Below are 136,114 nucleotides of genomic sequence, written 5' to 3' on the forward strand. Positions count from 1 at the left end.
CGTTTCCCTATGCCTATTGTGGATGAACTCTTGGATGAGTTGCATGGAGCGAGGTATTTTTCCAAATTGGACTTGCGCTCGGGTTACCACCAAATTCGTATGCACCCCGACGACATCCTCAAACGGCATTCCGTACTCATGAAGGCCACTACGAATATGTAGTCATGCCATTCGGTTTATCTAATGCCCCCTCCACATTTTCAAGCTCTAATGAATTCAATTTTGGGTGTTTTACTTCGCAAATGTGTATTGGTATTCTTTGATGACATCTTGGTATATAGCCGAGACATTGAGTCTCATGTGGCACATTTGAGGGCAGTTTTTGAGATTTTGCAGGTCAATGAGGTTAAACTCAAACTCTCCAAGTGTGATTTCGGTCAAACCTCAGTCAACTATTTAGGCCACACTATTTCAGAGAAAGGGGTGTATATGGATCAATCTAAGGTGCAATGCATTCTTGACTAGCCCAAACCTCGGAATATCAAAGCCTTGCGTGGATACTTGGGGTTAGCGGGCTACTACCGACGATTTATACGTCACTTTGGCACAATCACTAAACCTTTGACAGAGATGCTGAAAAAGGATAACTTTCACTGGACAACTCAAGCAGAGGAAGCTTTCCTACACCTCAAGCACGCCGTGACCTCTGCTCCAGTTTTGGCATTACCAGATTTCTCTCAACCTTTCACCATTGCTACGGACGCAAGTGGTATTGGCATTGGCGTGGTGTTGTCCCAGCAGCAACATTCAATAGTTTTTCTCAGTAAGACACTCTCTTCCTGAAATCAATTATTGTCAATTTATGAGAAGGAAATGATTGCTATTATGTTTGCAATTGAGAAAATGGAGATCATATATACTTGGCTGTCACTTTACTATCTTAACTGATCATCAAACTCTCAAGAATATGCTCACACAGAGAATTACAACTCCGGCACAAGAGAAGTAGATTACTAAATTGCTTGGATATGACTTTAGCATTGAGTATCGGCCATGGCAGATGAATACTATCCCCGATCTCTTATCCATAAGACATGAGTTGTGTGCCATTCAAAATGTCACTGCTCCCATTTTTTACTGTCTCAAGCACATTGATAAGGCTTGTCATCGTGACAACGACACCTCCACAATTATCTCAGCCCTGCAGCAAGGTATCCCAACATAGAAACATTTTACTTGGCAGCATGATCGTTTATTTTACAAGACCAAAGTGTATGTTCCTCCTACCTCCGAATAGCACTCTAAGTTACTGACTGAGTTCCATTCCTCCTTGGCTGCTGTACACTCCGGCTATCTCAGAACTTATATGCGTTTGTCTAAGAATTTTTGCTGGCCAGGTATTCGCAAAGAAGTTAAACAATTTGTGGCTCAATGTGATCATTGCCAACGCCAATCATATGAGACATCAAAACCTCCAGGCTTACTCAATCCTTTACCTATTCCAGAGCGTGTTTGGGTTGACATCTCGCTAGACTTCATCGATGGCCTGCCCCACTCTAATGGCAAGAATGCAATCATGGTAGTGGTTGACCGTTTGTCCAAGTATAGCCACTTTGTAGCCATTACTCACCCCTACACAGCTTCAGGCATTGCAGAAGTGTTCACTAAAGAGATATTTCGTCTCCATGGCATGCCTCGCACAATAGTATCCGACAGAGACCCCATCTTCATCAGCAACTTTTGGAAGTCATTCTTTAGGCTGCAGGGTACTCAACTTTGTCATACTTCGGCGTACCACCCACAGTCTGATGGGAAAACTGAGGTTGTGAACAGATCCTTAGAGCATTACCTACGCTGCTTTATTGCTAACAAGCCGGAGAATTGGAGTGAATTGTTGCACTGGGCTGAATGGTGGTTCAATACCACATACCACTCTACAATCAATATGACTCTGTTTGAGGCATTGTATGGTGCTCCTCCACCGTCAATCACTTCTTATCACCCCGATCTACCTCAATACAAGTTGTTGATGAGGCACTAAGAGACCGAGACTCTTTGCTTAAGCTACTCTGGGAGAATATGCACATGGCACAAAAGAGAATGAAGCAACAAGATGATTCACATCGCTCTGACAGAGAGTTTGAGATCGGAGATTGGGTTTACCTCAAACTCCAACCCTACCGTCAGCAATCAGTGCTCAAACGCCCAAGTCACAAACTCGCACCATGATACTATGGCCCTTTTCAGGTGGTAGACAGAATCGGCAAGGTGGCTTACAAGCTAGACCTCCCTTCTTCTTCTCGGATCCACCATGTATTCCATGTTTCTCTATTGAAGAAACGAATTGGTGACATGAGCAACATCATCTCTACTCTGCCTCCATTTGATGGCAAAGGAATACTGTTGTGGGAACCTGAATCAGTGTTGGATATACAGGTGGTGCGCCATAAGACAAAGAACATTATTCAGTGGCTTATCAAATGGAGTGGCTTACCTCTGGAAGATGCAACGTGGGAGAATACTCAAGATATCGTGTCCACTTACCCAACATTTGGCAACTGAGGACAGTCGCTACTCAAGGGGGCATGATTGATAGGATATATCCTCTTATGTTTCCTCTTTATCTAGTAACTTCAGCTATGGGCACGTGTCAGTGACCCTTTGTATAGACTTTTCTTCTAGCTATATATGGTTGTATTTCCCAGTTTGTGGTATGAATGAAATATACAACCAGTTGCTTTCTGTTTTCTATTTACATATTTTCGTCTTTCTTCATCATTTCAATTCCAGCACTTGTATTTCAATTTGCCTTTTCAATTCTTTCAGCCTTCTAAGTTTGCACCTATCAGTTTGTGTGCTCTCAATTATGTTGTCCTAAAAAAGGGCGGGTGTTCATGGTGTACTGTACATTTTCACATATATTTAAGACTATGCGTCATTGATTAAAAAAAACTATAAGGGAAAAGCAAATAAATAGATGCACAACTAACGACATATTAGAAACCTTGAAAAGATGAATATTTTGACCTAAAAGAGTTTACAAGAACAGAAACCATGCTACAATAACTTGGCAAATATGAACATATAAAGAAAGGTAGATATTCGATCGCCTATTCCTCTCAATCAAGTTTCAAGTCTTAATATAGTCTACATGACGTACTTAGTACACGTAACTATTGATTTCAGAGTATCAGGATATATGATGGTACGTATTTTTGACCGAGCTGGTGCACTTCACTACGTAATCAGCCACCCTAATTGATCAATGCTCCATTTTATATGGAAACGATGATGAACACATTGATCTATATATACGCGTACGCGTTAATAATAAACGCATGTGTTTCACACGACTTAATTAGTTCTACTCTATGCTTCGAACTTATATCGGTTTCCTGGAAACCCTTGTAAATGATATAAACTTTGTCCTGGAGCGGGTTTTAGGAAACGTGCTTAGGGTTTTATATTATATGAACAGGCTTAGATCAGTTGAATAAGTTAAACTCTTCAGATCAGTTATATTATATGATCAGTTATCTTATGTGCGTCTGCCTGCTTGTAACTTTATTCTATTTCTTCCCAAACTTATTCAACTTCTGCTTAATCGTAAACGCGTTGAGATAGAAAATGACCCAGATATGTCTTTGATGAATCAATGTCAACGAATTGAGTTCATGTGCCATAGTTTAATAAGTCTGTCCTTGGCAAACAATAAACCCACGCGAGTTTCCACCAGTTTGTGTTTGATCAGTATTGTAGGGTCTCGCAAATCTATCTATTAAAAGATCGAGTTAAGGTGCTTTCTACGTCATCAAGAACATTAAGTGGATCATCGAAAGGTGACTGGCATGAAGGTACTTTCATATACGGTCAGTCTTTTGTGCTTGGTTAATTGGTTTTGAGTCTGCTAAGTGTCGTCGTTGAGGCCATTGTAACTAGCTTTATTGTCCAAGGAATTAAGCCTGAGAGTTTTATTTCAATGTTTGAGGTTTTCTTTATGAGCTTATGTGTTAATAGTGAGACTGCTTGTCTTTGAACCTGTAGCTTTCTGCCATAGACTAGGCAGAAGCTGGTATGCTGATGTAAGATGCCCTACGGGCCGTTGTTCAAAAAAAAACGCACAAATGAACAGAAAAGCCAAACATCTAGTCGAGTAGCAGTCTCACTCACCTGCGGGACAACATTTAAAGGACAAAACGGGACAAAGGATTGTCAGTGAAATAATCTTGCAGCTATGAAAAGACATTTATAAAAGCCCCATCTCCTCCAAACCCTTTACCCAGTCTCCTCTCTCGTCTCTTAGTCCTAAGTCAGGTTAGCGCGACCCGACGGAGGCTCTCAGGTCTCTGGGACCAAGGACTCATGGCTACTCATCTCAAAGCCTCAAATCAAAGAAGAAGAATTTGATTGAATCTTTTAATTGGAAATAGAGACAGTTTGTGAGTTAAATTCTCATGTTTGTTTGATTGTTTCAATTCAAGACAACCCATCTGATTATGAACATTAGAATCCCTAGAATTCTCGTATTGTTCTTAATGAAGCATTTGATATCTCAAATATTATTGGGTATCTTTTGATTGAATATCTTTGTATCTATGAATAGTATTGAATAACATATGGAATTGATTTCGTTGCGGAGGAATTACCCAAATGGATCAATATACATATCAGTTGAGATCTTGGGTTGGTGGGGGAAATTGTTGGAGAGAGAGAGAGAGAGAGAGAGAGAGAGAGAATGCTTTGTTAATGGTGGAAGATAGAGAGAGAGAGAGAGGAATTGCAGAGTGAGGGAAAGGGAAGAGAGAAGAGATTGAATGTTTAGTGTACTGATAACTGAGTTTATTTTAGTCTTATGATCAGCTCATTAACAATCCAATGACCACAATGGGTTCGTCCCGTTTTATCCCTTAAGGGCAAGTTTACTAAACCGTAATGGGATTGAGAGGGAATGGGAGAGAGAAGGAATGGGAAAGAAGAGGAATGGGAGAGATGAGGTGTCATTCCTGGAACACATGTTTACTTGTTATCAAGAATCGGAATCAATCCCTGCCCCTTGTATGTGTTTACTAACATGTAGGAATGAGATTCATTATAAGTTGATTACGAAAATGCCCTTATGAGAATCATTATAACAGTGTTGATGCAGTTTAGCTATGTGCCCATAAGGGAATATCACAGAAAATAAGCTTCCTATTGAGAACGCAAGCACATACTTGAGGCACATATCAAGAATTATATTAATCAATATTTGTAGTTTAAAGGCTTCAAAAGGACTGAAATTATAAAATCATATGAGAAAATAATTACACAGACAAACATTTGCACAAATTGAGAAAAGATATACAATAGCAATTGTACTGCAACTATATTTATGCATAACTATATTTTACCTACAAGACAGTAAAAATACACATGAATAACTGCATTAATGCATTATGCATGTGAATATGAATACTAATGAGAACTACATAGGCTAGTTGAGACAGGAGGGAACACAAAATACCTAAGAGAACTAAGCTAGATTGCTCAAGTTGTTCCATTACAAGTACATATGAACATCAAAATTGAAGCACACGAGTTTCTGTCAAACCTTTGGCACAATGGTCTCCTCCAAATTAGCACATAAAAAGATTGGTTTAATAGTAAGCATCCTCCTCATACCCTCTCGGGTGATACCAAGGTAATACAAGTACTTAACTAGGGGCTTCCATCTTTCTTACACAAACCATCAACTGGGGCCTAAATGCTAGCAATTTCCCAACATCCTCAGTACTAAGGCCACATTCCTTCAAATAGTTCACCTAGAAAAAGAGTAGCAGCATCTCAATTGATATTATGTACAAATCAATATGCACTCAACTGAACATTCTCCTAAATCAATTGTAGAACACATATACACTCATCATTCTTTCAAAAAGCAGATATACGTCCATAGAACACAAATCCCAATTCACAATATACGTCTAGGATTATAAACCCAGAACCTCAAGAGACATTTTCTTGAAGTCATCAACTATATAAGAATTTGCAAAATGAGATGGCCACTCTTCTAGAAAATAAACAGAAGCACCTTCCATATATATGGAAAGAGAACTATTCCTCATATACGACCTAAATAACTTAGTGTGCATTATAGATCATAATCTGAATATGAGTTCATCAAGTAAAATCAACTTTGAATAATTGGACATGAGTTTATCAATCATAATCTGACAATGATAAGAGCAACCATAAAACACCAAACCACCCCATAATTCACAAATTTTGCAATCGCATTTGATAAAATTAGAAGTCTCCAGTCTAAATCAGATTGAATACAAATTGATCCGCAACCACAGCCCAACAAATCAATAAAGGGTCACTCAATTGCATCAATACCATAACGAAAAACAAAAACCAGAACTAGAAATCTCAGCCATTATCTGACAAATAATAAACCTTGTACCAGAAAAAAAAAACAAACGAACACGAAGAGAAGAAGAGAAATATCATGAAAGAGGAAGAAAAATTACTAAAAAGAGAACTTACGGAGAAGAAGAGGAGGAGGCAGACGAAGAAGAGAGGCGAAGATGATGGTCTTCATTTTAGGTTTTTAATTGAGGGTATTTTAGGATTATCGATAAATTGTGAGGATATTTTAGGGATGAAAGCTTGATTCAGCCTTTGTCCGGAATGAATACCTAGTCCGGAGGGCGGAATCCGATTGGAGGATTGATTACTGAATTTGCTGGTGGGACCCACGGCCTTTCCATTCCATACGGGTTAGTAAACACATTTTTGAAATGGAAACGGAATGATTTAGCAAGGAATCATTCCCTTTACGGGAAAGTAAACGCGCCCTAAATGTTGTCCCGCATGTGAGCGGGACTGAGTCGAGTAGTACTCCTAAAAGATCACAAGCAATATTCTTATAATCACGATTACTTATCAAGATACAATAATCCAGACAATCGCTTCTATGTAGCTGGTATAGTACATATACACAATAAGGCAGTGTACGAGAGAAAGGGCTCATGAAAGTGCTACTCGAAGTTGTAATGATGCTTTTCTACAACTACTTTTCAAGACCAGATTTTGGAAAGCTCCGTTGCAGTCCCCTTAGAGTCAACATTTTCCAGTACTACTAATTCAGCAATGTATCCCTCCTCCTAGCTCCTCCTCCTCCTCCTCCTCCTCAACATCCCTTTTTCATGAAGCAGAACGTTCTACACTGAACATACCTTGCCGATCAAGATATTGTCAAGGTTTATGCATTAACAATGATACTATTAGATCAAGAATATGGTGCCTGTATTTTTTGGACCAAACTGTTGATACAGGACAATATATATATATGCATCAAAAGTGATCTTATATCATCCCCATCAACACGCTTGCTGTCCTATATATGGCGAAGGCGTGGTTTTCTTCTACCCATTCATGCCAACACCGGCCGCGAGAGGATAGATGAGGATGCAATATTCATATATACATATGCTTCAATGCTGAGTGCCTGAGTAATACTTAGCTAATCATGCATAATATTGTAGTTGATCTGTAATGTGCGTTTATACATGATCTTGATTGGTGGTAGTGTGACATGAATTTATACTTCAGTGATCATGAAATCGATCAGTTGCATCACTTGCATGTTATCTTGCCACGGTTAGAGATTGATTTAGGCATCTGGATATAGATATATATATATATCGATATACAGTCCCTATCCAGAGTGAAGTTTCAATTTTAGCGCATTTTTCGGTCAAAGGTTTTCACCATAAGTGATTCAATATTTAGATATAGTATTCAAGATCATTTCTACAAAGTTTCATCCAATTTGACAATGGTTTGAGCTTTTAAAATTGAGATTTACACGAACAATTCATGTTGAACAGTTTTAATTCATTTATTGATTTAATCTAATTTCAATACTTTAACGATGTCTGAATAGATGAAATTTTGTAGATATGATCTTGAATAGCATATCTCAATATTGAATCATTTATGGTGAAAAAATTTGACTAAAAAGTGTATCAAAATTGGAACTTCACTCTATAATTTCAGAGTGAAACTTCACTCTGGATAGAAATTTTATATATATAAGGTTCTTCTAGTGAGACATAATTTTTTGGATTTAACAAAGAATAGGTCACTTGACCAACTTCTCTATTATATTTTCACATCTCCACCGTTCAACTTCTAGAGGCTAATGTATAGATCACCTCTGTAAAATTTCAGCCAACATGGTGATCGTTAAGGTATCAAACTTGGTGAAAACAATTGACGCACCAAATCTGTCAAACCGGAACCGTTCATGTTTATAAGTTTAAATTCCAGTTTTGAATGCCTTAAACACCTCTATTTTGGCTGAAATTTTACAGATGTGATCTATACATTAGACTCTAGAAGTTGAACGGTGGAGATGTGAAAATATAATCGAGAAGTTGGTCAAGTGACCTATCTCTTTTTTAAACTCAAAAATAGATCCCTCACTAAAAGTGCTATATATATATATATATGTATATATATACAGTCTCTATCCACAGTAAACTTTCACTCTGAAATTACAGAGTTAAGTTTCAATTTTAGCACACTTTTCGGTCAAATCTTCTCATCAGAAGTGATTCAATATTTAGGTATGTTATTCAAGATCATCTCTGTAAAATTTCATTCAATTTGACAATGACTTGAGCTTTTAAAATTGAGATTTACACGAACGGTTCACGTTGAACAGTTTTAATTCATTCATTGATTTAATCTAATTTCAATACATTAACTATGTCCGAATTAGATGAAATTTTGTAGAGATGATCTTGAATAGCTTACCTAAATATTGAATCGTTTATGTTGAAAAAAATTGACCGAAAAGTGTGCCAAAATTGGAACTTCACTCTGTAATTTTAGAATGAAGTTTCACTCTGGATAGAGACTATATATATATATATATATATATATATACATATATATAACACGGTTGGGTCAGTTTAGGAAATGTAAGTGCAACATTCTCTAATGTCTTTAGCTCCATGTAGAATTGAATTGGTAAACTTATAACTGCTCCCACTGATTGGATACGTACAGGCCACTTTTATACCGAAATGAACTAAATCCCACTTGATCCATCAGTGTACGTCAGATTTTATGCCGGTCCAAAACTGCTCATCTCGGTCAGGCAAAAGAACCAACACCCAGTAGTATTGCTCGTGGCCTTTCATATACGGCATCACCACACCCAGATATGCGAAATGGCAATAACCTAATATAACTTTAAAGTTAATATATATATATAGGTACAGTATATAATTGTGCGTTTAACTTCATCCTAATATAACTTCCGTACGTTTTTTATACATAACAAATTAGTGTGACTTAAGGGTCTTCTTAGGTTGTTTTGCAGGATTCTATTTCTAAATAGCCCAAGAAGTGGTCCGTGTCCATGTTGTAACTCCTACATTTGTTGATCGATCAATAATACTATGACTTAACGGCTAGATTAAAAATAAAAATAAAAATTAGTGTGAAAAGTGTGATCACCAACAACTTAAATATCCAGCCTAGACACATATGCAATCGTGATAAATATATACAAGAAGAAGAAATAAGGCAAATTCAAGAATACGCCTGGTATTAAACAATGCCAAAAACAGTCGTTAACAAAAAGGTATAAGAGTACTTCTGTGAACACAGTGACTTGGTGTTTTTACTGTGACTTCATTTTGGGATTACATCATGGTTGTGGGACCACATCACATGACTCCATCAAAATTTTCATCCAATTCTCTTCTGAAGGTACTAGTATCTTTACACACCCTACGTGTGCGTGCTAATTGCTTATAAAAATCTAAGAATAGATGGAAAAAGAGATAGTGGAATTATGGTTAGAGCCCATTATCTATAATTCCTCCCACACCAAAATATTTAGTATTTTTCTATTTTTTATTTTTTTATTTACTATTTTAACCATTATCTAATACATTTTATAACTTTAGAGTTTAATTGATGAAAGGTAATTTTGGTATATTTTAGTTAGGCAATTCCGTATGAAGAATTGTTTTAATTAATAAAGACGAGGGCAAATTATATATATATATATATCTATCTATATTACTTGGAGGTATCATTTAATTTTTGTACGTATGTTTTCTAAGTAAAGTTGGCCGCGTCATGTACAAAAAGGCCATGCAGATTCATTTGCCGAACAAAAGTACATAGTAATTATTCTATGCACCCACCACACCATGTGACATTGTCATGTGGTGTACCCAGCCAATCATATTACGTCATGATATAATTAACATGCACGCGGTGAAAATGATAAAAGTTTATTTACATATAAGAACCAATCAGAAACAATCAAAGTAAAAAATGAACCAATAATATTAAGGAGTCCACGTGAAATATGTGGCGGGTCTCCAAAATAACTATCGGCTATTAGAAAATGGCCAATGGGGTATGATAAGAGCGGAGACACGCCACATTCACAGTCACGTCTGGCTAGATAGCAAAACCCAAGTTGACAAGGAGATGCATGACTAGTTTCTTCTTCTCGTTCTGATCATGTTATTTGCTAGGCTCATTACCAGTCAGAAGAGGCAGCGAGTCATACAGTATTCACATGAATAAAATTTCTGAAGCGTATCATTGCGATAGCCTAAATCACTAATTATGAGAACACAAGTCTCCCTTTCTCTTCTGTTATCCATGTGAATTTCATCGGCAGGGAACTAGCTCACACTTCAAAGACTTACCCGGATAAGTGAATGAACAAGAAGATCAACAAGCTTCTCTCATCTAAACGCTTCTGCAAGTGATCATGATACGTCGAAGTACATCTCTGATTTAATTTCATGTGTGCGCTTGGTCGACCAAAGGAACAACTGGTGAACCGGATTATTTTTAATTCTTTGGTCCTACAAGAATACGATCTTTCACAGTTCTCAGCAAACCTTGTAAACCTCTGACCAAAAAAAAAGAAACTTGTAAAACCAGGCTAGCTATTTTACGTGTTTTGCCTGTTTCTTGGTTTGGGTTATAAATCATTAATATATATTTAACTGATCGAGGCCCATCTTACCTGAATCTATTGTAGTAACTCGAGTACTCGACTGATGAATGAAATCATAGATCCCAGAATATTTTTATAGCGCGATCGGTCGTGTGCCTACTTTCTGATCCTAGTTAATTTGTATTTTCTAACCTGAAAACGAGCTTGATCTTACTTGTTATAACATACAATTAAGATTGCATGCACAGATGCACTTCTAAATCGATCTATTCGTGTCTCTGTGTGTTTTTATATGTAGGGATTTCTTAGCAGAATTCATCATACTATCTCGATCTGTAATAAGCAGTCAAGTTGTTGATATGTAATTTCCTTCAAGGATTTGTGGATGCATTATGAACAGTAAGGGAGTATATTACAAAGGCGTAGGTGAATTTGAAGCAATCTGCCAACAGAAAAACAACATGCCAACATCATTATTATAATGGAAGGCACAGCACTCACTCACTCCAGCAGCTAACTAGCTACATAATATGTAATTCAAATCACAACAAACCTCCCACTGAGACCAAACAACTAAAGGTCTAGAGTCCAAACACAATCTAATCTTGTGTATATACAGTAAATATTCCTATCGTCCCATATAAAAAATTGAGATTCGACGTTTTACTTGACAAATCGCTTCTATATTCCACCTACCAAATACTTTATTCGTAAATAATTCAGTTCCCAAATTTCATCGTCAAATACTGAAATGTCTGCTCTTGTGTAATGCTAGATAGCCCGCATTTTGGGGAACCACCTAGAGCCTACTTAAATGGCAGCTAATGTGACAGTGTCAAATTATTGAGGCTAAATTACTTATTCTTTTATAATTTTTAATTTTTAGTTTTCTTCCTTTTTTTAATACGGTTTTTTTTTTCTTTTCTTTATCGTTTTGAGTTCTTTTACCTCATTTTCAATTGATGAACTTCTTCTCCATCTGATTCTCCGTGATTGGAGTTCACTCCTTATATAATCTTTTAGGTCATTGTTTCACCTTTGGCTCATGACCCATGTGAGGACGAGGAGGCAGAGGAGAGGAGATGATGAAGCTTATAAAGTAGAGGAATTACACCAGGATCATAATGCTTTCTTATTTGCCATTCAAGAGATCCAAAACAAATTCACACTGATTGGAGGTACATTCATTGACTCAATTTTCACCATAAACTGTATGCTTTCTTAATCTATATCCACGTACTGATCTTTTCTTCCTCCCTCTTCCTATGTAGGAAAAGGTGGTGATGAATTATCCTTTTAATCCTTTGCTTTCACACAAAGACTCATATAACACGAGATGAATAGGAAGAGTTATAGAGAATTTGGGATGTGGTTGTGCGATCCAAGATGGGACTAGCATATATACCATCTGCATATAGGAGTTGATTGATCAATTGATGATCATATGTTAGGGTTAAGGAGAGATCGATTGGAGAGGAGGGAGGAGAGAAAGTTGAGTGGAGGCTAGGAGAAAAAAGTTAGATTAGGTTAAGAGAAAAACCCTAATCTTGATTATAAAACAGTAAATAATTTTATTATTTATAAAAGGCAAAATTTTAAAAACAATAAATGAGTTATTGTTCATTGAGAATTAAGGTTATTCAACTTTCAGAACTATCACATTAGTACACGATCTTATGAATCTAACATAATTTTAGGACATGTCGTTATTAACACAATTAGTTAGCTATTTCTTTCCAATTTCTAAAGGGTAAATTAGTATTTATTTTTCTCTCTAGTGCTTCATTCCCAGTGTCACAACATGCGACTCATTTCCTCAAACTCTTTGCTTCACCTTCACCAACTCATGTCCACATCTGCAAATTACTCGAGCACCACGTACCTTTCCTTTCAATCCCAACCCCACAACCGAGTTGGACACTATCAATTCAAATTCTTTGTTTTTAGATGCCATATTGGGTTTTCTTGTTCTTTCTTCCTTCCATTGTAATTTGGTTTGATTCTAGAGATACATAGAGAGAGAATCAATTTCAACATGTTTCTTCTCTATTTGAGCACCACTAACTCTATTTAATCCCAAATTGGTCATCTTGATGCCGGAGAGTAGTGGATTGAGTGGGTTGATACTGGGCTAAACATCACTTGGAAAACATACTCGAGAGATCCGAGAGATAGCAAATCGGCGTCATCGATAATTGGGGCCTTACCCTGAGCCAGTGCCCCCAGGCCTTCACAACCTTCATTTGTGTCCTTGGTGGCTTCTGCGCCTCCTCCTCCTCCTCCTCCTCCTCTTGTTTTTTCATTGACGATCTCCCATCGCAGTTTTTGGAGAACCAGATTGTTAAATTCAATCACAACTCATGAATTGGTTGTGCAGTTGAAGATGCGATCGTCTGGGATTCATGGTTGGTCGGGTTGGGGTTTTATCATGTTGCAATTTTAGAATGTTGGGAGAGATTTTAGTTCATCTTGGGAAAGACGAATTTGCCCACAAGTGTCTAACAGAAGTCATACATATTAACGGGCATAAGACGGAATGTACTTAAGTTAGGTAAGATTTTGAAGTTCATGTACTAATGTAATAGTTTTGAAAATATATTCACCTTAAGTCTAAGTGGGTTATAATTCATGGGAAAATTATATGGTGCAGCGCTACATGCGTGCAGCGTCCCTAATTCACCGTCCATACACTCCACACACCCCACGTGCATGTCAAGACACCCTCTATCTACCGTCTGATTCGGTATGTATGGTATGCAGCGCTGCACCATAGACGAATCCATAATTCATGTAACATTCTTAAAATTTTCCTTCTAGAAAATAAAATTATAAAATAATCAGTAATTAAGTCTAGATGGTTCCAAAAAAATGTAGCCTACCAGCTGGCATTACTATTTTTTTGTTTTGAGATCGAGAAATGTCTTTTTTTAAGCTTCGAATCATAATCAAGCTAATTTGACTAATTGGCCAAGTATAGAGTTAGGTTTGTTTGTGAGATTGATTATTGGCAACCACATGCATGCGTAGCACGTAGAGTTTTATTTTCTTGGTCAGGTCATGTCTGAATATCTAGATGGGACTAGATTCATTCTAAAAAATAAAAATAAAAATAAGAGAATATGTAGTTAAAATTACGAACATATACATGTAGTTAACTTTGGTTTGTTAGCTATGAAACTGATCGATCAGTGCCATATGAAGCTATAAATTACGAATGATCACAATAAGAGAAGCAGGTCACAAATCGATAACCAACTACCACAATGTCAGAATTCAGCTGTATATGACTATTTCATTAATCATATACACCGCGCAGCAACTCTACGTTGTTCACAATTCCACATTAGACCTCCCATTCATATATATTGCTTCGCTAATTAATCATATCATCATATCTTTAATTTTAAGGACCAACGCAAAATGGCAATTCAACATTTCAAAATTAGACGGATGACGCTTTCATAATTTAGGCTTACAACGACGTTACTGTTGGCAATTAGTTACGTGCATGAGTGAAGCGAAACTTATGTGGGGGCTAATTTTGGTGAAATCCTAAAACCTACGCCACCAATTAACTTGAGTATAATTATTTGTAACTGATAGAAGTTTATAATTAAGTCATGAGTCATGATAATTATGTCGAAGACTCTATTGGTGAATGAGTACGTTTATAAGTTTCTTTTCACTCATGGTACGGTTGATTAGTTTAAAGTCTTCAACACTTGATGCCGAATGTAATTAATTAACTATTTTACTCACTAATTGAATAAGAACTTTGGTGTGGGGGGGGGGGGTTAATCATGTAAACCTGATTTGTAAAGGTTTAGATCGCTCAAAACTAGATCTAATTACATTTTGCCCTTCCATGATCTAAACAAGTGTTCAATTAATGAACTTCGTATACAGCATCCAAATTTTTGGTTTATCCACATTTGATTGAATGTAAAGTACGAAAATTTATGTTCTTTTCCTCTTCAAAAAGACCAAGAAAGAGTCCTTTGTTTTCCACTTTTATTCTTCATTTGGGTCTAATGCAGAATCAAGCTCGCAATTTTCGACTTTAATCACTGTATCTTACTCTAGAAAAATATTTATATATCTCTCACAGTACATACAGCTGCCCAGAAACATAAAATCCCATTGGTACAAAAATGGCATTTACCTAATGGAAACTTTTGTCTGAGACGTGAAACGAAAATTCTTCCAGTGAAGGTTCACTGTATGACGTGGCTACACAACCACCAAGTGTTTTAGGAGAACTTGGGCCAAACCAAGAAATTCTGCTGGGGACGAGCATACCACGTGGCCGTGGGGCTGTTCAATATAAACACAACATGGGGTATTTTGGGTTTAAGGATTATTAAAATGAGGGTAAAATGGAAACTGAACAATAAAATGGTAGATTTTGATTGGGTTGCCCATGATCACGTGGTGCGGAAGTACCCGTCTAAGAATTTTTCGGCCAGAAAACATGACGTGTTAGTTAAAATTTTAAGAAATGGAGAAAAATGGTTGTCAGTCAAAGGGATCAAATTTGGTTAAATTTTCTTTCACCGTGATCGTGGCGAACTCATGTGGACATTCTAAGACTGTAGAAATATGGGAACCTCCCTCCTCCGACACTGAAATCCCTTTCTACCTCCTTAAATTTCTTTCCTCTAAGCCTAATGGCCTATGTGGCTCTGCCATGGTCGAATTCCCTTGTTTTGTCGGAGGGCTCGCCTGGAGGATTAGTACAGATTTGTTACCTTTGGCGAGATCATCAAAAACCGCGAAGAACTGGGCATCTCATTGAGGGTGAGGACAAGATGAGGAGGAGATCGATCAATGAGTAGGACGAAAATTGAACATTCAGTTGGTGGCGGAGGGTGGTGTCAGTGAAATACGATATCTTTCCGGTCTTCTTCTCCGATTTGAGTCTGTGAAATACAATTGCTTCTGATGCATATATAAAATTGATTTCTTTTTAACTCTGCCTGGGTTTGGTGAAATCTCAATGGGTCTTTACTGAGAGACCGTGAAGACCGGCTCTCCGACGTCAATACGTCTGTGTGTTTTGAGCTAATATTTTCCTTCTCCCCACCCTCTGGTTGTTGGGTTTGCAAAATAGATTTGTTTGAGGGGAAAATAGATTACAAAATTAGATTTGAGAATTTGAGAATTGTTGCTTTGCCAATTTTTATACAGTAATGTTTTTAGACTTTTGGGGTTATTATAGGGTTTTAGTTAATTTAGTTGTTTTTTTTTCATCACACATGAATTAGGGCTTTTATTTTAAAAGTTGTAAAAAGAATGCGAACATGCAAAAAACTGTAACAAGAATATGTATCCAAAAAAAATTGTAATAAGAATAAAATATTGAATTTCATTTGATAAACAGAGGACTAGAGTTGCACCATATTTATATCTTTGAATTTATAAAGAAAATTTGTATAACAATATCTCAATGCATGAATAGTTATATAAAATTACTAAGTGCTCCTATTGATATGCTCTATCCACTAATATAAATTCTTTAACTATAATTATATTCGGATAACACAACCACGTTTAGGAATACTAGAAAGTGCTTACACCATATTGGGTGTGGAAGAGGTGGGTAGTTATTTATCTGATAGAGTGGGTGGTTAATTTCTGAAGAAACAAGTTCATTAATTTATTAAATTGAGGGAAATGGACTATTAGACTCCTATATATTTATTTGTCATTTAGCAAATAGATAGGCAATTTCGGCAGTTCATATTTTGGTGAAGTTTTTGACTGCCCGCTTTATAGTAGTAGAGATATGAGACAAAAAGATATAACTGTTTAGATCAAAACTCAAACATTACAAAAAATTAGTGAATTTTCTACGATGGCTATCATACACTATAGCGATTATATCCTACGGTCAGTTTCTCTGAATTTTATTCTATAAGTATAGTTAGTTTATAAACGAATGCATGTATATATAACTAATACAAAAGTTATACCATTTTACTCAGCACGTTATGATTTATGTGACTATAATTCACAAAATGAAATTACAACCATTGAATGTAATCGTCTTCTTAAAATATGGTTATAATACGAAATTCACCAATTTTCCTCTTTATTCGGGTCTCAATTTACGCAATCAACCCTAATTAACACTATACCTCTGTATAGACAACTATGTGTGCGGATAAAATAATATCAATTTTTTTAAATGAGTGGGTGGAGCGGATTATTCTTAGACGGTGGTAATTTTTAGAGATTTGTTCGAGCAACGAAGCTATATTTTTTTTTACAAGATTTCATATCGTTTGAAATTAACAAAAAGTCAAAAAAAAAAAAACATGTGGTTCATTTTTGGCCACTTATTTGTCTTTTGAATTATTTTGCAACTTCAAAAATTAGTTAAAAATAGATACAATGCCCGAAAATTTATGCAAAAATTACTACACTCACGTTATTGTGTGCTATCCAGTTGAATTAACACTTTAAGACAATCATATCATGTAACACGGTCACCCTTTAGAAAGGTATAAGATATAAAAAGATAACAGTGTGGAACGAGATCCAAACCTTACCGAAACTTAGCGAATTTTCTACCATGGCTATAGTACACTACACTGATGACATCCAATGGTCGGTTTCTCCAAGTATTATTCTCTTAGTATAGTTAGTTTATAAAATAATACATTTACATATAACTAAGTACAAAGGTTATAACACTTTACTAGAAAATGTTCTGATTTATGTAACTAAAACTCACAAAAACAAAATTTTGACCGTTTGATGTGATTGTCTCACAAAAATATGGTTATGATACGAAACTCACCAATTTTCTTCTTCATTCGAGTCTCAATCTAAGCAATAAACTACAATCAACACAATACCTTTTTAAAGCCAGCCGTGTGTGCGTATGAAATAATTTTAAAATTTATATATGAGTGGATACAACGGATTATTTTGGAATTGTGGTAATTTTTAGAGATTTTTTCGAGCAACGGAGCTATTTTTACGATTTTTACATATTTTAGAAAATTTGAAATTAATAAAAAGTAAAAAAGTGAACGTTGATCATTTTCTGCCGCTATTTGTCTTTTAAATTATTTGGCAACTTAAAAAATTCGTTAAAAATAGCTACAATGCCTGAAAATTTCCCCAAAAATTACTACTCTCATGTTGATCTACATTATCTACTTGAGTTAATACTTTTACATAATCATATCCCGGAAAACATAGCCGTCTTTTAGAAGAGTATGAGGCATAAAGAGATGACAATATGGATCAAGCACCAAACATTATCAAAACTTAGTGAATTTTCTACCACGGCCAAAGTACACTACACTGACGACATCCTAAGGTTGGTTTCTCCAAATTTTATTCTCTCAGTATAGTTGGTTTATAAAATAATACATTTACATATAACCTAATGTAAATGTTATACCACTTTATTAGACACGTTGTGATTTACGTGACTAAAACTTACAAAATAAAATTCTGACGGTTGGATGTGATCACCTCCCTAAAATATGGTTATGGTACAAAATTTAACAATTTTCTTCTTCATCCTTGATTAACACATATAATAATTTAACAATCTATAAGATCAACCTTGATTAACACAAGGTGGGGGCTCTAGTAATTTTGATGTTTCTCTTACCGCCCCTCATGGTTCCCAACATGGTCAAAAACTTAAAATAATTTGTTATAGACCACATTTTGTTTACGTGACTTAGGTTTATTAGGGTGTAAAACACACAAGTTGTTAAGTGTGGTATCTGGAACCTCCAACTAGGTGGAGGAAATAACCTCCACTCATTTTTCGTAACATATACCTATAGATGTAACACATCTTAAAATATCACAAAATTTAGTAATTAAGACAATATTTAAATAGTAATATATATATATAATCTTATAACAAGATATACATACTTATCAATAACTCAATGTATGCATGAAATAAACAAGATAATAAACTTGAAAGTAAATGTACTTTAAATTAAAAATAATTAGATAATATTAGTTAGTAATCAGAGGATTAGTAGTCATTTCTCCCATAATAAGGAAAGTCCTTGTCCAAAGTAGCAATTGTCATTCAAATAATAGTGTCAAAATCTGTCAATTTTGCGTATCGATAACTCAATAAATAAACATCCAAATTAGGCAAGTGAGAAGTCTATTTTTAAGGATTTTTTGTAATTAATCCAATATGATAAGTCATAAAGTCTAGTTCAAAGTCATTGAGTCCAAAAACGTTCAAACACAGTAGCAGTGCAAAAACCGATCATCAAGTTATCATCTTAGATGTCTACATATTCTACTTGTAACAAACATTTTATCATTTCTTTTGAAACTTTCCAGATTAAAAGTAGAGGTCTTATACTTTAATTTGATATAAAGTTTGTGGAAAATAGTTAATAAATGAGTGAAATATGAGTTTTTTAAGTTGTGAGTGTTACAAAAAAATTTCAATGAGTTTATTAACTCTAACTTTAATTAGCCATAACTTCTTCATTTCTAAACATTTTTGAGTGATTCAAAAGCCTAAATTGAAACATTTTTCATGAGGAATTTAATGCTATTGTTACCTTGGACAAACTCACATGTTATAGAATACGAAAAATATAACTCTTACCAAAACATGGTCTTTTCCATTTTATCCTTAGTTATGCACTTTGATAAATCTTAAATGATTATAAGGATGTAAGATGTACTTAACTTAAAGTTTCAGGGGTGAAACAAAGATTCTGATGTGGATCCAAAGTTGGAGTACTTTAGTAAAGAAAGAATTTGTTTAAGAGAAAAATAGTGAATGCTAGAATTTTAACTTGAGAAACATTGGATGATTGAGTTTTCTATCAATTAAGAGAATTCTAGACTTGCATGATTTTTTATTTTGAAGTGCGACGAAAACTTGAGGCAGCTCACAATTATAAATGGACCAAGAATGAACACAAAAGTTCAATTCTCACCTACCATTCTCAATAATTAATATTGAGTGATGATCTAGCTAGTTAGTGTGGTTGTTGGCAAAAAAAAATGTGATGGGGTAAAACATAAAAATATATCAGCTAGGTTTAAAACATATTGACATAAGGATTATATATATGTAGATATAACATACACATTTATATGTGTTATTCTAAAAAGTAAAGGAATTTAGTATATTTCTTTCATAAGGTTTTCAATATATTTGCACTATCTAATACTAATATAATGTATAAAAGACAATACTATTAGTATTAGTGTTAAACTCGATTACAAAGTATCGAGTACACGCAAATATATTTGCACTATCTAATACTAATATAATGTATAAAAGACAATACTATTAGTATTAGTGTTAAACTCGATTACAAAGTATCGAGTACACGCAAGAAATATGAGCTAAAGTACTCAAATTGTGGTCGAATATTTACAAAAAGAAATTTTCTATCTTTAAAAGTATGAACCTTAGGATCATTGGTTTCTAAAAAGAAATATTATAAGAAAAATTGAATTAATTCTAAGTTAATATAACCTTAGAGTACTAAATAGTAAATACTAAATTTCGGGGTATTACACTTCTAGTAATCACATCCTACGATAGGTTTTCCCAATATCATTTCAAATATACATCTGCCCTTAGGGAGATACTGTTTTATGTAGAGTTTACCGTGTCAATCAAGACTATTATTGAAAGTATGTGAATTTTTAGCAATAGTCATATTTCACTATAACAATGACATCCAAATGTTTGTTTTTCAAATTAATATTTCCTCAATACAGTTGGTGTTAAAACTTGAAACGAATACATTTGCATATAACATGAGACACAATTTATAATACATTAACTATGATAAATTAATTGTTGGAAAAATGGTTGGAAAAACCATTTAAAACCAAATTTTAATTGATTAATTAAATTAAGTTAAACTTATAATTAATCAAAGATGAACATAGATTTGAGTTCTCCATAATGAGGGCTACAAGATCATATGTTTGTTTGTGTAATTTGGTTTGTGGGTGAATAAGAAATTGTCACTCAAAGATGGCTACTTAGAATGAGGGAAAGGTATTTGTCCCACATTGGAAAAGAGAAGTGTTGAAAAGACTTTATATAGAATCCATTGTGTATGGATTGTAAAGTGTGTAAGCCCCCTTATACCCTCTCGCGCACGCGCAGGGGGGGGGTGCAAATCCTAGGTCGCAACGGAAACTCGTGTATGTCCGTGCGACCTGCGGACACAAATGCAACACCGAATTGAGGGTCGGAACGCAGATTCTTTTTGCATTTCCGAAAATTCGGTTTTGACTTTTCAAATTCTCTTGACTGTTCAAATTCTTCTTGTAACAACTGAGTTATTGTGTGTTATGGAGAATTATAACAGAATTGAAATCAATGTTTGTAACATATGTAACTCATATATGTTATGATCTTTTGATTTTTATAACCGCCATCTTATTTATTGCTGATTGCAAATCCTCACAGTATAAATAGCCACCATCCTTTCATTGTAAAATCATCCCATTCGAAACACATTTCTCTCCCACTCTCAAAGTTCTTAGTTCTTCTCTGGTGATAGATAGAGGTACCTTTTCGAGTTCGTTGAGGGTTCTAGTTAGTAGTGCAACTTTCTAGAATTGTTTAGTCGTTATATCCTGGGAGACAAGCGCCAAGCATCCTTGCACCGGTAGAGGAGGCGTAAACGTCTTAAGGACAGTGTGGTATCACACACGTCTCGACTAGTTCTTCCATCACAAATCGTTCGGTATTTTTGTTGAATTTCTTTCGTGTTCTTCATTTCTGATTTATAATTATTTATAATTCAGCTTATTAAATTATATATGCAATATATCACTGTTTTTTACAACATTAATGTGACTGATACTTCACGAATGAAAATGCGACCGTGAGATGTAATCGGGACACTAAACACTTGGCCATGGTTAAAAAAAAACTCATTTATTTTCATCATCTGTTGGGTTTCGATCCACGCGATCAAATATGTGTAACCAACTATGTCCATAAGGTTTCAGTCTTTTTGTTTTTTTTAGTTGAGGGTTTAAGCTTAGGTTTGACTAGGGGTGGGCATAAAAAACGGAAATCCCGATCCCGTCCCGATTCCGTCCCGAAATTCGTAGGGACGGGACGGGACGGAGGTCTAAAAACGTTCGTCCCGTCCCGATCCCGTCCCGTTTCATAATAGTGGGACGGGACATGGGACGAATAATTTTTATCCCACTTCGTCCCGTCCCGTCCCACCTTGAATGAAAACTTAAATATTCTTATATATTTGTATCAAAATAAAACTAATTTATGTTCTTAATAACTCCAAAATTATATCAACTCAAAATAATAATGGTAAATTATAATATTTTGAACATAATATGTATTTTTTGTTAAAATTTCATTATTAAATGTTATTTTGTTAATGAAAAAGTAAAAAAATAGGTTTTTATTTAACTTCATATGAAGGTGGGATTTGTCCCGTCCCGTCCCAACCGGGATTAATCCCGAGTGAGATGCATTCTTAAAAACCCTCGTCCCGTCCCGATCCCGTCCCGATTCAAAAGAGTGGGACGGGACGTGGGATGTGTCCCGTCCCGTCCCGTCCCATCCCGTGCCCACCCCTAGGTTTGACCGTTTGAATCTTACTTATTTTCATCAATATTTGCATCTTGATCACGAGGTAAAATTTATATATATTCCTACTTCAAAAAGGACAACTATAACTTGATGTGATAAATATCTTATAATTTGTACATGGGTGAATAAAATACTTTATTTTGAGAACGTTAATACTTTGGATAAATTTTTCTAATACGTAGACTATTACTAATTTTTACAAAATTCTAGAACTTGAAAAAAATTTACCAAATTAGAACATTTTTACGGTAATTTACTTTATTCGCACATATATTAATTTTAAGATAATGTTAATCGTGCAACACCGCGGTCTTAGGAAAATAAAAAAATCCAAGGGCCCAAGTCAAGAAATTAACAGATAAAAAGAAACAAGGAATTTGCAGTCTGCCCCTTGTGAGGTAGGAAAATAAGGAATTTTCCCTTTCTTCAACCTCAGTTGACGAACTAAAGCCATACAACACATATTCATCCATGGCTGCGTAGAAAAACTTTCCTGGGTTTTATAAGAATGCTAATGCTCCATACATTAAAGATCGATTATTCTAAATCAATAAATGGGAACAAATAGGATAATTTGGATTGCCATTTATCCTGGCATATGCTTTGATAATTCAATTACTTTAATCATGTACCAGTTAAAATTGAAATCGGCTGGGGAGGAAGGGAAGGAAAGGGCAGAGCGAGCTAGAGAGGAGACGAAGGGAAGAATGAGTTTGGTCTGGATTGTAAAAGACCATGATAAGTTTTTGACTTTTTCTTTTACTGCTCTCATGTTTTCCAATAAAATTAGTTTGTCACCGTATTTTTTTACTATGACGACTGTTGGTGCGTAAGGCACACGCGCTGTTAACAAACGCTCAGGTCCTCCACTTGGGTGGGTGGAAGAACCTCCGTACATGAAAGGCAGGAAGATCTGCAACTCCACGTCTCCACTGCACATACAGTACTGCCATATATATATAATTGAACTTTTATGAGTTTATCCTTTTTCCCGAGTCTCTTTCATATGATGCCGGCCACGATACGAGTCTGAAAGATTTGTATAGGTTTGCAATATCATAATTTCACTTAAACAGACTGAGAGATGAGTTGGAGTTGAATTAAAATCGATGTCTTTTGAGTGAATATAGAACCATAGGAAACTCGCAAGTCTCTATGTCTTTTGGTCGACTCTGTTAGTGAAAAAATTTTCCACCGGCCGAGTCTACGGTTTGTTCTTCTAATCCCTACATTTGGCTTCATTCCATGCATGTTGGAATTACTTCTAGCTTAACGTCTTATGACTCAATTTCTCATATGTATTTGGTCTAATTACCGGTAAATTGTCAAATACGGAGATTGCGTTTTACTGTTTTACATGTACTATCAAAGTATCCTCAACCAGGGATGGATCCAGCCCAGGTGAGATTTCAGTCTAGAAAAAAAATATCTAACCCTCTATTAAAAAAAATTAAACCAATCGATTGTACGAAGTCTCTCTCACACTCTCTCTCAGACGTCTTTCTTATGTTCTTCAGCTCTTCACTCTACTCGACTACTTTTCTTTTAAATCATTGAATCTCGTCACCACCACGATTCTATTAGAAAAAAGAATTAAACCAATCGATTGGACGAAGTCTCTCTCACTCTCTCTCAGACGTCTTTCTTCTGTTCTTCAGCTCTTCCCTCTACTCGACTACTTTTCTTTTAAATCATTGAAGCCCGTCACCACCACTCCCTACCGCCGCGTTGCCGAAGGCCCGACCGTCCGAAGTTCTCTCTGCTTTCATCTACACTTCTACCGTTTTACTGTAGAACGACATGTTTAGTTCTTTTCCAATTCTCCTCTAAGTTTTTTTAAAATTGAATCGGATACTGATTTAAATAATTAGATATTGATTATTAAATGATTAGATACTGAAATTTAGTGGGTATATGGGTTTTTTTCACTTTGTTGGTTAAAAACAGATTTTATTGGAAATTTGGAATATGATTATATGAAATTGGGTGTTAGTATATTAGTCTTGTTACTGTCTTACTGAATGGATGAATGATATTATGATCAGAGATTGAGTATTTTATTTGGTTATTTGGGTTTGTTAAGATTGTAAGGAATTAGTGTAGGTATATGAGTGTGTTAGTTAAACTATCGATTTAGAATTATTGGAAATTTGGTGGTATGTTAGAGAATGGTCGAATGAGAGATTGAGTATCTGCCTATTTATGTTAGTTAGTTAGTTAAAAACTTAAGATTATAGGGAATTGTAAGAATATTTAGGTTTAATTGATCTTTAATTATATGAACTTCATACACTCTATGTTGTAAACATGAAAAAAAAAAATTTTGGCCTTCGCCCAAAGTTGTAGTTCGCTTCATAAAATCCTATGTCCACCATTGAAATTAGCCCAGGTGACATTTTAATCCTGAATCCGCCACTGCCCTCAACAAACTGAAATCACACGATATATATGGACCTGATGAATAATTGAATATATACTTTTGCTGTTTCACATCCGTGAGTGTTTCAACTTTAATGTCTAAAATCATTGATTTCTCCTATTTACCCTTACGTTACTGAACATTGGTCGTGCAGTTTGGTATATGAGATCATATTTGTAATAGTCGCCAAGATTGTTTTTTTTTTAAACAAGTGAAACGAATTCATTTGGCGAAAAAACCGCTTTGAGCATGAGACTCATTGACGACTACAAGGGGCAGGCATAAATGGTGACAAGCCACCTCATGCAGGTACTAATACTAGGCACTGAATCGAAATAAACGATATACAGGGTCAAGAGCCGCTACACTCACCCAAAGAGATGAGCATTATTAGAGAAAATAAATAAAATAGGGGTTAGCTTAATACATGAAGTCCACAAAACCCTAAGTCCAAAAGTTGATTCAATCATGTCTCCATCTCCACTTCACCGAGCACATACCATCGCCACACTGGTCCACGTTTCCGACCTTCAAGAAGATGCCGCCCATTCCAGCAAACAAGACACATGCCTCCCCACCTGAATGAGAAGACGAGAGTCGAAGAGCAACAAAATCACTCCACATAGAGAGATCTTGTGCCCCAAGAGCAACACCACTACCCCGATGAAGAGACAAACACTTCCATTGCCGGCAAGAGACACAACACCCTCTTGTACCATGCCCGAAACTCATTCCATTACCGTAGAACTCGAAGAAGTAGCGAACCGAGACAAAGTCGAAACCAACACTCAAACCCTCGGACATCATATATCTGCAAAACCAAAGGACTTCAAACTAACAACACCCATTCGGCGGCCTCATGGTGACGACGAGGCAAGCCTTACCGGCACGGAGCACCACTGGACGAGAGGACTATGACAAGGTTGTTGTTGTACGGCGCTTTGGGGAAGGAGGGAGCGTTTATGGTTTTTTTTTTTAATGAGGCTATAGGTTACAATCATGGTTAAAGTTTGTCACATGATTATAGTGCTATATTGTACGACACTATTGTTAGTCGCCAAGATTGTATTGTTTGCAATTATTTTAATTTAGTAATTACAATTATTTATTGGGTGGTTGACTGATTGTGAATTATCGTATTTATATTCTCTTCGAGTCCCTGGTATATTGGCTTATATCTTCTTCCCACTGGTCCCATTTTGCTCTCTGTGAAGTTGCCATCATCTTCCAGGGTACAGAAGTACAGAGATCTCCCAAACTAGGTCCAGATATCTTGGATTAGGAAATGTCAACAGTACGGGACCATCAATCGCCTTATCGCCCTCAGTCGTTAATATATATTAACACTTGATTAAGTACATGGCGCTCTTAATGAAACACCATTTCAAAATTTCGAAGCAGAACTTCAAAGTCGACTGGAATAGAAACTGCAGAATTCCTGTAGCTATTCCAAAATTAGGTACTGTTTTAAGCAAGAGCACCCATCAAGTTCCTAATGCACTGCCCCAATCCCAGAAGGCGCAATGGACACATGGGCATAACAGTAATTTCCCAAATTTTCCCGCGCTGACTACATCGACAGTGTTCTAGAATTATGGAGAAGTATACGCAAAACGCTCCTATAGCTATTGAGAATATTATTGCCTCTTCCTTTTGTGCTATTGAAGCTAGAGACATAAATCCAACTCACACTCATACAAGATATCAATTCAAAGCTAGTTTTTATTATGTCTCGTCTTTGTTTGGTACCTAAAGAAAATACAAAAGGCAAATAGCTTCAACTAATAATAATTGGAAGAAAACAAGAGAAACGGGAAAAACCCACCATTTCTTTTCATCTCTTCGATCTGCTCACCACTAGAGAAAATGAAAGCAGCACTGGCAGGTTTTGGTTTCATCCAAGCATGTCCGAAGAGAGCCAATATTGTTGTAGATGCATTCTCTTTATTAGGGGTGTCTGGACTTTTAACTTTAAACTTGTGTAGGATCAAGGTTGCGGGTTGCAACAGTTGAGCAAGGACAAGCTTCTGTAATTTTTCTGTTTAGCGAAACTTCTTCGCTCCCCTCTTGTTTTCTTTCCCATTACTTGTTTTTCTATTTTTTTCTTCTCCTCCATTTCCTGTCATTGGAGCAGAGCTTATTAGCTAGTGTCACTCTCATAAACAGAAGGAGAGACCATTAATTGTTGAGCTCTGTCATTAGCTCTAACTAGGCCTCAGCTTTGCTGGATCTGATGAGAAATTTATTTGGACAACCCTGTGGTGATGCTTGTTACAACAGTCACTAACTTTCCTCCTCTTGATGTCCCTCTCCAATTTTAAAGTGGTAATGCTAGTCACTGTGGTTGTTCCAGTGTCTGCAGAGCTTGAAAAAGTATGATCCAACACATTGGCCGGTGTCACTGAGCTAGACACCATCTCCAATACTGAATCATACTCATCTACCACTCTGTCCTGCATACAATAGTAGCATTGCAGTAAATTTACCTGCCACCAAGAAACAATTAAGTTAATTTCTAGTTTACTACTAAAATATAATCAGTATACTTATATAGAAAGGTACGTACTTAGTTATTTACCTTATTTACATATGAACAGTTGGACAGTGCTTTTTTGAAGCAGGGGCATTGCATGGGGAATAACTCATGAGAAGCGGAGAGGAGAGCAGAGGCTGCAATTATTGATGGCTTGAACACCAAAAGCTTCACATCTGCAACAACCAAATATACAAGGAAAGTCACAAACATTTTCATGGTGGAGAAATGTATAGTTAAAATGTGCAAATATGATTTTCTCAAGGTCATAAGGGTTCTAGACCATTTTGAGCTTTGAGGATGATCTGGGTGGCTCTGTCTTTGAGAGCTAGCCTCAATGGAGGATCGTCAAGTTTGAACAAAGAAATGAAGAAAAGAATGAAAGAGAAGGGAGTTATGGACCGCATTCTCCATTTTAGAGCTCCCAAAATCAGAAACTCCATTCTCTCTATAGTTCGAGTATCGAAAATGATACCCCCATCTCCCTGTATGCACCAAATTTCTCATCAAAGTTTATATACTTCAATGAATGAAACACTATTGACATTATTGATTAATTTGAAGAAAGCTCTCCTGTACCTGAAAATCGAGGACAGAAAAGTCAGTTTTCTTCATCTTGGCTGCTAGAGAAACGCAGGAGACTGCAAGGAGCTTTGTGATCCAAGGCTTTGGTTGCTGAAAATGTCCCAGGCATCAGTTAGACTAGATCTCATCAAGAGACTTAAACCTCATAAACCATTGTGTAATTGACGTTTAAGGAAGAACCCAATCAGTACTAAATGCAAATTTCGTTAACAAATGCAAGCGAAAAGTGTTTCCAAGTATCAATCTTTACCAGCTTTCCTTGGAAGGACAAGAACCGATCAAGATAATTGACAGCAAGGTAGGATAAGAAGTTATCAGAGTTACAACAGAGCTGCAGCAAAGATAAAATTTCTGGGTCACTGAATAGGCAAATTGGACCAATTTTAAGAAATCATATCTCTGTTCTTAAGAGAATTGTACCTGTGAGATTGAAGCAATGGCTTCTCTTCTAATAGAGATGTCACAGTCTCCAGCTTGAAGAGTTTGGAAGTAATTCTCGGATGGAATGTGATCGGATTCGATGGAGAACAGAGAAGTGACCGAGTCAGAGTGGATTTCATGGGAAATTGTTAGTGGATTTTCAAGGTCGTACTCCATGGATGTTTAGTCACTCAAGTTTTTCAAGACATATTTGGGAAGGAAGAGCAGAGTAGTGAGGTAACAATTTGGTGTTTTTTCTTTTCTTTGTGAAAAGAAAAGGAGTGTGTAGTGAAGTGAGTGTGGGTGAAGACTTGGACTTCGGTCCTTTACAGCTCTGTCTCTCTCTTATAGTGTTTTGCAACATGCATTGACATAATGGGAAAGAAAATTCCTTTGAGGGCTATGATCAGATACTTATGAGCACAATGTGAAGCTTGGGTGCCTCAAACAAGATTGGTTGCAGTGAAGGTTGCCTTTGACATTTGTTACTCCATCCAATGATTCAAAACCTTCCACCTCATCCACCCAAGTCTACAAAAACTGTGTATTTTGAAAGGATGACAAATTTTGATGAATTATTGAACATATGATATTCCAACTGGAAAGACAACTGCAAAAACAAAATAACAAGGTTTTTGAAGTGTTGTCGCATGCGTAGATATGTGTATAACTTGGTCGATTTTCTTACTTTCATTTTGTGTTTGAGAATGAGATAGATATAATAAAGTGATTGTATGTAACATGTATGAGATAAATGGTTCGTTCAATTTTCTGGTGATGTTGTAGCCAATTTCAAATCCTAATTTGTTCTCGATTGCCCTCGCGAACTCCAAATGGGCTTCGTAATTGGCAAAGTTTGTGTTGATGAAATTATTGAGTTAGGAAAAAAGGAAAAAAGGAAAAAATTGAAGTTAATTTCGATTTATTTATCTTGTGAATTCTTAACCTCAAAAGAGACCGGAATAATTTACACTAGTGTTTTCTTTTTTCAGGAGATTATATATAGCTTCAATTCCGTAAATATACCAACCTCATGTTGATTATTGGATAGACAGAGAGGCAACTTGGGAGAATGAAGAATATGTATTAAATTTTGCATCAACCTCATCCAAGTAGTAGGAGTCCTAGAAGTTCTTCACAACGCAGACTAGTCAAGTGGGGGCTCTAGGTTTTTGCACTCAAATTCAAACAGCACACCTCTCGATCACTACACTCGTAAAAACTCGGAAAATTATATATTCGGCAACTGTGTAACGACAAGCTTGAAACGTTGCTGCTTCACACTAAACTAAGTAACCACTCCCAGTGAAAGTAAACTAGGAAGTATTTTTCTGTTATTCATTTCGTTCCATAGTTCCATGTAAGAAAAGAAGAAATGGCCCCAACAGAAAAACTACAATTCAGTCTTTTCATGTCCATGGCAGGGCGACAGCTTGAGCATATGTCCCATAGTGAATGAGTCTACCTCCTTTCTAACAAACAGAAGTGACTAATGAAACGACAAGTCGATCTTTATGTGAGACGCTCCGTAGTCCACACTGGTAAAAATATATCAATATGAGAGTGTAATACAGCAATACAATGTGATCATCACAATGTGGTGTTATGATATAGAAGTCAATGCATGAGATTAATATAAGTGGATTTCGAAAACTGAAGTTTCATACCATATATTGGTATATAGAATGTATAAGACTGACTAATCAAACAGATGAAGACGAAGATTACATATTAATTCTATATGTATGGACTAGGCGCTCAAGTTTCACAATGGAGTTTGGGTTTTCTTTTTGGAGTTATCGTTAAAACTTAAAACATTAAGGTGCATGGCACTATATATTCGGGTGTTGATTTTTCTTAGATGCATTGGAGTAATATATAATCTCCTCACATGTTGTAACACTCCTTGAGCGGGAGATTTGCAGCTAGCTAGCTAGCTAGCTTAACTACACAGAAAAACATTAGGAATAAAAAAAGTGTATATAGTCCAATTTATACTGTATTAGCCAAAGTAAGTATGATCACTTGATTAGGCCAGCCTTAATTAGGGTAACTAAAACTGCGGGTGAAATAATCGCTGTACGTACACTTGCATGCATACGATAATGATATGATCGATATGATCAATCGTATATCTGTATGCATGACAAAGATAGAAGACCCCTCATATGATCATATTTCCATCATTAAGAACTTTCTAAACCAAAGCCTGCTGGTTTTATAAACGAATTTATGTCCCCTGTACCAGTAGGAATCGTGGTCCCTTCTATAATGTAATACTCTTGTTCTTCAACGCCATTGATCAAAGTCACCAAACCGAAACCCAAATCAGAACGCAGCTGTCATAATATTCAAGGGAGGAATATCAGTCTCGCTAGAAAAGCCAAACATTCATATCAAAGTGAAAAAAAGGCCCCAAATGCACCAACCCTTTTGAAATCATTCTCCAGTCCCATTAACTCTTTGAGATTTTGACCTAATTAAATATCGTTACCTAAACTTCCAGCCTTTCACTATCCTCCCGGCCCGTCGATCGATCAACTCAGTATGACTCGAAGTCATTAATAGAAGAAATGCCAGTTGATCCGTTGATTAACCCCAATATACACCAAACAGTACATTACTGTATATTTTCATATACAGAGCTGTTATTCGATCATGGACTTTTTAGATGACTTAGCTTCGTGTTAAAGCTATATACATTGATGAAGAAAAGAATGCTGCATCACCCTGCATGCCTGTGATCTGAGTTTTTGCACAGAAACAATGTTAGATTGAAGAAATTAGGTCTGCACTAGCAGCTGGATGATATATCATAAGTAGACCGTAATGCAAAATATTAATTTGTTATCATGCATGCCTATGATCAATTAATTATAAATGTAGTTTTATCTTAATTTCATGTCCCTCCGTTCCTCTCTTTTTGTTCCTTTTTTAATTACTTCACTTTATTAACTTTCTAAGATCTGAAGTTCTAGACTAAGCTGCATCGATCATTACTAAATCCTAACCTACAAGGTAGCATTAGTTCATCGATCAGCTGTAAAGGTTCGACGTTAAATACTGTGCGAACTTGATGTAAACTTCCCAATTAGCAGTCTTTTTCATCCTCTCAGTAACATTCACGTACATTCGAATTCTACAAAAGATATTTTCCGTATAAAGGAAATGCAAAATCTGATGGAAATCGATTCTCTCAAGTTATAAAACTGTTTACAACACCATTAGTTAGTTGATTTAAATTAAGGATCTCAATCTCACCTCCATAGGATTCTACTTGTGATCGAGTTGTGAGTCAGTTCACTTGGACACATTCACAATGAATAGTAAACTAAAAATTGAAAAACACAAGAAGCCAAAAAAGTATATTTCAAATAACACTTGGCTGTTTAAATACACGATCCCTTTGATCGAAATGCCCTAAAAACAGTAAAAAGCTTAGAAGAGCGTTCCATTTATCTCAATGGGTTGCTTCAAGCTTGCTCCATCTCGATCCTCTACTTTTAATCATTGATATGGGTTTCATTTTTTTTTTAAATTTTTTGGTTCTTTAACCTTCATCCTTGGGTGTCTTCATCTTTGACGAAAACACAGAGAATTCCTTGTCGATCTTTATTTTTATTTTCTTTCAAGCTAGCTACATTGGTGCAAGAGAAAGCAAAAGAAAACCAAAGAACCATTCTTTTTTCTTCATCTATATATTCTCTATTTACCTTTAGCTTTTTTAAGCATGTAAATGTGCTTGAGATGGAAAATAAAAGCTTAAGAAGTTGTAATGGAAGTATCAATGAGCTTTTTTAGTTTATCTGGAAATTAAAATATGAGACTGGCAGAGAGTAATTTGCACGCCTGGGATGCTATGCTTGAGAAGGAGAGAGTGACAAAAGAAAGAGATGCGGAAGCAGCACATGATGAGTGAGTGTATCACGCCATACCTCCCCATGAAGATAACAACATCATTGTCCAGATTGATTCGACCGATTAAGTTCAAAATGTTCATATAGTTTTTCGTGTTTTGCAAATTCATGGTGGAGACAAGGATGAAGTGGGCCTTGTTCTACTTTAGGTCAAAAGAACTGAAAACGTAGCTAGCTTAGTATTTTCTCAATTATTATGTGTTGTTTCTTTGCGAGTCCTTGGCGGCATGTTGCATGCGAACCTACCACTGCAACAGTCAACAGCTTGGGCGGGGAGGACTACTGTAGTAATTATTTGAGATACAGGAATCGCTGACTTATTTTATCATCACACATACAACTAGTTCTGATCTACTAATAACATTTTACCACATAACATCTCGTTCTACACTTCTACGTACTCATAATCAAAAGACCTATAAGTTAATGTTTGATGCGTGCTATCTTACATAATTCTAACCATCACCATAAGTATAGATGCATTCTGTAAAAGCTACAAGTTCTGAAGTTCATATATGATTGCAAGCCTGATCATGGGATCATGAGGCTAGGATGTAGAGTTGGGGAAAAAAATATGATAATGCAGTGAGGCACCGTATATAGGGATGTGGTAAAAAGGCCAACAGTTTGTCAAAAAGAGTAAAGGAGAAAAGTACATGACCAAACGAAATTGAGGGAGGAATATATGTATAAGAACTGATGAGAGTTGCAAACTTGTATAAGATAGAAAAAATGAATGTCAAATTTTGGTTGCAAACAGCTTGGCATAATCGAAAATTGAGAGTGGAACTGTGCAAGTGCAAATCATTGATTATTGCACTTATCAAATTACAGTCAAAGGTTGGTTGTTTAACAAAAAGAAAAAGATTGGTCTGCAAACTGAGAAAAAAAGTGGGATGCTGGATTTGTCAATTGGTAATTACAGAATAAGTCAATGAGAAATCATGAAACAGTGACCCAACATTGTCACTTTCCAACAAACACACATTTTTTCCATCAATGACACACATTCATAGTTTCATACACTCATGGATAGTTCATAGATGGATGATAGTATTCTTCCTGGCTATTAATTGACTAATAGATTCCTGCTCAATCATCCTTACATTTACATCTAATTATTGAAAGAAAATACAATGTACTCTACTTAATGTAATGTTCTCCAATATTACATTCAGATCCAACTGTGAGTGAGAGAATGAGTCTATTGGTCATTTAGTGAACAACTGAACATGAAGGCTCATAGTCTGTCTTTTTACCAAAATCATTAAAACATTATTGTCATCAAATGGAATTTCAGTGTCCAGCCCACCAGTTTGTGTTTGTCTTCCTATCAAACCATATCCATTAAATTTCCAGTAGCCTATGAGTGGCTCTGTTCTGTAATGGCAAAATCCTAGCCCAATTTACACATCAAAAATTCAAAGATAACCAAATCATCTATTCTTGGCCCAAACCAATGTTTGTAGTATTTAAAGTTTTTGTACACTGTGGAGAGAAAAATCTTGATCATGGATATGTGGTAGTGTGGCACCCCCTTTTGGCTAATGCCTCTTATCCACTAGATGCTGTGGTAGTCATTATCAATCATCAAATATACGCCAGACCACCTAAAACCCCAATATCATTTCCAGAAAATCCACACACAATGGCTGCCTCTACTCTATCTTCTGCTACCACTTCACAGGTAAAACCAACCAAACTCACTCTGATATGATCAATAAATATTCAGTGTTGGTTTAGAGAGTGGATCTAGAATTATGGATGCTGTGTGTTTGGTTTGTTGCAGCTATGCTCCAGCAAGAGTGCTATGTTCTCTTCAGCACAGGCCCTGTCTGTGATGCCTGGGAGGACACAGATGATGGGAAAGGGAAAGGGAAAGGGAATGAGAATTACATGCCAGGCAGCTATTCCAGCTGATAATGTCCCTGACATGGGTAAGAGGAAGCTATTGAATCTGCTTCTTCTTGGTGCTATCTCACTTCCCTCTGGCTTCATGTTGGTTCCCTATGCCACTTTCTTTGCTCCACCTGGGTGAGTTTCTGTCATTGCTTCCATTGTGTTATATGTACCCCTTTTTGTTCAAGTTCTTTGCTTTTTTTTTGTTGAAATCTATATGTATGCTTGATTAGCATGTTCTTCTCTGGTTAACTTGTTGAATCCTCGATTGCTCAATCCCATAAAGATTAGAAAAGTTCCAAAAAGAACTAGTTTTTTTTTCTTTCAAATTTTGAGCTTAGTCCTAGACACAAGTTGGAGGGATTATGATCAAAATTTAATCTTTATGGTTGTAATTTCTAAACATTATCATGCTCCCACAGTCTCACTGGTAATTTGCCATATATTGTAATCTTTATCATTAGCTCTATGACACACAAAAATCCTTTTACTTGGAGACGATTGTAGCTCTGGTGGCGGTAGTGGTGGTCAAACTGCCAAGGATGCTCTCGGAAACGATGTGGTTGCAGCAGAATGGCTCAAGACCCATGGCCCTGGGGACAAGACTCTTACACAAGGATTGAAGGTAAAGATACATCTTAGGTTCTAGTGTTCTACTGCTATTTCAATTTACTTGAAAATTTCAAGTTTCACTTTGCAATTAAATTGCAATTTTTACACAGCATCAGGTTGAGAATTGAAGAAGTATGTAGTTCTAGAATGTAACAGTTGGATATCTTGTTTGCTTTTTAGGGTGATCCCACTTACCTTGTTGTGGAGAAAGACAGAACTCTTGCCACATATGGTATCAATGCTGTGTGCACTCACCTTGGTTGTGTCGTGCCATTCAACAGTGCGGAGAACAAGTTCATCTGCCCATGCCATGGATCCCAGTACAATGACCAAGGAAGAGTTGTCAGAGGACCTGCTCCTTTGGTAAGTACACTTGTGTTTTTCATCATACAAATTAACCACCAATGCTCTAGCATTGCATCAATTTCATACATTATATATGCACCTCTTCTTTCTGTTACAACTACTAACCAATTTATAATTTGAATTGTCGTGACAGTCTTTGGCTCTGGCTCATGCTGATATTGATGATGGGAAGGTAATCTTTGTTCCTTGGGTTGAAACTGATTTCAGAACCGGTGATGCTCCATGGTGGTCTTAAATTGATCATCACAATCCACTTCCCTCGCATCAGATCTGTAATTTGTATGGTTTCACTATATTCTGCTATCTCACAAACTTAAATCTGTATCATATAAGGTTCACCCTTTGTTCATTCGATAGCATATAATATGCAAGGAGAGGACCTAATTTTTTGAATGTAGCATATTTCCAAATTGCCTCCTTCCGAGTAATACCACACATACCAACTATTACCTCAAGTTTTCAGTTCCCTTGTCGGATAATCCTAGGTACGGCCAGGGTGTTGAGCAGGTTGCTTATGGTAACCTTCTAGTCTAATCCATTGCTAATTGTAACGATCCAACCTCAGCAAATCACACGAGACAGATTACCATGCATATTCAAACCAATGCATCAGATCCTTCCATACTAAACTCTGATGGCGGGAGCTTGCGACAACATGCCAATCTGTCGTAAGGCTCCAACCGCAAAACCTCAACAGATACGCCCCTACTGACCTACTGTGGTTCATGTGTCCACTTGAATTATTCCACTGTAGCCAGCAACTTACCGTCAATAACTCGGTGTAACTCGTCTCCACCAATGAGCTAGGCTTAAGTAAAAACCACAGCAACTCGATCGATCCTGATCAGAATTTGCAAACCCCTTTACCATTGTGATTGTGCTCATCTGAACTTCTGAACATCAAACCTAAGCTGAAGATTGCGGTGTATCAATAGTTCAATACCCATAAAATTTGGGTCCCTTGAGCCATAAGCAACAACGGCCCATATATAAATAGAGCATGATGTCCAATTTATGTGTCCAAAACTCCAAATCAAAGTGGATTAAGGATGGATTAGTGTCCTAATGTGAAACTGATGAGTGAGAAACACGCGCCGGTAGAGTCAACGCCTCTAAAATGTGAAGGAAGAGTCGTCGTATTTCCTCCTTGTCTTCTTATATGGAAAGCCAACTGGTTGGCTACCATATACGTCGTATATAATGCGCCACATATATCACATTTTTAATTTTATTGATCCATTTTTTACTATAATTATTTTTAATTGATTCTTATATGTAAATAAACTTTTGTCATTTTCACAACGTGCATGTTAATTATACTATGACGTAATATGATTGGCTAAATACACCACATGACAATGCCACATGGTGTGGCTGGTACACAGAATAATTACTCTCAAACAAAAATCAATGTCATTTCTTTCCTCCTTAATTTCGAGATTTTCCCGGGAAAGAAAATAGTCCCAGATTTAGAATCCACATTCCTCAATCCTCACGGCTCTGCCAATTCATTGCATTTATGTAATTACCGAACAAGTTTGAATCAACTGCAAACTTGCAAAGACGTAGAAGTAGATCTCAATCACAGTTAGGATTCTCCAACAGTGCCACTACATACATAACTGGCGGCTCCAAACCAAAGCTTTTCGTATTCTTTAAAGTTAATATTATAAAGAAAAGCATGGTTTACTATTGGGCCATTTAGGATACACCAGCATATTCAGATTCTCTTAAAAGCTTGAAGAATCAACCCAGAAGTCTCTTCTCAATCCACACATATCCGATCCAATCAACCTACGCTGTTCTTACTTCTGTTAAGTAATATCTCTCTGACCCTTCCTTCCTTCATTCATAGAGCAAGTTTCAATCTGTCATGTCTATCTGTTTGATTACGTTGTATCCACATGTGTTGTCTCTCTTGTTTGTGCATATGTCACAGAGGTGAGGAAAAGTCGTATCAATCATGGGGTGTTAGCTTTTATTAGTTTTATTGCTTCCTGCATGAAAAAGATTGAGCCTTGCAAGATTGGATTTGAAGAGCATATTACTTTTATCATAATCGTTGATAAACTTGAAGCTGAGTTGACTATGTATAGTTTTTATATGTTAGGCTCACTGGAGTTTAATGTCAGAATCGTGTTTCAATACTAATGGAACTCCACAGAGACTTTAATGTCACATAATCACATATAACAAAAGCATTGCTGAGGTATCTTAGAAGAGAAACTATTAAATTCAATGATTTCCACATGTCTTCGTTTTTATAAGTGATTGTGTGCTAACTTGCCTGAAGTTGTAGGGAGCTGGTTGAAATTTGAGGGAAGAGTTCATGGCTGACCTTAATAATGGACAGCCACAGCAGGTTTGTAATTTGTATCCGCCTAAGTTGCAATTAGAGTAGCTCACAAGATCTGTTTGTGTCTCAAGAAGTTTCTGATGTGCGTTTGTTATGATTATCAAAGGGGAAGTTTGCTGCAATGGTGGTCTGTTGGCTTCTCGGAAATGGGTGTCTCTTCTCATGGAACAGTATGCTTACCATTGAAGATTACTATGTTGCCTTGTTCCCGGTAACTTTTGTGTAGTATTATCGAATTGGTATTCTCATCACTTCTGTAGTGATATGTCTTTGATGAGTTTTAGTTTCTTGTTTCCTGCGGTGCAGAGGTATCATCCGTCAAGGGTCCTCACTCTAGTGTATCAGCCGTTTGCGCTCTTTACACTCATAGCATTGTCATACAATGAAGCAAACATCAATACCAGGAAGCGAAATTTGTTTGGATATACCCTGTTTTTCCTAAGCACTCTTCTGGTGCTAGTGGTAAGTACCATGTTATCAGCTGACATTAATATCTGATGTTTTTGGACTACTGGAGTTAAATTACCAGCCATCTAAACCTCCATATTCAGTTGGATTTAGCTACATCAGGAAAAGGAGGGCTTGGAACATACATAGGAATCTGTGCCCTTAGTGGTGCTTTTGGAGTTGCAGATGCTCATGTGCAAGGAGGAATGATAGGAGACCTCTCCTTCATGAAACCAGAATTCATTCAAGTCAGTACTGTTTTGTGGCAAATTTGCATTCTCTTATGTGCAGTTTCTGTTTTGCTTCATGTTTTCAAAAGTCTTTGTACCTGGCTGTAAATGTATGACATTTCTTGTTTTGAACTGTCCAGTCTTTCCTTGCTGGTTTGGCTGCATCAGGAGCCATAACCTCTGGACTTAGGCTACTTACAAAGGCAATGTTTGAGAATTCCCAGAATGGCCTTCGCAAGGGAGCCAGTAAGTTCTTAATCCTTGTACTTTCATATATATGTTGTTATTGTTGTGCGCATATTTTTGTTCTTTTGGGACAGTTAATGCAAGGTTATGTATTTTTTGTTTCACTGACTTGAATTGATGTCAATTCTTTTCAACATTGGATTTCTATGTCTAAATAGCATTAAGTAAAATAGACTCCGTTGCTGCTTTGTTACTCCTTACTGTTTATGTTCTGGCCACTGCAGTTATGTTCTTTTCCATCTCTACGCTCTTTGAGCTGCTATGTGTTTTCCTGTATGCTCTTGTGTTTCCAAAACTACCAATTGTAAAGTTCTACCGCTCCAAGGCAGCATCAGAAGGATCAAAAACTGTTTCGGCTGACCTTGCTGCTGGTGGCATCCAGACGTTGCCGGAAGGGGTATGTTTTATTGATCAGTATGCTAGAAACAAATGTGCCAAGTACTACTCATGATAGTGATTAGTGAAAACGCTGCAATTTGATGCAGGATATTGAAGATCCAAGTAAAATGCAGCGTCTGGGGAACAAACAATTGCTATTTCAAAACATTGATTATGCAATTGGTATGTTTCTCATCTATGCCCTGACCTTGTCAATATTCCCTGGATTCTTATCAGAAGATACTGGATCTCACAATTTGGGTACATGGTATGTTTTCACTTCTCAAACATAGATACCTGATCATTTTTGCGCCTTGGTTGTTAAAACCAACTGATATCTTGTGACTTATCAGGTATGCACTGGTTTTGATTGCAATGTACAATGTGTGGGATCTGATCGGAAGATACGTTCCATGCTTAGATTGCCTCAAGTTAGAATCACGTAAATGGCTAGTGGTTGCAATTCTTGCTCGTTTCTTACTTGTTCCTGCATTCTATTTCACTGCCAAGTATGGAGACCAAGGCTGGATGATCATGCTTACATCCTTTTTGGGTTTAACTAATGGTTACTTAACTGTTTGTGTGCTCACTTCAGCACCTAAAGGCTACAAGGTTTGTGCTCTTTAGTCTTTTATACATGATAATACATGTCTTGTTCTGTCAAAGATAGAAGTGGAAACTTATAACTTGGGTTTTGCAGGGACCGGAGCAAAATGCTTTGGGAAATCTACTGGTAGTGTTCCTGGTCTTAGGTATATTTGCAGGAGTAACACTCGACTGGTTGTGGCTTATAGGCAAGGGATGGTGATCACTTCTTACATCCGATTTCATAGATTGTTCATAGTTTACTTATCAAGTTTACCGGAAAACATATTGGAATCCTAATTTGTAAGACTACGTGATTCATTAATGAATTTCAACATAGAACTACTGGAGCTTTGGGAAATGTCCCACTAAATACCATGGTCAAATACTAGCATTTGCCTGATGTATTGTATGTATCTATTTCTGTAACCTATGTATATTTTGGGAGAACAATGATCAGTTTCGCACATTCTGTAGAATCTGTACCACCCTCATTGTGCATTATTGAACTCAATAATGAGCATCATAAGGAAAAAAAAACATAGAACTAACTTCCAGTCAAAATATGTAATCCCAAACAGACAATTAAAATACGCTAATAATGGATTAGAAAAGCATCGAAATAGCCTAATTTGATTCAAGAATGGGTTTTCCTGCTTAGAAGACCCTCTTGATCCATTCTACGATAAGTAATCGCAATTGGGACTGATTAAGCTATTCATGAATCACACTCCTACAAAATTAAAAGAGCTTCCAAATTTGAAGCGCATTCCTTAAACAATTCATGGACTTCTTGGACGCATTACCCAATTCCATTTGCCTAAATGGTGTTTAATTTAATTCCTCATGACAAACATTCATCCGCAATTCACTCTATACTCCCTAATACATATGAAGCTACTCAAACCAAAAATTACATAAATCCATCTTGCTTCATAGATAAACACAACATCTTTGGTTATTTATACTCCCAAATTTTGAGCATCTTCTTAGTGCTAGAATTTGCATTTACTACGCGACCAATATACTCCATTTCCCTTATTCCTGGGAATGAGTTACCTCCCAACCTGTCTTAAATGCTATTGGGGTTCTTAATTGATCATTCTTAATTTCCAATGATTTATCATAAATGAAACTCCACAAAATCTAAACTACCATGACTGGAGTAAATGAACCTTCTAGGTTTCAGCAAGAGATTCAGCCAAAAGACGAAAAGCTTCAATTGGGTAATAAAAAGGATCTTCTTCCCTGTTGTAGTCATACTAAGCTAAGACCGAGCTGAAAATTTACAGTGGGGGGGGCAAAATGACAAAAACAACCCAATCGCGCTCGTTTTGTCTTCTAGCATCACGTGAACACCTGACAGGGACTACCCAGAAAACGGTGGGAAAAACCAGACTAAGCTCTGCTCTGATTCCCCTAAACAAACAGAGACACCAAAACTATGATTAGGGGCACAACCGGAAATAAAAACACCGACGCCGGAGATATTGACAACGCCGACGATGACGACTTCTCAAACTGCAGGGAGTCCACGGCCAAAGGCATGTTCTCCTGGTCCGGGCTACACGTCGACTCGTGCGGCGGGTGTGCGCTGTACATTATGGCGCGCAGCACGGCGGAGACGGTCGGAATGTAGGCCGTCTTGTTCTTCGCCAGCAGCCACGTCAGCCCCATCAGCTGGCAGTCCCGGTTGAACATCTTGCTCGCCCTACTCGTCTCCCTCGACGATGTTCCGTTCTTCCCCGACGTCGTTGTCCCGCCCTTGAGCTGTAATTACCAACCAAAATAAAGGCCAATTGCGTCAAAACAAATTACGAAACATGAACGAGTTGTGTCGTTGTGTCTTCTAGTTTTCAGTCCCACAATCGCTTTCGTTTCTATTCTTATGCTTTGGCTACGTGAGTATGTGATATTAATACCAGGTGGTGACCTAGAATTAAACTGGTTAAAAAGACGAAACTGACCTTCTGTAAGGCGCCGAGGCATTTGGTGCAGCCAGTGTAGGAAGAGTTACGGCAGTTCTTTTCTAAGTTCTTGACCGCCGCGGTCGGAGTGGCGTTGTGGGACCCGGAGACGTTGAACGCCGCCGTACAGCTGAGGGAGCTGATCTGGTGGAGCCTGATCCCACAGAAGCAGAGAATGGCGTCACACGTGGCGTTCGGCTGGGGGATCCGGATGTTTCGGCTGAGGAGAGAAGTCTGGAGAGAGTTGACGCACTTCTGCGAGTCGTCCGGCATCATGGGGAGGTCGCCGGCGGCGGAGGAGGGAGCCGGGGCGGAGGAGATTTCCAGAGCTGACCTGGCGTGAGCGGCGAAGAGCCAGGCGGCTAAAACGGGGCAGCATCTGCTTCGGTCTAGGTTTCGGCCGCAGGCTTCGTTGACGCCGCCGAAAAGCTCGGCGGAGAGGTCGAGACGGCAGGTCTGGGCCTGGGTTTGCACCGGGAAGGCCGGGACTGTGTTTGGGCTGGAGTAGTCGCCTGGCTTGAGAGGCTGGCCGTGACCGGTTACCGGCTCAGCGAGTAAACCGGCTAGGGAGATGTCCGGAGTTGACAGAAGCAGCATAATCAGGAGCGTGAAAGTGGTCGGAAATGATGGCATTGTTGACATACAGAGAGAAAAGGAGAGATAGAGTTTGGGGTTTCACGAGAAAGACAGAAGTGGGTTCGTGCGGCGAGGTTAAAGTTTGTAACTTTATCCGAGGAAGATGAAGATTTTAGGGTTAAAAAAGAGGAAGGTAAAGGCTCAAGCTTTGAATCTTCTGCTTTTTGGAAGCATTGTTGTTTCAAGGAGACAACGTTTTTTAAAGCTTCTCTGGAATTATGAATGGTGAAAAGTTGAAAAGCAAGTGAGAGAGAGAGAGAGAGAGAGAGATATGCAAAGCAGAGATTTGATGCTGGGTAGCAGTGCTTGCGTTAATTTGTTTAGGTTTGAGTGCTAAGCTAAGCTTCTGCAGCTCTGAACTGTCTCTTCCTCCTCCTGGAAAACCCAAAACAGAGCAAGAGTTCACAAGTTGAAGGAAAGTAGGAAACTGTGGGTGGGAGATGAAAATGGAAGAGAGCCCAGATGGAAAAACCCTATCTTTTTGTCTTTCTTACTGTAAATGAAATGATGGGGTTGAGTTTTGGTTATGTTTTTGGCTTTGGCTTTGGGTGGATTTATAATCCAGATGAAAAGGAAAGGTTAGGCCATTGCCTTGAGCTGACTCAGAGATCTCTCTGGGATTTATGCACACTAATTTACACTCTCTCTTCTCTTCTAGTGCCTAAAAGAGTAAAAGTCTAAAACAAAAACAAAAACAAAAGCAAAGCACCCACTATAATTGAAAATTATTTGCCAAAAAGATTAGTACTTTTGGATCCAATTATTCAAATGAAAAGGGTAATTGGGTTCTTGAAGGGGTCCATGAGAAATGCATATGATATTGGTTTGGTAGAACTGGGTTTTTTGCATGATAAGAAAAGGCTGTATAAAAAATTGTCAGCTTATGGTGTCCCTTTCCATTTCATTCTCCATAATCCTCCTCAAGCTCAAGTCACTCTCTCCCTCTTCTCCGGTATCAAATTTGCCTTATTTATTTTGTTCTTCCATTTTTTGAGTGAAAAGAATTGTAACGGGTTATTGAAAGTTCGAAACTTGGGAATGGAAAACTGGAAAAGGGTAACGTTGGGTGCAGCTTTGGCATGGGAAACGAGGGCATCCTAGGGATTTGACATCTTCTGTGTTGAACTGATATAAGCAAGCACCATATGCATGACTTGAGCGTTGGCCCTTTACTGGCTATATTTAGAGGCTTCGTTCTCCAGTCTGAGACAAAGGTCCAGCGTGCGTGACAGCCATAGCACCCAGCTTTACACAAATTGGTTTTCAATTTCGTAAGATAACATAAACTATTAGACACAATCGGAGAGAAATAAAAAAGGGGGAAGGCCTCACCCTTGCAATTAAGGTTCACATGAAACGGTCACCCTCCAAATTATCGAAGAGTCTACTACCAGAGTACCAGATCCCTCAAGTTATTGAGATTGGAAGATGTCCAAAATGGTGTCAATTACCTTCAAGATTCCAAAATTGGTAGGTCTTTAAAACATTTTAGTGCCCCCATTGGTTAACTGTTAGAAATGAGACTAACTTAAGATTGTCAATTTGCTATCCTAGATTTTATTTCTGCTAATTTACTATCATAACTTTATATAACTTGCTAATTTGATATCCTAAGTATTAATTTTGTCAATTTGCTAACCTTAAACAAAATTTACTTCTCTTGCCTTTTCAAGATTACCCAATTTGTTTATTTGGATTTTCAAATTAAGTCACTTGGTAGGCAGTATTGAAAATTTGAAATGAAAAGATAATAGCAAAATAGTTAATTTTAGAAACATGGAGTAGGAAAATTGGCAAAATTAATACTTTGAGTAGCAAATTAGCATAAATAAAAACTAGGGTGGCAAATTGACAGAATCCTAAGATAACAAATTGGCTATTAAGCCATTTTTTATATTAAAAGTAAATATTACAACGAGTTCCCTATGGACTATGGACTATGGAGCACCTAGTTTTGAAGAGGCCAAAGTTAATAGCTGACCTCACCCTAGAAGAAAACTTAGAGGACCAACAGCAAACATGGTCAAGGGAATTACCATACATAACAAGAGCATCCACAGTGAAATTAGCTTCAAGATATGTATGGGAGAAAGAATTATCTTCCAAATCTGCATCAACAATGAATTAAATTACTCTCGCCTTTAATACTTCGTAACATAAAACGCCACTGTTTGTTTATTCCTGCATCTATATATTCCTTGGTAACCAAAGGACAAATTAGCACAAACTGCCCAAACAGCTAGGTTCCATATGCATCACAGAAACAACAATGTGGGAATTGTCAAATTATAGGAGTTATATACGTTTGGAGTTGGATTATAGAGACGAGACAAACATACAGCGTCAATCAAGAACAAATTATTCCAAACAAAAGTTCCTTTGGGAAAAGCTTTACACTCTTTTCTTTATCTTCATTTTTTAACACTCTTGTTTGGTTTCTGGTATTACGATGGGCTCTCACTCCTTTCAGGGTCCCCTCCACTTGAAAAATGTAGAGAAAAGCAACTGCTCCTACGACTACATAAGCTGTAAACAACAACCACCCAATTTGGTCCTTCAGAAATGTCATGCATAGATGCATGCAATGGACTTTGTATATCATGCTACTTTGTTAGGATTTTCAACCAGATGTCTTATTATATAGAAGACGATTAGGTTGGAAGGAAGAAGATAGGATCGTTGCAAAAGTGCTTAGGGTAAATGATCATCGACTTGGAAAGTAGGAAATGAAAAGCATCAATGGTGTAATCATGGCGTTACGTTGCAAAATCCAGATTATTGGATCAAGTTTTGTATGCTGCCCGTACAACTGTCGGGGTATTGGTATCTCACGTTAGTCATGTACATAGTTTATTGCAAATCGGTAGGGAAATTGGACTGTGAGTGATACGTTCATCATCTCATTAGATGGATTCAATATGCACTTCACTTCACGAGTGTCATACAATATGTTGGAACGGTTGTGTTAGAAGATGATGGAGATAACCGTTCCAAAACTTTTCAGACACTCATGAATTATTGAATGGTGACGACTGACGTATATCCTGATTTGAATGACTCAATTATGTTCATAGAGTCTGTTGATTGATTACTTACTCAGTATCCAATTGTTTTTGGATTGATATTTACGGAGATAGAACAATTGGAGACTTATTGGATCTCCACATGACCACATTGATATAAGAGCAGTTTAGCACAACAACATCAATTGATTATGGAATCCGGTTTTTAGTGCATTTACAGTGGTTGTAAGCATAACCATGCAACCAAATGTCCAAATGTGACATCAGGATTCATGATTTGGAGTTTTGGACTTGGCCAGAGGCACTATATACCAGTGTCTCTAAGCCTCCAAAGGCATCTTCCCTACTCGATCATTTCTATACCACCATTGCCGTGTTCTCTATTATTGGCCAATGTTGACATTCTCATCTCTTGCGGTCTCTTGGTCAATGAGTTAAAGTGAGAGTTTACATACAAAAGTATAATAAATGCGAGAAAATTATGTGCGTTAAAATTTTCTTTTAATACTTCCATCGTTCTAATTACACCGTGTACACAAGAAATTCTAACAATTACGAAGTGAACAATTGATGAATTAATATTTAATATATAGGCTTATAATGTGGTCTTAGCTACGATTGGGTACATCATACATGAATGGGCTTCACGCCATGCTTGATCTAGAACCAAATTTTCGTAAGAGACAGAAACCGTCGACCCAATGTTAGGCACAATAAGGTCTTTCGCAAAATCACATCTCTCGGTCTTTCACCATTTCATAAAGTTGACGTGTATGTCACCTAGTGTCATTGTCGTCCAAAACTAGTAAATGTGATTTTTGACCTAGAATGTGTATTTGCTCGTAGGATAAGAATGTAACATGTGCAAAAGTCAATCAGTCAAATCCGTGAGTAGTCTTTTTACTAGGATTCTCACTCGGACATATATCACTTTGTCTTCAAGACAAATTAAATATAGCACAATAATTATGTCATTCTTTGGTTCATCGATCCTTGAATGAATCATTTACAATGTGAATACAACTAAATTGAAGAACAAGTTTAGGTTCCTCTATCTCTCTTTCAAATGAGTTCGTCGAGCTTCAAGTGTGAAATCGCAAGAACAGCTATATTGAAATGCATTTGATTGGAACAAATTAAAATGCAACTTTTCAAGAATGTCTTGTCTTTCAAAAAACTAAGGAAGTCAAAAGGCTCATCTTAGCAAATTTGTCTCACTGGATAAAATAGTAAGAAAAAAAGTGGAAAGTAATCATTAGATTCTTAGTTTCTAATAGCTAGATTTAATTTTTCCGATTAATTTGCTATAGCATGCTTCGGCATCCATACAACAATTCAACACTTGAACAAAGATTTATATTTGTATAAGGTTCTGTTTTGAGTATAATGATCACGGAAAGATAAAAAGCGAGGCATTTAAAGACAATAACGCGCTTTTAAGCGTTAGAATTATCAAACTAGAACACGTTTTGAATTGAATAAGTGCGTTTTGGATATTGGGCGGCAAAGACAAAGCTAACTAGTGTTTGTATTGGATACGATTCGATACGTAGCACAACGACACGAGTGTTTGTATTGGATACGATTCGATACGTAGACATGGTAAATAGAAATTTTTTTGGACACAGACACGTAATTGACACGTTAATTAAATATTATTTTTAATATATATATTTATTAAAATAATAATTTATAAATTTGAAAGTATTTAGATGTATATATATGTGTCAAAGTGTGCATTAAAATGAAAAAAAAAACATAATTTGTTGGAACGGTTAAGGACTTAATTAGTACTTTGGATAACCAAGGTTTGAATCCCACCATAAATATTCTTATTTTTATCACGAGTTTCTCTCCATATATATATATATATATCTATATTAAAGTGTGCATAAATATAACAAACACTGAATATGTTGGAATAGTTGAGAAGTTGTTAGGTGTTTTAGATGACCAAGGTTTGAATCTCACCATAAACACTTTTACTTTTATCATGAGTTGGTGCGTATCCGCGTGTCCGGACCGAGTTCAGGCGTGTCCGATTCAGATACTCACGTGTCCATTACATATTGCAGTGTGTCCGAGGCGTATCCAAAGTCAGTTCGCGTGTCCGTGTCTGTGTCGGACACGTGACACGCGACCCAAATGTCGTGTCCGTGCTTCATAGAGACAAAGTAATACTGAAACAACTATAGCTGTAGCTATATAGACTGAAGACGAACATGCTTAGTTGCTTGACCAAAATCCGCCTATCTCATTATTTGCAGAACATGATCAATTAATCACTTCGAATCTTCGATCATACTAGTCCAATTAACAAAGCATGCAAAACGAGTTAAATGAGTTACGGTCGAGCCTCTTGGTTAACTACTATATTATGAAACTTAAAACAACAATCAGCATTTTTTTCATATATACGGACAAAAATCGGTTTGAGAGAAGAGTCAGCGGACATTGTGAATTCTGCAGGTGAAAATTAAAATGACACCGCATCCGTAATTTGCAAGTCCGCCATATACGTCTAATCGCAACTGAACCAACTACTTCTCATCGCATCGTTCTCAATATATATCATACGCAATGGTGGATCTAAAATTAAAATGTCACTTAGCTAATTTAGACAGATAAAAAAATTTGTTCGACAATATTAAATTCACTGAATCACTAGCCAGAAGCAATCAAACAAACAATTTCTATCATTTAAACCTAAATATTCTTATCATTCTCTAATTTCCAATAATCTTAAGTTCTTAGCTAACAAGCAAACCCAAATAGGCATTCCTCGTGAAGGTATGTGATCCCCCTTACGGTGCCAAGGGCAATCTTGAACCGGTTCTCCCAACTTAGGGTGCTACTAATTGTCGCAACCTCCATCCTAAACTTGTTTTCTCCTTGCTCAATCCCATTCAGTTGCTTTACTGCAACAACAATTCTATTAGCAAGAATTCCCTTATAAACATTTCTAATACCAGCGTCATCCACCACATAGAGTGAATTTAGAACCATCCTCAATCTCCATCTTCCTCTTACACATTTTCCTGCTATCCTTGGGATCCACCGCCTCAAAATTGAGAGAAGGGCAGCCACATATGGGATTGGAATCACAAGGAACAAAATCTCCGCGATATTTTCGATATATCCTCTGATATCTCACTTTTTCAAAAAAACGATATATCTTAGGGGTAAATATCTTATTTTTTTCCGTATCTGCGATATTTCTCCGATAACATAAAATATCTCCAATATTTCTCCGATATTTACGATATATCCGATATATCTTCGATATTTTAGAGAAATATTTGAAAATTTTCACTTAAAAAAATTTAACTCAATTTAAGGATGTCTCAGACTCTCCTTGACCTGGATTTTTTGATTAATTAATCACCTCGAGCCTCGAGGGATATAAAAAATAAGACTAGAAGAGTAGTCCTTCAATCAGCTAATTTTTAATTTTTCGTAAAAGATATCGAGAAGATGAGTGAAAGTTCAGGTCTTAACTCTTAAAAGTCAAGCCATATCAGTGACCAGTGCTCTCATTGACCTTGAGATAATCCAAAATAAAGGGTCACAACATAGTATCACACTTTCATGACGATCATAAGAGAATATCCAAAATTTTAGTAACAAATGTTCTCCTCGAGAAATATAGAAAGAGTAGTAATCTTTATCTCCTTGACGTCCTCTCAAAGGATATCTAGATAATGAGTGTTCGCCTTTAGCACTATTGGGGAAAGTAAGAAAACATGAGTCACATTGTAGTCTTTGTCTCCTAGAAGTTCTCTCATACCTTCATAGATTGCTAGCAACCTGTGAACCCATCATGGAATGATAATAATACTGAAATTTGACGTGCGTATTTTAGCACAAACGGCTTCATCTTCTGCTTGTGAAAGAAAATGGAGTACTTTTTCTCTTATTCATACAAAGAAAATGAACCGTCGTGCATATCAGAAGTTGGAAAAACTCGTATACTACTACTATAACACGAAGTTACGCCTACGTGATAAACGAGCAAAGGATAATGTGATCAATGAAAATAACTATATCGATCTACTTCATGTTGCTATGAACCACTTCAGAATGACATTGATCCTCTTCATGATTGGATTATGCATGCACACCTCAATGATGAAAATGGCAACCCTCCTCCACATGTCGTAGAAAAGACAACTGATTTTGGAATTGATGTAAACAAGGTATTATCTGATGAAGTTGGAGACCCGGGAGATGGTTCTGATAATGCTAGTGTGTGGGGCGGTGTAGCAACACCAGATAGTTCAGATAGTGATGATGATGATGGTGGTGGTGGTGGTGGTGGTGGTGGTGGTGGTAATGGTAGTGGTGGAAGTCGACAAGGTGGTGGAGATATAAGGTTTGAATATGGACAATTTTATGTAGGTGAATAATTTGAGCAGTTTACTTGTGAAAGTAATTTTGATCATGCTACCCAAGATGAAAATCATGGATCTAGAGCAGGCGGTCATGGTGCGCAACAGAAAAATAGGTGCAGAAGGAGGACAAGAGGAGCCATTGATGATCAAAATATTTCATCTGATGTTAGTTCAGTTGCCTTAAGTTTTGATTCTATCAATTTAGGCACATAGCACAGTGGGATGTCAAACGAATCACATGAAGTCAACTATCAATCTGGTCATCCTATTTACAATTATGGTCATTTTGGAGACGTTTATGATCAATTATCGAGTTGGGTTCATCCTTACTATCACATTCTCGGAGAAACTATTAGTAGCTTAAAAGAGATATATGACTATCATGTTAAAAATTACAATTCGTACTATATGGCTCGTATTTCTTGGGCAAAATATTGTAGTTTTGTTGACCAACGTGCATCTTTTTAAGCACCTAGAGATTCTTTCTAGTACTAGATAAAATTAATAATTGTATTTGTTTGTATGTAATTCAATAATAAATAAATAAATAATTTCGGAAGAGGAACGATATTTTTTTTCAATATCCCCGATATATCTCCGATATATCTGATATCTCAATTTAAAAAAAAAACGATATATATAAGTGCAAATTCCTATGTTCCCACAGTAGCCAAACACTTGACATTAATCGGTAACAACTGCCCATCCCTCAGTTTTTGTCCCACTACCTTTAGCAGAGTTATAAATCCTCACATTCCCATCACTCTCAAGCTTCAAGAACCTAAGAATATCACCGGCCTCGGCATAATCATTACTATAAGCAACAATAGCAGTTGTGGCCAGCATGGGATCAGAAATCGTCAGAATCCCAAGAGGCTGCCTCTCTAAGCTAGGAGAAGTCAAATTAGAAGTATTGCTAGTAACATAAGAGTTCAACCCTTAATCCCGGCCCAATACACGATAATATCATTCCACAACAGTCAAATTCCCATTTTTTATGAGATTGAAGGAATACATACCCGATCGCAGAATCTTACCCACAATGAAATTCTACGACAACACGATCGTATATGTCAGGTAGGCCGTCGGAGTAGGTGACGGTGGTGGAGAAGGAAGGGGAGAGGTGGGTGGGTCGGAGATTTGTACTCTTAATCCTAATGTCTGAGATTTCAAGACAACGAATCAAAGTACGATTCTTTAGATTCCAAATATCCAATAATTCCTAATTGATAGTTTAACTAATAAACTCATATACTCAGTTTATATAACCTCCAATTCTCTAACATATCCACTAAATTTCAGATTTTAATCATTCCATAATCCATAATTTGACTTAAATTTTTTTTTTAAAAAGCTTAGAGCTAAACCGAATGGGAGCTATAGTGGCGTGGCAGAGCGGGGGAGTGGCAAACTCAAACTGGCAATGGCAAGTGGCCGGAGTGGTGATGGCCAACGAGCTTAAACTGAAGAACATGAGAAGAAAGAGTGAAATACAGAAGTGAGAAACTAAGAAAGGGTTCCGTGGGAATCAGTGTTTCTCAGTTAGTATGTTTCATTGCCTACTCTTTTTCTCTTTTTTTAATATGGAAGTTGTTTTTTTTAGGCTTCAAGTTCACCTGGCTCCATCCCAGTTAAGCTTGGGTTGGATGACTTGGATCTGCCCCTGAAGAATGTACGTGAACTTGTGAAGCGCTATAGAAATTACTGTACTTAATTAGAAAAACTATTGATGGTAAAGAATCTCATACTTATCAACATCAACTACATACTACAGTACTGGTACATGATCAAACAAGAAACATAATGTACGTAGTAGCTACATCGAGTTGACTAAGATCTACAATAATTGAAAAAAGACAAATTATTAATTCAGTATAACATTAATTAGATGTAATCATTGATATCCAACGTATTGTCCGGGATCTCAAACTTCAACAGGTTGCTGCAATAACTTTCGAGGTCTCTCTCATCCTCTGTGCCGCTTCTGTTTATGTTGTTGTATGTGCCCGACCAATTTAAGGGAGTAGGGCTCGAATGAAGCGTCGACAGAACAGAATCAAGTCCGAACTCGTGATTAGCATTAGTGTTGTTTGAAGGTAATTGGAAAAATGATTGTCCTGCCTGTTCTGGAGCAGTAGGATTAGAAGTACTGCTAGGCACATAGCTTGGCAAATTGGAAACCGCTTTTGCAGGAGCGAAATTCGAATTAGGGACTATATTTTCCTGGGAATAAGAAGCTGGACTGCTAAAGTTGGACATGTTGGGTAAGTTCCCTTCAGTATTAATCATTTGCATGAGCTGTTTTATGTTTGCCATGTCTGGAGAAAAGTCATCTTGGAAAAGATTTTGGAACTGAGGATTAGACTGTAACGATGGGACTAAGTGGTTCTGCAAATCCTGGGAAAAATCGCAGACATGGTTTTGGTTTTGTGAAAACATCTGAGGGTTTCCTTGTTTGAGTGATGAGAGAGTGGTTACTAGCCGCAACAGCTCCGGATTGACATTAAGGGCTTGTTGTGTGCCTAACAAGTTTGACAGGTTGAGAAGTACTGCAGCTGGGTTGATATTGGACACATAGGAACCGAGGATGGAGGATAGGTCAAGGAGATCGATACGTGGAGCGTGCGTGACTGGATCGATCCCCATTCGGAGAAGCCTTTTCCGGATATGTGTGTTCCAGTAGTTCTTGATTTCATTATCAGTTCTTCCTGGCAGGCGAGCTGCAATAGCTGACCACCTAACAAATTATTGAAAAGCAGATAGTGAGTTACTTTCAGCATATAAATTCTGCGTAAAGGAAATATGCAAGTAATATGATCGCTTATAATCAAGCATATACAAGTTTTATACGTACTTGTTGCCGAGGATGCTATGAAGTTGGATTATAGTCTCTTCTTCTTCGAAGGAAAATCTTCCTCTCTTTATATCAGGTCTCAGGTAGTTAGTCCATCTAAGCCGGCAACTCTTGCCACATCTTTGGAGTCCTATATAATGCATGTGTATCAAGAATCGTCAGTTATATGTGAAGAAGCGGAATCCTAAATAATTAGAGTAAAAGCAAACAAATTATCTGGAAAACGAAGAGAATATCAACATTATATGTATGTATATATACCTGCATTCTTTGGGAGGTTGCGCCAATTTCCTGGTCCGTGTTCCTGGATATAGTTGACGAGAATAACATCTTCTTCAGAAGTCCATGGACCTTTCTTCAGTCCATTCTTGTCACAGCAAGGAGCTCTTCCCATATTGGTGAATGTTGTCGAAACCTGAAGCTCGTTTGATGAGGAGGAGAAGGTGATTGCTAAGTAAAAGTGTCCTGTGACTAATAAGGTTCAAGTTGAAGAGCTTGATGGTGTGATGGGAAAGATGTCGCGTTTATATATATAGTAGTGCAGGGATGAGCCTTCGGAAACATTTTCAAGTCAAAGGGATTTGGCGCCGTCCCCATGCCACCTGTCTTATTTATGTGGAGTATCACTACAAATGAAATTATGACCGGACTGTATGATACCGAAAAAACAGAAACCGGCCATAACCGAACCACACCGAAACTAAAAAACCGAAATCGGACAGAATCATTGCGTCGGTGTCGGAAACCGAACCGAACTGAGTAGTTAGTGTGGGTTATCGGTTATATGCTTTCAAAAAACCGATGAAAACCAAACCGAACCGAGAATTGGGAGTTAACGTTATAACTTGTATTTGGTGAACATATATAATCGGGTGCTTATGCAAAGAATATATTTAGTAATAAATATATGCATGCAGAGATATGTGATTTTGATTTTTGTATGTGTACAATCATGCATGCATAGATCTAATGTAATGCTTGAGGGTTTTGTCAACTAGCCCTCATGTTAAGACAAGTCTAGACGTCTAATGATGAAGCTAAGAAGGTTTAATGTGTATTTTGGTTAACTTGTGTTTCAACGAAGTACATTGTTTTTGTTTAGTTAATATTTGAGTTCTTGATTATTCATTTGGTGAATGTAACTTAATTGAAGTATCAAACTTGTAGCTTATTCCTTCACTTTTAATCTTTTAATTTTCATTAGTCAAGTACAAAAGGTCAATAAGGATATTATGTTTTGTAACCGAAATGAAACCGAATTATAGGTTAACCGAAACCGCAGTTTATATATATATTTTTCGGTTTCGGTTTTGAAAAATATGAAACAGAGAATTCGGAGTCGGTTTTCAATTAGTGCTCATAAACCAAACCGTTGACACCGAGTCCAGCCCTATATGAAATCATTCATATATGAATGTTTCCCTGTAGGCATATGAGTATATGCATGTTAAGAGTATGTATGCAAATGTACATATTGTATGCAACCTAGTAATACGTACTAATTTACACTAATTCATGCAGATGTATTTCCTTGTTTGTTAATGTATATATAATATGAATCGGTATATTATACATTTTAGTCCTATCAATTAAGATCGATTATGCATCTACTTAAATATTTGGATGGGCATGTGCCACCACAACACTAAGCCTACTAAAACTAGCTAGAAGTGAAAATAGGGTTTTAGTATGTAAAGGGCTGACCTTAATATATATTTCTATGCGTATACGTAGTGAAAGAGATTGGACGGTAAGGTTGTTATATCTCCTATCAACAAGAGAAGAAATTGTTCTCCCTCTAGCTAGCTAGCTTCTTTCGATCGCTCATTTACTGTTGGTTCCATGCATGCACGTCAATCTTAATCCCTACATCAACCTTCTCTTTCATAGATTACTTGTACAGTAAGAGATTATTAATTCATTAATTTTACGACGGCTTTCATAGTTTCATCCAAGGAATAAAATATCGGTGATTACGGAAATATCAAGGGTCTAAAAAATGGAAATTTGACGGAAATTTCGGGAAGATATCGATCTTGAAAAATAATTGAGAAAATTGATGTAAATTTAAATAAAAGCGTGGAAATTTTGAATGGAATTTTGAGAGATATTTCTTTGATCAATTATCTACTATATTCCATAAGAAAATATCGTATAACTATTAGTCTATAATGAGTTATAGTAATTTGAGATGAAACAGTAGTTGAGAATTCTGAAAAATTGACAATTTAAAGTTTAAACATCTAATTTTTTATGACTGAGAACCCAAAGAAATGCTAGGTCATTACACCTTATTTACATATGAATATGATACATTGAGTATGAAATTGCATGGGTGATTTATAACAACGTAGAGAATCCATGAGATATAAAATTTTAAATTATTAAGAATTTGTACAAAATTTTAATTATTAGAACCTTATACCACATATAGAATCTAGTATAAATATTAATTTATAGTTGTATTATAATTTAACATGATACGGTGCATACTTAACCATTGAGAATTAACAATAATTTACTTTAGTTATTTAATTCATGACCCAATAAGACATGAAAAATAGGATAATGATCATGAAATGTGTATTTAAGAATGTAGTGAAATTGAATTTAATTATATAGAAAACTAAATCAAAAGGTACAAAAAAATTTAAATTTATTAAAAATATCAAAAAATATTAAGAAATATTAGAAAATATCGAAAATATTGGTAGTAAAATTGAATTTAATTATATAAAAATATATATTAAAAGGTACACAAAATTTAAATTTATTGAAAATATCTGAAATATCAGAAAATATCAAAAATTTCAGACGAAATTAATTTAATATGGTAAAAATATATCCTTACCGAAAAAATCAAAATTATAATCGAAATATCGACAATAATTTCGATTTTGTAGTCGTTAGTTTCATCAACGAGTCAAAGCCCCCACATCCTTATATTCAATCAGACATAAATTAACTATTAAACATAATGAATTCATGAAAAGGTATCAACACTAATGCCGTCAAGTATTAGACTGAAAGTGAAACAACGATGTACGTCTAATAATAAGACAATTCAAGCTATAGACAACATTGAGTGAACTGTATCATCAAACGAACGTTATTCCTTAAAACTAAAGTTCGATCAATCGGGTGTTAAATTATGTATTATTTGAAGGGAAAAAAAAAGATGCTGGAGATCGAATTTAATATCTCAAAATCAACTTTGGAAGAGCTTCCATGATTAACGTATGCTGTCGTCTAGAAGATATCCATTCTTGTTATTAATCTCCTGTGAACCTTAAGGCTCGACTTAATTTCTTGATTGGTTAGAATCTAAATTAAAAGGCTTTGAAAAACAGTTCCATGCTTGGTCCTACTCTTATTGAAAAACCTTATGTTTTATGTTGACAATTTAACACCGCAGAAATGTTTTCTTTCAAAACACTGGTGACAGGATCCTAATCCTTTTGTGTGTCTTGTAAGAAAAACAAAAGGAAATCATGTCAAAATGAGCGATCTAGTTTACTCATAACCAACCCTCGTCATGAACAAAGAATGAAGCTTGAGATGGTTTGTCATCTTGTTAACAAAATTTAACCCCGGTGATCGAAGCTCACATTCCAAGCTGGAATGTATAACCAAATCCACCAGTGCAATCTATCCACCATTCCACGTAATGATCAATCACAGGTGTAGTTCCTACTCTCCAACAACAAAGTCAACCATCTCCTTGAATTAACACTTGTCCTTCATCTGTTGCTTCTATCATAATCCAGGAGCAAATGAAAAGGCAAACCCAACACTCAATCTGCAGCTGCAGGATCAAACGTTTCGTGGAGTAATAGAAATTCAGATACTACAGTCCATCCACTTTTATCTAACATTTACCGAAACTGATCAAATACTATTAAAATTTAATCATACTTCTTCTTCCTTTTCTTCCCACATAGACCACATCTAGAAGAACGACGAACTCGACGACGATCCCTTAACAACTGCTAGCTGCTTTTCTGCGTACGTCTTATAATATTCATCTGATTCTATCTTCAATTTGCATGGATGATATCAGCCGTTGAAATTATAGAACAAATGTGGAAATGTTACGAGCCACGTACATAGTTTTCAGGAGTATAAACCAATTTCTGAGCCCTGCAAACCGTAATATTTTATTTGTTGTCTCCCTGTTGGTGTTCATAGAAAATTAGAAATGTATATGTATATATAATTTCTAAGCCCGGGATAAATACAATGCTTTTAAAATTTACAGGCAGTGACAGATGCCCCTATTTGATTTTCTTTGTAAATTAGGCTAGGTCATGCAAATCTTCGTTCTGTGGTCGTGTATAGTAAAACACCTTGTTAATTACGGGTCGTTTTGCTTATTGACGAATTTTAAGCATGCTTTGTTCCTAGGCTAGCTACGTACATATCGATTACTAGTACAGGTAATACCTTGTCATGCACAAATCTAGGGTTGGTAGAGGATATATTATATTAAAAGGGGTTAGCTGATAGTTAAATAACGTCCCTAATTTCTCGTGAAAATGAGGTGAGGTAAGTTTCCGAAAAATTCTCAACAAACTTTGAATATGATATCGGAAGCATTGGGCCGGGGTTAGCTTTGTCGATACATTATCTCGTTCATGTCATGTGTATGTATATATATTAAGGTTCTAAAAAACGCTAGGCGTTAATCGGGCGGACAGCTAAAAACCAGCGCCCAGAGGATTAATCGGGGATTAATCGGATTAATTGGGGATTAATCGGCCTAAAATCGAGGCGGCCAAGGGTCTCCAGGCGCCTAGGCGGTCCTAGGCGGGGATTTTTAGAACATTGATATATATATATACACACAAATATATGGATACTGTGGAATGAGGACTTTAAGTTTAGACTGATTTTCATGGATGGAATACATCGAGCCCTTAAATTATTGGAGCATATGGATGTGTTTGTAAATCGAAAGAAGAACTTCGCTACTTTGGTTGATATGTTGGCCTCTTTGGTTTACGTTTATGGCTGTCACTGTCTTTCTCTTGATGCATATTGAGTTGTGGTTATTGCTCAGTGATATTTGACATTAATTTCAGCATTAATTGTTGATTGAAGACTTCACATTCTGTATTAATTGGTGATTGAAGACTTCACATTCTGCATTTATTTCAGCATTAATTACTGATTGAAGACTTCACATTATGCATTAATTACTGATTAAAGACTTCACAGTATGCATTAATTTCAGTATTAATTGTTAATTGAAGACTTAACATTCGGTATTAATTACTGATTGAAGACTTCACATTCTGCATTAATTTCAGCATTAATTGTTGATTAAGGACTTCTCATTCGTTTAGCTTGTTAAATAGACAGAAATGTTACTCTTCGATATTAAGAAAAAATAATTTTTTTCGAACTAGTCTCATTCTCTTTATTCTTCTGGATTCATTTTTCAACGTAATTAACTCACGTATTTGGTACATTATAGTGATTATACACCCCTCATCCATGCATATTGTTTATTCTACGTCGTTGTTATCAGTGAGATCTGCGCTGTTTGTTCTAGTTTGATGATTTACATTTCTGCAGATTCTGTTTGACCTAATAACAATATATATAAGATTGGTCCGTACAATCAGAGCTCGTCGATCAGGCATGAGGCCTAATCAGGAGTTTGCTTTTGTCATTGGGGAACACGTGGATTAGGATTGTGGTACCAAACTTGCATGCAAATGATGCAATGCATAGTGAAATTACACGTAAATGATGGGTGATGTTAGTTATATGATATGAAATATGCATGTGGTGATCGTAGGTGATTGGACAGTGACACCAGAATAAACGGGTTTTATTAGAACATATGCTATAGCAGAAAAAAAAAATAACATTGCCGGGAAACATCTGAGCATCACCTGAGAATTCCTCGATTATACTAGCGTGAGACAAGGGGTTTTCTTTGGAGGCCTTGACTAAGCCCAATCGCTATGATTATCTTGGCCCTAATCTCTGTCAGCCGCATAGAAACATCCAGCAATTATATATTGGCCGGGCAGGTGCACACAACTTAATTTTAGATTAATATTTAGCCGAGTGCCCCTGTCCAGATTACGTGTTGATATTTAAAGAAATTATCCTCGAATCCCTTTACCAAGAATCAACCAAAGGTTTAATTTGAACTATGCTAGGGTCCTTTCACCATATGATTATGCAAAACTTAGCTTAAGACAAAGGTAGCTATGGATGAATGTTGGGCGATGAGAACCCCAGGCCATGCCATGACAGTGATGACGCCGGAATCAAAAAGTAGTGTACGCCCTTATTACCCTCGTAAATCATTCATCTCGGTGTGGAGCGAGGAGGATGATTTCCATAAATTATGAGTATATATACACACGCACACACTGACACAAATAACAAACAATACGTACCATATTGGTCGGGTGTTTACCTCGTACTTTCATCAGAAATCTATTGTAGTATATACGTGTTCGATAGGGATCTCAAAAACTAATCTTTTGCTTCCTAAAATATTTTTAAAAAAAGTTTAAGCAAAGTTATTGGATTAGTGGTGCTGTAACTTGTAACTGTTGTTGTTCATCGGTAATAGTAGTAGATGAAGAATCTATTAAATCAGTGATAGTTTTTCTAAGGTGATTACTCTATCAGGACAATTTTTTTCTTGCGAGTTTTTCTAAGGTAACCCAGGTCCAGCAACATGTGGGGTGTTTTTCGGGATTCTTCAAGTGGTTTTTTAGGGAGTTTTTGTCAATTGCTTGGTTAGAACTCTTCATTTTATTATGAGCTTTATGATGTAATTTTGACAATTGAAATTGCTATTACTAGAGGTTGGTTCTACTTATGGTTGGAAAGTGACTATAAGTGTGGTGACATATTATTCTTCCAAATATTTCTCTCCCCCGTGGAACTTAAGAGTTTGTTGGCACAACTGTCTATCTAAAGTCTGCTTGATGTCTTTTCGATGCAGTCATATATTCAGATAAAGAAATGCGGTAGCTGACAGAATGACTAATTTAGGCCTCACCAATGACTTTTACTTGATATGATAGTCCCCCTAGTGTGCTCATTGAGTTCTTACAAGCTAATTACTTGGGATTTCCGAATTATCGGTTTTCATAATAGGATTATTTACTCTTTTTTTCTTTGGGTTTTTTTTCTCTCTCGGCACTGTTTTAGTCTAGTCCCATTGCTATGTATTTTTTTTTTATCAATTGAAATCGAGCGTGGGGCTAAACCTCCCAACTTGACTGTGTTCCAAACCCCTTAAAGAAAATATGCATGGTCCCTGGTACAAGGTCCAACTGGACAACAACATCGTTGTATATACTTAGCAATCCTACTGTGCCAAATGCCCAAATAGTTCGGCTAGTTAAGTTTACACTTCATACAAAACAACAAAACAACAAAACAACTACTAATTAAGCTTCATTTTGATATGTCAAATTAGTGAAATCACGATGGTTATGGACTTATGGTTAGGCGCATAAGAAACTCCAGAGTATAGAATAAACTGTCAAATCATATCGAGAATGAGCTAAATGGATAGATGAGATATAGAGAGAGTAATGTGTTATGAAGGACCGACTGGACAATATGTGATATGAGGATACGATAAATTAAAATATTTTTGAACATAGACACGTGATGGACAAGTTAATTAATTATAATATATATATATATATTTAATGTGTTATTCAATAGTTATTTTTTTTAAAGTCATTGATAATAATTATTACTGATACTTTATGTTTGTTCTCCTCTCCGCCCTTTTTTTTTTGGGTTAAGCGTAATGGAACAAAACTTGCACCCAACTTTAATAACATCATCATTTCATCTTTGTTCAAACTTTCTCTACTACAGTGCTAATCGATTTTCATCTCTCTCACACAACCACAACATAATGATAGAGCGTTAATTAAAACGTCTATAATAAATCTTGTAAAACATCATCGTTGGTATAAAATAAGCAGAGATCGTTCAGTCCAGGGAATCGAATGGAACTCTAAACTTTTAGTGTTAACAAATAATGAGGGGTTTGAGATTGAATATTAACTACTAAAATAAAACCTAAATTACTATTTACATGATCGATTTCTCTTGAGCAAATGTAAACCAAATTTACCATTACACCACATAATTACAAGTTCGAACCTATCATGCATTCTAATTTGACCAATTACATATTTTTTTAGACACCAATACAATTAGAGCCTTAGAGGATCATCTAATCATGCAAGATTTCATTTAACATTTAGATTGACTTAGGGCCTAATCTAAATTTGCATGCAATCGAATTCAATAACACTTAGAGTAGAAATCAAACAAGATTACATTTAAGCACCAAATCTTTGTTGGAGACATGTTTCATGTGTGCCGTCACCCACCATGGTTTCACATGCAAATTTCCAGAATTTCTACAACTTTTAATCAACACAATCTGAACCTACTTAGGGCATGATTCGATTTATGTCAATATGGTTGATGAATCTAGCACTCAAACTTGTTTTGTCGAGATTCCGGCTGGGGAATTTTGGTGAACCGATGAAACTCTCCGTCACCTGTAAACCACAAGCACACGGCGTTACGGGATGAATATTGGGTTGGCCGGCCTCCAACACTCTGATGTCGAAGTCAGCTACAAAGATGAACATGTAGAGTTAGATAGAAGAAGATGTGTGAGTGGAGGCTTAGAGGCTTACCTTTATGTGAAGAGGAGATACCTATTTATAGAGACAAATAGTGTATGCCCTTAGAAATTACCGAATGACCCTTGTGGGGCTAATGACGTATGTAATGGGTTTTCTAGCCAATTGGACCCTAAAATGGTGAGCAATCACGATGTTTAGCCATTTACATGGCGTATCGTTAACAATGTTAATTGTTGATCATTGGGTAACTGTATAAGAGAGGTTATTGACGTTATGTATTTGCATTTTGAAGTTGGTATTTTATATGATTATTGTTTAAAGCTTGGAGGTAAATATATTACATTGAACTTTTGAATCGTAAAAACCCAAAATCGACATGATATTTGCAGTTCTGATTTCTTTCGGTTCTGGAAACAAATTGTGCTAAATCCGGATCATTTTTTCTTTTTCGATTCTAGTTTCGATTTTAGAAAAAAAACCATTATTTTAAAACCGGTCTCATACCTATTTCCATTTGTTTCTTTTTTTAATCGCATGTCGTCAACGGACATAGCCGTGCCCAATTTGTACCCAAATAAAGTACGTGTATCCACACGTATTGGAAGGTATTTTAAGCGTGTTTGTATCGTGTCCGACACAGACATGTAATATGTGAGCAACATAACGTGTCCCTGCTTCTTAGGTAATGCAACTCCATTCTAAAGGTCTTAAATTAAAAATTAATTTCCAAATGGAAAGTCTTTAACAATATTGCCGGTACAGTTTATTCGATGAAAGTAAACAATCAACTCATCCGAAGATTTCTTTCACGTTTGAATTGATCGAGCCTCCCTCACCAAGATTGCATATCGAAGGTCTCCCCAGAAAAAAAAAACACAATGCAGAATATCCTTCTTAGTCCAAGAATAAACCTGAGCAGGACGAAGTCGGAGGATCAGCTCAGGGGTTCAAAGAAAGCATAGAAACAAAGTTTGGAGCGAAAGCGGTGGTTTTTGATAGTTCTAAGATAGTTACAATGAGGATGGTTCATCTAGTTCTCAATCTACGGAAACTTTCTCTACTTTTTAGGGTGGGTTCTGGAGACATTATTAATAAGTAGGTTTGTTCCGACAGTTCCTGATTACTCTTGAGTTCTTATTTTTATGGTTTTTTTATCATAGAAATTGTGTAGAGTTTTTTAGGTAGTTTTGCAAGATTCAATTCTCACTCAAACATTTGCAGGCAGATCATATTCATATTGTACATTTCTAGTTACTTTTGTTGGAAAAAATGGTTTGAAAAACCATTTAAAACCAAATTTTAATTGATTAATTAAATTAAGTTAAATTTATAAGTAATCAAAGATGAACATAGATTTGAGTTCTCCATAATGAGGGCTACAAGATCATATGTTTGTTTGTGTAATTTGGTTTGTGGGTGAATAAGAAATTGTCACTCAAAGATGGCTACTTAGAATGAGGGAAAGGTATTTGTCCCACATTGGAAAAGAGAAGTGTTGAAAAGACTTTATATAGAATCCATTGTGTATGGATTGTAAAGTGTGTAAGCCCCCTTATACCCTCTCGCGCACGCGCAGGGGGGGTGCAAATCCTAGGTGGCAAGGGAAACTCTTGTATGGCCGTGCGACCTGCAGACACGAATGCAACACCGAATTGAGGGTCGGAACGCAAATTCGGTTTTGACTGTTCAAATTCTTCTTTTGTAACAACTGAGTTATTGTGTGTTATGGAGAATTATAACAGAATTGAAATCAATTTTTGTAACATATGTAACTCATATATGTTATGATCTTTTGATTTCTATAACCGCCATCTTATTTATTGCTGATTGCAAATCCTCACAGTATAAATAGCCACCATCCTTTCATTGTAAGATAATCCCATTCGAAACACATTTCTCTCCCACTCTCAAAGTTCTTAGTTCTTCTCTGGTGATAGATAGAGGTACCTTTCGAGTTCGTTGAGGGTTCTAGTTAGTAGTGCAACTTTCTAGAATTGTTTAGTCGTTATATCCTGGGAGACAAGCGCCAAACATCCTTGCACCGGTAGAGGAGGCGTAAACGTCTTAAGGACAGTGTGGTATCACACACGTCTCGACTAGTTCTTCCATAACAAATCATTCGGTATTTTGGTTGAATTTCTTTTCATGTTCTTCATTTTTGATTTATAATTATTAATAATTCAGCTTATTAAATTATATATGCAATATATCACTGTTTCTTACAACAATCTTAAGACGTTTAATTTTGATATTGCTTATATAATTTGTATTCGATATTTATCTGAATTTTTTCAAGTAAACTTACACCTTGTGTGTGTGTTTCAGTTTCTAAAAATGACTAACGGAGAAAATTCTGGAAATGGCAAGGGACCTTTGGTGCCAACTGTGCCTACTGCTCCCGTTGTACCTGTCTCAGTATCCCATGGGGAAAAACCTGAGAAGTTTAACGGTTTGCATTTCAAGAGGTGGCAACAAAAGATGATGTTTTATCTGACAACTCTGAATCTTGCAAGATTTTTGACGGAGAATGCTCCTGAGTTAAAGGAAGATGACCATGGCGATCAAGCAAAGATTGCTGCTGTGAATGCATGGAATAATTCTGACTACTTATGTAGGAATTATATCATGAATCATGAATGGTCTAGCCGACTCATTGTACAATGTGTACATTAGCATAGGAACGGCAAATGAGCTATGGGAATCCTTGGAGAAAAAATATAAAACCGAGGATGCCGGCGCCAAGAAGTTTATCGTGGGCCGTTTCCTTGATTATAAAATGGTGGATTCCAAAACTGTGATGAGTCAATTCTCTGAGATTCAGCTAATCCTGCATGAGATTCACGCTGAAGGAATGCAACTAGGTGAAAGTTTTCAAGTGGCATGTGCTATTCAAAAGTTACCACCTGCTTGGAAGGACTTCAAGAATTATTTGAAGCACAAGCGAAAGGAAATGACCATGGAGGATCTAGAGGTTAGACTTCGCATTGAGGAAGACAACCGAGGATCCGAAAAGAAAGCATGGATCAATGATGTCTCTGCCAAGGCAAACATGATGGAACATGGTCAAGGTTCCAAAAACAAGAAAGGCAAGTATCATGGGTCCAAACTGGGGCCGAAAGGAGGCATCTCCAAGAAGCCAAGGTTTGAAGGCAAGTGCTACAACTATGACAAGACTGGTCACAAGTCTGTGGACTGCAACAAACCAAAGAGGAACAAAAAGAGAGAGGCAAACCTGATTGAAGCCGTCACTCAGGAGGTTGCAGACATGAACCTCTGTTGTATGATATCATATGATAGCATGGAAAAAGTCAGTGATTATGACTGGGGACTAAATGACTTAGAGCTATGGTATGACCAAGCCAAGTTTTTGGATTGATCTGTAGAACAGAACTGAAATTATCGAATAAATTGATGTATGTTCTTAAGGATTTTATGAGTATAAAACTCCGTGTTGACAAATGTGTTTTGTCTGAAATTGACATAGAGCCATGGGTGGTGGATTGTTTATTGTCAAAAACTAGTTATTACACCTATATAAGTCTTCCTAATTTATGGTAGCGAAGAATATAATATATGTCAATTAACATGCACAAGTGTGAACTTGTGTAGAGACAAAACTGATTAGATCATCTTCCAAAGTATTGAAAGAAACAATGAACCCCTTGATCTGATTCATACAGATGTGTGTGATTTAAAATCAACGGTATCTAGAGGGAATAATAAATACTTTATTACCTTCATAGATGATAGCATGAAATATTGCTATGTGTATTTGCTAAAATACAAAAGTGAGGCCATAGAGAAGTTCATTCTCTATAAAAAGGTTGAGAACCAACTCAACAAGAAAATTAAGGCACTAAGAAGTGACCGAGGGGGTGAGTATAAATCGCCATTTGCTGAGACTTGTGCTCAGAATGGGATTATACATCAAAGGACTGTTTCATACTCACCACAATCAAATGGTGTAGCAAAACACAAAAATCATACTCTAAAGGATATGATGAATGTTATGCTACTCAGTTTTGAGATGCCACCCAACATGTGGGGAGACGCGATTCTCATGGCAAATTACCTTTTAAATAAGGTGCCCAAAAGGAAAAAAGAGAAAAACTCCATATGAGTTATGGAAAGGGAGAAAACCATCATACAAATACTTAAAAGTATGGGAATGTTTGGCAAAAGTGAAAATTCCTAAACCTAAATAGGTGAAGAATTGGCCTAAAACAGTGATTGCATCTTTATTGGATATGCACATAACAGTTCGGCTTATCGATTCCTAGCCCACGATTCGAATATTCCTGAAATTCATAAGGATACGATAATGGAATTGAGAAATGCATCTTTCTTTGAAAATGTATTTCCACGGAAGTCTAGAGAGGAATTTAATTCTTCTAAATGGGCACGTGAAGACAACCGAGCCGAAACTGATGATGCTCAGGATCAAGAATCTGAGTCGAAGTCCGAATCTGAGTCTGAGGTTGAACCTAGACGAAGTAAAAGGGCAAGGACCGCAAAGTCCTATGGACCTGACTTCTTGTCATATATGGTTGAAGGTGATCCCCGTACCTTCAAAGAGGCAGTTAGCTCTATTGATGGTCCTCTATGGAAAGAAGCAATCAAAAGTGAGGTTGACTCCATCATGCAAAATCACACTTGGGAATTAGTGGATTTGCCACCTGGATGTAAGCCTTTGACTTCCAAGTGGATTTTCAAAACGAAATTAAAAGTTGATGGGTCAATAGACAAGTACAAGACTAGACTTGTTATTAAAGGCTATAGGCAAAATGAGGGTTTGGTTTATTTTGACACTTATTCTCCTGTGACGAGAATAACATCCATACGGATGGTACTTGCAAGTGCAGCGTTGCACAAACTTGAAGTACACCAAATGGATGTAAAGACGGCTTTCCTAAATGGAGATGTAGAAGAAGAAATCTACATGGAACAACAAGAAGGTTTTTCTGCTCCTTCTCAGAGTAAGAAGGTGTGCAGATTGGTTAAGTCATTATATAGCTTAAAACAAGCACCAAAACAATGACATGAGAAATTTGATAATACCATGATCACCAGTGGATTTAGAATAAATGAAGGTGATAAGTGTGTATATATCAAAGACACTGAAAATGGATATATCATTTTATGTCTGTATGTGGATGATATGCTTATCGGTGGGAGCAACGATAAGATGATCAAGTCTACTAAAGACATGTTGAATTCTAAGTTTGACATGAAAGACTTGGGACTTGGTGATGTCATTTTAGGAATTAAAATTACGAGAACATCAAAAGGGCTAGTGTTGAGTCAAACACACTATGTGGACAATATTCTTGGGAAATTTGACAATGAAGGTTCTGGAATTGTCAGAACTCCTGTAGATTTGAATCTACATTTGTCCAAGAATAAAGGTGAAAGTGTTTCTCAATTAGAGTATTCAAGAATAATTGGGAGTCTAATGTACTTAACAAGTTGTACAAGATCTAGCTTATGCGGTTCATAAGCTAAGTAGGTACACGAGTAATCCTGGAGCTATGCATTGGCAAGCGATTGGAAGAGTACTCAAATACCTAAGGTATACTCGTACCTACGGGTTGCACTACACATCATACCCAGCTGTTATAGAAGGGTTCACTGATGCGAACTGGATATCTGACATGAAAGACTCAAAGTCTACTAGCGGATATGTATTTACGCTAGGGGGTGGAGTCGTGTCCTGGAAGTCCTCAAAACAAACAGTTATAACTAGATCCACAATGGAGTCTGAGTTTGTAGCACTAGACAAATGTGGGGAGGAAGCAGAATGGCTACGCCAGTTCATAGAGGACATTCCTAGATGGACAAAACCTGTGCCTGCGATCGGTATACATTGTGATAGTCAATCTGCAATTAGCAGGGCACAGAGTAAGATGTATAATGGTAAGTCTAGACACATTCGTCGAAGACATAATACCATTAGGCAACTACTCTCAACTGGAGTTATCTCTATAGACTATGTAAAGTCTAAGGATAATATTGCTGCTCCTTTAACTAAAGGGTTAAACAGAGAGTTAGTTGAAAAATCATCGAAGGGAATGGGACTAAAGCCCATTGGAAATTAAAAATCACTACAGTGGATACCCAACCTAGCTGACTGAAGATCCCAAGATCTAGGTTCAAAAGGGAAAACCAAACTGTAGAGATTAGTTCGGATCACTGTGGGGAGTTCCCCAAGTCCATTCCTATGATAAAAACCAGTGATACCCGTAAAGGATGAAGTTAAGTTAAAACTTTTAATGATTCTTATGCGTCGAGAAATCGAGCAGAGTAATGCGGGTTACTCTTAATTAAGAGATCACCTATGCAAGAGAGAAGTGGGGCCGCTTATAGGGGAGTTAATGAGGGCATAACTCTTATCAAACTACTTGCAGAACCAGGCGTGTGTTCCATGGCCAAAATGGGCACAAAAATGAGAACCGAAGTGTACCAGGGAGACTCCTGTGTAAAGTATGTTATCATTTACACAAATGACGAATAGTTCAAAGACATCGCGTATACTATTTAGTTAGTAAAGTAAGCATACTTTTATAAGGGAAGGTTCAAAGGGTCAAACCTACCTATCCTATGCAGGTTTCAACCGTAGAAATCTATCACCAAATTCTATCGAGTCTTTGGTGGCCAATTTCATTCATGTGGGGAATTGTTGGAAAAACCATTTAAAACCAAATTTTAATTGATTAATTAAATTAAGTTAAATTTATAATTAATCAAAGATGAACATAGATTTGAGTTCTCCATAATGAGGGCTACAAGATCATATGTTTGTTTGTGTAATTTGGTTTGTGGGTGAATAAGAAATTGTCACTCAAAGATGGCTACTTAGAATGAGGGAAAGGTATTTGTCCCACATTGGAAAAGAGAAGTGTTGAAAAGACTTTATATAGAATCCATTGTGTATGGATTGTAAAGTGTGTAAGCCCCCTTATACCCTCTCGCGCACGCGCAGGGGGGGTGCAAATCCTAGGTGGCAAGGGAAACTCGTGTATGGCCGTGCGACCTGCGGACACGAATGCAACACCGAATTGAGGGTCGGAACGCAAATTCGGTTTTGACTGTTCAAATTCTTCTTTTGTAACAACTGAGTTATTGTGTGTTATGGAGAATTATAACAGAATTGAAATCAATTTTTGTAACATATGTAACTCATATATGTTATGATCTTTTGATTTCTATAACCGCCATCTTATTTATTGGTGATTGCAAATCCTCATAGTATAAATAGCCACCATCATTTCATTGTAAGATAATCCCATTCGAAACACATTTCTTTCCCACTCTCAAAGTTCTTAGTTCTTCTCTGGTGATAGATAGAGGTACCTTTCGAGTTCGTTGAGGGTTCTAGTTAGTAGTGCAACTTTCTAGAATTGTTTAGTCGTTATATCCTCGGAGACAAGCGCCAAGCATCCTTGCACCGGTAGAGGAGGCGTAAACGTCTTAAGGACAGTGTGGTATCACACACGTCTCGACTAGTTCTTCCATAACAAATCATTCGGTATTTTGGTTGAATTTCTTTTCGTGTTCTTCATTTCTGATTTATAATTATTGATAATTCAACTTATTAAATTATATATGCAATATATCACTGTTTCTTACAACAACTTTCTATCAATTTATGGCTGATGTCCATTTCAATCTTTTGCAAAACTTAGAAGACTACACTTCTTCGTGTTAGGAATTTATGGTTTATTGAAACTAAGAACATAAAACTTAAAGAAAACACATAAGAAGATTTGGATTACATTGTGACTATTCTCCTTGATTATAAAATTAGACTACAACAATTAAATATAGGACTCAAGATATAAAATAAAGATTATGTCATTGCTATATAATTGTTATAAACCTAATATATTTCTAACACCATTCCTCAGCCATATGCTTGGGGACAAGTATAGTGGTTGGATTAAAATACACAACATAAAAAGCTAATTACATCCCAATTCAAAATCCAACATCCTAGCTAGAAGCAAAATAGCATAGTTCCTTGAGCAAGATGACTTGATTGTAGTAGTTGCAGCAGGACATTGAGGGGGTAGCTGAATTTCCACAAAAGGTAGCAAAATGAATAAAACTCTAATATTTGATGTATTTGCTAAACAATTGAACTTTGAAGGTGAAACTAACTCCACACTGCTGAGAATATATCAAGTTGCCTCAAACTTCAAGCATTAACACATCTAATTTATGAACATCAACTAGCAACCCAACAACACCATATGATAGTAGAAGAAGCAAATACATGCATCCCCTCTCTATTGATATTAGAGATCAGACTGAAATCTTCGCATCTCTTCATTACCAAAGCAACATAACAAATGAAATGTGGACAATATCTCACAAATAGGCAAAACTAGCATATGGGTATACATTCTAACCATAATTCAACTTACCATGCGAATTCACCAGTTTGAAAACAAAATTATAAAATTCTTCGTCATTCTTGACTTCAAAACATTTTGATAAAAAGAGAAAACCGGAAAACTGATGATATCATAAACAACAACCAAAGGCTCCATGAATTTAAGCAAGTGAATCTCTAAATCTGAGGAATATCAACAAAATCTTGTTGTACATATTGCTTAGTATAAAAGATCCATGAGGAGCAGATATATAATGAAATAATTCTCGTAGCTTCTAGTTAAAAACGTCAATAGCACCTAAGTGCCAACATAAACTAATATTAACTTTGAATGCTTCTATGCTCAATTGCCCATGCTTCATTAATCAATGCAGAAGTTGCAATATAAAGCCACACATGGGCATCAACAACATACAGATCCTTCAAACGAGCAGTAGAGCCTATTTCTCAATTCTAGAAACCAATTAATCATCTCCCAAAAATGTACTCGTCTAACACAAGAGCCACACAAACCAATCTGAAATCCAACTCATTCAGCCCGAATCACTAGTCCAAAACAATCATTAAAATTCTTCTTCAAACTTCAACTTACACTTCAATTAAGATGTCAAAAATAGACAAATGATGGCCATAGGCAAAACATCTGAGACTTCAATTTGAATAATGTGCTCCCAGTGCTAGAGAGCTCAAAAAAGAAGAGATTACCAAATTCTTTGAATAGAGAAATCGATTGTGTTTGCTCAATCCCCACCCTCGACGTCACGCGTGGACGGAATCTACAATGGAAGTCTGACGCTTCGGTGACGAGATCGAGAGAGATAGTATGACCAGAGATCGATGAGCTTTGATAATCCGGCGTCAGTGTGAATGGCATAAAAGAGAACTACCACAATGTGGACAAAGAGGATTGAGATGAGGGCAAAAACTGGATAGGATTTTGAATTTGGGGAAATTGAAAGTGAAAGCAAATCTACCGAAATCAAAGGCGCGAAAGCTAAAATTAGAAGCCATAAGGTCACAGATCGTGGCCATGGGCTCATATACCATGTTAGAAATTCATGATTTATTGAAATTAAGAGTATAAAACTTAAAGAAAACGGAGAAGAAGTTTTAGATTACATTGTGACTATTCTCCTTGATTACAAAATGAGGCTACAACAGTTACATATAAGGCTCAAGATATAAACTGATGATTATACCCTTGCGATATAATTATTATAAAGAGAGAGGTTCTATTCAGTGTTCTAAATATCGGATATATCGGTAATATTTAGAAAACGATACGATATCGTCCATATCGGTTGAATATATCGGTCAAACTTTGATTTTTTTTTTCAATTTTTTTTCAATTTTGTAATATTTATTCCCTTTCTTTTTTTTGAAAAGCTTATATTTTTTTCTTTTTTCCATATATATTTTTAATTTTTATATATATTTTAAATATATATGATTAACTTCAAGCCTAAATAATTATTCTTAAATACTTATTTTTATTATTAGTATCGTTCGTTCGTGTACTTTAATTGTCACAAAATCAAGTATTTATTTTGTTTAGTTTACTTAGTACCATTTTTTAGTTTAGTTGGTACATATTGAAGTATAATTATATAAATTTTATTGAAAATAAGCAAATCCGATGAAACCAATATAAATCGATGTATCCCCGATATATCGTTTTACCCCTCGACCGATACGATACTGATAAGCGATATTTAGACCATTAGTTCTATTGCACTTCCCAAATTACTTTTTGTACCGCTATAATTTTTTTGTTTGACTTTTTCAACTTCCATGAAAATACCAGTTTGTCTTCAAACTTCATCACATGCACATGTCCCTCTCGATTCATCTCTGTAATATTGTAAGTAAAAACATTTTCTTGTGTTAGCACACTACAAAAAAATTGTGGAAATGACACTGTCACATCCCGGGACCCGCTCCGCCATAACATGATATTGTCCTCTTTAGACCTACCTCTCATGGTTTTATTTTTGGGATCTCACGAGCAACTTCCCAGTACGTCACTCATCCTTTGAATGCCCTAGCCCGAGCAAGTTTAACTTCTGAGTTCTCATCCATTCCGAAGCCATTGAGCCCCCAAAAGGTCTCGTGTTAGATGGAGGTTGACATGTATATATAAGGCGCATCACCCCCTCTCCGTTGGCCGATGTGGAATATTACAATCCACCCCCATTTGAGGAACAAGGTCCCAAAACCAAGCACAAGTTCAAAGTAATCAATAATCAAATGAGTGTATTTTTGTGGAATTCCTGTTTCAAACAAATTATATATGAACATATATACCAAGAATATATCATTTGAACATACAGTGTCCAATTGTTCAATTCAAAAACATGTAACTCATTATATGGAACAACAATAGACCAAAACCTTGTAGCATGAGGACAAAAGTGAACTCATACCACTATTGATTATGAAAAGCGTTTAACCAACAATGAGGAGCTTCGATTCCTCATTGCACTACTCCTTCATTGACGTATATATGTAGAATACCGTAATCAGAACCCAGTTTGAAACGATTATACCATATATAGAGATAGGTGGAGGGTATTAAGGTAAACATGAGGAGGTATGTTTATGTTTTGAGGTTTTTTCACCAACAGTCCCTCAATTCTGGTGTATCTACCAATGTGATACCTCAACTCTTAATCGTACCAATGTGATACCCAGACTCTAGTATTGCTATCATTGAAATACTTCCGTAAGTTTTTTTCAACTTCTCTGTCATCTTGGTGACGTGGCAAGTACGTGAGGCCCACAAAAAGGGTTAAAAGACAAAATTAACCCCATCTGAGAGGAGCAATGTTTTTCCCGCCCTTTATCTTGAGAAAGACACCCAACAATTCCAATTTTGGCGCCAATTTTCCCTCCCTACTCCTTAATTTGTGTCTCTTATCTAAACTAAAGAACTACCGCCAACCAGTCGACCACAATCTAATAAAACCTAGATCAATCTCATTTTCTATTTTTACCCTAGCACTTGTTAAACTAACAGAATAAATATAGAATTTTATATGGAACATCTTATTTCCACAATCTCATAAGAATATAAAAACACATAACTTAACGAAATTCAACTACATGTTTAAGTACCATTAGTTCTTACAAGCAAAAATCATGGCAGATCAACATAAAAAGTGACAACTAATGGTACTTAACACATGTATTTGAATTTCGTTAAGTTATGTGTTTCTATATTCTTATGAGATTGTGGAAATGAGATGTTCCATATAAATTTCTATATTTATTCTGTTAGTTTAACAAGTGTTAGGGTAAAAATAGAAAATGAGATTGATCTAGGTTTTATCAGATTGTGGTCGATTGGTTGGCGGTAGTTCTTTAGTTTAGATAAGAGACACAAATTAAGGAGTAGGGAGGGAAAATTGGCGCCAAAATTGGAATTGTTGGGTGTATTTCTCAAGGTAAAGGGCGGGAAAAACATTGCTTCTCTCAGATGTGGTTAATTTTGTCTTTTAACCCTCTTTGTGGGCCTCACGGACTTGCCACGTCACCAAGATAACGGATAAGTTGAAAAAAACTGACAGAAGTACTTCAATGATAGCAATACTAGAGTCTGGGTATCACATTGGTACGATTAAGAGTTGAGGTATCACATTAGTAAGTACACCAGAATTGAGGGACTGTTGGTGAAAAAAAACTCTTATGTTTTTGTAAAAGTTAAAAATAAAAAGGAGATGTATTGACCAGTAGAAGTGTAAACAATAGTTTGGAGGTGCAAATAAATCTAACCATTAGATTTTTTATTTTTCTAATGGTGAAATCTAACCGCATGTAGAAGAGGCATATGGTAATATGGTATGTCTTTAATGGAACACCGTGATAACATGCCTAACTTAATAATTTCGATTCCAAAACTTTAAATATTATACTAACTGAAAAACCAGTACCGAGCTTTTGGTTTTATGGGATATCGTTTTTATTAATGAATTATAAATTGAGGATTACAAAGTATGTAAACTCATAACCAAAAAAACTAGCCTTCAACCTGATTAAAATGAGAGAGGGCTAGCGAATCACTAATCTATGGACCAAAGACTGTATAACCAAATACGATTAGTCAAAAATACCACCTAATCTACACACACACCATCTAGGCTAGCTAATTAACATTGTCGTTGCTATCGCCAACATCTGCCATTAAATAGTGAGGAGCGCAAAATCCGAGCATTGATGTCAGAGTAACAGATGCTAGACTACTCTCATTTCACAAATATGATGGAAACCCGCAACCTAAACAACACTAAAGACTATCGAAACCAAAGTCAGGAAGGAGTTTTCGGCTATCATGGTTGGAGTGCAAAATGGCTCTGAAACTTGTTATGCGTTATTTTCGAAACAGTTTAGTCTTAAATACATCTTTTATTATTTATAAACTCGGACAATTTTAATGGTCCGACCGCTTGGTTGAAAGAGCCGAGCCGGGTTTGGGCCGGCTCCCCAATGAAAATCCGATTGTAAGTTGAACCAAGCAGATGGAGGACCTTTTTAAACAAACAAAAAAAAGAAAAAGAAAAGATCAAGGACCCCGCTTACCAATTATCGTCAATGTGGGATCTGACGTCTGATCCCGGTTGTTTTGATCTTGTTACGAACTTCTAAACTTCCAGGAACCAACGAAAGCGCGCAGAACGACAGAAACAGAACAGAAACAGAAACAGAAACAGAAACAGAAACAGGAAGGAACGTCAGGAGTCCCCACTCGGCCACCAATACTATTCAATACAATACTTAAACATTCCACATTCGCTTCCTTGATGATTCGGATCACGTTTTCAATAACTTAGCCTTCAATCTTCTCCTATATACTCTTTAAAATCTCTGGCCGTCGGAGGCTTGTGAGAGCAAGTCAACCGTAATCTCCGCCTTCCGCGTTTTCTCTGTACTTTTTGAATCACAAAAAGCCCTTCTGAATCTTTTATTTGCATAAATCTCATATTTCAGATTCTCTTCTTCTTCCTGATCACAACATAGCTGCCCAGATTGGTTAATGCGACAACCTCAAACCTCCCACAGGTCCTGCTCCAACTAAATTTCTAGCCTTTCATATATTATTTATATTCATGATGAAGCTTAAGATTCTGACTTTGCATATATATTTTGTCGCTGTTTATATTTGAATTCATAACGTTTTGTTTTTGACATGTGGAAATCATGCATTGACTGAATTTGGATAACACAGTTATACAGAAAAAAGGGGTTTCTTTTGAAGTTGTCTATATATGGAGTCTCCCTAATAAGGATTTTAAATAATTGCAGTGTTTGTTTCAAATGGCGAAGTCTAGTTCTGGGTCTGAGTTCTTGAAGAGTTTCAAGATTCCCATGTATGTACTTGATTCCAATTCGAAGAGTGATGGGGAGAAAGTTCCTGATGTACCTGAGTGTCCAGTTTTGGTGTTCATCAACTCCAAAAGTGGTGGTCAGCTCGGTGGCAATCTTCTGGTGACTTATCGTCAGCTGCTCAATGACTGTCAGGTAGATTGTTAGGGATTAAATGTTGATATATTTTTCGGTTTGAAGTTTCAGGTTTGATTAGTATTTTGGTTGCTGTTAGCTAATGTTGTAGCTGAATTTCAGGTTTTCGATGTGGGGGAAGAGGCTCCTGATAAGGTGCTGCGCCAAATTTATGTCAATCTAGAAACGCTCAAGCGCAATGGGGATGAATTTGCTACCAAGATTCAAGAGAAACTGAGGATCATTGTGAGTCAAGATGTCTAATGGACATCAGTGGTGTCTGTGTGTGTTTGGGGGGTTTTTTCTTGACATTGAGGTGTTATCCTTGATGTTTCTGAAATGTGAAGGAAACTCTTATAGGTTGCAGGTGGTGATGGCACAGCTGGCTGGCTTCTTGGAGTTGTTTCTGATATGAAATTAGCTCATTCGCCGCCTATAGCAACTGTACCCTTGGGAACTGGAAACAATCTTCCATTTGCATTTGGCTGGGTATGTATTTCTCATCCCGACTCCTGCGTGCTTTGTGTTCTTGATTCACTAGTAGAATGGCATTCTTTACTCGTCGAGATTCATATACATAATTGTGGAGCAATTGCTTGTAAAAGATTCAGAAGACAGACATGCATGCTTAATTACTTTCTAGATTCTCTTAGTTAGTCTAATTACTAGAAGATGTGCAGTCAACAGATTTTTCCATTCATTGATTTGACACTTATGTTGCAGCAACCCTCAAGTAGACTGCAGTATTTTTATCTGCTCTGCCTTTTAAATGTTTTGACTAATAGTAACATATAAATCAGTAGTAAGTTTATTGCACCATATATCTATCGGCTGAAAGCTAAGTAGCACATCAATTGATTCCGTGACTTGTACATGCATTAAATTCTGTTTGTTAATTTCAGGGAAAGAAAAATCCTGGAACAGATACTCATGCTGTGGAGTCCTTTTTGCGTCAAGTAAAGGGAGCCAAGGAAATGAAGATAGACAGGTTCACCAATGAAAAATAATTTTTCTTACATGTTGTTAATGTTTGAGCTATAGCACACGGAAGTGCTGCGTAAAAGTCATAGAAATTTTCTTTTAAAGCATCCCCTAGGCAATATATTCTTGTAGATATCTGTAGTTGATGAAGTTTTGAGTACTAATTCTTGACACCAATCTTATTCATCTGCTCTTTGTTTAGGGAATTTATACATTTGTGTTGCAACTCTAACAATTAATCTATTCTCAGTAAATAGAAGTTTAAAATTTTCTTTTCCTTTTACTGATCTAGCTGGCACCTTCTCATGAGGATGAAGATTCCAAAAGGTGGTCCATTGGATCCTATTGCACCTCTCGAGCTACCCCATTCTCTGCATGCTTTTGGCCGCGTCCCCGAAACAAATGAGCTGAACATGGTAACTATCTTCATTCTCTATCACATTTAAATTTTTCTAAACCAAAAGAAACAGTTCCATTGCTCCAAGGAGTAGCAGGAAGATAAGCTTTGTTCATTTGGTAACTAAATTGAGATCTAATGTTGATGGACATAGATTTATTAGATTTAGTGCTACAAACTTGCTGTTTTAAGTTGTAACGGAATTATGATATGATTCCCATCTGCGGTGTTCGAAGGTGTACCAGGCATAGAAAAAGGGGCACCAGTTGCTCATTTTTCATTTATGACTAATCAAGAAAATGGAATCGAGTCACACAAATTGTAGAAGAAGTTTCATGTCAAGATATTACTCTGAAAAGCTTGATGGTGATTGCTCTGCATTATAGGCATGTAGCAATCTTGGTCTGTTTTCTTACACATCTAATGTTGGAATGCTTTTGCAGGAAGGCTTCCATACATTTCGTGGGGGATTTTGGAACTACTTCAGTATGGGTAAGAGTGCTTTCCCTTGGATTCTTTCACAAAGTTTGAAGTTTAATATGCAAACTTACCTGATTCTTTCTAGTGCCCATCTCCTTTTCTGAGTCCATTTAATTCAATCTCTCTCGTCTTTCACATATATGCTGGCTAATTGCTGGCAGTATCCTCTTTCCCTAAACTGTGTCCCTTTGAACTTAACCCTACTTCTTCATGGTTTTCTTAGGAATGGATGCTGAAGTATCATATGCGTTTCATTCAGAGAGGAAATTGCATCCTGAAAAGTTCAAAAACCAGCTAGTTAATCAGGTACACTTCCTGCAAATTCATTATGATTCATGGACATAATGTAGCAACTTGATTATAAATATTTAAAATGGGAAATTTATAATAAAAGTTCAAAATTTGGAGTAAAATGCAGCATTCACCATGGATGTTAATTGGAGCAGGTTTGAACATACAAACAGTATTGGCAATCTTAATATATTCATTTCAACTAATACAGGATTGTTTAGAGAGAAACTTTCTGGCATAGAATTGCTTGAAGAAATTCTTTAAAGCATTCTTGTCCTCCAGTTCAACTGCATACTTCGACCTGGTCTTATTTCTCTACTAATCATATATGCAGTCTACTTATGCAAAGCTTGGGTGTTCACAAGGCTGGTTTTCTCCTTCCCTTGCTCAGAATTCTGCCCGGTGAGCATTTATGTTTTCTGAAGTTTACGGTTAGCATTCAAAATTCAACAAGTCCATATATCTAGGATCACTATTGATTCACACATTTGGATTTGGGATTTTGTCTCTTATTTACTTCTGCATTCTATTTATGTATTTATGTTGCACCTTATCCCTGATGACCGTGTTGATTAAATTGTATCTTTAAAATAGGAATATAGCTCAATTTGCGAAGGTGATGATTATGAAAAACCATGGGGATGACTGGGACGAGCTCATCCTTCCTCCCAGGTAAATTGTTGTCTATTATAAGATAGTTGAACCTGGTGGTTCTTGATTCATGCCAACTGGTGTATGACCTCCATGCAAATTACTTCTCTGATTAAAAATTAGAAAAGTGATTCGTGCTGATTATGTCCATCGCTTAGTTATCAGGTCTCTTGATTACTTGTAGTACTCCTTGTACTATTTATTCTTTGTTTTCTTGGGTGGTGGTGAACTGCTGACAAATATTCTTCCCACCACTCAATTTTGCTGGTTCTGCTTGTATAGATGTTGTTGCTTCTGCTTATTTGTTTCTTGTAGTTGATAAATTAAGGGGTTCACTGCTTCTTCCACTAATTCCAACACTGATTCATTTAGCACGCAAGAGAGCAATATCTCTTGCTTGCGCAAGTTTTAAATTGAATCTGTGTTTGTTATTCTCCTCATTGGTACTTGAAGTAGTTTCGTAATTTCCTCTGATATTTCTGTCAACTTTATCCTGTTATTCTTTCTCTCAACAGCATCAAGTCAATTGTCTGCCTCAATTTGCCTAGCTTTTCTGGTGGATTTAATCCTTGGGGAACACCGAGTAGATGGAAGCGTAATGTGGGTCCAATTATATTACTTTTCCCTCTTTAGTCTTTCCAAAATTCGCTTAAAGTTATGATAGTTCCCAAATTCTGTATATCTTATATCTAACAGACATTTGTCCCATGATGACTTTACAGCAGTTCACCCCACCATTCGTAGATGATGGCCATATAGAGGTTGTAGGTTTTACTTCTGCTTGGCACGGACTTGTATTGCTTGCGCCAAAGGGACATGGGACTCGTCTTGCTCAGGTAAGAACTATATGATCGTTTTGTGGTCATGCAAATTGAAGATTAATCTGAAGAAGTGAATCAGAAGCTGGAACTCTGTTCTGGAATGACTTACACTATCCAGTGTTATACCTTGTATGATTCTGTTGTTCTTGTTAATTATAGGTCCGCCGAATCAAATTTCTGTTTCACAAAGGTGCAATTGATCAGACGTATATGAGAATTGATGGAGAACCCTGGAAGCAACCCCTTCCATCTGATGATGATACTGTGATGGTGGAAATATCTCACCTTGCCCAGGTCAACATTCTTGCTACCAATGGGTGCAGGTCTAAAAGCATACACAGTCCCTTAACTCCTCGGGCAGATGAAGGAGTTAATTCAGATGAAGAAACTCTTGAAGAAGAGTTCAGGAAGTTTGGTGCAGCAGACACATTCAAGCTTCCGGAAGAAATTGATATTTCTCGTCTTAGTTAACCCAACTCTAATCACGTCATACACTTGTTTGAAATTGATTACTCTCTCGCTATCTTCTTAGCGAGTTGCCGAGTTAGCTTAGTATCAATCAGTGAAGATCTATTCATCTTATTCTTTGGTGAAAAAATGTTTTTAGCTGTAAATGATTGGATATGCTGTGTATTGAAAATACTTGTCACCTTCATACAAGAATTATTTCCATTTGGCCATCAACCATTTCGGTGTCTACCGACCGTATTCATCAATTTTCGCAATGATCACTACAGGTCATATATCCATCAGTTTCAGTGATTATGCATGCTAGATGTCATTCTCCCCTGGGTGTATTGTATAAGCAAAGCGGCACTGGAGCAGACTATACCAAGACGAGTGATGGAGAAACAAATAGAACAAATGAAAATTAGATTTACATCATTTGATATGATATCGAGTTGAAGTTGTAACCTATAATACATTTTGTAATTCAAAGGAATAGATATGTGGATATGTAGAAACAAACAATGTTGCCGGCTCACCATTGCAGACGATACACCAAACCTACAAGCTGATGAAAGGTACATGCCTAAAGTGTAAAAAAACTCCAACTCTCCCTCATGACCATTAAAGACGGGGTTGTGCAGCTAGAATGGGGCTATAGAGAGCAATCAGCCTTTCCAGAGCCACCACCCCAACTACAGGCCCATGTACTGGGGCTCCCCCAATCATGTCGCAATGGCTTCATTGGCCTTCTGTGTTCCTGTCCTCTCTTCTCTTTTCTTCTTCTCCCTGAAAACCAAAATCGTTGCAACAAAATACTGTCACCCACAGGAAACAATGAAAGTATCTTTTCATTCTTTGCAAAGTATAAACAAGAAAACATCATAAAAAGCAAATCTGATTTCTATAAAGCCTAGGGGATAACACTGAGTTGGTAGAGGTATTTTCACACCAAAAAAGTTATAAAGCATCAACTTGTGGTTGCCAATTTTTTTTAGATTGCGTTATCTTGTGATTGCCATTTGCAGTGGCTTGTGAGTAAGCACACTTGTATACTTGACCAAAATCCATGAACCTTCCGAATTAAAATTCATGTATCACGAATTTATGCAATCTAATATTTGCAAATTTTCAACCTCACAGAAGGTTCATCTGAAAACAAATTTTAGCCGAACTACAGGATTACAGATGATATATTATGTATTATTGCTATAGATTGAAAAGAGGGATCTGTTACCTGGCCACATATTCCTTTAGCAGTTCTTTTGCCTGAACCAGCTTAGAAAGTAGATTGCGGTATACATCAAGGTCTCGGTCCACACTTCTTTTCTCTATGTTTAAGGCTGCACATAACTGTTTGAAAGCAGGCAAAGTTTAAGTGCTGAAACATTGTTCAGACACAACCACACAGACAACTAAACTCAATTGAAATACATATGCGCCTCTAACTGTAGCTCAAATTATTATATCCTCTACATAGATCGGACAAAAATCGAAAGCTCAGGTTCATGTGTATAACTTTCAAAAAAAATTTCAGCTGTCTTTGTTCGATACTTCGATATTGATATAGTTTATGTTAGTCTACACATAATGTCAATTTGATAGTTAAGGGAAAGCTACATCAGATGTTGTCTACCATATAACTTTTTTTTTTTTTTACTGATGATAGGATGCATGTCTAACCTTTTCCAATACTGTTGGTTCAGTTGCATTTGCCAACTCAAGAAGACGAAAGAGTCCAACGGCAAAGAAACGACTGTAGCTAAAACTTCCTTGTCCTGCTCTTTCTGCAATGTCCTTCAATATTCCCTCAACTTCCCCTTCTTTAGAAGGAAATTCAACTAATGAACTAGAAGTCTGAGTCCGAGCCCACTCTTCCAACTTTATCGCATCAGTTCTGTAGTGATTAACACAAACTTATCCAGTAAATATGGAGACTTTCTCAACTCTATAAAAAGATAATGATCATAGTTAACAGTTTCACATGCTCATGAAATTCTTATTGGAGACGCACAATTTTAGTGCAAGAAAGCTAACCTTTTTAGACTTTTGCATTTTGGATGAAGTGGAGATCATTTGCAAGTTACAAACAAAACCTAAAAATTTGCAACTATTTGCAAAAGGGCAAAGAAAACACAATTTTTCTTCTCAGCCCCTATCAAAAATCATGGAAAAAGTGTAACAATGCTTAACAATCTTCATTCAATTTTTGAATCTGGCTGTAAGCCAGAAGCTTGCCATTCCAAATTTCTATGGACAAAACAGAGACTTCTATGCATGTGTCTCAGACTATTATAGCAAGTTTCTTCACTTTGTATTTATCTTCTCTCTTCAATCATTAAACTCTAATTTTGTACTATGCAACTTGTATAGTTCAGATATCTTCATACTGAAAATTATGATTACTTACAGAAAAAAGTCTACTTAAGTAGGCATGTCACGTATTCACAATCGCTAGTCGTCCAATTACTCAACTCTGCATACTCTCACAACATTGCATACCACACTCATGCATTTCAAACTACAAAAAATGAGTTCTACAAAAGTCAATAACTAGACCTGTATTGCTCCGGGTCCTCCTTAAGTGCATTTACGTACGCTTTGAAGATTGCATCTTTATCCTCCTCACTAGGATACCCATCCATCAGCTGATCATAAACAGTAACGAAACCAAGAGCAAACACAGGATCATATCGGTAGGTCCTCTTGTACCTCATCAAATGTTGCTGCACAATCAACTCCTGTAACACAGTGTTGTACACACTCGGAATCGGCCGCTTATACGCCCTTAGAAAATTCAACTTGGTATCAGCTACAGTTGCCGACTCTGCATTTCAATTCCCCAAGCACATAAGTAACCAAAAAAACAAAAAAAAGTCCTACTCTTGCATACCAAGCTTAAACTAAAACAAAACCCAACAAGAACCAAAGCATAAATAATCCACAAACCAAAAATAGGTCCTCAGTAAAACCATAAAGCTCCAATCTTTCACACCCAGAAACAATAAAGCTTCAATCTTTCACACCCAAGTATCAAAACCAGACATGTACATTAACAAAGTTGTCACTTTTAAAAACGAAAAGGAGTGAGAAAACCCACCTGAAGACGAAGACATGCAATGAACAACCAAACGAGGGCTGGAGCTGGATGACCGGAAACCACCATAATGCAGCGAGAAGTTTGTACGGAATCTCAGACCGTCGGAGTTCGAACCCAAGTTTCTGGCGGATGCGAAAGACGATTGAGAGAGTGCAGAGAAGGAGAGAGAAGTGACGGCGGCCATTTGAGGTTTTCTAAGTGACGGAGTGTATTTAGAGTTGGGAATCTCCCGGGAAAAAATTGAGCATAGTGTTTAGAGTAGAGAGGGAGGAGAGAAAAATCTGAATCAAATTTTTGATGATATAAAATATTTAGGAAGAGAAAGAGTGAAAGAGAGAGGTCCACGAAAAACAGGCTTATCCAGTGAGTGAAAGAAACAGGGAGCCAGTGAGGTTGTGACACGTTTGGGGTTTTGGATATCCGAGAGGGAGTGATGTTATGGGTCGGGTTAGGTGAAGTCGTTAAGTTAAAAGAGTGTTTTGCTTGTACGCTATTTCAAATGGAGGAGGCCCAAGATTGTGAAAGCAATATAGTGAATGGAAGCCCAAATTGACCTGGTCTTATAGCTACATGGTCTCTGTCCTTGGTGGTCTTTTAGTGGTGTTTTGTTTGTTTTGTTGGAAGGCAAAACTTTCTTGCACTACTGACTGTACATCACAGCATCTTACGGTGAATAGGGATCTATTCATGAAAGTCTTAAATCATAAGCATCAACGTCTTATATGAGGTTGAGTGGCTCGATTTGAATTTGATGCGAGTTGTAATGGTGTTTTACATTTGACGTGATCACGTTTTATCTCGGAAATTCATACTTTGAACTAGTCAAGTAGTCCATGGACTCATCATCCTTGTTTGGAAATGGGTGCATATATCTTACATATACTTGGAAGTTTACTTGGAGGTTTTGAAACAAGAACATTGCAAGCTTAAAACAATAGTTTTGGGAGCCAAAATGTTCTAACTTTCAAGTTAGTTCCTGATGCATGCATGTTACACTCCAGAAAACTAAAGTGCAAGTGGAAGGAGAGTTGGTGTGGCAGAGTTGAACGTGTATCGACTCATCATGTGACAATATGCCTTCTTCTCTGATGTCGATGGAGGCAACGTGCTCCCCTTTCGTTTTATATTGTTCAGCCTATCCACGTACGTACATCTATCTTAAGAAACAAATTTGGATCGACGAAGATTTACATGAAATTCGATTCGGAAATGAAGCCTTCGGAGCCCTCAAAATAAACAAGTTTCTGTAATTAGTCGAGTATCAGATGGATCACATTAATAAAAATTTGATGGATTTGGATAGTACCAAGTGGAGCAACAAGATTTCATGCACATGAAATGAATAATTAGTATATGAATGATTCAAGCTTAGCTTGACTAGGTAGCCACAGCCCCTGTCGATCAGGACAACTTTCCACTTCAGTAGTAATTAACTAGTGCAACCTGATCTTTAAGTGCAAAACCAGCAAGCTAGGAATATGTTATATATATCACCCAATTAAACTCACAGAGAATGCTAGCTCCATTATAGTATTTCCAGCTTGTGTTCTTGTCGAACCCTATATTTATACGCCTATGCAAGTATAAAACTTCAACAGGATCAAGTTCTTGAACCCATCTATTACTACTACACTTTCTTCTTTGAATCCGACATCTTTCTTAAAGAAGAGCCTAATACATACATTTAGCTCATTTGAGTTGACACAGAATGCAAGGAGGCAAGGACCAGGCTCAAAAAGCCAAGCATTCCATCCTCGCATCTCGTAAGCCAATTATAGAAAAGTTCTCTGCAGGTTTTAGCACTCCGAACAGTGAAGGCGCCGTTGCTGCTGTCAACAACAATACTACTAATACTACTACTACTACTACAGATCACAGCAGGCTTAAACAAGCTGAGGACTCGTTCCGCACTGTCATGTACTTGAGCTGCTGGGGTCCTAACTGATCATTCAGCAAGATCATACATACGTATAAACCCTATGTACATATTTTCTGAGAGGTCCTTGTTGTTTATTGTCTTGTACATATCTTTAATTTTTATTTGAATGTCTGTATCTGAGTTAAGCTCCTTAGTGTTTACCTATATTTTTGTTTTCATATTATATGAACACGTATATATACATCCCAATTCTCCATCGTATCTTAAGTTTCTTAACTGGAAGGCTAGCTGGAGACGTTCATATGGAGAAGAACAGAAAAGTTATGTCTTTAGCACCTATCAGTCCTTGGTTTCAGTTGTTTCAATCTTTTAAAATTCTAGGGGTTGTTCCCCGCGGGCTTTGATTATTAATGAGAAGCTGGACGACTCAGTGAGGCTTGAGGCACCCTTATATGGAGCTTTGTTCATAATTTATAATCTAAAGGGCACAACGTACATGGAAGTTATCTGATATGGTCATATCAGTTTGTTAGTGTTGGAACCTACCTATCCAAATGCATGCATTATGCCAGTATATACATTGCGCAGAATTGATTATGAAGATAAAACTTTATTGCATATAGTGATATATGTATTGGGGGAAAAGGAGCAGCTAGGGCGTCTTTTGTTCCCTTGCAAGAATCCCAATCTCTGGGGTTGAATCCATGATTTTATTAGAGGAAGAAAGCTGCATGCAATAAGCTACGCATGTATCATATATGGTATAGCAAATTATAAGCAGATAATTACATGCACAATATATATCCATATCCATCATATAAATGGCATGATGAGACTAACTAATTAATTAGCAGTTAATTAGGTCCCCAGCAAACCAGATGCATGACTTTCTCGACCTTCTCAGCCTTCCTCATCCTAATTCTTCTTTCTTGGACTTCTTTCTTGATCATAGTAATGGTATCAAAACTGGTACCAGGAAAGCTTCTTTCAGATTCAGAGGGCTTGCCATGGTCAGGTTCTGGTGCCGCGACACCTTCTTGAAAAGGCATGATTATTCTTAACAAACTTATCATGCCTTTCAAGTTTGTATTTCTCACACACAGTTAGACTGGTGTGCTTACACTCTCTTCAAACTCCCCTCATTGGTCATATTTATATACACAGATCTTGGAGCAATTCAAAAATTGACAGCATATTTTATGAGTCGATCTTATATATGATCGATCAAATCTTTAGAAAATGAATTTTCGCTCTTGGGTTTAACGTTAAACGTCTTGTTTTCCAGAGTGTGTGACACCTTAATTAACTGGAGTTTGATGGGTACTTGCTAGCTTTTGGAGTCAATACTCTGTTTTGTAGTGGAATGATTGATCAGTTTATGTAGAAAATCAGCAGGCGGGGTACGCGGGATAGTGATTGATTCTAACTTGTATTTTCTAATTACATGAAGTCATGAACCAATAGCTTGAACTTGCGTAGTCGACTACAACAAAAAATCAATTAATGGAAGTTTTTTTTTTTGGAGAATGCAATTGGTTGAAAGTTTGAAACAGCGTATCTGGGATAGAAAATTAAAAGAGTGACTTCCTACCGTTCGTAACATCATACACATATCGTATTGTATAAGATTTTAGAAAGCCGTAATTATTTGACGAACACGAATATTACAAAAATCCTTACAATATCAAAGTATCCAACACAATGCATGTGTGGTGATATAGCTATTTGTGTCAATTAGCACAACACGTTGGATGTAAGGGAAGACCTTAGTTAAATTGGTTGGAGACGGATTCTTCATGTCCCTTCTTCATCAATCCTTAATCTTAAATAAGTGTTACATTCTAAACGACTTCAGTTCTTCCATAAATCATATCACGAGTTACGTGTTAAATGAAGTTTAAAGTTTGAATTTCGTAAAAACTCAACAAACACATGGAAAATGAATTGATGGATCTAAGCCCATAACCAACAAGAGACAAAAATAGAAGCCTTTTCATCCTAGTGAAGCAATCAAGCAAAATTCGATCATCAAATTGCAAAACAGGATGCACACGCATGCATGTATATGGTACGTACGAGACTGAACGATCGAATTAGCTAGCTGCTCAAGTAGTATAGTTGTCACGCACAATTATTAACCACTTGTTTGTTGCCCTAGCTCTATCAGTCTGTCGACTTATCTTCCAAAACAAGATGCCAAGCGCCCAAGCCTCTAGATTTCTCTTAAAAACCACGGCAAAATTATGATGTTACCGCAAACAAGGACATGGCCAGCGTCCTTTGTTCTCTTCCTTTCATTGCTCTCATTATTCAGTTGGGATCGGATAAGTATATGTTGAACCCATGCATGCAAGAATTTTGTATATCTAGCTAGCCTCACCATTGTCCTATATATATTGTCACTCACCGTAGGATTCCATAGCACAGTCATCACTCCTCAAAATACAAAATCGGATAAGATATAGATCAATTAGAGAAGCACTGAAAATGTGTGCAACAAGAGAAGCTTGGATTGTGGTCGTGAGTGTTGGAGCTGTTCAGGTCATGAAAGAACAAGGCTTTTGCAGGTGGGGTTACACCATGAGGAGTATTAACCAGCATGTCAAGACCAATATGAGATCCTTCATCCTACAAGCCCAGAAGCTCTCTTCTGCTGTGGTTTCTGACAAATTGAATTCGGAAAAGAAGAATCAATCCGAGGAATCCCTAAGAAAAGTCATGTACCTGAGCTGTTGGGGTCCTTATTAGATCGCTGATCGTCCCATGCCTTGCTCTATTGGGCAATTTGGCTAGCTAACTACTTGTTAATTTAGTATTGCAAAAAGTTGGATAGTGTTGGAGTACTAATGGATAGTTCAATGGGGAAGATGGTTCTGAAGAAAGCACTGAAGATGTTACAAACTTAATTGATCCATCTAGCTACTTGATTCATTCGAATGTAATTTTCCCAATGGCGAAATACACGTAAATTAATTTATCAATGGACATGAGCATATGCTTTTCCTACTATATATATATATATTTACGTACACTTTTTTTTTGTATATCATACACCCCTCTACAGTCAATCTGTAATATTTACTGTGTGTTTATATACTCTTAAACAAAGTGAATTATGTAATTAAGAATGACAATTAAGATCATGATGGAATCTTCATCAAATGATATATCTTCTATTAATAAATCAATAAGGAAACTTAGATGGTTAAATTTTTGTACTACCTAAATTGTCCAAGATTTATTAAACTTTAAAATCTAACTAACTTGCTTTGAACTATATGATTATAATTTGTAATATATAAATGTGAAAAGAAAAAATAAAATCAGAAAAAGAAAGAAAAAGTCTCAATGATTATATATGATTGTAAAAATAGATGATAACTACCATATGATAACTGCCCACTATCAGTTTTTTTTTCCATGATTTCTATTAGAAAAAACAAACGCAAAATTCCACCTACAGAGTGTGTATCATGATGCTAGTTTAGATAATTAGATATCTACATCAGAATGCTAAGCACGTTGTCCTCATAATGCAATTAACTTTTTTTTAATACGAAAAAACTTTAACTACAATGAGGCGCACCTCTGCCCCAACCCGATCCAAAGAGGTCAAACTTTAACAGCAACCGAAATTGAACTAGGTGTTGGAGTTAGTGGAAATTAGTGGAATAGTTGGTGGAAATTAGTGGAAATTAGTAGGTAGAATAGTGCTAGAATTAGCCTATATAATGAAGTGTAATCTGTAAATGAATCATCAAGCAATACAATCATACCATTTCAAGTTGGTATCAGAACCTCTTTGTGCTCTGTTTTTCTCCTGGGTTTTTTTTTTCCCGTTTTTATCTTTTTTTTCCGGCCGGTTATCACCTCCGCTGCGTCACTGCCTCACCGCTGCCCTCCGGCCCTCTCTGACATCGCCGCTGCCTTCCCGACGTCGCCGCCTGCTGCTCCGGAACCGCTGCTTCCTCTCCGACCGCTCCTGCCCCGGAGCTGCCGCTGCTGCTGTCTCGCTCCTGCCGCTGCTGCTGTCTCACTCCTACTGCCCTGCCGGACGTCGCCGCTCCACGCCAAACATCGCCGCTCCACGCCAGACGTCGCCGCTCCACGCCAGACGTCGTAGCTCCACGCCCGACGTCACAGCTCGCCGATCACAACCTCACTGATCCTCCCCGAGGATTCTTCTGGTTCTTCCCGACGTCACATGGGTATCCGACCCGTTTTTTAGCCCAGCCCAGTTAAGTGTGACCCGGCCCAGCCCAGCTCACTCCGACCCGGTTCGCCTGACCCGACCCATCAGTGCATCTTCACCGACAGTTCCAGTGCACCGGCGGCAGATTCTTCTCTATTTTTTGCCTCCTCTACACTTTTTCCTTTTCCATGGGTTCTGGACACGAAGCTGATGGTTCTCAGACCTCTGATATTCCGACATTTGAAGTATCTGTGAAGGGTTCTGACAGTGGTTCATTTGGGGGCGCCAAACTAAACGGCACCAATTTCCGTAAATGGAAACGACTCATGATTGCTCATCTTCGAGGCATGCATAAAATGGGACATGTCACCGGCGTCACTAAGGCTCCTAGTCCTACGGATATTGTTGCCTACACTAAATGGGACGATGACGATGGTCTTATCATGTCTGTCTTGTGGAAAGCTATGAATGATGATATAATTGATCTGGTGGAGGCCTGTCCCACTGCACAGGCAATATGGGAGACACTAGCCGGCTTATATACTAATGACTCTGATTTCATACAGGTTCATGAGTTAATGTGCACAGCTTTAGCCATTCACCAGGATGGGCAACCGGTGGCGCACTATTTCACCAAACTGAAGAATATTTGGGCTGAGATTGATGTGAAACGACCTTGCATGATTACAAATCAAGAGGATATTGTTTGGTACCAAAAGGAGAAGGAGCTTGAACGAGTGCACCATTTCCTAAAAGGTCTTGATGCCAAACATACCAGTGCGAAAGGCGAACTGCTCCGAATGACCGAACCACCTAGCCTACTCACAGCTTTCACCTATATCCGAAGGGATGAGTCTCAGCAGGAGAGTATTCTTCAGGCTCCGGCTGTAGTTTCCAGTCTCACTGTTCATGCTCGTTTTCCAGCACCACCCCTTCTGCAAGCCACCTCTGCTCCCTTTCATCGACAAGGACCACCACCAGGCTTCGGGAATCAGCCCCGCCCTCCTTGCTCCTTTTGTCATGATACCAACCATGCTCGTGCGACCTGTTGGAAATTGTATCCACACCTTAGGCCTAAACGGCCTAATCATCGTCCACAGCCAAATGCCGCTCTTCAATTAGTTCCAGAACCAGATATCTATGGTGTGGTTGGGCATGATCATCATACTACTGGAGGAGCACCTACGGCCTCCATCGTTGGTCATGGTCAAATTGGTATGACATTCAATATTTCTCACTCTGTTAGTTTTGATACATGGATTATTGATTCTGGTGCATCTGATCATATGACTTATGAAAAATCTTATTTTACCGTATTGTCCCCTCCACCTGTACCCTATGTTACTAATGCTAATGGTGAGGCATTCCCGGTGTTAGGGACAGGGTCCGTTCGTATTACTCCCACCATAGAACTTCATAATGTACTCTATGTCCCCGCTTTATCACATCATTTGATGTCTGTTCCCCAATTGAACGCTGACGCCCAGTGCTCTGTGACCTTTTTTCCTATGTATGTGATATTTCAGGATCTTCTCACCGGACGGGTAATTGGTCGGGGGTATTTGAGGGGCCGGTTGTTTCATCTGGATCTGACATACGCTGGGGAAAAACCAGGGGAACAGTCTCAGACCGCTTTACTCTCCACTTCTGACAAGCTAAGTGAAGTTTGGTTATGGCATCGTCGCTTAGGGCATCCATCTTTTAGTGTTATGAAAACATCCATGCCTTCTTTGTTTATTAGTGTGGACGAGTCTTTGTTATGTTGTGAGACCTGTGTTTTGGGCAAGAGTCATCGATCTACTTATTCCCCTAGTACTTCTCCTAAAAGTTTTCTTCCTTTTGAATTAATTCATTCTGATGTTTGGGGACCCTCTAAAGAGTCAACTGTATCAGGAATGCGTTATTTTGTGTCTTTTATTGATGAGTGCACACGTCTTTCATGGATTATTCTTCTTAAAAATAAAGATAAAGTTTTTCCAGCTTTTCGTACCTTCCATGCCTCTGTCCAAACCCAATATAATGCCACCATTCGAGTTCTTCGTTCTGATAATGGGGGGGGGAATATGTGAATCATGTCTTTCAAGAGTTCTTTAACACACACGGAATTGTTCATCAAACAACGTGTCCTTACACACCTGAGCAAAATGGGGTTTCTGAAAGAAAAAATCGTCACTTACTTGATATGGCTCGATGTATTCTTTTTAGTGCCCACATGCCTAAATACCTTTCGGGTGATGCTGTCATTACTTCCGCCCACCTCATTAATCGTCTTCCATCTCGTGTTCTTCAAGGGAAAGTTCCCTATGAGGTGCTTGCATCTCATGTCTCATTACCTTCTTTTCATAATCTTCCTGCCCGTGTTTTCGGTTGTGTCGCTTTTGTTCATCTTCCACAACATCAGCGTTCTAAGTTGGATGCCCGGGCAGTTAAATGTGTGTTTGTTGGGTACGGAGGCCATCAGAAAGGGTACCGGTGCTATCATCCTCCTACTCGGAAGTACTATGTCACTATGGATGTTACCTTTTTTGAGGACATGAGTTACTTTTCCTCTTCTGATACTGCTCTTCAGGGGGGAAATTCCTATTTTGAAGAGTTGTATCATGGAGAGGGGGAGACAAATGAGCCAGTCGATATGGTAACAAGTTCCGTTGAGATTACCAAGATGTCAGCCACACAGGCACCACCAGAGGTCGTCACTCAAGAGATTCAGGCACTAGAAGCTGACAGCACAACTGCCCCACATGTATCCCGTACTACTGTTTATACCCCTGACCAAAGCTCTCCTGGTAAAGAAGATCACTCATCTGAGGTTAGTCATTCTATTGAGGCTAATAGTAGACAATATATTTTGCCAAATAGGTCTACTCGAGGTGAACCCACAAAAAAATATGAACCTACCCTTCAGACTAAAGCCAAGTATCCGGTGGCCAATTTTATATCTACCAAAAGATTATCTAAGTCATATGAGTCATTCGTGAATCAAATATCTACTGTATCAGTACCTAACAAAGTGCAGGATGCATTGGGAGATCCAAAATGGAGGAAAGCAATGGAGGAAGAGATGCAAGCATTACAAAAGAACAATACTTGGGAGCTTGTACCTCCACCATATGGCAAGAAGACTGTAGGATGTCGATGGGTGTTTACAGTGAAGCACAATCCAGATGGGTCAATAAGCCGGTATAAAGCACGTCTAGTAGCAAAATGGTTCACCCAGACATATGGCATAGACTATGATGAGACATTTGCACCTGTTGGAAAGATAAACACTATCCGGGTATTGCTCTCTATCGCTGCTAACTTGAACTGGCCACTTAGGCAGTTTGATGTTAAGAATGCATTCATTCATGGAGAACTAACAGAGGAAGTATACATGGATCTTCCACCTGGATATATGGTCACTTCTCCAAGTAACTCTGTATGCAGATTAAGAAAGTCTTTGTATGGTCTTAAACAGTCACATCGTGCTTGGTTTGGAAGATTCTCACAATTCATGAAGAAAATTGGTTACATGCAGAGTAATTCAGACCACACATTGTTTCTCAAACACCAACAAGAGAAGGTAACAGCTCTAATCATATATGTTGACGATATGGTAGTTACTGGTAATGATACTATTGAGGTGGACAGATTACAAAAACAGCTTGCCACAGAGTTTGAAATGAAGGACCTAGGTACACTCAAGTACTTCTTAGGAATTGAGGTAGCCCGGGGAAGTGATGGTATCTATCTGTATCAGAGGAAGTACATCCTTGATCTACTAACGGAGACATGTATGTTAGATTGCACTCCAATTGATACTCCTATTGAGCATAACCATCGGTTAGCAGAGTACCCAGATCAAGTGCCCACTGACAAAACTCGTTATCAGAGGCTAGTTGGACGCCTGATTTATTTGTCACATACCAGACCAGATGTTGCGTATGCAGTAAGTATAGTGAGTCAGTTTATGCATAATCCGAGTGTGGATCACATGGATGCTGTTGTGAGGATTTTAAGGTACTTGAAGTCAGCTCCAGGGAGAGGAGTAATGTTTTCTAATCACAACAATATCCTCGAGATTTGTGGCTTCACAGATGCAGACTGGGCTGGAAATATTACAGATCGAAGATCCACATCAGGGTATTTTACCTTTGTTGGAGGTAATCTTGTTACATGGAAGAGTAAGAAACAAAATGTGGTAGCACGATCTAGTGTTGAAGCAGAATACAGAGGTATGGCTCAGGGAGTGTGCGAATTGTTATGGCTTAGAAGTTTGCTACAAGATTTGGGTATTAAACCTGAATGTGCTATGCAGCTGTACTGTGACAACAAGGCAGCCATTGATATCTCCCATAATCCGGTGCAACATGATCGTACGAAACATGTGGAGGTTGATCGTCATTTTATAAAGGAGAAGCTAGACGCGAAGATCATCAGTTTTCCTTTTGTTTCTACAGAAGAGCAACTTGCCGATATGCTCACAAAAGGAGTGTCTAAAAAGGCCTTTTATGATTCACTTAGCAAGTTGGGCATGGTTGATATGTATTCACCAACTTGAGGGGGAGTGTTGGAGTTAGTGGAAATTAGTGGTTGGAGTTAGTGGAAATTAGTGGAATAGTTGGTGAAAATTAGTGGAAATTAGTAGGTAGAATAGTGCTAGAATTAGCCTATATAATGAAGTGTAATCTGTAAATGAATCATCAAGCAATACAATTATACCATTTCAAGTCTAGGCATCTAAAAAGAAAGGGCCTTGCCAAACTCTTACCATACGTTGCAAGGACATTAGCAGCAAAGTTTGTTTCTCGGTATACATACTTGAAGGTAGTCTCATCAAGGTTGTCGGCAATCTTTTCGTACACGAGAAGTGTACAAAAAGTTTGAAGAAGTCTCCAAGAAGGAGTGTCTTGATAATGCAATTCTCTTCAAAAAAAAATTTGATAATGCAATTAACTATGTTGTATAATATTGTACATGAGGAATGCTCGGGGTATCAGAAATGATTTCGGCTCCCATCCCACAGCCCACCTTTCCTAGAAAACCAGCCGTTTTTACTCCTAGACCGCGGGCCTAAAATACATAATTTAAAAAGCAAAATCATCAATCATTTCACTCTGAAACAAAGACATCCATCACCCACAGACTTCACTAATCTTACCCAAACGAAACAAACAAAACAAATACCACTAGTCTCCATCTGTTCTCAACCTGTATATAACGAAGGCCTCGTGCTCGTCTAATTCATCAACGTACCACAAACAGGTTTCTAAGATTTCTAGTAAGAGAAAACATTTCTTCTTCTGTTCTTCATCATCATCATGAGTACTGCTTCAAGAGCAAGCAAGGCCATTGTGGCAGCCAGTGTTGGGGTTGTGGAGGCTCTGAAAGACCAAGGCATTTGCAGGTGGAACACACCCACCATAAGAGCCGTGCATCAACAAGCCAAGAAACATTTCAGGTCAGTCTCTCAGACCAACAAGAACAAGCTCTTTCCTTCTTCAACCTCTGCTTTGAGCAAAATCAGAGAGGAGAAGCTGAAGAAGTCGGAGGAGTCTCTGAGGACAGTCATGTACTTGAGCTGCTGGGGTCCCAACAACTAGGTCGACGAGTTTCTAGCAAGCACACAAAATCAAGTGCATGATTATTTCCGCTTGGGCTGAACGAGCATCAAACTTGTCGATCAGAGCTTGTACTTAGCAAACTGATCGATGAATTTGTTATTGAGAGTGTCCTTAATACTTTCTTCTACTTATAATGTTTTGTTATGCAAAATTGACGATTGCAATCTGAGAATTGATGTACCTTGATCGATCAGTTTTAATTTTTTTTTCTTTTAATGATTCTTGGAATAACGCTGATCAGACTGGATCGCTTCTCACAAGGTGCCATCAGCTGTACTTGTACAACTTCAGTCTGATGATACCTTGTCCTCCTCCGATGAACCGTTCGGCCTTTTTAGCATCACTCTGTGATGGAAAAATTTATCCTCCATAATCGTACGTTGCAAATCTGCATCCCTAAAGATCGAAGCTTATATATATAGTCATTATCCAGAGTGAAGCTTCATTCTGAAATGAAATTACAGAGTGAAGCTCCAATTTTGACACATTTTTTCGGTCAATTTTTTTCACCATAAGCGATTCAATATTTATGTATGTTATTCAAGATCATCTCTATAAAATTTCACCCAATTTGACAATGGTTTGAGTTTTTAAAATTGAGATTTACACGAAAAGTTCACGTTGAACAGTTTTAATTCACTCATTGATTTAATCTAATTTCAATACTTTAACGATGTCCGAATTAGATGAAATTTTGTAAAGATGATCTTGAATAGCATACCTAAATATTGAATCGTTTATGGTGAAAAATTTTGACAAAAAAGTGTGCCAAATTAAAACTTCACTCTGAAATTTCAGAGTGAAGTTCTAATTTTGGACATTTTTCGGTCAAATTTTTTCACCATAAGCAATTCAATATTTAGGTATGCTATTCAAGATCATCTCTACAAAATTTCACCTAATTCGGACATCATTAAGGTATTGAAATTAGATTAAATCAATGAATGAATTTAAACTGTTCAACGTGAACCGTTCGTGTAAATATCAATTTTGAAAGTTCAAACCATTGTTAAATTGGATGAAACTTTGTAGAGATGATCTTGAATAACACCTAAATATTGAATCGTTTATGGTGAAAAATTTTGACCGAAAAATGTGCCAAAATTGGAACTTCACTCTGAAATTTCAGAGTGAAACTTCACTCTAGATAGGGACTATATATATATATATATAATTGAGGAAGAACCCTAACTCTCCCTCATAGGACATGGATTTGGTAATAGCATTCTAACTTAATAACAAGATGGGAAGACGAAATTCGATTGGGATTAGGAAAGCTTAGAGATGGTAAAAATACACAGCGGCAAGGTACCCACTGGTATTCGACCCTAATGAGAAAGTGTTTTCGGGTATAATCGGGTAACATGATATTTCAATCCATATCTCATACCCACCTAATAATGTATTAAATATTTAATATTATTAATTCATATATATTCACTCGAATAAATTAATAGAAATATTAAATAAATAGAAAAATATTAAAAGATATTTTATGATTATTTGCACGTACAATAATTTTAGACTTAAAAAGATAATTTTATCATGATATTTGATTTTTATCTTATTCTTTTATATTTTGTGTACTTTAATTGAATTTTTTTATATTTAAATAAATTATTATTAACGGGTATTTGAATGGGTATGGAAACTTAATCCCCTAAGGGTATGGGTACGGGAAATATCTAGTATCATATTACAGGGATTGTGGCGGGTACGGGGATGTAAACGGACTTGGATATAGGTATGGTTTTTCAATCTCTTGACCCTATCCTCCCCATTGCCATCCTTAAGAAAGCTTAGGAGGAACCTTAAATTCTAGGGCATCTTATAAAAAAAATCACATTTGATATATGAAATTAAAAAAAAAGTCTAGTAAGATTTTTTTTTTAAAAGTCAATTTTATAATTCTCTTATAGCGTTGCTCATAAAAATAAAAAATATTACGGTATACCACTAACTCTAAAATGGGAAAAATCAAAACCTCTTTCTTCTCGTTGTCGAAACCAATAACTCCGCTTTTCTCTGTGAGCCCCATCGGCGGCTCTTTCTGGTGAAGACATCAAGTACGCCATAAAGGTCATGAAACAAAGCTGGCGGGGATCACGTGACCCTCAATAAAAACCGAATCGAATTTGGCCTACCATTTTTGTACGATCCTCTGAGAATGCGATAACTTGAGATCGGAGATGGAACCACCACTGGAAGCTATCGACGTCGGAGGGGCATAACCGCAGTCGGAGGAGTCGGTCGAATCGAGAGTGGGATCGAGTCAACATACTGAGGACATATGGAACTGAGAATGGAGGAGTGAAGACCGTCATGAATCAAAGAAAATGCTTGTCGCAATGGCCAGTGCTATCCTTGGCTTAAGGAGATATGGTTTCGACCGACAAGAGGTTGGAACTGAAGAGAGGATGATACTAAGGACAACTTAGGTGGCTAATGCAGGGCCGAGACTAGATCGGGGAAGATGATGTGGGTGCCCACATCAAAATTCTTTTTCTTTGTCATAATGTAGTAAAAACATAACAATTACAGGTGCAGCTATCCATCACACTACCAGTCACATCACCCGTCACAAAACAATGTTAGTGTGGTTAATAGTGTGACTATCAGTTTACCCGTCACATTACTCATCACAGTACCTGTCACATAACAATGTTAGTGTGAGTGTGTGACTGATAGTGTAGTTGACAAAATTTTGTGTGACTGGTAGTGTAACTAGTGGTGTGGTGTTCTATACGATAATATCCTTGTCGATATTTGAATCGTATGATTGATTTGAGAAGTTCAAGATCACATGAAAGTAGACAAAAGTTCGTTATTTCTAGTAATTATTCTTCTTCATTTTATAACATAGTCACATCAAACAGTGTGACAGTTAGTGTGATAGGTAGTTTGACAAGAGGTGTGACCAATTAGTGTGATAGGTAATGTGACATGAGGTGTGATATGTAGTGTGATAGGGAGTGTGACAAGTAATGTGACATGGGGTGTAATAGATAGTGTGACAGGAGGTGTGACATGTAATGTGACATGTAGTTTGACGTAAACCCTAAACTCTAAATCCTAAACATAGTTACTATAAAACAGTGTGATAGTTGGTGTGATAGGTAGTGTGATAATTAATGTGATAGGTAGTGTGACAGAGGGTGTGACATGTAGTTTGACGATAAACCCTAAATCATAAACGCTAAACATTATTTTACGTCAGGTAATGTGATAGATAGTGTGATAAAGGGTGTGACATGCCGAGAGAAATATCTAAATAAATGAAATTATGTTAAAATGGAAAGGATATAGGTATGAGTATGCTCAGAATGAAAAGAATAACTAGAATTAGGGGTTTCGCCAGAATAGTTTAGAGCACCACCATGGACGGCGACAACCTCTTGCGAGGGTTGATGTGCCTTGTACGATGGTTGATTGTGAATGTGTATGATATCAAATGAAAGAGGGAAGAGAGATCTTTTCAACGATACCAACCACGTTCAAATCTTTCATCGGACGGCAAAGTTAGGGGAATGAAAATAAAGAAGAAAAAAGTGTAAAAAATAACAAAACAGTCCGGAAAATATAAAAGAATTGACTAGTTTGTAATTTTGTTTAAACCTTGTTGAATATTTTATAATTTCAATTAAAATGAAATGACATTTTTCTAATGAGGAAATAAGTGGTGATCTTTTTTTTAATTTATGATGTGAGATTGTACTCTTTTTCTAATTTTGCCCTAAATTCTAATCCATCCGACATATATGAGTATCGACAAAACCCTAAACTCAGGAATTAAAATAACAAGTTAGGTGATATTAGTTCCTCGGAAGTAGACAATGTAGGTCACGAAGTTCACCATCGATTACGAAGAAAAAGGGTGTGAAAGTTATTCAATGCACGAGCCGTGCATATGGACGGGTCATCTTGGCCGTTCATATCAACACGTGGATGTATTTTTAGGTCGTATAAGATCAGACATCAATTCAATGTAAGAGTCGCGCGTGAGGGTGAGGCAGTAAACCATCCATAGCTTTTTTGGGGTTGAGATGCATTAATAGTCTCTGAGATTAGAATCAAATGAGAAAAGGAGATACAAAGAGGTGATCGAAGTCTTACAATCAAGTCGTCGTCGTAAGTTTGCAATCGCCGAGCTCCTAGACCTTCAACATATAACTTTCTAATCTTCCCATTTCAATTATAATTATGATTCTGTCTCTATAATTTTGCTAGGTATTTTTTGATTCCGAATTGAATTCTTGTGGATAAAATTAGAATTGGGATTTGAGAGTGAGAATTCTTAGCCGAAGAAAAAGAATTGGGATAGTGAGGCAGAGCTCGGGCGATGAATTGTCGTCAGCGGCTTCAATTTCAAGGACGAATTCGATGGGACGATGAGGAGGCCGCGGCGGGACAATAACTAAAACAATTCAAACAAATCAAATAAGGGTCGAGTAAAGGAAAGAGTGTGCTGTGGGGTGAAGCACTAGTCACTGTCTCACTGATGTGTGTGCAGGTTTTATATTAACACAAACAACATCCTCAAACACCAGTGATACTAATAGCGCGTGGCGTGCAAAGAAACCCGTGTATATACACGAACCATGTATGGAATAAACTATGTTTTATGATAATCTAAATCTTATTACAAATATACTCTGACTTTCACATCGTTTAAATACTCTCGGATTGCTTGAAGAATCTTTAAAATGCACAGGGACTGTGAACTCGATTTACAAAATGTCACACTGGCACCAAAAATGATGGCTCGCAATTGGGATGCTAACACTACCCAACGCATTATTCTTTGGGGTAATTAAATTCACACCCAATTTTGAAGACACATTTTAAATAAAATCTACTAAATTTACCTTTTTAATAGACACCTAAAATATGCTGACCATGATACATTTTAAGTATTAACATTTTTAATATTTACAATTGCCACTATTTAATTATAACATTAACATTATAAAATACTTAATTAACACAATGTCATAAATACCTTAATTATTAGTTTATTATAATATTAATTATTTTTCTATTTTCAATTAATTATTATGGCTAGAATCATGCATTGTTTCTATAAATTTATAACAAAAGTTTTAGGTAAGTGAAAGAGAATTCATTATTTATAGTTCTATACATAATATATATGTAATCCTAAAATATGATACTATATATATAACCTTTAGTTGTTTAAATAAAACTTCTGATTATTAGAGTACTTATCAAGTGACTTGAGTTTCACATTTATACCTATATATTAGGCTCTTATTTTTATTGTACCAATTAGCTAGGTTTTATTCAAAATGATACATATGGTTGTGGTATCGATATATACTATTGTGATCATTTTCTTTAGGTTGAACATTAAGTTACTCAAACCTTAATAACATGATATAATTTTGAGAGTAAAAAGTTATCTCGATCAAGTTTAGACATGATATAATAACATACCTACCATATAGAGAATAATTTGCCAAAGAATAAAATTGTGTACCTTGTAGTACGCATAGACATCAATGTAACAACTCTTTTCCCAAATCTTCATATGCTTCAATCTCCTTCTTTTGTTTCAAAATATTTCTAGAATCAGTTCATAGAGACCCATGCAAGAAGTACTATGAATTGAAGGCAACAAGAAGAACATAGCATACTTTTTGAAGATTCTAATCAAAATATTTTTTCATCTTTTGAAATAAATGAAACTTTTGCTTGGAAATATGTAGCTGCTATCAATCTATTACAAATGGAATACTTATATATAGAGTATATATACAATCAAGTGAGTAATGAAAATATAAATAAGGTAAGAAATTAAGAAGGTAATATTAATGATATATAAAGTTAAATTCAACTAAATTTCAACTTACTATTTGAAATTTAAATTGATGCTAATTTTGAGAAATAATCATATAGTTTTATCAAATCTGAAGGGCAAATTAGTGACACGGAAAATGAAAAACACTATTAATTATAAACATATGCTAAATATGATAAGTTTACTCAAGTGAAGTGTGTAAAATGAAAGAAAAATATATATGGGCTTATTTTAGCATTATTGAATTTATAACTAATTTTCTCTTATTCTTTTTTGGTTTTTTATTTTCGGTGTCTTCATAAGAAAATGACAATTTTCACTGAAAACAAACCAAGTATTAGAGCAAAACCATGTGCTACGTGCTGTCTAGATACATTTTTCACAACTTAATCTCTACGTGTCGATGGGATGGGTTATCAGAAAAGCCACTGAGCTAAAACCAGCAGAAGCTACTTAGCCCAGCGCACGGTTTCTTCTATATTTTATCTACTCCATAGTCCATACTACAACTTGTCCCCCCTCACTCCCTCCTATATAAAAGCAAAGCCATCCCTCTCGTTCGCTCAAAACAACCTTCAAAGCTTTTTCTGGATTAGCATCAAACAAATAAAGAGCATCACACTTGTGATTCAAGGTAGAAGATCAAGATCATTAACAATATGAGTTCTTCATCATCAGTAGCAAACAGGGCATGGATTGTAGCAGCGAGTGTGGGAGCAGTGGAGGCCTTAAAAAGAGACCAAGGGATGTGCAAGTTGAGTCAAACAATGAGATCGGCGCAACAACATGCCAGGACACACCTCAGATCGATTTCTCAGGCGAACCAGAGACTCTCTTCCTCATACTCTGCTTTGTTTTCCAAGAAACTTAGAGACGAGGAGCCGAAGCAATCTGAGGAGTCCATGAGAAATGTCATGTACCTCAACTCTTGGGGTCCCAACTGAAACAATTTTGCTTGTTTACAGAGAATGATTGTAAATTGTTGATATCTGGTTCTCTGTAATACATGGAAGAAATTAATTTGAGAAATTGGTCTTGTTATATTATCATCAGCCTTGCATTCTTTCTCTCGTTTCGTTCTTTAAATTGTGTTCCGAATTCCCAACAATTCGAGCAACCCTTGCAGAGTCCGAGATGAGAAGAACAAGTCGGAGGAGTCTTTGAGGACTGTTATGTACTTGAGCTGCTGGGGTCCCAAGTAAGAGTACAAGCGTGCAACCAAGAACAAGAGTGCATCTTTATGGAAAGATTGTTGGTTTCATAGAGCTTGGGCCGATCAAGAATTAGACTTTTAGATGGATCCCCTTGCTGTAATTAGATGGAAGAAAATTGTCTATTGTCTCTGTAACTGGAGCAAATTGATGTCGACAGTGTTATATATCCCCCATTTACATATCTGAGAATTGATGCCTTGATCAGTACTATTTGATGTTTCTTCTGACTTCTGAGTGATCTCAAGTTTACTTCTACTGGAAAGTTACAAACCCGAAGCACTAATTTGGCTAACTAAGTTAAGGACTAATCTTCATAAAAGAAATACAGAAGAATTTGGATCAAATGCTAGGGACTTGTAAAACATACTTTTTTTTTTGACATGAGACTCGTAAAACATACTTGAACGAAGCCTCCCTCTCAAACTTTCACCATGTACTTTTGAGTTTCTGGGGTGAGGCCTCGGAGTGTGCAGTTTCTTCCCCGAGTGAAAAACAGGACGGAACTACACAAAAGACCTCCCCTAAAAGTTGATGCCTTACAGTGAATGGCCATTGAAACTTGAATATTGGAAACAGTGCCTACTGTAATGCAATTAGTACCACACAAGATATATCATCGAGTACAAAGTAAATTTACTCCAAAAACAAAAACGAAATGGGACAATTTCCACTAAAAACAAACATACTGATAGCCCAACTGGGTTCTCATGGCATGGCATGGCATACATCTGATATTATAAGGGAAACCATGTGCTCCTCTGCATTGGTGAATTGAGACGTGTTGGGTATATAGGCAGAGCTTGTCATGAGACAACTCTAGCTATGTGTGCACTTGAAACTAAACCACACTGAAAACCAATCCTCACTCACCACTAGGCAAAAAAACAAGCAGAACTTCCATGGCTTTGTCAATATATCATGAGCCTCCTCCTCCTCTATAAAACCAACACTATCTCACACCATTTGCTCAAAGTTGATCAGTACTTTCTTGCCATCAAATTTAAGTATCAAAATTTTCAGTGTTCCATTACAAGACTATAGGAACTATTGAGTTCTTCGTCATCAATAGCCAACAGGGCTTGGATAGCAGCAGCCAGTGTGGGAGTTGTGGAGGCCTTAAAGGACCAAGTAGGCATATGCCGGTGGAATCACACGATGAGATTGATGCAGCAACATGCCAAGAACAACCTCCGGTCTTATTCTCAGGCGCGGCACAAACTCTCTTCCTCATGCTCTGCTTTGTTTTCAAGGAAACTTAGAGATGACAAGCCAAAGCAGCCTGAGGAGTCTATGAAGAATGTCATGTACCTCAACTCTTGGGGTCCCAACTAGCTAGAGGAATTTGTTAAACTACAGAGAGATATTGTAAATCGTAGATAAGTGATCTCTGTAATACACAGAAGAAACTAATGTGAGAAATGATTTACCATGGCAATGATGATATCCTCTTCATTGCTTTTGGGTTTGCAAGTCTTTCCCAATTTATAAAGAGTAGTTGCACCATTTTAATCCTATTTGTTCGGGGAAACCATTTGATCAAACAGGTTGAGCAAATTAAGCTTTCAATATGGAAGTGTTTGAACAGTAACAAATCCTTACTAAGAATATGACTCATGCAGGTTTGGTTTCTATGACTTCCATAACAATGGTTGATCTCAGTTGCTGTTACTACTGCCTTCATTTCGATTGTAGAAGTGAAGGAAAAAAAATTGAAGACTTGAGTCCCATACTTCTATTTGAAATATGTTCAACTGGCTCTATATTGGTTTTTCATTTGTTTCATTCATATAGAGTTTAGAAAGATAGTATTACTACACAAAACTAGCTAGTAACTGCAATACACTATATCGCTTCCTTCTTGCAATTAAGATCAGAGTCATCAGACAGTATGGACAAGTTTCTATCAGATCAACCTTCTGAATTGTACTATGCAATTAAAACAAACTAATAATTAAGATGATGATAGCAACTTGTTCATGATGCTCTATCAGAAAACAAGCTTTTTTCATGATCTGAATGCAGTAAGATAATGATAAAAGATAATTTGAATTGACATGAAGACCAATGAATCTTACAGATTAATTAATAGACAACTAGAGAGTGAGCAACAAAAAAGCAAATAATCCCACTATAGTGATGGCAACTAGACAATTTAAGTAAAAATCTTGCTGCAGCTATTAATGATAAAGATAAGTAATGTAATGTGAATTGAGATCTGGTCATGATATTAGTTTATAGTTCATTAATATACTACTAAGCACATTTCAATCAAACTTATTTATAAATTGACCTGACTATAATTAGTGAGAGGAGTCTGATTTAGATTTTGATTACATAAATTTGTCTCAGATCTGATCTTCAACTTTCAAATTAGTACTTGTTTACAGTTTCTATCACATCAAGAGAGATTTAGCTTCGAGATTGAAGATTATGTGCACTAAAACCTCAATTAGAATATAATTAGTTTGTTTTGTGGAGAATAAAGGCATTTCTTATCTTCTAAACTACTTTTTTTTTTCAATGAATTGGTGTAAGCCAATAAACCTTAAAGTATTTTTGCATTTGATTATATTGGTCCTTATCCACCCACCTTCCTGGAAGACACACACGAGTGGTTTAAACTCCCAGACTGCCGACCTAAGAGCATTTGTTTAAGGCCAAATCCAACCCACAGACTTTTACCAAACCAAACAAACAAAACAAATACCACTGGCTCCTCTTAGCTTCATCACTCTTCTATATATTCAGCACCTCCCTTCTACCTAATCACAAATACAATTCCAAAGCTGAAATAGAGGATTACTAGCTATTTTCATCAGAAAGAGAAGATCATCAATTCATCATCACCATCATGAGTACTACTTCAAGAGCAAGCAAGGCCATAGTGGCTGCAAGTGTTGGAGTGGTTGAGGCAATGAAGGACCAAGGCATTTGCAGGTGGAACTCACCCACCATAAGATCAGCGCATCAACAAGCCAAGAAGCAGTTTATGTCAGTTTCTCAGGCCAACAACACAAAGCTCTCTTCTTCTTCTTCAACCTCAGCTTTGAGCAAAGTCAGGGATGCGAAGCTCAAGAAGTCAGAGGAATCTTTGAGAACAGTCATGTACTTGAGCTGCTGGGGTCCCAACTAACTCAAAATCAAGATCAAGATCACTCTGGTTGTAATTAGATGTAGGAGATTGACTAATGTCCCTGCAATTGGGGCAAATTGTTGTAGATTTTGTATACTATTGACAAGCTTTTGTACTTTTTACTTTCCTAATCAAGAAATACCATTGACAAAAGCGTATGGCAGATGAAATGCCAATTTGGCAACACCATTCTAATTTCTAAGTCATAACATCCTGTTCCTGAATCCTGATCGTGAATGATTGATTAGTGATCCAGATACTGAAATTCAGATTGCTTTAAAAACATATGATAGATATCCAGAAGGGTTTAAGGCCTCTTCAAAATTCACTTGAACTAATTCTTTGGGAGTAGAAGGCTGCCGCTCCGAGTTGCACCATTCATTTCAAATTTGCTAGTTTTACCCGCAACTGTTGTAGCTTTTTCATCAGGTTGAAACTTGAAACATCAAATTTGTAGCCTATGAGGCTTCTCATAGCAATCGAGTTGTATCAAAAGCAACTACTATTCGTTCTGCAAATTAAGAATTTGCATATGAAAGTTGGCCTTAATGCAGATTATGCAGTAACTTCATGACCAAGAACTTTCCTAATCCTAACCAGAAAGACAACAAACAAGAACCACTGGGGGGCCATGAGGAAGAGTCCCATAATAGGTTCTCCCGACGAAGAAGGCGGAAGACCCGGATCCGGATTTCCATTTCTTACCCATACTTGAGGCTCAATTTGGATTTTGTAAGGGATACCATGTGCTCCTCTGCAGCATTATACAGACGTGTGAAGTATTTAGGCAAGGTTGTCACAAGTGAGAGTACGTGTGTACTTGAAAATAGCATGACTCACCACTAACCAAAAAACCAGCAGAAGTTACAGAGCCTCTAGCGCATGGTTTCTCCAATATCTTATTCTACAACTTGCTTTCACGCTCCTCTATAAAAGCTCGACCAAGTTATCATGTTTGCTCGAACCATACTTCATAGCTTTGATTAGCATCGAGCATAAGAGAACTTCACATCTCTGATTCCAGTAAAAGATCAAGATCATCAACAATATGAGTTCTTCATCGTCAGTCGCCAACAGGGCTTGGATAGTGGCAGCAAGCGTAGGAGTAGTTGAGGCCTTGCAAAAAGACCAATTAGGGATGTGTAAGTGGAGCCAAACTATGAGATTGATGCGGCAACATGCCAAGACCCACCTCAGGTCTTATTCTCAGGCTCACTCCAAACTCTCTTCCTCATACTCAGCTTTGTTTTCAAGGAAGCTCAGAGACGACGAGCCAAAGCAGTCCGATGAGTCTATTAGGAAAGTCATGTACCTCAACTCTTGGGGTCCCAACTAAGTGATCGACTAACCAAATCAGCTCGTTTACAGAAAATTCATGGTTGTAATTAGATTCTAGTTTTCCTGATTCTCTGTAATGCATGGGAGAAAATTAATACGAGACTCGATCTGTTTTGGCTTGATTATCATTAGCCCTCTTACGACACGGTACCCTCTTTGGGGCGGGGACTTGCAGATCGTAAATGAGAAAACGCACAGGGGTAAATTGTCTCTTCAAAATCTGCTTATCTTCTCCGGGAGATTTTCTGAGTATATTAGGCACTTATACGACGAGTCTTGAAGCGTGTCAACTGTCTGCGACGATGGAAACGTGGGAATCGCGCCAAAAATGGCCGAATTCGAGGTGAGTACGGTCGAATACGCTCTAATCTTTACATGAAAAGACAACTATACACCTCAATAAAACACAAAATACATACAGTAGACGCCTCACAAAAGAACGGCTCGTCGTTTAATGACATGTCGAAGACAGTTATACCCGCTCATATCAAACTGTTGGCCCGTTTACACGTGCGGCATAATTACCTTGATGTACCCATGTAAAAAAAATGTTATAGCCTTACCTTTGTACTTACAATGCTTTAAACAAATTGAAGGTAATCATACATCGATTTATAATTGGGATGATATTCCTGATGATCTGCTCATTCAAATCCCAGATGAGTTGTTCAACCAAGTGTTTAGTCAAGACCAATATATTAGAGTGTCAAACTCCCAGACTTCTCGTGAAATAGACTATAGAATGAATGAAGAAAAGAATTGTGCGGCTGAAAATCAGGGAGACGTTTATGATAATTATGTGCAGCATGAAGGGTTAGATGATCAATTGCAATAGAACCCTCGATATGGACATGGAAGTGAGTGAAGATACCTCAACAAAATATTGGAGCTTCAACTACTAAGTTTGGCACTTCCACAACTACAACGCAAAAAAATCTTCCCAAACAAGTACCTCACCTTCAAAGTTTGGGCTAGCTTCAGTGCATCCTTAAATCCTGGACAAGGTTCTGCCCCATTATGGACACTACCTGGAAATGGAATGACTGCTCGGCATAAAAATTGAATAGTGTTTGGTGCCATCCATGAATTTCTTAGATAATTTTGTTGGTTTTGTTAGCCACAATTTCTTTTACTATTCAATCGCATATTTTGATATTCAAGAACGTATTTACAACATGTCTGCCATAATAAAAGTGTGACACTATTACAGATGATTAGAATGATTTTAAATTATGCAACCTTTACACAGATGCATTGTCCAATTTATAAGTAAGGGCCCTCCTCATTGAATTTTTTTTTATAAGGAAGCTATTTTCCCAATTATTGTTAGAGATTTGTGAAATGCGTGGGAAAAAATGTAATTGAAACTAAGTTTAAAGGCAAAAGACAAAAAGATCCAAACATGTGACGGGCACATAACGGTTTCACTAACAGTATTAAACGGAATGTTAAAATAGGACTAAGAATAATTGATTTCTAAAACACAAGGACTAAAATTAGACATTTTGAAATCACGAATGCAAACATGGCCATGATCCGAAACCACGGGACCATTTATAACATTTTCCCAAAAAAAAAATGAAATGATTGAGCTTCATGGGGTCAATGACAACAATGGAAGACTCGCATTGATGGAAACCGTGTGCTTATCTATTACTTGAAGAGTTGTAGCCTTGTAGGTAGCTGAGTAAGTGAGTAGTGACGAAACTTGCCCTCAAGTAGAAAACCATCGCTTGCAGCCAATTGTCTAAATATCGTTTATCGGTATCGTATCGGTCGAGAGGTAAAATGATATATCGGTTTTATCGGAGATATATCGGTGTTATCAGATTTGCTTATTTTCAATAAAATTTATAAAATTATACTTCAATATGTACAAATAAACTATAAAAACGATACTAAGTAAACTAAAGAAAATAAATATTTGATTTTGTGACAATTAAAGTACACGAACGACATTTAATAATACAAAATAGGTATTTAAGAATGATTATTTAGACTTGAAATTCATCATATATTTTTAAAATATATATAAATTAAAAATATATATGAAAAAATGAAAAAAATATATATAAGTTTTTCAAAAAAAAAGAGAGAAAATAAATATTAAAAAATTAAATAAAAATTGAAAAAAAAATATCAAAGTTTGACCAACATTTGACCGTTGACCATCATTTTTGCGTTGACCGCTAAATTTTGACCGATATGTCCTTATCGTATCGGATTCAAAATGTCGGCGATATATCAGCCGATATATCCGATATTTCGAACACTGCTTGCAGCTCATAGTTTTTCCATATTTTATGGGCTCATGAACCAGAGGTTCTTCCCTCCACCCAATGAACCCTCACCTTTTCTTCAACTAACCGCGCGTAATAACTCTATTAGTGCGTGTTTGGGTTGAAATTATTATAAATTTGCATAGAAACTGTGTGGTGAAATTGGGACTGTGTGCTATAGCAATGGATTCACTGGCTGCTATTTGGCGCCTGAGGGAGGCAAGACCGGGACTCCTAGTCCCTCTGAGCCTCATTCTCCAAAGCAATTGAGGAGTGAAGTGGCTTTATCAACGTCTAGTGTGGCTGCTCATGCTTATGAAGTGAAGACAACAGTAGGCTATTCAAATGGTTATGTGACTAATCCCAACAAGGCACCTAACCACGGTGCGCAGCAGAAGGATTTACTCAGTAGGGGGAAACGGTACCAAGGTTCAAGTAAAGGTAAGATTGAACATGAAGGCCCAAATGATGTTCTTGATAAATCGGCCGAAACTTCTTTATCAGCGTAAAGTTTCTATGGTGGAGGCGAAACCTTTATCCACCATTCAACTCTGTTAGCCTTGAACAGTAACATATTAAAGATATTATGGTAAATTAGAAAATGATAATTGAAAAATAAAAAATCAGAAAATGAAAAAAAAATTATTAGATAACTCACATTCTACTTTCAACCACACGGTAACTTCTCATTTCAATACACTTTCAACTTTTTCTATCTCTACTACTATAAAACCAGCACCCCAAGTACTATCAAATTACGAAGTTTCAAAAATACAATTTCACATCTCACATTAGCATATAAACAAACATGGGTTTTATAGTCCAAACATCAATATTTTCATAAAATCACATCTTCACAATAATAACCGCCAATTTTTCCATACCCCTATGAGTGCATGCAATTTCTAGTATAAATAAAAGTGAAAAAAGAAAATAAACTGCTTTGCATAAGCATGTGTAATACACAAGACTAGTAATTACCAATTGATACACATTTGGACCCATAATCACGTATCAATACACTTTTGAATATGCAAAATCACATAATATATATTCTTGTATGTGAGCGTGTGCGATTGAACCGCATAAATTCATTTTATAAAGTCTCGGTCAATGAGGTTTTATTATATAAAAACAATTCTTTGACCAAATGTCTTAATGACCAAACGATATCCTAATCAGATGAAATTTCGATGAGGTCTATATATATATATATATATATATATATATATATATATATATATATACACGTCACATTGGTTGGCATTGATCGAACATACTTTGAACTTAGGTTTTCAATAGTTGAAGTGTCTACTAATATATACTAACCTCTATATTAGATTTAAGATAAAGTTGTCTCATTATGACACGACTACATGGAGGAAACTTCTCAAGATTAATCGACACATGCCGATGTGATAAGTACTTATATTTAGGGACCTAGTAAAGTTTACATCTAATTCAGACCTCGTTTGACCGTCTGATTTTCCGGTCAATCAAAATTGCAATTAATATGTCTTGAGGGAGGACCCATAATGGGGACTTGAATGGGGAAATCCGTTTACATATGCAAAACCACATAATTTTTATATGCAAGTGTGTGTGGTCAAATTTCGGAAACCTATTATGCAAAGCCCCGGTCAGTGAGGTTTAAATATGTAAAAAAAAATATCTTTTTGGATTTTCCGGATGTCCCAATGGCCAAACGATGTCCTAATTAGATGAAATTTTGAAGAGATCTCTAAATATATATATAGGTCACATCTGTTGATGTCGATCGAACATACTTTAAACTTAGATTTTCTATTGACAAAGTGTTCACTAATGTATAATTACTTTTACATTAGGTTTAAGATTTTATGAAGCGACTAAATGGATAAAACTTATTGGGATTAATCAAGACCTGGAAATATGATTAGTACTTATATTTAGGGAGGTAATAAAAATTTCATCCAATTCGGACTTCATTTAACCCTCCGATTCTCCGATCAACTGAAAACACAACTTATGTATTAAGGAATGACCCATAACAGGGACGCGAATGAGTAAATCCATGTACATATGCAAAACCATAATTTTTACATACAAGCATGTGTGGTCAAATTGCAGAAACCTATTTCACAAAACTCCGGTAAATAAAGATTTAATATGTAAAAATCGCTTATTTTTAGATTGATCGGAGGTTTTAATGGCTAAATGATGTCTTAATCAGACAAAATTTTAATAGGATCCGTAAATTAATTTATAGTTATATAATATAGACACACGTGGACAAAAGTGTGCTACATTGTGAAATTATCTATACGACGCAATTAGGACCGTAAATATTATCCAATTATTTGATGAAAAAAATATAGTACGATGATATTAAAATTTCGTAACTATTCAAAACTCTGGAAACTCTAAACTTAAACAAAAAATAATAATTAGTAAGGCTAATCTAGCCTAACCCAAACCCAATTATTTTTGGGATTCTCCACAGTGTGGTGCAGCATCCTTATTCTTGAGGGTTTATCAATTGTCTTTCAGATAATTATGATAGAAGATGAGAGGGGGGACCAAAAGAAAAGAGACGAGGGGACCATTAACTGTATAGTATTTTTGAAACAACGACCACATATCCAGTCACAAATAGCGCGTGGCGATCACTTTCGGTCCATAACACAATGACAAGACGACGTTAGTCAAATAAAAGTTTTGACACTAATTTGTGGCTGTGATTCTAGAGCGTCAGTCTGATTAGCAGAATGTGAACCTTCACTCAGTGAAGTGAAGAATTTTCGCTCATGAACTTACAAAAACAAAACCATCTGAGGAGTTCAGATGACAAGGCCAAGCAATCTGAGGAGTCTCTCAGAAAAGTCATGTACCTCAGCTGCTGGGGTCCCAATTGAGTTGGTTCATCAGGCCACTTACATTTCTAGTTCTCAACAAAGTTTGCTAATGACTAGTTGTAACTTGTAGATCTTTGTATCTGTGATATAAACATGAATGTAAAAGTTTAGGTAAGACATTATTTTCATTAGCCCATTCTCCTTTTGTTTTTCTTCATTTTCTTTGATAATGTGGTTACATAGCAGATTGACAAATTGTTTGATTGCTTCATTCACCAAATTATTCCAATTATGGCCTAAATTCCCATCCCCTATCGAAACTCGGAAGATAATTTGAGAGATCAGGTAAGATATGCTGTACAAGGAGACTCGGGGGATGATGGCATATGAATCTCATGGTGACACTCAAAAAGATCAAATCTGATAGTTGATACCATCCAAAGGACCAAAACCCAAACTTGTTCTGAATGTAGCAAGGCCTTTGTGAATTTCAGGGCATCAATAAAATTCTCTACTCTAACCAATACTTCATTGAAGTGATGATCTTACTGCGGTAACAAGAAACAGGAAAAGTTAGGGAAAGAGATGAACAGGAGGAAATCACGGGAATGGGGGGATCCGGGAAGAACTTGCTACTTTCCAGAACACTTGGTTGGTTTGCGTTCTTCCCGATCCCCTCAAACCCATAACTCCCTACCACTCCGACTCTTTCCCTCTTACTCCTTCTCCCTCAATCAGAAATTTAATGGTTTGTATGGATAGAGTACTAGATCAGTAACAAACAAGTGAAAGAGAAAGAGAGTAAGTCGAGGAAATTGTTGGAATGGGTGGAATCGGTAAGAAGTTATCTGTATTCAGGTTATATTTCTTACCAACCCTCCCATCCCAAGAACTTGCTCTGAGCTTTTCTGCCTTTCTCGCCCAAGCAGGCAGCTTGGATTTCTTTCAACCATGGTATGCGAGTGGGACTCGACTGTTGCTTATATAAGGGACTGGAGTGCCAGTCAATACTGCTTTCACCTAAAATTGGACCCTTTCTAATGCAAAATAAACACAGTACAATATGTGTGGTTCACTCACACGATGCAATTTTGCTTTCCCATTGTCCCTTTCTCCATTCTACGAGTTTTATTAAAGCTCCTAAATTATAGCGCACTCAAGTAAATAAATATACCAAATTTCTAATATTATATAATTTTTTAGGACTAATACAATAAAGTGTTATTTTCTAACACAAATATTTCTCAAATGATAATTGACACTCTAAATCAAAGCTCAACGGAATTATCTTTAAAAAAAAAACTCAAAGTTATTACAAAGATCATCTTGCTCTAATGTTTGTTATAACATTAGGAAGAAAGTTATGTCTCGTAAATATAATAATCATACAAAAGAAAGTAACTATACCAACCCAAGAGATATACATCTCTGGCTACAATAAAAAAATTTACAAAATTTACAAAACTTGCAAACTAGCAATTAGTTTAAAACTAAAAGTTCTTAAAGTTGATGCATTACTTCTTTGGTAATCTAGAAAATTAAATTGATCTAAAACCAAAATATGATATCAGATATCTTTAATCTGCCCATCTTGTTATCGTTATTCACTTGTTCCGCCCCATGGTGTATTTTAAATTTTAAATTAATTGCTTCCAAAATCTCAAATGCTGTATGTAAATGGCTGATTTATGATCATATGTTTAACATCATTGAAGTTATGAGAGAGGAGTGAATTATTATAGGTTGGTATCACATGAAAACAAAGGCAGCAATATAATGCTCAGATACACAGCTAATAACTGATAGTCATGCAATTCAAGTGTCTGTCATACAATATATCGAACAAATTAAACGCATGAATAGCAAACCACTTGATTCAGGTGGCTGGAAGCATGGTATACAGGTTCACAATACCATTTAATTAATATGACTGGAATTCAATGGGTTTACAGAATTCTCCTCTTGTTTATGATCCTATGTTGCTACCATGTTTTGCACAAAAATGGTCGCTGAAGATTTAAAACGCATAAGCTAATAGCCCCCCTCCTTCATCACCCTTCCATTCCGCTCTCTATACATTACAGGTTTCTTCTTGTTGCTTTTTACTTGTAGTAATTATTATTATTTTTCACAAATGATGTTAAAAGAAGGGAAAAAATGCGAATGCATGAAATTCACTTGGACTAATAATGTACTCGAGTTGTTGAGGATCCAATTGAGCAAGAGGTCGACGATCTTGCCAGTACCCTTTCCATCATGTCTACTCTAATAAAGAAATTGATCATGATTGTTAAGCTCATTTTATTTATCGGAAGCTGATTGTAATGGTGGCAATATCAGTATATCACTACTGTGATCTAATCTCTAAGCCACAGAATCCCTTGTCTACATAATCAAACTTGTATACTCAATCTCGACGATCTCAAACAAACAATGATCCACAGCACAGGGGGAACAGAAAATAACTGCAGGCGAAAGCTGTTTGAGTAAACCATAGCGTACCGCAGTTTCAGCAATTTACCAATATAGCTTTGTTAACATTGCCCCAAATGAAAATGTTGGTAGGCCAAAATCATTTTTGAACCCTATCAAACATGAGGGATCTCACTCACTCATTCATTGAGAAGATGCCTTCTTTCTTCTAGTTAGGGATCACAAGAGGGCCACATGGGGAAGCATCAGTAATGGCACCACTGGCTCAGCTAGAACTACATGTTGCATATAATGCTACTAACTGGCTTGATGAAATGGAGGATATGCATCCCTCTCTTTAACCCTTTCTCTGTCAATTTATACCATTTTATACAACCATTCTTCTTAAAGCAAAAGTGGAATGTCGCACCAAAGAATAGTTCGAAAGAAATCATAACAAAATTTGAAAGCTGTGGAGATATTTGGTGCAACTAAAGCTCTAATTCGTCCACAAATAGGCATAGCTTTGCCAGAGGCCAAGAGCTTATTGTGCTATCAACTGTTGCATCATCTACACAAGTATTAGGGTATCAATCTATTCTTGTAAGTTTCAACGTTAATTGAGATGCGATACCCAAAAAGTCACGAAATCAAAATAGCAAAGTAGCACATAACATCCATCTTAGGTAAAAATGTTCAGACTCGAACTACACTCGAACAATAGCAGTAACTCAGCGGCTAGTGGTTTGGCAAGAATCGAGATCAAGATGGTAAAACTTAAGGCTAGTAAAATGAAGAATGTACACAGCTCTTGCATCTTAAAGGAGAAACTAGAGAGATTGAGGCCCCAAAAGTCACAACTCACATCAAAAACCAAAAAATAAAACGTTACACACCCCTAAAGTTCTCGTAAACTTAAGACTAACTCCCTGCGCCAAAGTGACAACCAAGAATAGCAGGTAGGGTGACCACCGCCAGTTTCCGACAATCCAGAAAGTCCACCGTGTGAAAGCTCACACTCAATCACATTCCCCATTTGCGACCATACACAACCCTTTCACATAACAAAGACACACACAAAGCTAAACCCACTTCACATCAAATTCAGTCTTTTACAAAGTCTTCATCTCTCTGTCTTCCAAATATCTCCGGCGAAACCCATTTGCCGGTAGGCTCATTTCCGGTGACTGTGTTGAGAATAATGGCTGTGGAGGCTGAGAAGTTTGGGTCTGATGGGAAGCTGTGGAGTCTGTGCAAAAGGCCATTCTGGCAGTCAAGAAATGCTGCTCCTCCTTATTCTTCAGCATCTTCTTCGTCTTCCAATTTGTCTTCTATGCATAATGCTCATCAGCTTACTCGGATTCACGAGTCTGTGGAGCGCCCGGCGCTTTATTCTGGCAGTACGGTGTCGTATGTGGCCAAGTCTTTGCTTCCCGCTAGGAGAAGGCTCCGTCTTGATCCTCCTAATAAGCTCTTCTTCCCATGTACGCCCCCTTATCTTCAGTTATGTTTGGTTTTACATGAGTTTCTTTTATCTGAGATTCCTTTTGTTGCTAAAGTTATGATTTTGATTAAGAATCTAGAAGAATGAAACAATTTTTGTTTGCTTTGGTGTGTTTAGTTTAAAACTTCAAATGCATGATGTGTAAGACAGGCGGGTTTTGTTTCTAAATGCTCTTCTGGGTCTTAAGCATGTTATTAGTACATAACTACATGTAACTTAATTGTATCTTTGGAGTGCTCTGTGATTCACTTAAGGTGCATGTTTGAGTTGAGTTTTGATTTGTATTTGTGTTAATGTAACATAAGCTATGATCACAGTATCTCAAATTCTCAATCCTAGATTAGGATCTTGGGATTCTTTTGTCTTCTCTATGCACATACATTGCATTACTTGTTCACAATCTATGAAAGGTGTCAGGTGTCTTATTTGTGTAATTCTAGTTTGTTTTGGATTACAAAGCCAGGACCTTCTTTATAGAATCAACATTATGTACATATAGTTTTGTTGAAAGTTAGAGTTGTTCCGAATCTGGTACTTGTTGGGTGTGGTTGAGTAAAGATAGTTTTGCTGTGAAGTTAGATCAAATATTTGGTTTCTATGCACAACAGCATTACTTACTGTCAGTAATTTGTTTCTGTATTTGTGTTCCTCTCCAATTTCATGATTTCTTGCAACAGGTTCAATTTAGAAGTATTTGCTTCGTTTGTAGTTGAGTTCCTTTTCTGGTAATGATTTCATGGCAGATATGTTCGTCCTCACTGTGTGATTGTTACCAATGTTACATATGCAGATGAACCTGGAAAGCAGGTTAAGAGTGCTGTTGGGATTAAAAACACTTCCAAGTCTCATGTAGCTTTCAAGGTATCAACTGCAATTGTTTTTAAACCAATTTTAGGTTCTCTCTTTTACGCTTTTTCCCTTTCAATCATTTTAATTATTACTATGCATGGCAACTTGTCATAACTAGTTGCACAACTTGACAATTGATCCTGCACATTGTATTGCATAGGACTATAGTTTTAGAAGCTTATCTACTGTTAATATAATGTATTATGCTTATCCACCCAGCAGAATCATCCAAGTGCTTACTGTTTTTGTGGTTTTTCAGTTCCAAACGACTGCACCAAAGAGTTGTTACATGCGTCCTCCAGGAGGTATACTTGCTCCTGGTGAAAGTCTTGTTGCAACTGGTAATGCATTGCTCTTGTTATTTCCTTGCCACCTGCCCCTTTCATTCTTGAGCACTTTGGCATTTCCATTCAGTGAATATAATACCAGCTACTATATATTTTAGTGTGTATAATCTGAAATTGTAATTTGATTAACAGTATTCAAGTTCGTAGAACCTCCAGAGAACAATGAAAAACTGGTAGACCAGAAAAGCAGGGTTAAGTTCAAGATCATGAGCTTAAAGGTGAAAGGAGAAATGGACTATGTTCCAGAACTGGTATGGTTGAAGCCATTTTTCAGACTCTTACTGATGTCGAACTTTGTTTTTTCTTTCTGCAATACAGTTGTCAATTTTTTTTATGAAAACTGAACCAATTATCTAATTTAAATTAGTTCTTTGATTTTGAAATCTATTACGCATCTACATTCCTCCAAAACAATATCAGTGAGTGTAGGTAGACTCCAAAATCAGATTGTCTTTGTTTGTAATCAAATTCAGTGTTCAGATATAACAAGTCAGGTTCAGATTGTTGATTGTAGTCATTGTTTGTAATCCTCATATACTGTCTCATGCCTGCTACACTACATCATTAATAGGCAAACTGATTGAGAATTTGTGATGGGAACTTCTATATAATTGGAAGTTTAATCTTCTGCTTCTACAGCATGTTGTATCTTAGTGTCAACTAAATCATTTTTCGGATGTACTGTATGTTCTAGAACATATACAAACAAGCGTGCTTCACAATCTCTGATGCTAAAAATCTTCTTTTCAATCTTTTGCATGTACTCATGCAGTTTGAGGAGCAGAAGGAACAAGTTGTTGTTGAGCAGGTTTTACGTGTTGTTTTCCTTGACCCAGAACGCCCTACCCTTGTAAGTTGGATGGAGATATCTTCAAATTGTCATTGCCCTAACCTTTGTTTATCTTTTTCCTTGCCCTAATTTGGCCAGAGTAATGAACATTGTCACTTTGCATTTCATTATGTTTAGGCAATGGAAAAACTCAAGCGGCAACTGGCTGAGGCCGAGGCTGCTCTTGAGTCACGGAAGAAGCCTCCAGAAGAAGTGGGGCCTCGAATTGTAGGAGAAGGATTGGTCATAGATGAATGGGTGAGACACTCATCATGTTTGTTGGTTCTTGTAGAATGATGTTTGTTGGTCATAGTCTTATTTGTGGCATGTGCATTTTCCATTGTAGAAAGAACGGAGGGAAAGATACCTAGCTCAGCAGCAGGTTGAAGGAGTTGTCGATTCAATGTAGAGTTAGTTCATTTCTTTCTCTCGTGTGGAAGTTCCTGTATGTGAATTTGTATTGGTTGTGCCCTCTTCATGTTTGAAACAAAGTTGAGCATGTTCTAGTATCAGCACAGGCAGGCAAGGGGTAAATGGAAGCATGTTTTGTTGTGGATAGATGTATAAGTAGATAGTCATAATGACAATCCTAAGCTTAGCTCATTTTAAGAGATCTGAATGAAGTTCCATAAACTGTGTTTTAGAACTTTTGAAGGAACCCTACACCTTAATTGTGTCCCTGATCTTATATTTGGTCCAATTGGCTTATGGGTGGGTTTAGCTTAGCAGGTGCAATATAAATGTGCTGTCATACACTATTGGCATCATGAACAAAAAGAAACCTAATAAAAAGCTGTGGTTTGTACCCTCCTGCAACTATTGTTTGATATGATTCAGATTTTGACAACTTGAAACTTGAGAGTGAACAACAATGAGGCAAATGATCCAATTATTCCACTATAGGGATTGCCAGAAGCAGAATCTTGCTGCATCTAGTGATTATATAAATTAATAGTGTAAAGTGCACTGAGATCTGGTGAAGTCTTAGTTTAATGTCCACCTAGTAGTATGTTTAACTTGCATATTAATCAAAGTAATCTATTAATTGACCAGACTTAATCTTTTACATACTGAGAGGAGTATCTGGTTTAGCTTTTGGATACATGGAAATGTCTAAAATATTTCAGTCTCATATTATGTGTTATTTATTAAGAGAGATTTAGTTTTGATATTGAAGATTATATGTGCACTAACCCCAAATTGAAAAAGAATTAGTGATCTTTGTGGAGAATAAAGGTAGGTAAAGATCTTATCTTGTTAAAGGTGCTTTATCAATGAATTAGAAATTTAGAATGTAAGCCAGTAGAGAGACAGACAGGTACTACATTGTTGTAATATTAATCACAAATTAATCCAGAACTTAATGTACTTGCTTTCATAATTTAATTAACAAGTGGGTAGGCCTGAATGAAAATATATTAAATCATCAATATCCACAGTTTTCTCTGTTCTTGAAGGATCTGAAGCTTTTTATCATTAACAGTTCACTGTTGTCACATTAGCTCACAAAGTTCTTTAATATTTGGTCTAAACCCACTTTGAACTAAAAAAACATGGATATGTATCATATGGTTCTTTTTGTAAGCATTAGTGGGTAGTTTATCACCATCAGTGCCTTGTAGGAATATAATTTATAAATCAGTTTCTAGGTTCATAACTTAATGCAGAAAACAACAGAGCTTCTCTCTTTTTCTTTGTTCTGTTTAGCTGGGAACAGGTCTAAAAGGGAGTGCTTAAGTATTTATGCAATAATTCAGATTCCGTATGAATTAATGAAGACTAAATATCTTTGTTCCAATTCCAGCTCCCTTCTGAAGGACCTGAAGATACTAAGAGCAAGATCATATAAACATATGTTTAGAGGTCATTAAACCAACTTTGAAGTAAGAAAGATCAATAATCAATAGCCAGAGGAAACTTTGGTTTTGAAAAATATGATAGTAGGTAGTATATCACCATCAGTGGCAAGTCTATGATAGGTAGGATTCAAGAAAAGAAATTAAGGATTTTGACAACTTCATGCAGAAAATGATATTTCTTTTTTATTATTTATATTTTTCTTTAGTTGGCAGAAGGTGCTAAAGCGAGTGATTCGAGAGTATTCTGATCAATTATTAGTGTCACTTTGGAGTCTTGTATGCACAAATGCACTTATATTAGAGGAGGCCAGTTCTCTTCCCTGTGAGTTGTGATAGTGACCTGATTGATGAAGATGTTGAGTGTGATTATAGAAGTAATAGGTAATGGATGTTACTGTTTAAGATGGTGATTAAAGATGATAAGTGGACCTGGGATGAAAGCTGAGTATGAAAGCGACACCATTGATAAGAATAAACAGCATGGCCTCTCTCTCCAGTTCAAGATAAAGATAAGTTGCAATGCAAAGTTCCACATTCACTGTATGGGACGAGTGTGACAACCATCTCATGGTGTTGAAATTTCAACAATGCCCCATTTCTAGAGAGTGAGGCCGAGGGAGGGTTTTGCTAGAGGCATCCGCCTGATATTGGGATCCAATTGGGAAAATAGTTTGGGTCTGTCACAGTTGAAGTAATACGTGTGGAGCCGAAGACTTAAATGAGGAAATAAACAATCCACAGTGCATATTATCAGCGAAGTTAAAAGTCATTTGATCTAATGATATAGTCTCTTTTTGTTAAGTCTGGCGTGAGTTCGCCCGACTCATTTCAGTTATTAAACCGATAAAAAAAAATTAAACATTCCAACACCATTAGAACTCAAGTAGATAAATTTTGAAATAGAGCGGTTGTGTCACTTATAATTCATATCACCGGTTGGATTTGTGTTCAAGAAAGAGAACATGTAGAGTATATTTCATGGCGTCAATCAAACTAGGAGAACATGTTGTAGACTTTTGCTCATACATAGTTTATAATTGTATTATATGCAAGAACTGTAACATAGTTTTCTATATGAATTGTCAATAATTATATAATATTTTAAAGTGATGAAATCATACGCTATTATTAGATAACGCCTGTGTTATCATACGAATGTGAGACTAAACTTACCCCCGAACTCGTATTCATCCGGTCGACTCAGTTTGACACTAGAACGCAATGACATGTACACATTAGGGGCGATGCTGATTGATCGGAAACTTTGTGTCACATTGCGGTGAGTCAATTTCCGACAAACATCGGAATACGAAAGGACCCGAACAAAGAAGGGTATTTGCGTCAATAACGCAGAGAGGCACGTGAAGCCCATGCCTGGGCATCAAGACACTATCCAACTCCACACCCTCCCACATGTCCCTCTCCCTCCATATCACACGACATCCATTATCCTACAAAGACCATTGTACCCCTGGGAGTGAAAGAAACAAACGAAATGTAAGGGTGATTGCTTATTGTTTTATGCAGAGGTTGATTAATAATCATATGCATACAATGGGGTAGGGGCCCGTGAGAGAGGTAGAGACACTGAACCCAAATTGGTGAGTCACCATGATTTCTGATTTCCGTGGGGAATCCGGATAACATCGCCACATGTCCCCACCTCAAACGCTGCTTGGTACTGGCTACATATATCCTCAATTTCTCCCATCTCCTTCTACGAGTCTCTAATTCTCGGCAACAATTGCACATAATTAGATGATAAAACAAAATGAACACGATACAAACAAAATATATATCTCAAATTCGATCATGCTCATTTTAAATTTATTTTTCAATTAGATGACTCTTTTTTATGGTACAATGTTTTACAACCGCAAAATGTAATTGATTTTGTAGTTATCAACTATAAAAGCACATTTTATGACGTAGCTCTTGTCATATTCAAGATATTATATTCTATTATGATTATATCAGCCGCTGCTGTTAGTCGTGATCAAAATCGTACTTCTATATGAACACCCTCTGAATTCTCAGACATATATATAAAAGAAATAACAGACAAATCACATCTCTCAATTAAATTCTCATGTTTCTATTAATAAATTTGAGAACTGAAATAATTTTATGTAATTCCGCTTATAAAATATATCATATCCACAAAAGGATAATATCAAGAGCTCGAGAAATTGAGGATAAAGTCAAATATGCAGTTTGGACAGCCCGAAAATATTAAACTATATGAATAGGCCCCAAAACAATACTCTCCCCACCATTTCTAATTATAAAATAATTTTATTCCAAAACCACTAAGCGTGTTTCAATACCCCTTAACACCCTCGTCTTCATCCTCATCCTCCTCTATAAATACACCTCCCTTATCTCCATCCCAATTCCAACACTTTCTCACACTCTTCAATCATCTGACCAACAACACTTTTCGGCTTTCTTGTTCTTCTTCAGAACATGAACTACCTCAACCGTGTCTTCATGGCCGCCAGTGTTCCCACGGCGCCTGCCCCTTCCGACCAGGTCCACAGATGGAACTCCGGCCTTAACTCCTTCCACATCAGCCGGAGGCGTGACACGTCCTCCGATCTCCGCCCTCCGTCTGGCGGAACCGGGACAGGGCTTTCTGGTGGAGGAGGAGTCGCTGGAAAGAGCGAGGAGAGACGACAGCAGTCCGATGAGTCTCTGCAGCGAGTCATGTACTTGAACTGCTGGGGTCAGGGTTAAGGTCGTCGCACTGCCGGACATCGTGGTTTTCCGGCGTCGGGTCTTAAATATAAGTTGGAAGCTCGAAGTTACCGTTGATCCGCAGCAGGGAGGATAGGTTGTTGTGGAAGATGATGGGTAACTCGATTATTGAGTTGACCGGGTATGGTGGTCGGAATCTTGATGTAAATTGTACAGCAATGACGAGTAATAGATGACCTTTTCTTTTCTCGTATTTTACACCATATTTTCTATATTTTCAATTTGGTTCCGTATTTATAATTTATGAAGAGCTACATATAATATACTATTTGAGTGCTGGTTTTGGGTTGATCAAACCAGATACAACTCTCTTTGACAATTCACACCAATATATACTGCCCGCATAATTCTATCAAAATCTACGTTCGGAGTTATTTTATTAGGTGTGCTTGTCTATGTAATTACTTAGTTATACACCTTACATTTTGAGCAAATTAGTTATACACCTAAGTCCGAGGCTAGTGTTGCATAACAATCTTTTTATTGACCTCCAATATCTCATACTCATAACCTTAATATAACAAAGGTGCTAATTCGGGGTGTAGGATAGAAGCTACATAGAAAATCTTACTATCTAAGCATATGCATAGAAGCATAGTACGTGTTATACTGTTATTGACTAGCATCACACATACTGAGATAGCCAGTATCATGGGGCTTTCGTTTCACTTGCAACAATGACAATACAAAATTACAAGTATAAATGTCATAAAAGTCTCATCACTCATGTAATCTTATGAATCAATTGATGCAGAGGGGAAAAAGAAAAGGGAAAAGAAAAATAAACCCCCTGCGAAGGTATGTAGGCAGCTATGAATGGCAGCCGGTTGAACGATTTTACGTAATTGGAATCATACCGTGGCCTGCAATGAGCGATCCCATGCAGAATATTTCACCTTTCGAGTTGAATCCCATGGCAAGAAAATGTAGTACAACATGCAGCCTTAATAACATCCATGCTAAGACAGTCACAAATTTAACAATAGAAATCAAATTTAGGACCTCATTACGCATACCATTAAAAGTTCCTAGTAATTTAGCTGACAGAAAACCAGTAATCTCATCCTCAGTTTACTGGTTGCTCTCAGATGAAAAGCTATGTTTACTAATAATCTAATATCATCTATATCACTTCAGGCTTAGGCAGGCAAAGTAGATGCAATTCCATCTATAAAACGTTTTAACCAGAAACATATACGGATCCCACATATATTCATAACAAATTATACTACCAAGTAACTTACTTCACTATGTCATTGTATTTTTCTTTATTTCGTTGTTCATTTCATCACCTTGTGCATTGTTAACATTCTCTACAAGGTTCCCTCTAAGCTTACCGTACCTTCACCAAAATTCTGTACAAGTAAAACAAAAGCAAATTAAGAAACGTGTAGTATTGAAAGAACATTGATGCATTTAAGAACTTGCCTCTGTTTACGGATTCACTATTAAGTACTGATGTTTAGGGTAAACAGAAGAGTAAATAAACAATCCTATGATAGAACTACAAGAAGAATATATCCAGATCGATAGCTGCATCGCAAAACTTCTCGAGATTATATTGGATCAGGGACAACTTCACAGTAACATGTCAGTTTATCGAATACATTCATTTACTCGCTTCCAAAATGGCAAAATCTCAAGTATATATTTAACTCTAAAGTGTAGAAGAAGACAAAGAGAATGAATGTTTTTGAGTTGTGCTACATAATATTAATAAAAGCAAATCACAACCACACAGGCAATATTGAACAAACCAATGCAAAATTTAGGGGTAAATCCCATGACAGGCCAATGTAGTAAAACAAGCCGGCCTCATATTGAACGATAGGAATCATAGTTTACAATGTATCCGCATAATTTCTCTTTAAATACATAAACCCAAAGTCTAAAGAATCAAAGACATAGAGTACGTTATTTGCTTATATAGATCAAAGAGGAACTCTTTCAAAAAGATCAACGAGGAACATTATGGCCAAGTCTAACTTGATTCTGCTTTTAGTTGTTACTCTTCTTGTCATCATTTCAGTAGCTGAGAGTAAACGATTTGCTGGTTAGGGATATTTTTCATCCTTAGTAGTTATTTTTTTTCGATTATATGGTCGACTTTTTTTCTTTAATTTGGTGTATATATGAATTTTTATATTCTGTGCGCGCATTTTATCTAATACATACAATATGCTCAATTAATGCGTGCAGTTGGATTTGCGACGAGGACTCCAACCCTGGTCTGTAATGCTGTTTATGGTGCAGAGGAAGGTGACACTTGCGGTAGTGTAGCTCAAAAGTTCAATCTCAGTCTCCAATCCTTCCTTTCAATCAACCCTAATATCAACTGCAAGAGCTTCTTCGTGGGTCAATGGCTATGTACTGATGGTGCTACAAAGTGAGCTGCTATATTTTAATGTATAAGTTGAGCTGAAGACAAATAATGTAAGAATAAAAGAGGATGAACTAGCAAACTAGCTAGCTTTGATGCTCTCTCAACTCAACTCATCGTTGTCTTTCTATTAGTTGTTATATTAAAAAAAAAAAACTGTGTACGTGTGCTAGTTAATTAACTCACTGTATTACATCATTATTACAATAAACGAAGCCATACAGTTTCATAATTTATAATTGATAAATATTAAATAATGAGGTTTTCCATCCTCTCCTTACCCGATGGAGCTAAGATTTCAGATGCGAGGCTGCCAATATGTCATTGCAGCTGGCTGAACATTCATATTAAGTTGGCATAATTGCCAAAATACACATCGAAATTGGCTGAAATTGTCAACTTACACGCTCAACTTGCAATTAGGTCAACTTACATCCTAAATTTTGTAAAAATTGCTGATTTGCACCCCTCCGCTAAATTTAATATTTTACATCCAATTTTGAGTCACATACTATGCATGTGAGGGGTAACGTTGTAATTCTATATTATTTATATCAATAATAAAAATAAATAGAAAAAAATATGTGAAAATATTTGTTTAGGTTATTTTTTTTTCTACATACTCATTTCATGTAAATAAAAAATTATATAAATAAATAATCTTTTAAAAATTTTTTTAACAGAAATCCTTTTACCCATCCCTCTGTATCAGTAATATATAAATCATTACATGTAAATAACAATCTCATTCTCTACATACTGATTCCCTTTTACGAAATTTTTGCTTTAATATATATTTGATTATAACTATTGTTGCAAGATGAACGAAACAAGAATAATAACAACGTAATGGAATATGACGTAATACTTTATTGATTGATGATTGGACCTATATATAGACATTACATAACCACAATCCCGTATGATTCGGAGTCCTAATTTATTACAGAAATGCGAATCTATCTCTAACAGGAAACCTAATAAGGCTAAGACACACACAAGGGTAAAATAGTGATTCTCCTAGAACACTGCCCCTTGTGTCGTATGCCTAGGTTGCATGGTACACACATCGTTGCCTCGGTAAAAACCTTGTCAAGAAAAATGAAAACCTCTTGGATAAAAACAAAAGCTTGATCGAAGGGAAAAACAGCATAACACACCGTCTACATTTGATAGCATCATGTGAGGTAGACTCCTCTTGAAGTCTACGAAACAAGTCCACCTGATTAGTGCCATAATCATGGAGTATAAAGAACAACGTATACAACGTTCATTACATGCTTTTCAACGTAGTCTTGGGCTAATGATTAATCATTAATCTAGCCACACATCCTTAGATCATACATGCTATACTTAGCCAAACTTAGATCTTAGGAAACAAGATTGCATAATAACTCAAAACAAGAGTTTATAATGAAAATCAGATTCTCGGGTAGAATGACATTCACTCACTTAAACAGCCATAACTTCTTCATCACAATAGGTATCAGTGAACTATAAAATGTCTGGAAATTAGACACCCGTGGTTTTCCAATGACATAAAGTTCACAATCTAATTTGATCGGAGCAGTTCATAGTGCTAGGTCGAAGTTGACTAACTTGAAAATTCCCGGACAGAACTATCCTATTTTGCTAAAACAGTCATAATTCACTCAATATGATAGCTATGAACAAATTGTTAGTGTCCCTGGAAAGTAGATACATAGACATTTCCAACGGTACCAATTTCACCATATTTCATTGAGCGAGTTGTCTTGTAGGTCTCATTGAAGTTGACTTATAAAACTCGACAGATTTTGATTTGTCACATTCAATGTGTCTTTCACAAATGAATGGGGGGAATGGACCAATGAATGACTGATTTTAGTCCGAGACAGAACCGTACGCATCCTCTACGCTACCAATGTCGACTACTACACCAAGGTGTACGTTGATGTTGCTAGAGCTGCTGACGACGTTGGTGTGGATAGGATTTGCGTTGGTTCACTAAGTGTAGAACTAAACCCATGTCAAATGAGCAATACAAGTCCAATGACGATGCATAGGCGCATAGTTAATCACATCATAATGAAAGCAATAGTGTCCCAACAACACTTACATGTATGAATCATTTCATCATCTTTACTTAGACGGAATAGAGAGTCTAAAATTTGCTTTCATATGAACACATATTGGTATAAGTTTTTGCAACCGATTATACTACGTTCTTTCAAACTTCGCAATTTGATTACATAAGCTATCTGTGGTTTGGAGGCATTTAAAGTCTCTCGGGCACTTTCATATCTGCATTAAGATCCCTTTACAGATATGCTATGACCACTATTATATGCTGCAAATCAGTTTTCATGAACACTACTACTGATCAAGTAGGGGAATCAATATGTTCATAACGAGAGAATATAACTCATCGTAGTCAATACTAGGATAATGAGACAATCTTTGCGTCATAAGTCCTGCAAATATCTCATGACTTAATCATTCTCATTACACTTACGAACAATGATTATCATAACAAGTCTAGTTCAACATGTATTGATTCTTTCCACTTCGCTCAAGTTGCTCATTGTTGATACTTTACGATGGAATAAGAGCATAAGTGAATACATCATCATTCATGGGAGATCAATCCATTAAACACACCCCCGCGCTTATACGATCAATTTGAGAGATTTCTATTATTCTCTAACATCAACAAAAGGAGTCTGTAGCGTCCCACAGAAACTTAGTTGATATACACATGTTTATAGAATATATCTTGATGATGGGCGAAATACTTGTGCCTACGCACCTCGCTTCTTTCTGGTTTTGATTCTAGAGAATAATCGGGTGGAGCCTTAGCCTGAGGCTAAAAAATGTGCTTACTTGAGAATGGAAGAATGTTACATTTTCATAGCTAAAATTTCCTCAAAAAATAGATACAGGTGCCAAAAATGTTATGTATTTCTCGGATGTGGAGCATGCATCACGCTCAACTCTGGTAATACAACGTCATAGACGATTATTGAATCACTTTTAGTGTGTCCCTTAGAATTCGTTATTTTTGGGATCTTTTGTCAGTAAATAGTGCTGCATCAGAGTAATGAATTTCAACTCAAATAAATGAGTACGTAGACCTTGTGATTATCGTTTATAGACATGAGTTTAAGAAAACTCAAACATTCAAATAGCAGTCGCGATGGCGACGCATCCATAAGAAACGAGGGTTGTATAGGTTTCAAGTAATCAAAACTATTCAAGTATGTAACCGGAATTAGAAGGGTTGTGATGTATATGGTCACAAAATAATCGATGCATATCGGCGATTCTCATGATCGCACCCAAAACAGCGGTGAACTCAGGCGACCACACGAAATCGATTTCTTCCCTTTAGATAATAACGTGACTCATCCAGGACCGTCACACGAAAAACGTCGACCAAGAGGGGAATCATATCCCTTTTTGGTCTCATCGACGTTATAAGAAAGGCCGGAAAAGAGACATGAAGAAGGCTAATAGCGCCCAATAATTTATATATATATATATGTTCAAAAGTAGCAATTTTAAGAAAAACATACTTGTTGGTCTGCCAAATAGACCGCATATAATTTAATTGCTCTGCAAATCGATCTTCGTGCAGAAAAGTTGCTTGATGAATTTTTTTTCCTTGTTGATCTTCGTACTAATGGCATAAAAAGCGCTTGAGTAACGTTCATCTCTGGCATGCATGTCATCACAATGGTACGACGATTGACCACTTTTCCTATACGAGCACATGAAACGTAGTTAGCAAAATAAAACGTGCAAATAAATGATTAAAATTGAATAGGAAAAGAAAAGGAAATAGAGTTATAGGGCCAATAGGACATTGGGCTCGGGTCGGGTTTTAGAGGAATCGGGTCGGATCAGCTGCGAGTCTGGTCACGGCTGCCGCGGTTCCTCGTCGACGATCTGCGAAACTGGACTGGAAAAATGTCATCAGGTATGCGTTAGCTGCAGACGGAGGCGCATGCAAGGCTGGGATGCTGCGTTATGCCCGGAGATCGCCTTGAATGACCAGGTCGGACTATATTTGATGGCGACCGTCGTCGAGAGGAAATTGATGGAGGAGCCGCTAGGATTTGACGTCGGTTTTTGCTTAATGGCGTCGATCCAGAATCGTCGAGGGAGACGTGCGAGCTGGGTCATCAGAACGTTAAGGAAGCTTGACGATGTTGACATTGAGTAGCGCTGGTCTAGGCAGAGGACGCAAGGGTTATGGGTCGATAGCGCAAGGTGGCACTAGTCTGTGATCCCTCAATGACGACAAGGCAGCGTTGGGCGGGCAGCCAACGAGGCTGGGGCGACGATGTTCTACCAGAATCAGATGCGGAAGAAGATAGGTGCCCATAGCAATTATATGGGTACCCAGAGCAGAAATGATTTCTATTGTTTCTTTTTCTTTCCTTTCCAACAACAATTTTTCGGCATATGATCTAATTTTTTGGCGATACAAGGAAAATAGGTCGCCGGGGGACAAAATATCAGGGCTAGGGTTAATTTTTTTTAGTAATGGCCTCGTCGCTCAGACACTTTAGAACAAAGTGTTGATAACGTATTGTAGGATGAACGAAACAAGAATAATAACAACGTAATGGAACATGTTGTAACACTTTATTGATAATGGGGCCTATATATAGACATTAGATAACCACAATCCCGTATGATTCGGAGTTCTAATCTATTACAGAGATGCGAATCTATCTCTAACAGAAAACCTAATAAGGCTAAGACACACACAATGGTAGAATAATAATTCTCCTGGAACAACTATTTATTTTTTTAATTTTTTTTAACATACTTATTCCATGTAAATAGAAAATAATATGTTTCAAAGACAAAAAACAAAAAAATGCTTATAAATATTTGTTTTCATTTTATTCTAATTATTCAAAAGATTGTTGACCATAGTACCCCTCACTTGCATAATATGTGACTTAAAATTGGATGGAAAATATTAAACTTAACGGATGAGATGTAAATCAGCAATTCCTCCCAAGTTTAGGAGGTATATTGACTTAATTGTAAATTAGGAATATAAATTGACAATTATGGCCAAATTTAGAGTACAAATTGGCAATTTTGCCTATTAAGTTATATAAATAAACATTTGAAACTGAAGTATGCAAAAATCAACATCTAATTATATATGGTTTGGTACCAATTAAATAGTTGGGGACAAAATTTTCACCTATCATTTGTCTATGGCCTCTCTACTAGGGTTAGATACGACAAAATTTCAACGACAACGGAGATCCTCGTACATGGCTGATTTCGGTGGACACCTATCTAGGAAGGCTTGGATTTCTTCTCTTCCTCTCTTTAATGGGAAGACAATGGGTGGTTTGGCTTTTTTCTGACTATCCTTGCTATCTCCTCCCCTTGTGATCCATTGCTTAGGGGTGTTGAGTGGGAAATGAGATCTAATTTCTGTTCTTGGAAGTGATGGTGGTATTCGGCCCAAGACCGAAGATTTTTGCTGCTGGCAAAGTAGATTGTGTGGTTGATAGTGCTTTGGCTCCCATGGGGGCTGTTGCTGGTGGGAGCAATTTAGATGGTTGTGCTATCATGGGGGTGATGGTTTGGATGTTGCTACTGTTGAGTGGTTGAAGATGGCGACGACGGCAACCACATGTCAACTTTAGTGCTCTAGGGTTCTTTTGGGATGGTGCCATTAGGCTCTTCTTTGGGGCATTGATTTCCTCTGGTGGTGCCTACAAAGACGATGTGGTGGTGCTTGAAGTTGTTGGGTCAGTGATGGGGGCGGCACCGATTTCAAAAGCGGCTCCTGTTGGCAAATTCGTCTCCTTGCTAGGGTTGACCTTAGGAGATTTGACCAAACATGGGTTGGCCTTTAGGCCTGGTGAGGCCTCTAGTTTGTTTGTTTTAGGGGTCTAATCCTTCTCTTTTGGATCTAGGCCTACAACGATCTAGACTTTCACTCTGGTTGGATTGGGTCTTTATGACCCATTCTTCTCTGGCTTAATTTGAGTTGCGTCGCAGTCGTACAATGGTATGGTTGTTAAAATTTATTTAGGTCTTCTACATCATATGTATGTTGTTGATTTTGTGCTTCATGACTAAGAAAATGTGAGTGAATCTTGATTGGCTAGTTTTACCTAAGTGATAGCTAGTTGTTAGCTAGGTTTATTTATGGATAGCTTGTTTATTGAGTCAAAAAATGTATATTTTTTTGTCGACATTCAGGCGTGTTATTTTAATTATGCATCTGCCTGCTGAAATACAAATGAGTTGATTTTTGATTAAAAAAAAAGTTAGGGACAATGACTTCCATAACTTTATTGTGCACGTGATCATCACACGAGATTATTCATACAACGTAATAATCTTCATAATATTTCAAAAAAAAAACATTATTTCATGTAATTCTATTTCAAAATTTACAGACATAATTTTCTCGTTGACAAAGATAACAGGTTCAACCGTTCAACACATGAAACCTTCTCCTTGACGCCCTTAAACCTTCCTCAATCTTTTGCTTCTCCTTTGTTTATGCCAACTGCTTAGCTATCTGGTAGTTAATCTCAATAGAATATAACAATATACGCTACAACATTAATTTTCCATCCTACCACAAGTACTTATAACTTCCCATGCATAATGTATTTCTAAAACTGTCTCGAACTTTCTAAATAACGGCGTCTTGATCATTCAAACCACAACAATAAGTCAGGGTAGCAATTACGTTTACAATCTACGAAACCACACATTGATTTAGCTCTCATTGATCTACTACTACCTGGTCAGAACAACTCGTATTTATAAAGCTTGTGACCTTCACACTAAACAGTAAACAGATCGGAAAACAAAGTAAGTTTCTGATAGCAATACAAAAAAGAATAGAGGAAAGAGATGAACGGTGGTTCCTGCAGCTCAGTGAGGGTCATCGAGCAATGTCAAATTTCTCCACCACCCGGCTCAGTTCCTACCACCTTTCTCCCACTGACATTCCTCAACATTGTATTTCTCTTCCCTCGTCCCAATGAGAGTTCTCCTTCGAGTTCCCTAACTCTCTTAACCATTTCACCCAAACCATCCTCCCCAAGCTCAAATACTCCCTTTCCCTCACTCTCCAACAGTTCTTTCCATTGGCCTCAAATCTCAAATGCCCTCCGCCACCCTCCAAGCCTTATATACAGTATACAGCAGGCGGCTCACTCCCATTGACAATTGCTGAGTCCTCCGGTGATTTCAATTAAGCGCCTTAAGAACAAGTTATTAGATGATTGGAGACGCTGGTCTCATAAGAAATGTAAGCCCTCGAGCACTTCATCCCTTATCGGAAAAGTTCGAACCACATTTGAGTTACGTAGAGCCCAAATAGATAGATTGAAACTTTGGGTCTCCAACTTGTTCATCAAACTTCAAAGGTTCTAAGCTAGCACATATTAACAATATTAATATGGAATAATAAAGAAAAGAAAACATAAGGACACAAGATTTATAGTGGTTCACTCAATGTGATTGAGCTACGTCCACTTCTCAGAGCCGGCAAATATTCCACTATGATCAAATATGAGAAACAAACAACTAGAGTTAATAATAACTCTCTCCACCAAAACCCAATACACCAAAAAGTATTAGTTCCCTCTTTAATCAATAGAAAATGAGAGTAATACTTACTTCTCAATTACAATATATAGCAGCCCTAATAACTAAGCTCTTAAGGCTTCAAATTTGGATAGCTACGTCACCACCACCAAAGAAAAAACAGTAGGAGTATTCAAGTATATGACTGCAATTATGCTTCTCTTCCTCTCTATTCAACTCTCTCGTGCGGCTGTTTAGCAAGCCATATATGTCTTCAAGGTATAATTAACCTAGGACATGTGCTGCTCACATGATCAACTTAGGACAAGCCCACTATGTGTAAGCCAACACCGACACATATATCATCTTTTTGTGGTTGTATGTGCTTTTGCATGAGTTTCTATGGTGAAAATAGAGGAGACCACTGATGATGAAATGCAATGTCGCTTCAATTTCTCAGCAGACTGCAGAGACCGTCTTGGATATCCATTGCCGAGATCATACTTTGGGAACTCTTTGTCACTTCGCTATAAAAACATCAGAGATCGAGGTTTTTCAGTATCAGGATTTAGAATTAAGTTGGAAGTTAGAAGTTGTCGCTGATCCGCAGGGAGTATTGAAATAACATTGATGCATTATTGCCTTTATTTCTATATACGAATTCACTATCTTTTAAATACTGATTTTAGGGTAAACTATTTCTAGAAGAGTAATTCTAACCAAAAACAAAAGAATAATTAATTATAGACCCAAAAATCAACACCCTTTTTAATCTAAACACACCCTTAAAACTATTTCAATTAGGTTGAATAAGAAATAAAAAAAATTTATTTGCTTTAAGAAATAAAACTTGTTCTTGATGAAAATTACTTTCTTTGCCACTCGTACCAATGCATTTGGTATGTTTCTGAATTGCTTAATTATAGCTTCATTTTAATATCTCATCACTTTATATTAATCCATTCACCTTGAAATTCCTTCATTTTTGAAATTCCTTGTCACCTCCAAATCTCTTACCCAAGTACTACTTTAGAGTATGTATTTTTGTTATTCTATGTTTTCAGTGTGTGTGTGTGTGTGTGTGTGTCTATTTGCTAAATCTGAAAAATCTATGTAACAAATAAAAAATATAATTCTTATTGTTCAGTGGAGTACGTGATTCTACGAAATATGTATGTTTTTCCTTAAGTATGCTAAATATGTGAGAGGATTCATATGGTTACTTGTGTATTGGTTGGGATTTGTAGGTTTCATAATTCTGTTGAGTAGGTGGGTTTCACAATTTGGTATGAATTTGTATCTGTAGAGTAAGTGTGGTTTTGTTATGCATCTAAGGTTGATGTAAGAAGTTCTATTCTATAGAGCATTAAAATCTACTTAGTAGGTAACATGATTTACATATGTTTAATATATATACGTAAAGTGGATAATTGTTTAATAGGTAGTGAGATCTGCATCCATAGTGTTGAAATTTGGCAATTATGGAGATTTCATTATGTTCTTTAAATTATAGTGTGTAAGGTTGTTTTAGTTTATGATATGTGCTTTCAATATGCTGAATATGTGAGAGAATAAAAAGTATATTTCAAGTATATGAAAAAAATCTTTCATAACATAAAGTGATAAGAAGCTAAATAGACATCAAGAGATGGAGAAACAAAAATTAAGGTAAAATTTAAGGCTCATTATGACAAATTCAAATAATTAATCGTCTTAAATAAGAAAAAATCAAAATTCATTCAATCATACCTCTGTTTCACTCTTGTATATTATATAATTTCTCTAGATTAATATTGATACCCGATTTTCTCAAATTTCTCGAAAATGAAATTGTAATTTTCATTTATGATAGATATAATTAAATGTTAACTAAATTAAAAAGTTAGTCAAAGTTATTTTTAAGGAGGAGTTTCAGTTTCTCAACCTATACTCCTAGAGGGTAAAAAAGTGAAATCATTCTAAATGAAAAATATTTGTTATAAAAATATTAGGTTAAAATAATTAATTTGGGTTTAGATTAAAAAAAAATTTAGGTGTGGATTTATATTTAAGTGGGAGTTTCAAAATTGGGTTTATGTCTAATTATCTCCAAAAGAAATTCCAGAAGAGTAAATAAACAATCCTATGATAGAACTACAAGAAGAATATATTCAGATGGCTGCATCGCAAAACTTCTCGAGATTATGTTAGATCACGAACAACTTCACAGTAACATGTCAGTTTATCGAATACATTCATTTACTCGCTTCCAAAATGGCAAAATCTCAAGTATATATTTAACTCTAAAGTGTAGAAGAAGACAAAGAGAATGAATGTTTTTGAGTTGTGCTACATAATATTAATAAAAGCAAATCACAACCACACAGGCAATATTGAACAAACCAATGCAAAATTTAGGGGTAAATCCCATGACAGGCCAATGTAGTAAAACAAGCCGGCCTCATATTGAACGATAGGAATCATAGTTTACAATGTATCCGCATAATTTCTCTTTAAATACATAAACCCAAAGTCTAAAGAATCAAAGACATAGAGTACGTTATTTGCTTATATAGATCAAAGAGGAACTCTTTCAAAAAGATCAACGAGGAACATTATGGCCAAGTCTAACTTGATTCTGCTTTTAGTTGTTACTCTTCTTGTCATCATTTCAGTAGCTGAGAGTAAACGATTTGCTGGTTAGGGATATTTTTCATCCTTAGTAGTTATTTTTTTTCGATTATATGGTCGACTTTTTTTCTTTAATTTGGTGTATATATGAATTTTTATATTCTGTGCGCGCATTTATCTAATACATACAATATGCTCAATTAATGCGTGCAGTTGGATTTGCGACGAGGACTCCAACCCTGGTCTGTAATGCTGTTTATGGTGCAGAGGAAGGTGACACTTGCGGTAGTGTAGCTCAAAAGTTCAATCTCAGTCTCCAATCCTTCCTTTCAATCAACCCTAATATCAACTGCAAGAGCTTCTTCGTGGGTCAATGGCTATGTACTGATGGTGCTACAAAGTGAGCTGCTATAATTTATGTATAAGTTGAGCTGAAGACAAATAATGTATGAATAAAAGAGGATGAACTAGCAAACTAGCTAGCTTTGATGCTCTCTCACCTCAACTCATCTTTGTTTTTCTATTAGTTGTTATATTTTACAAAAAAAACTGTAAAAGTGTACGTGTGCTAGTTAATTAACTCACTGTATTACATTTTTATTACAATAAACGAAGCCATACAGTTTCATAATTTATAGATTGATAAATATTAAATAATGAGGGTTTCCATCCTCTCACCCGATGGACCTACGATTTCAAATATGTGACTAATGTGAGGCTGCCAATATGCCTTTGTAGCTGGCTGAACATTCATAGTAAGTTATTAAAAGCAAGTTGATCCGTTATATAAGTTAACATTTGAAACTGAAGTGTGCAAAAATCAACATCTAAATGACTAAATCTTCTCCTTTGTTTATGCCAGCTGCTTAGCTATCTGATAATTAATCTCAAAAGAGTATAACGATATACGCTACAGCATTAATTTTCCTTCCTACCACAAGTTATAACATCCCATGCATAATTTCTTCATACAACTGTTTCGAACTTTCTATGTAACGGCGTCTTGATCATTCAAACCACAACAATGAGTAAGAAAAGAAATTACGTTCACAATCTAGGAAACCACATATTTGTTTAGCTCTCATTCATCTACTACCTGGTCAGAACAACTCGTATTTATAGATCGTGTGACCTTCACACTGAACAAAGGAAAAGAAAACAAAGTAAGACAGTGAATAGAAAACACAGAGCAAGAAAAGAAATAGAGGAAAGAGATGAACGGTTCCTGCAGCTCAGTGAAGGTCATCGAGCAATGTCAAATTTCTCCACCACCCGGCTCAGTTCCTACCACCCCTCTCCCACTGACATTCTTCGACTTTGTATTTCTCTTCCCTCGTCCCAATGAAAGTGTTTTCTCCTTCGAGTTCCCTCACCCCCTTAACCATTTCACCCAGTGTATCCTTCCCAAGCTCAAATACTCCCTTTCCCTCACTCTCCAACACTTCTTTCCCTTGGCCTCAAATCTCAAATGCCCTCCGCCACCCTCCAAGCCTTATATACAGTATACCGCAGGCGGCTCACTCCCATTGACAATTGCTGAGTCCTCAGGTGATTTCAATCGCCTTACGTCCAACCGTGTAGAAGACATTGAAGAATGTCACCTCCTCATTCCAGCGCTGCCACCTGCGAGCGTGTTAGAGGACGGCACACGTGTGGCGCCTCTTCTGGCGGTGCAGATCACCGTGTTCCCAGACTCTGGGATTTGCATTGGTACCAACTGTGATCATGTCTTGGCTGATGAGAGTTCATTTCATCATTTTTTGAAGTTCTGGGCCTCTGTATGTAGAGTTGGAGGAGCAGACGTTAAGATCGAGTCTCTACCATGCCATAACAGGGGTTTGATTAAAGACACGTTTGACCTAAAGAACAAGTTCTTAGATGATTGGAGACGCTGGTCTCCTAACAAATCTGAGCCCTCGAGCACTCCACTCCTCATTGGAAAAGTTCGAACAACTTTTGAGTTACGTAGAGATCAAATACATATAATGAAACTCTGGGTCTCCAACTTGTTCGTCAAACTTCAAGGTTCTAAGCCAGCACATATTTCATCCTTTGTGGTCGTATGCGCTTTTGCATGGGTTTCTATGGTAAAAACAGAGGAGACCACTGATGATGACATGCAATGTCGCTTCAATTTCGCAGCAGATTGCAGAGACCGCCTTGGATATCCATTGCCGAGATCATACTTTGGGAACTGTTTGTCACTTCGCTCGGCGCAAGCGATGAAGAGTGAACTTGTCGGAGAAAATGGGATAGTTGCAGCTGTGAATGCCATCGGAAACAATGTAAAGGATTTGGAGAATGGGGTTCTGAGAGGGGCAGAGGACTGGACTGCAGGTTGGCTCAGGGCAAATAGTAATCCTGAACATTTTACCACTCTTGCTGGCTCCCCAAGATTTGATTTCTATAATGAGCTTGATTTTGGTTGGGGGAGACCTAAGAAGTGTGAGGTGATTAACGTTGATTTCGACAGATGTATTTATGTGAGTAATAGTAGAGATGACGAAGGAGGGGTTGAGATCCTATTGGCGCTGAAGAGGGAACAAATGGATTGCTTCAGTTCCATCTTCAACCAAGCTTTGGAATTTGCTGGTGTGGAATCGTAAAGCACAAG

The 136,114-nt window shown here is 36.9% G+C and overlaps 13 protein-coding genes across 18 annotated transcripts; 9 read left to right on the forward strand and 4 right to left on the reverse strand.

The window, feature by feature from the left end:
• Positions 1–26,647: 26,647 nt before the first annotated feature.
• On the reverse strand, positions 26,648–28,721 carry LOC126800702 (putative cyclin-D6-1). Its single transcript, XM_050528109.1, has 6 exons — positions 28,484–28,721; positions 28,314–28,394; positions 28,058–28,153; positions 27,762–27,963; positions 27,524–27,654; positions 26,648–27,431 (listed from the first exon to the last, which is right to left on the reverse strand). Exons 1-6 carry the CDS (start codon positions 28,658–28,660, stop codon positions 27,150–27,152), a joined length of 969 nt encoding a protein of 322 aa, XP_050384066.1. The 5' UTR covers positions 28,661–28,721; the 3' UTR covers positions 26,648–27,149.
• Positions 28,722–33,935: 5,214 nt separating this feature from the next.
• Positions 33,936–35,693, forward strand: LOC126800708 (cytochrome b6-f complex iron-sulfur subunit, chloroplastic). The gene is made up of 5 exons (XM_050528116.1): positions 33,936–34,087; positions 34,190–34,434; positions 34,807–34,924; positions 35,092–35,274; positions 35,411–35,693. The coding sequence occupies exons 1-5, from the start codon at positions 34,049–34,051 to the stop codon at positions 35,510–35,512; spliced, it is 687 nt and encodes a 228-aa protein (XP_050384073.1). The 5' UTR covers positions 33,936–34,048; the 3' UTR covers positions 35,513–35,693.
• A 1,237-nt stretch (positions 35,694–36,930) lies between these two features.
• On the forward strand, positions 36,931–39,922 carry LOC126800698 (equilibrative nucleotide transporter 3-like). Of its 4 annotated transcripts, XM_050528104.1 has the most exons (11): positions 36,933–37,095; positions 37,388–37,486; positions 37,577–37,639; positions 37,740–37,844; positions 37,940–38,095; positions 38,185–38,328; positions 38,451–38,556; positions 38,781–38,953; positions 39,042–39,202; positions 39,288–39,546; positions 39,635–39,922. In XM_050528104.1, the coding sequence occupies exons 3-11, from the start codon at positions 37,607–37,609 to the stop codon at positions 39,740–39,742; spliced, it is 1,245 nt and encodes a 414-aa protein (XP_050384061.1). In that variant the 5' UTR covers positions 36,933–37,095; positions 37,388–37,486; positions 37,577–37,606; the 3' UTR covers positions 39,743–39,922. The 4 variants fall into 4 exon arrangements, with proteins under 4 accessions (XP_050384059.1, XP_050384061.1, XP_050384062.1 ...); XM_050528102.1 differs by having other exon boundaries at positions 36,931–37,486; positions 37,571–37,639; XM_050528105.1 differs by lacking the exon at positions 37,388–37,486 and having other exon boundaries at positions 37,571–37,639.
• A 699-nt stretch (positions 39,923–40,621) lies between these two features.
• Positions 40,622–42,389, reverse strand: LOC126800701 (uncharacterized GPI-anchored protein At4g28100). Its single transcript, XM_050528108.1, has 2 exons — positions 41,487–42,389; positions 40,622–41,289 (listed from the first exon to the last, which is right to left on the reverse strand). Exons 1-2 carry the CDS (start codon positions 42,126–42,128, stop codon positions 40,939–40,941), a joined length of 993 nt encoding a protein of 330 aa, XP_050384065.1. The 5' UTR covers positions 42,129–42,389; the 3' UTR covers positions 40,622–40,938.
• Positions 42,390–51,420: 9,031 nt separating this feature from the next.
• LOC126800700 (transcription factor MYB41-like) lies at positions 51,421–52,784 on the reverse strand. Its single transcript, XM_050528107.1, has 3 exons — positions 52,652–52,784; positions 52,391–52,520; positions 51,421–52,273 (listed from the first exon to the last, which is right to left on the reverse strand). The coding sequence occupies exons 1-3, from the start codon at positions 52,782–52,784 to the stop codon at positions 51,421–51,423; spliced, it is 1,116 nt and encodes a 371-aa protein (XP_050384064.1).
• Positions 52,785–74,133: 21,349 nt separating this feature from the next.
• LOC126797803 (diacylglycerol kinase 5-like) lies at positions 74,134–79,234 on the forward strand. 3 transcript variants are annotated; one of them, XM_050524530.1, is made up of 14 exons: positions 74,135–74,330; positions 74,420–74,491; positions 74,735–74,950; positions 75,053–75,175; positions 75,290–75,418; positions 75,832–75,917; positions 76,203–76,326; positions 76,751–76,799; positions 77,011–77,093; positions 77,413–77,480; positions 77,673–77,750; positions 78,245–78,329; positions 78,452–78,565; positions 78,710–79,234. In XM_050524530.1, the coding sequence occupies exons 3-14, from the start codon at positions 74,747–74,749 to the stop codon at positions 79,019–79,021; spliced, it is 1,455 nt and encodes a 484-aa protein (XP_050380487.1). In that variant the 5' UTR covers positions 74,135–74,330; positions 74,420–74,491; positions 74,735–74,746; the 3' UTR covers positions 79,022–79,234. The 3 variants fall into 3 exon arrangements, with proteins under 3 accessions (XP_050380488.1, XP_050380487.1, XP_050380486.1); XM_050524531.1 differs by having other exon boundaries at positions 74,134–74,491; positions 78,455–78,565; XM_050524529.1 differs by having other exon boundaries at positions 74,135–74,491.
• Positions 79,235–79,406: 172 nt separating this feature from the next.
• Positions 79,407–82,390, reverse strand: LOC126797804 (protein THYLAKOID FORMATION1, chloroplastic). Its single transcript, XM_050524532.1, has 5 exons — positions 82,098–82,390; positions 81,557–81,824; positions 80,681–80,894; positions 80,235–80,350; positions 79,407–79,786 (listed from the first exon to the last, which is right to left on the reverse strand). Exons 1-5 carry the CDS (start codon positions 82,279–82,281, stop codon positions 79,723–79,725), a joined length of 846 nt encoding a protein of 281 aa, XP_050380489.1. The 5' UTR covers positions 82,282–82,390; the 3' UTR covers positions 79,407–79,722.
• A 10,994-nt stretch (positions 82,391–93,384) lies between these two features.
• On the forward strand, positions 93,385–93,964 carry LOC126799755 (uncharacterized). Its single transcript, XM_050527021.1, has one exon. It carries the CDS (start codon positions 93,469–93,471, stop codon positions 93,748–93,750), a length of 282 nt encoding a protein of 93 aa, XP_050382978.1. The 5' UTR covers positions 93,385–93,468; the 3' UTR covers positions 93,751–93,964.
• A 9,519-nt stretch (positions 93,965–103,483) lies between these two features.
• LOC126799916 (uncharacterized) lies at positions 103,484–104,129 on the forward strand. Its single transcript, XM_050527179.1, has one exon. The coding sequence runs from the start codon at positions 103,655–103,657 to the stop codon at positions 103,934–103,936; it is 282 nt and encodes a 93-aa protein (XP_050383136.1). The 5' UTR covers positions 103,484–103,654; the 3' UTR covers positions 103,937–104,129.
• Positions 104,130–104,371: 242 nt separating this feature from the next.
• LOC126800077 (uncharacterized) lies at positions 104,372–110,447 on the forward strand. The gene is made up of 2 exons (XM_050527357.1): positions 104,372–105,181; positions 110,369–110,447. Exons 1-2 carry the CDS (start codon positions 104,985–104,987, stop codon positions 110,445–110,447), a joined length of 276 nt encoding a protein of 91 aa, XP_050383314.1. The 5' UTR covers positions 104,372–104,984.
• Positions 110,448–113,721: 3,274 nt separating this feature from the next.
• LOC126798346 (vesicle-associated protein 4-2-like) lies at positions 113,722–117,003 on the forward strand. Its single transcript, XM_050525284.1, has 7 exons — positions 113,722–114,283; positions 115,094–115,164; positions 115,412–115,493; positions 115,632–115,750; positions 116,272–116,349; positions 116,467–116,586; positions 116,675–117,003. The coding sequence occupies exons 1-7, from the start codon at positions 114,001–114,003 to the stop codon at positions 116,735–116,737; spliced, it is 816 nt and encodes a 271-aa protein (XP_050381241.1). The 5' UTR covers positions 113,722–114,000; the 3' UTR covers positions 116,738–117,003.
• A 3,568-nt stretch (positions 117,004–120,571) lies between these two features.
• On the forward strand, positions 120,572–121,137 carry LOC126799827 (uncharacterized). Its single transcript, XM_050527083.1, has one exon. The coding sequence runs from the start codon at positions 120,654–120,656 to the stop codon at positions 120,921–120,923; it is 270 nt and encodes an 89-aa protein (XP_050383040.1). The 5' UTR covers positions 120,572–120,653; the 3' UTR covers positions 120,924–121,137.
• Positions 121,138–134,714: 13,577 nt separating this feature from the next.
• Positions 134,715–136,106, forward strand: LOC126797338 (coumaroyl-CoA:anthocyanidin 3-O-glucoside-6''-O-coumaroyltransferase 2-like). The gene has a single exon (XM_050523977.1). It carries the CDS (start codon positions 134,715–134,717, stop codon positions 136,104–136,106), a length of 1,392 nt encoding a protein of 463 aa, XP_050379934.1.
• Positions 136,107–136,114: the final 8 nt, after the last annotated feature.

Source organism: Argentina anserina, chromosome 6 (genome assembly GCF_933775445.1).
Source record: "Argentina anserina chromosome 6, drPotAnse1.1, whole genome shotgun sequence".
NCBI classification, from domain to species: domain Eukaryota; kingdom Viridiplantae; phylum Streptophyta; class Magnoliopsida; order Rosales; family Rosaceae; genus Argentina; species Argentina anserina.

Coding starts and splice junctions, on each gene's coding strand:
- LOC126800702 (XM_050528109.1), bottom strand. CDS start 28,660: ATGGAGTACGACCTTGAAAATCCACTAACAATTTCCCATGAAATCCAC. Junction 28,395..28,483: donor CCATTGCTTCAATCTCACAG/GTACAATTCTCT, acceptor TCTTTGCTGCAG/CTCTGTTGTAACTCTGATAA. Junction 28,154..28,313: donor TGTCCTTCCAAGGAAAGCTG/GTAAAGATTGAT, acceptor GGACATTTTCAG/CAACCAAAGCCTTGGATCAC.
- LOC126800708 (XM_050528116.1), top strand. CDS start 34,049: ATGGCTGCCTCTACTCTATCTTCTGCTACCACTTCACAG. Junction 34,435..34,806: donor ACTTTCTTTGCTCCACCTGG/GTGAGTTTCTGT, acceptor AGACGATTGTAG/CTCTGGTGGCGGTAGTGGTG. Junction 34,925..35,091: donor CTCTTACACAAGGATTGAAG/GTAAAGATACAT, acceptor TTTGCTTTTTAG/GGTGATCCCACTTACCTTGT.
- LOC126800698 (XM_050528102.1), top strand. CDS start 37,607: ATGGCTGACCTTAATAATGGACAGCCACAGCAG. Junction 37,845..37,939: donor ACTATGTTGCCTTGTTCCCG/GTAACTTTTGTG, acceptor CCTGCGGTGCAG/AGGTATCATCCGTCAAGGGT. Junction 38,329..38,450: donor TGAAACCAGAATTCATTCAA/GTCAGTACTGTT, acceptor TGAACTGTCCAG/TCTTTCCTTGCTGGTTTGGC.
- LOC126800701 (XM_050528108.1), bottom strand. CDS start 42,128: ATGTCAACAATGCCATCATTTCCGACCACTTTCACGCTCCTGATTATG. Junction 41,290..41,486: donor GCCTCGGCGCCTTACAGAAG/GTCAGTTTCGTC, acceptor TGGTAATTACAG/CTCAAGGGCGGGACAACGAC.
- LOC126800700 (XM_050528107.1), bottom strand. CDS start 52,784: ATGGGAAGAGCTCCTTGCTGTGACAAGAATGGACTGAAGAAAGGTCCA. Junction 52,521..52,651: donor CAACCTCCCAAAGAATGCAG/GTATATATACAT, acceptor TGCATTATATAG/GACTCCAAAGATGTGGCAAG. Junction 52,274..52,390: donor CATAGCATCCTCGGCAACAA/GTACGTATAAAA, acceptor ATAATTTGTTAG/GTGGTCAGCTATTGCAGCTC.
- LOC126797803 (XM_050524529.1), top strand. CDS start 74,747: ATGGCGAAGTCTAGTTCTGGGTCTGAGTTCTTGAAGAGTTTCAAGATT. Junction 75,419..75,831: donor TTCCATTTGCATTTGGCTGG/GTATGTATTTCT, acceptor TGTTAATTTCAG/GGAAAGAAAAATCCTGGAAC. Junction 77,481..77,672: donor CTTGCTCAGAATTCTGCCCG/GTGAGCATTTAT, acceptor TCTTTAAAATAG/GAATATAGCTCAATTTGCGA.
- LOC126797804 (XM_050524532.1), bottom strand. CDS start 82,281: ATGGCCGCCGTCACTTCTCTCTCCTTCTCTGCACTCTCTCAATCGTCT. Junction 80,351..80,680: donor AACCAACAGTATTGGAAAAG/GTTAGACATGCA, acceptor GCTTTCAAACAG/TTATGTGCAGCCTTAAACAT. Junction 79,787..80,234: donor CTAAAGGAATATGTGGCCAG/GTAACAGATCCC, acceptor TTTGGTTTTCAG/GGAGAAGAAGAAAAGAGAAG.
- LOC126799755 (XM_050527021.1), top strand. CDS start 93,469: ATGAGTACTGCTTCAAGAGCAAGCAAGGCCATTGTGGCAGCCAGTGTT.
- LOC126799916 (XM_050527179.1), top strand. CDS start 103,655: ATGAGTACTACTTCAAGAGCAAGCAAGGCCATAGTGGCTGCAAGTGTT.
- LOC126800077 (XM_050527357.1), top strand. CDS start 104,985: ATGAGTTCTTCATCGTCAGTCGCCAACAGGGCTTGGATAGTGGCAGCA. Junction 105,182..110,368: donor TCTTCCTCATACTCAGCTTT/GTTTTCAAGGAA, acceptor AAACCATCTGAG/GAGTTCAGATGACAAGGCCA.
- LOC126798346 (XM_050525284.1), top strand. CDS start 114,001: ATGGCTGTGGAGGCTGAGAAGTTTGGGTCTGATGGGAAGCTGTGGAGT. Junction 116,350..116,466: donor ACCCAGAACGCCCTACCCTT/GTAAGTTGGATG, acceptor CATTATGTTTAG/GCAATGGAAAAACTCAAGCG. Junction 116,587..116,674: donor GATTGGTCATAGATGAATGG/GTGAGACACTCA, acceptor TTTCCATTGTAG/AAAGAACGGAGGGAAAGATA.
- LOC126799827 (XM_050527083.1), top strand. CDS start 120,654: ATGAACTACCTCAACCGTGTCTTCATGGCCGCCAGTGTTCCCACGGCG.
- LOC126797338 (XM_050523977.1), top strand. CDS start 134,715: ATGAACGGTTCCTGCAGCTCAGTGAAGGTCATCGAGCAATGTCAAATT.